We start from the raw sequence: 144,179 nt of genomic DNA, 5'->3' as shown, positions 1-144,179 counted from the left end.
CTGTTATTTCTCTTACATTAAAAAAAGAAAGACAGAAAATATTCTTTCTAAAGCATCCTGGCTCTCCTCCAGACTTCTTCTTCCTCTTGCAGAATCTCATTCCTTTGAGTTATATAATATCTAGTTAATCTCGTCAATAAATATTTACTGAGCTCCTTCTTCTAATGTGTCAGCAATACTAGAATGACTAAGAAAACATCCCTAACCTGAAAACCATCATACTTTAATAGTGGAGGCTACTATGAAAACAAATGTGAGACATTGATATGAATGCAAAAATGGAGCTATATTCGCAGTGCTCTGGGAGCCAGCACTATCATGAAGGAGAGAAATCAGAAGTTTTATGAACTGATGCCATTAAACTACACTAAGGGAAGGGGGCTCATTAAAGGACATTCACAATAAACCTTTTAGTAAATGAACCAATTGATTTTAAAATGATAAACACCTATAGAGCATACACACATGAATACATATTGCTTTCATATTTTGATACCTTAGATTTGCTTAAGTTTAGAGACTGATCTTCTCCAAGGGGCATTCCTTTAAAGATCCATCGATCCCACCTCCTGTGCAAAGAAAACTGAGTTCCATGATCAGGTACCTGTCAGGAGTAAGGCGCCCTGTATTGCCGGCCTAGGAATGAACCGGCCAGCAGTCGTGTGTTCAAGGTTCTTAGTTCAGATGTGTTTAACTTGGGTAACTCAGCATATTCTAACTTACTTGGCCATTGAAATTTTTTCTTTTTGTAACAGCTTTTGACATCCCAGGAAGCTGTGTTTTAAGAAATATACTTCAAAAAATCTTCTCTTATACAGTGTGTCCGTAAAGTCATGGTGCACCTTTGACCGGTCACAGGAAAGCAACAAAAGATGATAGAAATGTGAAATCTGCACCAAATAAAAGGAAAACTCTCCCAGTTTCATACCTATTCAGTGCAGTTCGATGTGGGCTCACACACAGATATTTTAGGGCTCCTTAGGTAGCTATCCCGTATAGCCTCTAAAGACTTGTCACTGACTGATGGCCTACCAGAACGGGGTTTCTCCACCAAACTGCCGGTTTCCTGCAACAGCTTATCCCACCCAGTAATGTTATTCCTATGTGGTGGCGCTTTGTTATAAATGCGCCTATATTCACATTGCTCTTTGGTCACGGATTCGAATTTAGCGAGCCACAGAACACACTGAACTTTCCTCTGTAACATCCATATCTCGACTGGCATGGCTGTGGGCTGCTCCGCTGTATACATGGTGTTATGTCATTATCTGTGCATATGCGCATGCTGCCACATCATCCTACAGAAACTGGGAGGGTTTTCCTTTTATTTGGTGCAGATTTCACATTTCTATCGTCTTCTGTTGCTTCCCTGTGACTGGTCAAAAGTGCACCATGACTTTATGGACACACTGTATAACTATTCAAACTACAAAATCAGGAGAAAACAGCAGACCAGTCCAGACAACCAAACACAGTGAGTTGCCACACTTTAATAAGTCATCTCCCCGCATCAATTAACACCATAAAAATTACCTTTTTAGCGTTATAACAGTAAAAATTTTAGGAACTATAAAAGGATAAAATAAACCACCACATGCCTATCACCCTGAAATAGCTGCTATTAACAATGGATACCTCTTTTCAGTCTCTTAGTCATTTTGCTGTTCACATTTTGCAACCTAGATATAATAAATATATACAAACTTATATATACTAATTTTCAAGTCTATTTTGCTGATTATTAAAATAACCTATGATGCTTATGGAGCTACAGGGAAGTTTACAACAACAAACTACAATGAAAGTCATGTGGAAGACCCTGATCGACACATAAGTCATAATTAAGAAATCTTTTTAAATCTTCTATCAAGATAAAAATAGACACAATTGATATAGATTTTAAAGTGGACTCTAGATGAAATTGAGGAAGGGACAAGGGCATAATTATGATCTAAACTGTCTTGATCTACACCAAGAAGAATTCACTAGTGGGTTGTGCATATCAGAAGTACCTTTTGTTTCTTTATGGTGTGAGGGGCATCAGAGATGCCCCCTCTAGTGAGAAGATTTCTGACAGTGAACACGTTCTCTTAAGGGGTGGTCTGAAAAGCGATAGCCAGACAATTGTAATCTAAAAGCTTAGACAGTTTCTCTGTCTCCATGGTTCAGAAATACTCTCTGTAGCAGCCAGTCCCTGCTCAGAGTCAGTTTTTCTCTTCCAGGTCTAGTAATCTATACTCATCTGCATGTGGCTGTTACTTCACCTGGTAACTTAATTGTATTGCTTTTCTGCAATTAGCATCACTGTACCATGAAAAACTCCTGGGCAGCACTTTCCTTTGCAACTGGAGCTGATGTCTCTCTGTGGCCACATTTCACATTCCTGCCTGAGGTGTTTTGGTCTTTCAATGTGCTCAGTGGGTGGTCAGGCACCATTTACAGGGCTGCAGGCTAGCTGAGTGATGGAAGGCTACCTGGGCCCTCGGCTTTCCAGCTTGGCGCCTCCTCTAGTGTCTGTGTTCCTCAATGTGCTCCTGCATTTCCAAATCTCCCTGTTTGTGTAAACAAAGCCAAAATTAACTGAATTCAACACTAATCCCTTTGGAAAGCGCAACAATTTGGAAAGATGCTCAGAAAGAAATGAAGCCCGAGGGAGCTCAACTCAGCAGAGTGACTCTGACTGATCAAGCAGTGAGGTCATTTTGATCTTGATTTTAACAGCTGGGGAATGCAAGAGTGTCGCACAGAGAACAGGTCAAATGAAAAGAGTTACTGGGGCCACTGAAATAGGAAAACCATGGTTGAGGCGGGGTGACCTCTGGAGACCAGCAATAAGAAAATGATTTCTGAATGGTCCCCATTTAGTTGTTCTGCTGATGGGAAAATACTATATCCCTTCCCCCTTTTATGTAAAATATTGGAGTGTCTCTGTTATGTAGTTGAATGCATTCAGTATCTTATAAATCCAGGAATTTTGCTGGATTCTTCTACAAGTTATTATTGTAAGGTATTTTTCTCCGCCGAGAAGAAAGGAAGGGGGCTGGAGCCACAAAGTGTGGAATAGCAAAGGCTTTATTGAGTACAGAGCACGCATCCTGCCTGGCGAGGTTCCCTGGCCCTGAGGAAAGATGGAGGCCTGGGAAGTCGCAAGTGGTGACCTGTGTGAGAGATATTTAAAGGGTTCCTAGGGTGGTCGAGCTAATATGAAGTGATGAAATCTCACTGGCTGGCAGAAGGTCACTTTTTTTCTAAAGGGGTCCTGCGAAGTTTCTTTTGGTGCACTTGGTTGTGGGCGGTCCCAGCCAAAGTTCGAGGGTCTGGCCTTTCCCCATTATCTACCGACCTTACATTCTGACCTTTTGTGTTAAATAGAATAGGGGCGCTGTTTATTCATCTGGCTACTTCCTGCTGATTAGGGGCATCGTGGGGAGGGGGAGATTGGAAGGTGGTGGCTTTTAGGGGTGTCAGGAGGAACATCGGTTTTGCCATAAGTTGAGAAACTTCGCGGATGCGGTCCTGTAAGGATTAAAAAAAAAAAGGAGGAGTAATAGGGGGATTTGTAGGGTCCAGCCTTTTGGTGAGCTGGAGATGGATGGAGTCCAGTGGTTCTGACTGCCAGTGGTCCTGTATGGAGGCAAGCTTGAGGCAAAACTGCACGTCAGGAGTGGTGTAAAAAGGGGAAAGGTAGGGGTCCCACCCATTCCCATAACCGAGACCCATGAGGGAACTAGAGGTCCAGAGTGTGATGGCAAAAAAGAGAAGGTAGCCCCTGTGTCCACAAGAAATTACATGGATTTACCCACTCATTGCAGCATACCCTGGGTTCTCCGAGTCCAGGCCATGTCCTAGGAGTTTGAGCAATGCACCCACCTGGCTGGATTGGCCTTCCCATTCGGGCAGCTCATCCTCCACGTAGAGGTGCCGAGGAAAAGCCTGTTGCCCAAAGGGGCAATTGCTCTGCCAGTGACTGGGCTGCTTGCAATCAAGGCAGGGCTCAGTGGGCAGCCGCGGGCAGGGGCCCTGCTGGGACCAGTGACCCTGGTTGCCACACTTAAAGCAAGCTACTGGTGTGTTTCTCTTCGTGGCTTGGATTTGGGTTGGGCACTTCCTGTGTCTTGCCTCAGGGCTGCCACAAGAGTTTGGGTTTGGAGCGTTACCTTCTGCTGCATGTGGGCCTGGCAAACAGCCTTGGCCTGTTTCTACTAGTTGGGACCATTAAAAACTTTAAATGCCATGTTCACAGGTTCCAGATAGGGGTTTGGGGGTTGAGAATAAGAGGAGGGAGGCTCATTGGGAGCCCGGCACCCAGATCCGGCAGGAAACGCTGGAGCCAGAGACAGGACAGGGCCAGAACTTTCTGCAAGAAAATTGGGGTTGGGCATCGGGGTCCTGCAAACCGGTGTAAGAGCCAATAGTAGGTGGAGAAAGGCCTGACGGAGGAGGGACTTAAGAACACAGTGAACGAAGGGGCCCCTGGCCAGCAGGGGAGGAGAATGGTAGTGGTGAATAAGACATAGGGTTTTGTAAAGGGAGGGGACTTTTGGAGCGAAGAGCTTTGAGAGTAAAGAGGTCCGTAGAGGGACCAGAGAGAAGTCCCGAGAGAGGGGCATCCCCAGGGATCAGGCAGGATGGGAAGAGAGTAGGGAGTCCACGGAGAAGGAAAGATTAGAATCGGAGGTTTTAGGTGAGGTTTTTCTGGCCAGAAAAAGGCCTGCATGGTGGAACAGGTGGCACAGAGATTAAGGATGAGTGTGCGAATAATTAGAAGCCGTGTATGTAAGAGATCTCCAATCAGTTCCCAGCTTTTTTGGTGATAGTTAAATTGGTGAGGGTGTTAAAATTGTAAGTCCCTTCAGGAGGCTAATTCAGTGGGTTCTGTGGCCTGGCCACAGCAGAGAAGAAGAACAGTTTCTTCTTCTTAGGGAGGGAGATTCCTGTGCCCCCATGGCCACCCTCAGTCCTTGGAGTGGTCAGATTTGAGTATCAGCGTCCTAAAACTCAAGCTCTGGCCATGGATGAATAAGGTAAAGTGGATGTGCTCGGGACGTCTCCACAAACACACTCACTCGGAACGGAAAGACTTCCTTGACGTATCTATGGTTTTGGACAGGGAGTCTCGGCAGAAAGAACTGAGGGGAAGGCTGGAGGCAGGGGACTTACTGCACCGTGTGCCGAAGTGGGTGGAAGGTCAGAGGTCCTGGTTCTTTCTCGGAGGGGACAGGAAGAGGAGTGGTCCTTGGCAGACTTCAAACTCTTCCTGGGTTTTTGGCACCAAAATGTAAGGTATTTTTCCCCCACTGAGAAGAAAGGACGGGGGCTGGAGCCACAAAGTGTGGAATAGCAAAGGCTTTATTGAGTACAGAGCACGCATCCTGCCTGGTGAGGTTCCCTAGCCCCGAGGAAAGATGGAGGCCAGGGAATTCGCAAGCAGTGACCCGTGTGGGAGATATTTAAAGGGTCCCTAGGGTGGTTGAGCTAATATGACATGGTAAAAATCTCACTGGCTGGCAGACGGTTGCTTCTTTACAAAGGGTTCCTGTGAAGTTTCTTTTGATGCGCTTGGTTTTGGGCGGTCCCAGCCAAAGTTCACAGGTCTGACCTTTCCCCATTATCCACTGACCTTACAGTTATTACCACTTTTTAAAGCAATTTTCCAAGGTTGATATGATTCCAGTTTTGAAGATTAAAAAAAAAGGGAGTCTCAGAATAATTAATACACAAACATTTGCATGTTTTAATTATTAGGTAACTGGTAGACCCGAATTCAGATTGAGTCTCTATGTCTTTAACTCAATGTTCTTACCACTGGAATAGTTGTTTTGGCTCATCGACTTCTTGAGAACCTTATGAAAGTTTTGAATCTTGAGCACAGAAAAATGCTCATGTACCAACAATTTTATTTTGGTTTTGTGGCCTCTGTGGTTAAGAAGCCCTTCATTTTGTATCTGTTCTTTCTGCTAAAAGAAAGTAGGACAAAGTACAAAGGAATATACACTGTGCTATTTGGGGATACGCGAGTTTCCTAAGAAATTAACTCCAGTCAAGTTGAGATCAGGAGAAAATGTTAGATGTTGCAGTCATATACACCCCCCCAGATTTCCCAGGAATTAGTGCTATATGAAAAAGCCTTTGTTACTGATGGCACAATGTCTCACTCATTCTTTTAGAGTGTTCATGCTAAAAAGCAAACATTGTTGAAAATTACTGTCATGGTAATAAAATATTTGGCTAAGTCAAAACTATTAAGTCAAAACATAATTTTCTTTAATGAACATCACATGTGGATGCAATTTTTTGGATACCACCTACCTTAAAAAGTGAGGTGAAAGTAGGTTTTATACAATAGTTTTTAATCCCTGAAACATTTAAATCTAGTATGCTTTTTCTTGTCTACTTAAACGAGCAGGATACGTGTTTGTTGCCAGTCTTACCACATTCTCTGTGGAAAATGAAAAGAAGTTTCCTTTCTCATGTGTCATGATTCATGTTCCAGCTCTGTCCTTGTGGAGTTGTTACAGAGAGAACTTGTTATTGTAATGGAGAACCCACAGGTAATACAAATACTCAGTTATATTCTGAAGGGAGTATTGATCACGCAGATGCTCTGGAGAAATACAGGTGATTCCTGGGAAAGCTGGTGTGTGACTGCCAAGTTCACCGCACAGGAACTCAAGAGAAATCTTCCCTACCTTGAACATCAGTTATTCATGAGCTTGGGGATGAAAGGCATGTGATGGGCTTCAGAAATATAAAATGCCTAATGTTGTCTCCGCGTCAAGGAGAAACACTTTTATCTTCACGAAAGAGAGAGCAGAAAGAAAACACTTTAAAAACAAAACAAAACAAAAACCCAAACAAACAACTTCTGTATTTTCCAGGACACACATAGCACAAAATTAATTGTCTTCCTTTGCTCTCCCCTCTCCTCCAAACATCTTGGAAGTTTAATATTGCAGAATTAGATTTAAAGAAAAAAGAATAGATTAAATGGGAGACAAAAATGTTGAAAATGTACATAGTGATATCTCATGAGATTTATTTATTCATTCTAACAAAGTGTTAGCCTACCATTTTATTTTGTTTTCTCACAGGCATCATCATTTATAGGATATAGAATTATATCCTGGTAGGTAAAAATAAGCACAGATATTTACCCGGGCTTGGTTTGTGCCAGGCACTGTGCTCTAAGCACATGATTTAATTTGCTGCTTGGGACAATTCTAGGAAGGGGATCTCATTTTCCATTTTACAGATGGAGAAACCAAGGCCCAAAGAGGCAGGGTAGAAAATGTAGAAACCAGTTTAGGCAATCAAACACAGCAAGGTACATGCCTTAATAGATTAACTTGTTTAGGTTATAGAAGTGACACTTGCTTGAGAGAGAGTCAGAATTTATTCCTAGACCTGCTTGACTCCAGAGCCTGTGACCCAAACCCTTTCCCCTTTAAGTGTGGTCCAGGAATCAGGTGTGCCCGCATCAACAGGAAACTTGTTAGAAATGCAGAATCTCAAAGCTCATTCCCAGTGGTGTGCTGGTAAATGTTTGACAATCAGTTTCTTGGGTGAGTGTGTATACGGAGGGTCTTTGTAGTGTTTACCAATTTCCATGGTGTAAATATCCCCACTGTGGCAACTACCAAGGTGAAGTAAGTCACTGACCACACAGAGATGTTAACATCCCCCCAGATGTGCTAGGAGCCAGCTCCCCACACCACTGCGTCTCAGACGGACTGAACCAGAATCACGTCAGCAAGTTCTCCAGGCAGTTCATATATTTGAGGAGCGCTGGTCCAAGCCATTGCTTTCTATAGCCTCGTTTTGTGGATTTCAATGAAATGTCTGGTCCTAGCCTGGTGTTCTGCTGTCCCTTCAACTTCCTTCATGCTGCAACTTACAGGGAAGATTCCAGATGGCAATGCTGGGAAGGGCGGCACGTGCAGTCTGGCTTCTGGCCTCTGGCCCGCCTGAGTGGGCTCAGTGTAAAGACAGGAGCATTCAGGGCACTGGCCCGTTGTGACTCAGCAGAGACTTAGCCTGGTGTGCTGAGGGAGTCCAAGGGGAGCTGAAAACCAGCTCCTCACACCATTATGCAAGGCTTTTCCTGACAGAGCAGAGCATGTGCACTGCAAAACATCAGGGATCAGAAAGTCAGGCTCCTTTGCTTTCCTCTGCTATTGCATAAGCCATTTTGTCACGCCCGAGTGCATCCATCCCATGTGTACAGTGGAGAGCAAACATGGTGAGAAGAGCGCTTCTGTTTTGCTGTGCAGTACGTGCCTTTTATCTGAATGAAATAAATGGAAAGCAAGCACATTTTCCCCGTTTGGCATGTAAGAAAACAGATTTATTTAAGGAAGTATTTTATAGGATACAAATTGAGAATAAGATGTCTTTTGCCCAATCTTCTACATTCTCTCTACCTGTAGACTGTATAATAGCTAATACAGTGGTGCCTTGAGATACGAGTTTAATTTGTTCTGTAACTGAGCTTGTAAGTCAGTCAACTTGTATAGCAAACAAATTTCTCCCATTTAAAATAACTGAAATAGATTTAATCCGTTCCAGCCCTGTGAAACATCCCCAAACCATCCTAAATTATGAAAAAAGACATGCTTTTAATTAAAAAACACACATGTATACTTTACCAATGCATAACAAAATATATGAAATAAAAGAAAAAAGTGTTACTTAGTACTGTATTCTTACCTTGGAGATAGACGAGTGCGGCCAACGGAGGTGAATGGCGGAGGAGGAGGGAGGGAGGAAGGGATGCAGGCACTGTAGACATGTAAACTAAAACTTCACTTTCTTACCACTAAATGTAAACTAAAACTGCATTTTCTTTACTTTAAACAAAACTAAAACTGCACTTTCTTTACTTAAAATGAAACCACAAGCTTCCCGAATCACGACTCATATCTCAGAATTTCACTCGGATCTCGAACAAAAATACGGACCGAGTCGCAGCTCGTATCTTAAAAAAAATCATATGTTGGTCTGCTCATATGTCAAGGTACCACTATAAATGTAAAAATATGCCAGGGAAGAGAGGCAATTGGAACTTATTAAAATAATCACTCTCTTGTGAGAGATGGGGAATCTGAAGTCCAGTGGGTTAGAGAAATGGGGTGACTGTCCCACTATCATAGAGCTGGTACTGATAGAGCCAGTAACTATTCTTGCTCTTTCTTCCTAGGCTACACGGCCACTTACTGACCTTACTCTTACAGTGACCCATCTTCCCTGAACAGAAACATCCCCTACAATTTCTTTTTCTCTCATCCATTCTGATGTTGTCAATGACTGTCTATAACCTGATGCATCAATTCTCTAGTCCAAATCTCATTAGCCTATTAGACTTCTTCATTTGAACGCTGCTTCTCATCAATGCCTCCAATTCAATTTGTGTTCCCAGGCTTTTTTCTTAAGTCTACCTTTCCTTTGTTTCCATAGCACTCGCATTTCCGTGTCAGAGTACTGAAAATACCATGTTTAATTGTACTGTTTCTTGTGTGTTTATAGCATAGATTCTAGGGACAGCAGCACCTAGTACTTAGTATAGCAGTGCCTAGTACTTAGTACAGTGCTTTGCACCCAGTAGAATGACTAGAAAGTGTTCAGTATTGCACTGGTGAGTTATCCTGACTTGCCCAGAATGCAAAAGATTACTGCTAGAGCTTAGTTAGGGAGTCTAGTGCATGGCACATGAGTGAGAGTCAGGGGTAGTTAAGCCAAGAAGGAGGGAGAGCCACATGTCATCAAGCTGTCCAACCAAGAAGTTGTGTAAACTAGTCTCAGGGAGAGAGAAGGGAATACTTTATTTACTAGCTTCCTTCTCTTAATGGTTGTAGATTTGCCTCAAAGAATGTCATAAGCTCTTCTCCACATTATTCACAGTGGTTGTCGGGCGGGGTCCTGTGGCTTCCCACAGCTCCGAGTCACCAGGGAAGCCCTGGGACAGGAGGCAGGAGGCACCTGGGACAGTGTGTAAGGTGATGCTCGAATTGGGGCTCAGGGCTTGACCCGCCCCCTAGTTTGGATACTTCCCTACTTCCAGTGAATTAACATAACTTTACCAAAATCCCTCTAAAATCTACCCTTTTATTTTTTCCTCCACTGCTTTTTATTTTTATTTTTAATGTTAGGATCTCTCTGGTCCTCACGTGTGTTTATACCACAATCTCCTACTTGACCTTCCTGCCTCCAGTCTCACCCCTCTGCATATCATTTCTCTGAGTCTAACCCTTCAGTGATCTCCATTCCTGTCAAGATAAAATTTAATGTCATCAGCCTGACTTATAAAGAATTTTTGTCAACTGTTCCATTGCATTTGACCAGCTGAATCTATCCCCATCCTCCTCTCCCTCCACGCCAGGATCATTAAACTTTGGCCAAATGAATGGCTTGCCATTTTCTGCTATGGTGATGTTCCTTTAAGGTTGCTTCCCTTCCTTGGGGACACTGGCCTTTAACAGCTGGTTTCTCTCCATCTTTTTTAATTCTTTTTCTGAAGTGTAAAGTGGGGAGGCAGACAGACTCCCACATGCACCCAACCGGGATCCACCGGCATGCCCACCAGGGGGCGATGCTCAGCTCATCTGGGGCATTGCTACATTGCAACTGGAGCCATTCTAGCACCTGACGTGGAGGCCATGGAGCCATCCTCAGCACCCTGGCCAACTTTGCTCCAATGGAGCCTTGGTTGAGGGAAGGGACGAGAGAGATAGAGAGGAAGGAGAGGGGGAAGGGTGGAGAAGTAGATGGGTGCTTCTCCTGTGTGCCCCGGCTGGGAATCAACCCCGGGACTTCCACATGCTGGTCTGATGCTCTACCACTGAGCCAACCAGCCAGGGCCTCTCTCCTTTTAACATTCAGCGCAGGGGTCAGACCCAATAGAAATCCTGCTGTGATGCCTCTGCTCTAGACTAGTGGTCCCAGAACTTCAGTACATTAGAACCACGTGGGTGGGTGGTAGAGACACAGAGAGCTGGGCCCCACCTCTGTAGTTTCTAATTCAATAGCAGGTCTGGGTGGCTGGAAATATGCGTTTTCAGCAAGTTCCCAGGTGATGCTGAGAAGCTCTGGAGAAACACCCGCACTTTTCTCTTGCATAGCATTTCACTCAGCTTATACAGTAGTTCACCAGTTTCTTTCTTCAATCAACGTGTATTCACTGAAGGCAGGGGCAATGTCTTACTCATTTCTAGAACATGGTCCTTGGCCCTGTGCCCGACACGGGGACGTTCATGGTAGCAAAGGGAAGAAAGGAAAAAAGACACTGAACAAAGACTGGAAGGTCTTCAGAATATACCCCCAGACCAATGTTCTAGATTTTCTGCATAAAATACTGTTCAACTACAAAGTTAATATATTCTACTTAATATAGAATACATTCTCAAATCCAACCTTATATATTAAGAATTTATGTGCTGGGCAACACTGTGTTTATTTTGATCTCCACATATATTTTTAACTCAGATGATTGTTATCACAGTGGAATGATGGATTCAGAAAGAAACTGATTTTGGTTTGATAAGGATAAATTGTACCTTATTTTCTAGTTGAGATTAATTTTTTTTTCATTTCACTTCACAAAAGGACAAAAAAAACCTTGAAAAGGACCAATCTGCTAAAAGAATATTTTTTTATTAAGATAACTTCTGGCTAGAGAGACAGTTTTATCCAAAGATTTCAAAAGACTTTACCGTCATTAACTAATACCCCTCTGAAATATGGCTAACATTATGCTAGGCCAGTTTATTGCTAGAAAGTGGCTGTGGCATGAAACAGGAGCAGGAGTCTCCCCGGTCGTCGAGACCAGGGGTAAAACCTACTGACCAGAGAGAGTTTCTAGACAACTGTCCTGAACAGTTGTCTGTAGACGTTACTTATATAGGATGCTCTTTCCCTCAAGAGTCAGAGTGCATAGGAAATAATTTTGTATCACTTGATAGGCGTTCCTCATCGTCTTTCTGTTTGTTCATTCATTTGTTCAGTAAATATTTAGACTCTGATATGGTCCAGGTTGTGCTAGTCATTTCTCTTGCATTATCTCATTTAATTTCCATACCCTTGTATGAGGTAGGTACTATGGAGGTTTGTAGGAGTTAGAAAATATGCCTTAGTCCCAGAGTAACTAGGGGCCTGCGTGTTTCTGACTCCAGATGCCCAGTTCTAACAACAGTGCTGCTCCATGGTGTTCCAGTACACAGTCTTCACGGCGACTAAGATGCCGCAGCAGCTAGGGAGGACTTTGAGAATGGCCGTCTGAATGTGAACATGTGATCTAGAATGTGTGCAAATTATACAGGTTAACCTCTGTTACTGAATTTATTAATGTAATTACCTATGGATTTAAAAATAGTGTATATTCTGAAAATGATATCGTAATTGGGGATATAGCTTTTATGCAGTCTCATTTTTCACGGAACTATTTGATTTAAACTCTGGGCATGCATCTTCTTTGGCCTAATGAAAACCAAGTTTTGTGTTTTCAAACAGTTTTCCAGAGCAAATGATTTTCACTTCGTGTCTAGGATGTCTGGATCTTGTGACAGAGTGCTTTTGGCATGTGTCTGATGTTCTCATGGAAACACCATCCTAAGCCACAATTATTTAATTGTATGGTTTTGATCACTGTTTTTCTTACTCATCTTTATGTGAATATTGTATATAATAATTATGTTATATAATATATAATGTGTATATCTATATTCTATAATGTTACAGGAGATACATTATATAACATATATAATAGAATAGAATGTATCTATTATATCTCAATGTTTATATATATAGGGTGAGGCAAAAGTAGGTCTACAGTGTGAGTACATGAAAAATAGAGTTTATTCTTGTATTATTTATTAATTATTATTATTTTTATTTGAACTGTAAACCTCCTTTTGCCTTGCCCTGTGAAATAGAAATATAACTTACTCTGTGGATTCTTAAAATATTATATAAACATCTTTCCTTACAATGACATTTAGTATTTTCAATTATAAAATCATGCCTCCCCAATATAATTACTGAATTCATGTTAAAAAAATTTTTAATTGATTTTGTCAAGTAATCTTTACATACACCCAAAGCTAGCATTAAATGATTCTTAGGCAAAAATAATTTATTCAATTAGACTTATTCTATTTTTCAAAATGAAGTGTTTAAGAGAACATTCTGTAATATGAAAGAGTTGTTAGGATGCTAATAAAAGCCACCATTTTCTTTTCTGAGAGAGATATTTTTTGAGTGGTGGACTAAAAATCTTATTGCCTTATATTTAAGCATTTCAGTAGCCATGTTATTTAAAGGTAGAAGTTTTAGAAAGTTTTTGTAAAGTGACTCCAAAGGGTTATCCCTATTTTCATTCTTTTTATCTTTCTCCTGTTGTGTCTAAATATACTGAGAGAGAGAGAGAGAGAGAGAGAGAGAGAAAGGGAGACAGAGAGAGAGAGAGAGAAATTCTTCCAACTATCTAATAAAAGTATTTCCTTTTTGTCTGATGACGCCAATCTATTACATGCTAACCTTTTATAATCTATTACATGCTAACCTTTTATTCCATCCATGTGACCATAGAAATCTCAACTGTCAATTGACTTGTGCCAATTAGGGTTCACTTCTGGAGCTGGAAACAGATTAGTCATCTTGAGACTACTAGCTATACCACAGTGAAGGGAGAAATAGATGTTGGGGTGTTGACTGTATGTTTCAACGTAGCAATATTGACTTTCAAGGTGACAGTGCTTAATAATTCCCAAAGCGCTCTCCTGCACACTGTCTCATTTGATTTCCAGAACAACTCTTAGAGTTACATAATACAAGTAGGATTGTTTTCACTTGGTGAGTGAGAACATTGGAGCTCTGTGTAGATACGTTACCCTGAACTAAGATCTACTCTCCTTTAACTCCAGGTTTGAAGCTTTCTGGGCATCTGAAAATAACTAGTTTAAAAATGAACAATTCAAACATTTATTATCATGTTGTCCAAAATAACGTGTTATGTTGAATTTTTAAACTTTTGCTGTCCCATTCTTTCAAACTGGTAGTGACAGTAGGCAGTGTTGGTTGGTGGATAAAAGGAAAGCTCCGAGTAACATCTGCCTTGGTTAGCATCTTTGTTTTCTAGAAAGACAGTCCTCTAACAGCCTCTCACTTAAACAGCATCACAAACTGATAGTCTGCTTTCTACTTTAGTCTTACAAAGCTTGCTGTCACCTTTCTACTGTTGTAACAGAGAGTCATGGTGTAATTTTTATATTTTCCTGATTCATTGATACAGGAGAAAGCCTAGATGTCAATATGCCCTAAGAGCTAGAATCCATCTAGAAACTTCTCAGTGCTCACAGAGAAGGGCTCTATGTGAAAATTATCCAAGAGTCTCAGAAGATACCTTTTTAAAAAAAATATTGAGTGATTTTAGAGGAGTGAGAGAGAGAAGGTGGGGGAGGAGCAGGAAGCATCAATTCATAGTAGTTGCTTGTTATATGTGTCTTGACTGGGCAATCCAGGATGTCTGTTAGTCAAATAAGTTTGTAAATATTATATAATATATATGTTTGCCCGTGTATAGTTTGCATTGGGTGTGGGAGACAGGCTGTACGCTGGTAAGGTCCTTACAGCCTAAGGCCATGATGGCAAACCTTTTTATAAAACCTCCCACTTTTGTAGTGTTGGTCAACCTGGTCCCTCCTGTCCACTAGTGGGTGTTTCAGCTTTCATGGTGGGTGGTAGCAGAGCAACCAAACAGCGCCATAATTGGCCCACCATAAAAACGGGAATGCCCACTAGTAGACGGGAGGGACCAGGTTGACCAGCACTGCAAAAGTGGGCAGTTTTTATAAAAAGGCTTGCCATCATGGGCCTAAGGCTTGGTTTTAAGACTAAGCCTTTCCTACCCTTTTAATACTAAGATCTTCTCAAAACTGAGCTTTTCCCTATACCCTTGACTGTTGCATGATGTGGGGTGGTGCACTCATCTGAGGAATTCCATTTATGTCTCAGATGAGTGGCTTTGTATCAGACTTCCTTATTTGTATATTGGCTTAAAGGCTTTAATTTCTACACTATAAAATGAGGCAGACTGAGGCTTGCTCGCTTAGATCCCACCATCAGCATTGCAGAGGAGAGGCAGCCAAGATGGCAGATTGCTGAAGGAGAAGCCAGAGTTTGTGCAGAGAGAAGGAGATGGAGAACAGAGGTGAATAAGGCTAGTGGGGCCTTTGATTCTAGGAATACTCAGATGAGTCAGTGGCTTTGGAAGCCCTGAATGGAAAGGGAAGTGTTTTCCCACTGTATTTATTCGCCCAGCAGGTGCGAGCTAGGATTAAAGGTAATAGCCCACCAGTTCTTGGCTCCGTTGTCTTATTACCGTCTGTCCAAATCAAATGCGAACCTGCACAGGCCAGGTGACTCTGATGGTGGCTGTGGCTACTGGCTTTACAGTGTCGAACTGGCAACCTCAGCATTACAGGTTGATGCTTTATCTACTACGCCACCACAGGTCAGGCAGAAGATTATTAAATAAAGACTTAAAGGGAAAAAAAAATCTCCAAATTGGGAGCAGAATTCTTTTTGGCAACCTTGTTTACCTGAAAGCCTGTCCACTAATATGGATACTGGTGGTTAAAAAAAAAAAATAGGTGGACCAAGACGAAGTTATGAAAACACCAGGGTTGACGACATGCAGATTTAGTAATAATGAACTCCTAAATCTGGTCTTAATACATTACATTGTTTGCTTTTACAATGCCATTGGATGCCATGACATCAACAATGCTTCCTAAAATTCTTGTGGCCATGCATATTCTTTTCTCTGTTATCTCAGTATCCTAAAGACATCACAACGTTGTATACCATGGGCCTTGAAGGAGATTCTAATGATGGCAGCAGACAATCCGAAGAAGTAGGATGTACATACTATAGACATATCCACAGACAGACAATCCCGTCATGAAATGGGAATATGCACTAGTACAACAGAGATCAAGTACTGTAACTACTGGGCAAAGCCTGTTGCTCAACACTAGCAAAGGAGGACTGGATCCGATCTACTAACTCTCTTCTTAACGAATCAAGCGTAGCAGAGGCTCAGATACACAAATATATAATAAAATACATTGTACTCTATTTAATAATAAGAGTTTATAGAAATTCCAACCCAGTAGGGAAGACTAATCTATTTGAAAAAAAAAACCAAAAGCAAAAAACTAACAACTGAGTACAGGCAAATGCCAACTATTGGATGCTGTTCATAAATGATAAGGAAAATCACAGGCCAGAGGCTGTAAGAAGGGTGTTTGTTTTTAGGTGTGAGATCTTTACGACCAGGCAATAAGTGGGGTCGCTGTTAGTGTACTTGTGGTGGGATGGGTGAGGTTTGTTTCAGAAGTAGGGTTCAAATCCAAAAAGGGTTAATAAAGGATGGTTTGAGGCCCCATTGCAATACGCCTTTAAGGAAAGACTGAACTCCGTCAGTGCCTTGTTGAACGTGCTGCCTGGTGTTCCTTAGAACGTCTCTAACTTCTTAGAGATCTTAAGTAAAAGAATGTGCCTCCTTACAGTATCCCCAAGGTCTTTAGCATCCCTTTGAGCCCCTCCCCCCAAACCGTTCCCTGGGTTGTATCTCCTACTCTTATTCCTCTGCTAGTCCTTCTGGGCTTCTATACAGCACTTCCCTTAGCTGGTAACCGTGGCTTTTTTTGCAAATAGGACTTTATTTATTTCTTTTTTCGCCTGGGTCTATTCTTTTTCATGCTGCCACACTGTTACTGTAGGATTTAAATCAGCCATGCATTTAGGCAGAAAGTTTCTGTGACAAACACAAATAGAGATAGAGTCCTAGTATATCCAATTTGCTGTGCACAGTTGGAGTTTGATAAAGAGCTGTGCCTGAGAACCATTCGGCTCCTGCCTTTTGCTCCCTTATCATGGCGATTGTCACAGAGATTTAAAAAAGCAAAACAAAACAAAGTCCTTATTCTGGAGGAAAGAGATACTACGAGGAACCATCACTGTAAGAGACATGATATGTATAGGATGGCACGGACATTTTGAAACAGGTTACATCTAAATATAAGTCATTCTGTTCCAAATCTATTAATATAAATAGTAAAATAATCTAAAACTTGACTGAAAACACAAGGCAAGGATGGAGAGAGTTGGGTAATTGGATGATTACTCATTTAAAAAAATAAAACTCGTGTCCTTTTTTATTCTGTGAAGTGCTCAGAATTCCTTCAGGAGAAGAGTCACGGAAGTCCTGCCTGGGTTGCTGTCAGGCTGCCCATCGGCATGGGAAGCCCCCTGAGAGCAGCGTCAGAGTGGAGGGCAGCTTCAGCCTTGTTTACAGTCACCCCCAAAGATGAAAAAAAAAACCATTCTAAATTCCTCACTTTCCAGAATAATCCTTCTATGAACAAATCTCAAGATAGCAGCAATTGCCTCAACTCCAAAGAAGAGTTGAAGAACAAGTAACATATTTTCTTTAATGTTTCAAAATATGTTTATAACAGAGGTAATGCACAGTCATTGAGAGACGCAGAAGTATGTAGAATAAAAATATAAAATCACTTGCGATTCTCCCTTTGTTGTTGATATTTCACTAGTGTCTCTTCCAGTCTGATATTTATTTAATAGTGAATATATAATACTCATGTATTCATTAATTAATTCACTACTTTATGATTGTTAAGGAAGGGAGGGAGGGGGAGAGAGAAAAAAAGGAAAGAAGAGGACAAACATTTGTTTGGGGCATTTTTCTAAATACTAGGTAGGAATTCAGTTATAAAAAGAGCAGACCTAGTTTACACTATGATAAAATTTGATGGTCTAGGAATGACTATTGCAGTTTACAGAATAAAATACTACACAGTATTTGAATCCATGATTTTAATAACTGAAAACCATTCCATTCTGTGGATACAATGTTTTATGTATCCATTTTTCTATTTAAAAGACCATTTTGCTTCCAAATTTTGATTCACATGTGGCAATAAAAGAATGATTCTTGCTAATAAACCTCCCAACAACTCTGATTATGTCCTTAGGAAAACATTCTAGAAAGGATTTGTGGACTAACCTTTGAAAGGTTCTTGGCACTAATCACCAGCCCACTCGGGACAGAAGTCAGAGCATATATTCCCGGGATGTTGCAGCGCAGACCTCCATTTGTCCGGGTTTTGAAGGAGGAAGGGAAAGGCAGTCAATCCTGGTTTATGAGGATAATAGGTGTGAAAGTTGTGGACTTTTGTATTTTTTACAACATTGTTAGTTGTGAAACCAATTCTCTGCTTATAGGAGTGGCTGGGAAGGTTGCAGAGTCAGGAGCATTCAGAGCTTTTTCTGCCTCATTCATATAATGAACAAGGAACTCATTAATTCTGACATTTGAAGGGGTCTTTGATGCCATCATTACAATGACAGCAACAAACCTCCAAATATGTCTGTTGGTGTGTAGTTTGGGGGAGATAATTCTGATGTTACTTTACTTGTCATAGATCCTATTGCATTTGTTAGGAGGCTTCAATTGAAAACACCCAGCCCGCATACACCTTTACCAAGGGAAGCTGCAACATGATCCAAAATACTCTAGTGGGTACCAACAGACACTTGACTCTGAGGGGGGGGGGAGGCACAGGCCAGGCTCAGCCTCTTGCTGATTGGGTGCTAATGGGGAGCAGTGGAGCAGTGGGCGTGGTTTTGGAATGTGCTCTTCTAGTCTGTTTTCTGAGCTGGGAATACATAACATATACCTCTCCAAGGAGGGGCATGCGTAGTAGAACAGTGCCAGTCTTTGTTTTCATTTCTTTGATATCTTTCTTCTCCTCTTGAATTAGCAAATGATATTGAGTTCTCCAAGTTCTCTCTAGTCTTACACTGTGGTTTTATTAAAACAATCTCAAATGGTATTTTACATGTGAGTAAGCGAATTGAATAGCTGTGTGCACCTTCAACTAAGGTCCTACTACTTTCATTCACCCTGACCAGATACTTATATGCATGAATACAACCCTCTCCAAGAGAAATCTTACCCTAGTAATCTCCTACTTTTCTTCTTGTTCCCTGAGTGGTTTTCTTTACACACCCATTAGCTAGTCCTTCACTTACTCACTCATTCATTCAACATAGTATACTAATCTTAATATACCTCAGTCTAGGCATCGTATTAGCTCAGGAAGGACTGTCTCTGCTCTCATAAGCCCAACCTTCAGTTAAGAAAAATACCGCAGAATCCAACAAGCCAAACACAATTTGTCACACGTGCAGAGGCGGATTTAACGGCGGGCGCACCAGGTGCATGCCCTGGGCCCTGACTTCTGAAGGGCCTTGCAAAACCCCAACATTTTTCTAACGACAAGGGGCCCAATATTTTCTTCTGTACCCGGGGCCTCAACCGACCTTAATCCACCTCTGCACAAGTTGTATTAAAAGAAACCAACGGCACAACAAAGGTGTGAATAAAGAGCATTGCAATTTGAGTGTGGCGATTAGAAAGCCTTCTCTGAGGGGTGCATTGTGGGCCAAGGCCTGACACGTGAGAAGGAGCCAGACAGGCACAGTGTGGGGGGGAGCACCCCGGGCTGAGGTCGAAGACTGTGAAAAAGAACGTGCTGTGTTTGCAGAACCAGAAGAGGGCTGGGCCCTGGCATCCCCATCTATTCCCCGATCTGTTAGTGTCTTTTCCCTGAGACTGGCGGGTACCCGACGGCAGCGCTGCCCCTGGCATCCCCGATCTGTTAGTGTCTTTTTCCCTGAGACTGGTGGGTACCCGACGGCAGCGCTGCCCCTTGCGCCGTCTTCCCTTCAGCACCTAGGGCATATTCCTGCTAAAGAGTATGGCCTGGGTTCCTTTTGTTGGAGAATGAAGGGAACGGCGCGAATCTTCCACATGCTGCGTGCGCGGTGAGATTGCTAAGGAATACTGATTAACACCTGCCTCCCAGCACTGGCATCTCCAGGGGACTGTCGTGGGCCCCATAGAAGCGATCATTTATTCATCTTAGGAAAATGACCTGCTCAGCGATGACTTATCAGTACATTGCAGATAAGTTCTTGGCTCCCTGTCTTGGTGAGCATTTCCCTTCCACCTTTGCTCCTGTTCCCAATCACCCGTGCTATTTTTCTACAACCTCAGCTATGCGTGTTCAATGGGCATAACTTTTCATATCTATATGGCAGCTATATTGTTGTTATAGTTATACAGGCATATCTTGGAGATATTGTTGGTTCAGTTCCAGACCACTGTAATGAAGTGAGTGTAGTCTTTTTGCTGGTGGAGGGGCTTATCTTCAATTTGTGAAAAATGTAACTTTTGAGTAGTGCAATAAAGTGAATACAATGAAATGAGATATGCCTGTATATATGTGTGTGTATGACTATTTGATTTAAAAAGCAAATTAAATTCCTATCAGAGCCATACACTAAGTATTAATATCTATAAGATCATATACTAAATATTAATATTTATAATATTATGCTCAATGTCACACCTATATTTTCCTAATATACATTATATTAAATACTTAGCCATTAATTTTTTTATAGAAGTCATCTGTTTTAACTTAACATCATGTCATCCACTACCAAAGGCTGTCGTACTACTAGGCACCTTCTGTCCTATTCCAGTTCACACTGACTTAAGTTCTAGGCTTTCCTTCCATTTCCAACTCGGGTCTTACTTCAAACACTCCAGCTCCCACTGACATCATAATTTTCAGGGTGGCATGGACTGTGCTCTTGTCGCTGGTGTTAGGCTGGGCCAGAGAGAAGGGTGGGAAGAGTTCGGGAGGGTGGCTGGCGGGAGCGGCTGCCCACAATCAGTAAGAGGTCAGCCAACTATGGCTTCATTGTTTTAGCCTCAGTGCTCCGCCAGATTAATGAGACTTTTTGAAATTGATGCCTTTGAGGAGTGACTCTTGATCATATTGGGCTCACAGACCCCTTTTAAGATGCTCTTGAAAATGGACCTTCCTCGCCCATAAAGAAATCACATGTAGTATAAAGGCAGGAATATGTTTACAGGGCGATTTAAGGGATCCTCTGAATCCCATCAGTGGAACTCTATTTCCAGGTGTCATGGACTTCATATTAAAACAAAACAACCAACCACAAAACAGCCCTGGCAAATAACCAGTGTTTATGGAGCACTTACTATGCCCCGGGCCCTGCTCTCAATGACTCATGGGCCTTATGGCATTGTCTTTTAATTCTTCTCACAATCCCTTATCATACATGCTATTGGTCACCGTGTTTTATAGAGAGGAGAAGTGTAGGGTGAGAGGAGACGGACAGAGGTTCAGTGATTCCCTAAAGGCCAAACTGCTCAGAAGTTGTAGAGGCTGATTCTGGACCCTGGGAGGCTGGCTCCCTCTTCTCGCCTTGCTCTTGGTGCCTTTCCTCCCCCTCTTGCATGTCCCTCATTATGAGGAGTAAACACCATGTTCATTTGTGAGGGAGGAGGCCACCAGAAACTTGGGTGATTGACAACAGCGCCAGATGTTAATGCTGCGGATTCTTCCTCCAGGAAGGGAAACCGTGCATTCCGAGATAACACAGGGAATAACTGGAGATTTGAAAAAGTCCAGCTGGTAATTAACATCCCTCTCCACTCTTTCTCACCCAGAGACATGCTCAGTTTCTGTTTTCTAAGATGAAGTTTAAAAAAAAAAAGTAAAGTAAAATTTGCTTTCATTCTAGTTGCAACAGTTTCTAATTTTAAGAGATCACAGGGTTAATTAAATTGATTTAAAAACAACTTTTGAGTTCTACCTTAATTAACCCTCCAGGTGTCCTTGTTATTCTGCTCCAGTCAGTGCTGACAGTCTGCGGGGTGAGGGCTGGAACCCCTCACCTCCTCAGGTAGAAGGGGAGGGCGGGAACCAGCATTTGTTCCCCAGTTTGATTAGTGGAGCTCATTAGCTGTCAGACAGAAGGCTCGAGCAGTCCATCAGAAGCGAACAGCAACACCAGTGACATTTATTACATGCCCAGTGTTCAGAGGCGGCCGAGAAACCAATTTTCATTCTTATAGATTCCGTCCCCCAAATGGGACTTTGCTAGGATTCATTAGCAAGCCTGATCAAAATGCCAAGGAAGGAGGAGAGAATGGGGGGGGAGGGGAAGACCTTGCAAGAACCAAAGCACACATCTAGCCCCAAACACTCAGAGCAGAAATGGGGGAGCGAAGCTTGTCATCGCCCCTTCTGACTGGCTGGGTCTGAGTGTTACTCATACTGTTCCAGGAGAGTGGCTATTCCTGGGCTTTCCTGTGACTTTCCAAAGTGAGTGGGCATCAGAGCTATTTGGTCCATGGTCCCAACACACAGCAAACCAACCCTGGTTTTCCAAATTGGTCACTATGTGCTTATCCAGGGGTCCCCACACTTTTTACACAGGGGGTAAGTTCACTGTCCCTCAGACCGTTGGAGGGCCGGACTATAAAAAAAGCTATGAACAAATCCCTATGCACACTGCACATATCTTATTTTAAAGTCAAAAAACAAAACGGGAACAAATACAATATTTAAAATAAAGAACAAGTAAATTTAAATCAACAAACTGACCAGTATTTCAATGGGAACTATGCTCCTCTTACTGACCACCAATGAAAGAGGTGCCCCTTCCGGAAGTGAGGCGGGGGCCGGATAAATGACCTCAGGGGGGCTCACGCGGCCCGCGGGCCGTAGTTTGGGGACCCCTGTGCTTATCTATTTCCCCTGCTTGTTCTCACATGCTTCCAGACAAGCAGCCTGAGTGAGCCCGTGGCCTGACCACACAACAGGCTAGTGTTCCACGTGCACCACCTCAGTGCACTGAACAAGGGAATCACCAACAGCATCTCTGATTCTTTTCAGCAGTGTGGAAAGGCTTTTTTACTTTTTAAAACATATACATAAATATCAGCAAATGGTCATTGTCTTAATGGATCGATGGTTCACAGAAAGGAATAGCTACTGAGTGAAATCAGAGTGTTTACATCAGTGGTCCCCAACCTTTTTTGGGCCACGGACCAGTTTAATGTCAGAAAATATTTTCACAGACCTGCCTTTAAGGTGGGACGGATAAATGTATCACGTGACCGAGACAAGCGTCAAGAGTGAGTCTTAGACGGATGTAACAGGGAGAATCTGATCATTTTAAAAAAATAAAACATCGTTCAGACTTAAATATAAGTCAAACGGAAATAATGTAAGTTATTTATTCTTTCTCTGCGGACTGCTACTGGTCCACGGCCCAGGGGTTGGGGACCACTGATTTACATAACAAACTATAGTTTGTGAGCACCTGGGCTCCAGTTCTCATTGGCCACCAAGCTAGCTGTGAATGTTAGTTTCCCTACTTACACAGTGCGTGTTGAATAGTATGTGTGGTCTTTTCTGTGTCGAAAACTCGGTCTTTATGATTATGGGTAGTTTTGTATCAGTCTTTGTTCTATGATTTCAGAACCCTTTGAGCCAGGTATTACTATTTCTGCAGTGACAGGAGTGCGCTGAGGCTCAGCAATGTGGGTAACTTGCCCGAGTGTGCACATTAGTAAATGCAGGAGGCAGGGGGGGCCCCAGCAGCAGAAGCGGGTCCTGCTGGCTTAGCCATCAGTCTGTGTCCAGGTCCTTTCTAGCTCTACCACTCTGTGATGCAAAGCTGCGCCTTTTGAGTCAGTGAGTGGTAGTTTTTCTTCATATTACTTTAATCACGGGCTAGCCTGAGGAGGTTTTAATAAAAATAACAGGCACAGCTGATTACCCTACCTCCTTCTGCAGCCACTTTGGTTCACAATGGAAAGTGGCCGGGGAACAATGCCAGGGACACCGTAGCCCGTGGCCGCCTATTCCCCATTGGTTTCTTCCCATGTCTCTGACGAGCAGAAACCCGAACCAGGAAATTGAAGAGTTGCTGTGTTTCTTACAAGTTCAAAGAAGTATCTTCAACTTGGAGCAAAGATGGACCAAGAAGTAAAATGAACTGAAAAAATACCCTGAGCAGAGGTTTCAAACTTTGAAAGGCATTCGAGTCACCTGAGTTGTTAAAAAGGCATATGTATCATGGCTGCCACCATGGAGATTCTGATCTAATGTGTGGGACTCGGGCCTCTGGATCTTATCTAGGTCTAAGGTCATTCTGATGACACTACATAGCATCAGACAAAGCCGTCCTAGAGACCAGAAGTCCATCCAGGCTTCTCTGCCAAATACCACAGGCCAGGTGGTCTAGAAACACAGGACGTTAATTTATCGCAGTTCTGGAGGCTGGAAGTCTGGGATCGGGTGCCAGGATGGTTGGGGGAGGGCTCTCCTCTGGGTGCAGACTCATCTTTGCTTCCTCTCGTGGTGAGAAGGGCTGGGAGCTCTATGGAGCATCTTTAAGAGGGGCGCTAATCCCATTCATAAGGATTCTATCTCTCTGTTCTAAGCACCTGCCACAGGCCCTACCTCCTAACACCATCAGCTTTGGGGGTTGGGATTGGGGACACAAACACTCAGACCATAGCAGGCAGTACAGCCAGCTGTTCTCAGAAACATTTCCGTGCTGTCTTCGAGGTCTTCCCATCGATTTTTACATTCTTCAGTCCAAAGCCAAGGCTGCCGTCTTCATCTTCCTCCTTGGCATCTCGACCTGTCTCCTACTCATCTCAGACTTGGCCTAACACAAAACTTTTTATTTTATCCTCGCTACCCCCAATATTGTCCTTCTTCACCTCGCCCCATCTCAATACATAGGATCACTAACCACCTGATTATTAAAATGAAGTTCGGTGGGTCGTCCTTGCTCTCTCTAGACCTGTTCATACTTTCACTTTCTACTCTCTGTTCCTCCAGCGTCTTCTCAATTAGCAAAACCCTTTGTTTTACATGCAAGATACATCTTTCCTTTACTTTTCTCCATTGCCGCTATCATCTTTCTGGTCCAAGCCCGCGCTGCATCTCACCTGGATTTCTGAAGTAGTCTTCTCCCTGGTCTTCCTGCTTCCAATCTGACCCCTCCAATTAACCTTCCACATCGCAGCTAGAGAATTTTCAAACGTATGAACCAGACCACAGGCCTTCCTCCACTTAAAACACTCTAATGGAATCTCATTGCAAAGAGAATAAAATTCATGCTCCTTAGGGCTGCATATATTCTTTTAAATTAGTGTTTTGGGATTCTAAGAACATATTCCCAGAAGTGGGATTGCTAGATCAAAAGGTAGACCCATTTTTAATTTTTTGAGGAAACTCCATACTGTTTTCTGTAGTGGCTGCACCAGTCTGCATTCCCACCAACAGTCTGCATTCCCTTTCTTCACATAATCACCAGCACTTACTTGTTGATTTATTTATGATAGCCATCTGATAAGTGTGAAATAATATCTCATTGCGGTTTTCATTTGCATCTCTCTGATGGTTAGTGACATTGACCATTTTTTCATATGTCTATTGACCACCTGTATGTCCTGTTTGGAGAAGTGTCTATTCAGGTTTTTTGCCCATTTTTTAATTGGCTTGTTTGACTTCCTAGTGCTGAGTTGTAGAAGTTTCTTATATTTTTTTGGGAAATTAACCCCTTGTCAGATATATCATTGGCAAATGTTCTCCCATTCAGTGAGTTTCCTCTTCATTTTGTTGACGGTGTTCTTTGCCGGGCAGAGGCTTAGTCCCATTTGTTTGTTGTCCATCATTTCCCTTGCCCAAGGAGGTATACCGGTAAAAATATGGCTGTGAGAGATGTCTGAGATCTTACTGTCTATTATGTTTCCTTCTAGGATTTTTGTTTTTATGACTTATATTTAAGTCTTTTACACACACATACACACACACACACACACACACACACACACGTAGACACAGACAATAGTGTGGTGATAAGAGGGCAAGGGGGTGGGGCATAGGCAGAGGTGGGCAAATGGGGAGCGAAATGGGGATGAGAGAGACTGCTTGGAGTGATGGGTATACGATGCAGCATGCAGGTCATGTTTTATTGAGTTTCACACCCGAACCTGTACCCAAATAAATTCAATTAAAATATACATATATTTTTTAAAAGGACATGTTATATATATTACATTTTTTAAAATTCATGTTTTTGAGCATGGCCTGCGAGACCATGCGTGCGTGGCCGGTCCCTGCCTAGCTCTGGACGTTCCAGCTCCCTGTCGTTCCTAGGCTCAGCCTTTCCCTCTACCCAGAGCCGCTGTGCTCACGATGTCATCTGCCTATCCTTTCCCTCTACCCAGAGCCACTGTGCTCACGATGTCATCTGCCTATCCTTTCCCTCTACCCAGAACCACTGTGCTCACGATGTCATCTGCCTATCCTTTCCCTCTACCCAGAGCCGCTGTGCTCACGATGTCATCTGCCTATCCTTTCCCTCTACCCAGAGCTGCTGTGCTCACGATGTCATCTGCCTATCCTTTCCCTCTACCCAGAACCACTGTGCTCATGATGTCATCTGCCTATCCTTTCCCTCTACCCAGAGCCGCTGTGCTCACGATGTCATCTGCCTATCCTTCCCTCTACCCAGAGCCGCTGTGCTCACGATGTCATCTGCCTATCCTTCCCTCTACCCAGAGCCGCTGTGCTCACGATGTCATCTGCCTATCCTTTCCCTCTACCCAGAGCTGCTGTGCTCACGGTGTCATCTGCCTATCCTTTCCCTCTACCCAGAGCTGCTGTGCTCACGATGTCATCTGCCTATCCTTTCCCTCTACCCAGAGCCGCTGTGCTCACGATGTCATCTGCCTATCCTTTCCCTTGCCGCTGTGCTCACGATGTCATCTGCCTATCCTTTCCCTCTACCCAGAGCCGCTGTGCTCACGATGTCATCTGCCTATAAGGTTTTCCCTCGGAATCACTCCTGTTTCTTTAGAGCTCAGTTGAATTGTCATCACTTCAACTTCTCAGGACACTTCTGACTTAATCTCCACTGCAGGCTATTGGATTTCCCTTAAAGCATTGGTCACTATCTGAAGTTTTTTCTGTCTATTGTCTGCTTCTCCTAATAGAATGTTACCTCCATGGAGTCGGCAACCTCATATGCCCTGTTCTCTTATACCCCGGCGCCTAACAGCACACCTGGCACTTAGCAAAGGCCTTATGATATGTGTTGCATTTAGTCCAATGTTAATAAATTGTTTGACTATTCCCTTCTTTCAAAATATGCAAATGTGGAATTATGTGGATAAAAACATGACTAATTTGAAAAGTATAATTCTGAAAAAAAACCCCAAAAGAATAGATTTGTGTGTGGTATATCTCCTTTGTCCCTTAAAACCCCGCTCCACAGAACCTTTTAAATCAGGCGAACCTGTCCACATTGTTCCCACCCATGCTGGTTCTGTCTGATCAGAGGGAATGTTTCTAACTCAGGCCCTCTCTCCTCCAAAGGTAGCTGTTCTCCTGGTTCCTGGTCCTGCCCACTGTGCTCATCACAGCCTCCCCAGCATGGAGACAGAGGGTCCATTGCACATAATGAAAGGTACTTGGTTCTAAATAATTACAAAACCTAATGATGATGAACTGCCTCATGGCTCCTCTGCTGTGCAACTCCTCATCGCCTGTTAACTCGCACAGCATCCTGTGGTGGTCGAGTGATTGCTCTTTGAACGCTTAGACAAATGAAACACGGGTGGATTCCTCCCAAGGCCGCATGAGGCTAATTCTCTTTGCTTAAGTGTTACACACAAAATAAGTTCAAGTTCTGTCAAACAAAAATGTTGCTCCTTTTTTTTTGTTTCCTAGAGCTCCCACTTAAGAATTAGCTTACACAAAATCCTCTTAACATTTTGAGAGACTTGAGCCAAAGGGGTCAAGTGACAAAGGAGTGATTAAGAATCTTCTTTGTTTTTGGAACTATTGTTGGATTGTTTTCTTACGCCCGATGCAGTTTTTCCTTTACCTGGTAGGACATCTTGATTTTAGTTTGGCAGAGAACTTTGCCCTAACTCTTCATCCAAATGATTTATCTGGGATGAACCCACCCTGGATATATGAGATGAGGGGTCTGAAAGATACTTTCTATTGGTCTGTGTTACTAAAGTTTCCAGAGCTCCTGGTTCCTCGTGCTTCCAGACCTGGTTCTTAAGCCTTTCTTTTAAATGTACGAGTTGTTCCATGTTATTTAAACCGTTCTGATTATCTGCTGACCCGTGGTAGCCTACCCTAGAGTTTAGCAGTATAACATAACGATGACTTTATTAAACTCATGGTTCTGTAAGTCAGAAGTGAGGCAGCACAGAGGAGACAGCTGGTCTTTGCTCTACTGTGACTGGGCCCTCAGCATTTGTGGCCCCGATGGCTAAGGATGGCTGGATTGTTTGAGGAGTTTCAAATGTCAGTTCTGGCTGCCAGCTGGATTTCTCATGTCTTCTCCATTGTACATCTTGAATATATAAGATGGTTTCTTCACTGACATGGTAGGTACCCTGACAGGGCTGACTTCAATAGTTGTCCAGGCATCTCTTTCTCTCCCTGTTCCCTCTTGCATGGCTAGTTGGGCTTCCTCATCATGTTGGCTCATGGGATAGACTACTCCCAGATGGCTGTTTCCCTCAGAGCAGGTATAACAAGGTGGAAGCTACACCTTCTTCTGCAAAGCTTCTTAGAACCCTGCCCCAGAATGTCAAATATCATTGGTTCTGTTGAATTCTATTAGTTACAAATGAGTCACAAAATCAGCCAAGATAAGAAGGAAAGTGACTACACAGGGACATAAGTAACGGGAGATGTGATTCTTCTGAGTGTCTTTGGAGATTAGCTATCACACCAATGAATTCTTCTGAATTTGAGTTCTTGTTTCTTACCATTCACTAACCCTAATTCCTCCAGTTATGTACTTTGTGCATGGTAGTATTTCTCAGATTTTAAATTTTATGAAGGCATATTAAAATTAAAATATTATTTACATTGGGTTATCACCTTTTTTTCCCAAGTAAGAATGATACTATATATGCTATTATCATCATCACTTAATAAAGAAAAGGAGATTTAACACTAAAATATAGGAAGGACCTAAACTCACAATCAAGAATAATCTATTTCATTTAAGAACAACTCACTTTTTTTAAATGAGAAAAATAATTTTCTGAAAAACATTTTATACTCATTTCGCCCCAGAGCAGTAAAAACTCTCAGAAATTGGCAGTAGTCCACTGAATGGCTTCTGAGAACTGCCTTCTGGGAGTGGAATGGTGAAGTGTGGGGCCTACACAGGTTGTGGCAGGCGTTGAGAGAGAGGACAAGGACAATAGGGGTCTAGGAACCACTGCGGAAGAAGCAGACAGGCAGAAGGCTCAGTAAAGGACAGGGAAATAGTTCACTGCGAGGAGAAAAGAAAGGCATTTGTAGCAGGGTTGCTAATGCCGAGAGTTTCAGCGTGAGGTTTCGTTCCATCCTATGGCAGTGTTGTGACGTGAGAGGATGGGCCCGTTTAAAGATGAAGATGCTCAGAAAGACTGAATAACTTGCTCCTGGTCCTCATGCTGGTAAGTAGTGAATCGGGACTTGGGTTATGTTTGGTGTGAGTGCAAGTGCATCGCGGGGCCTGGGAAGTGAGGTAAGCATCCAAACATAACTTGAATAGACTCTAATGCACATCAACTGAGCATGTAGTGTGTTCTAAGAACAGAAGCTACGATGTTGAGAGGCACAAACATGTTTACCTCCAGGGAATGTAGGGTCTAGCACTGGAGACAGAAAGTCAACGAGCAATGTGATGAGTAACTTTGGGGCAGGTGAGGTCTGCATGGAAGATCTCTGAAGCTAATGAGAGACCCTGTTTCATTCAGGAGAGTCAAGAAAGGCTTCCCAGAGTTAAAAATATAAAGGTTAGCCAAAAAGGAGGGTGTTTAATGGGGGTGCAGGTGTGGTAGGAAGGGTTTTCCCTGCAGACCTGGGGAAATCGGGAAGTAAAGGTACAACGTACCTGCAAGGAACTGCAGGCCATGCCACGGGGCCGGGCCCAGTGTGCGCAGTGTGCGAGAGCCGGCCGGTGGTGCCTGAAGAAGTGGAGACGGAGGTGGGGCCCGCTCGGGACGGGCTCTGGAAATGTCATTGTGATCCATCCCCTCTAATGGGAAAGGGGAGGCGTGCATCCACTTGCGCTCTGCTGCAAGGATTGCTTTTGGCGGTCCATAAAGCAATGGTGGGTGGCAAAGATAGTATTTCTCAGCTTTTGCCACCTCGCTATATATTTCCCATATGTGCTTAAGGAAAAACTTGAATAACCAGAATCATTAATAGGCTTATAATGTAAGTATTTATGAAGGATGCTGAGAAAGGCTGGTCATCCGTATTTTTCTGTCTCAGGTTTTTGGAGAAACATTTTAATGTTTGCATGACCTTTAATTAAATATACTGCACATTTTTAGAGCCCAGTAAATTATTGCCTTTCTTTAAGTACTAGGGTTGAGGGGACTTAACAGTACCATTAAGAAACACATAAACACCATCTTTTTTATTTTTTCTTTAGGTAGGTTTTATTCCTGCCTACCGGCAAAGTTTTTTGTTTTTTTCCCCCCAGTTGTGCCTGTGGAAATTAAGCAGGATTTTATCAGCAATAAAAAATTTTCCAAGCTATCTTCCTTCTGGGTCTAATGTAGTTCCTAGAGCCATTCTCAGGCAATAAAAGAACCAGGTTCTTCAAAATCTCTAGTTCTTTCTTAATCATCACAAGCTCATTAACATCAGCGTTCTTCAGTACTTTGTTTCTCCTGCTCAGAAGAGCAGGGACCTAAGCCTTTTTACGAGACGTCATATCCAACATTAAAACATGAGAACTGCAGTTGTGAACTCACCAGGACTCTTTTGGGTTTTAAGAGACAGAAATCGACTCAACCCCGCTTGAGCATAATAAGAATGTGCATTGTTTACCTGCAACAGAGGAGTCTAGGGGTCCCGCTTCCGGCCTGGCTGGGCCAGGGACTCAGATTACACCATGGATCTTCTGATCCCATCTTTTGGGTCCACTTTGCTCTGTGTTAGTTTCGTACTTAGCAGGCTCTTACGATGTCATGGTTATTTTGTGACCCCAGGATGCAATGGTCTGACTTGCTAGGTCACCCGGCATATTAAGATATTATTGATTCTGCCCTGGCCGGGTGTCTCAGTGGATAGAGCATTGTCTCTGAGTGTGGAGGTCACAAGTTCAATCCTTGGTCAAGTCACATATGAGAAGCAACTAATGAGTACACAACTAAAAATAGAACGAGTTGATGCTCCCTTCTCCCTCCCTCACTGTCTTCCTCGCTTCCTCTCTCCTCTCCATCTCTTCCTTTTTCTCTGTCTTCCTCTATTTCTGCCTTCCTCTCTCTCTCAAATCAATGGATATTTAAAAAATAATTTTATTTAGAAAATTAAATTTAATGGGGTGACATTGATTAATAAAAGTATAGGTTTTAGGTAAACAATTTTTTAAAAGAAAAATAATACTGGTTTTATGGAAAACCCGGGCTTTGTTAAAAGATAAAGGGCAGTCAACAACAGAGAGGCAAAAATGATAGATTTTTCTACACAATTACTTTTCTTTCTTTTTTAAAAAAAAACATATTGGTATGACATGGTTTGCCAAACCATACAGGTTTTCACTGTACAACTCAACAGCATCGACACACTGTATCATGCCCCCCACGCCCCAAGCAAAGTCTCTTTCCACCCTCAGTCCCCCCAACCCACCCTCCTCCCCTGCCTCCACCCCACCTCCACTCCCACTCTCCCTCTGGCTATTGCCACTCTGCTGTCTGCATCTATGTGTTATGTCTATGATTCCATGTCTATGCCTCTGTTTCTGTTTTGTTCCTCAGTGTATTGTTCATTAGATACCACATATAAATGAGATCATATGGTACCTGTTTTTCTCTGACTGGCTTATTTCACTTAGCATTATAATCTCCAGGTCCATCCATGCTGTTGTAAACAGTAAGATTTCCTTCTTTTTTATGGCTGAGTAGTATTCCATTGTGTATATGTACCACAGCTTCTTTATCCACTGTGGACACTTGGGCTGTTTCCAGATCTTGGCTCTGGTGTATAACACTGCAATGAACATGGGGGTGTGTATCTTCTTCTGAATTAGTATTTCAGACTTCTCAGATTATATTCCCATAAGTGGAATAGTTGAGTCTAAAGGCAGATTCATTTTTAATTTTTTTTAGGAATCTCCATACTGTTTTCCACAGTGGCTGTACCAGTCTGCATTCCCACCAACAGTGCAGGAGGGATCCCTTTTCTCCACATCCTCGCCAACACTTGTTTTTTACTTATTTATTGATGGTAGCCATTCTGACAGGTGTGAGGTGATATCTCATTGTGGTTTTAATTTGTATCTCTCTGATGACGAGTGATGCTGAGAATTTTTTCATATGTCTGTTGGCCTTCTGTATGTCCTCTTTGGAGAAGTGTCTGTTCACGTCCTTTGCCCATTTGTTAATTGGATTGTCTTCCTACTGTTGAGTTGTATAAGTTCTTTATAAATTTTGGTTCTTAACCTTCTATCAGATGTGTCAGTAAATATGCTTTCCCATACAGTGAGTTTTCTCTTCATTTTGTTAATGGTTTCCTTTGCTGTGCAAAAGCTTTTTAGTTTGGTGTAGTCTCATTTGTTTACTTTTTCCTTTTCCCAAAAAGATGTATCAGCAAAAATAGATGTCTGAGATCTTACTGCCTATGTTTTCTTCTAGGATTTTTATGGGTTTGTGACTTACATACATTTTGAGTTTATTCTTGTGTATGGTGTAAGTTGGGGGTCTAATTTTTTTTTCATGTACTTGTCTAGTATTCTCAACACCATTTCTTAAAGAGACTGTCTTTACTCCATTGTATGATCTTGCCTCCTTTGTCAAATATTAATTGGACATAAAGGTATCGGTTTCTTTCTGTATTCTCTGTTCTTATGTCAATACCAAGCCGTTTTCATTACTATACTACATTGGCTTTGTAGTATAGCTTGATAACAGAAAGTGTGATATCTCCCACTTTTTTCTTCATTTTCATTTATTTATTTATTTATTTATTTGGTATTTTTCTTAAGTTGGAAACGGGGAGGCAGTCAGACAGACTCCTGCATGTGCCCGATCAGGATCCATCTGGCACGCCCACCAGGGGGCAATGCTCTGCCCATCTGGGGCGCTGCTCTGTTGCAACCAGAGCCATTCCAGCACCTGAGGCAGAGGCCACAGAGCCATCCTCAGTGCCTGGGCCAATTTTGCTCCAATGGAGCCTTGGCTGTGGGAGGGGAAGAGAGAGACAGAGAGGAAGGAGAGGGAGACGGGTGGAGAAGCAGATGGGTGCTTCTCCTGTGTGCCCTGGCCGGGAATCGAACCCGGTACTCCTGCACGCCAGGCCAACGCTCTACCACTGAGCCAACCGGCCAGGGCCTTTCTTCATTTTCAAGATTGCTAAGGCTATTCAGGTTCTTTTTTAGTTCATATAGATTTTTGGAATATTTGTTCTAGATTTATGAAATGTCATTGGTTTTTTTGGGGTTTTTTTTTTTTTTGTATTTTACTTAAGTTGGAAACAGGGAGGCAGTCAGACAGACTCCCGCATGCGCCCGACCGGGATCTGCCTGGCATGCCCACCAGGGGGCGATGCTTTGCCCATCTGGGGTGTTGCTCTGTTGCATCCAGAGCCATTCTAGCACCTGAGGCAGAGGCCATAGAGCCATCCTCAGCGCCCAGGCCAACTTTGCTCCAATGGAGTCTTGGCTACGGGAGGAGAAGAGAGAGACAGAGCGGAAGGAGAGGGGGAGGGGTGGAGAAGCAGATGGGTGCTTCTCCTGTGTGCCCTGGCCAGGAATCGAACCTGGGACTATTGCCCACCAGGCCGATGCTCTACCTCTGAGCCAACCGGCCAGGGCTCATTGGTGTTTTAATAGGAATTGCGTTGAATTTGTAGATTGCTTTGGGTAGTATGGATGTTAATTTGTCCTATCCATGAACACAGTGTATACTTCCACTTGTTTGTATCTTCCTTGATTTCTTTTTTCAATGTCCTATTTTCTGAGTACAAGTCTTTTACCTCTTTGGTTAAATTTATTTCTAACTACTTTATTTTTTATTGTCACATCAGTGAATGGGGTTCTTTCTGGTCCCTGGCCAGTGGCTCAGTGGGTAGAGCATCAGCCTGGGGTATGGATGTCCCAGGTTTGATTGCCAGTCAGTGCACAGGAGAAGCAACCATCTGCTTCTCATCCCCTCCATTTCCTCCTTCTCTACCTCTTTCTCTTCTCTCCCTTTTCCCCTCCCCACAGCTAGTAGCTCAATTGGTTTGAGTATGGCCCTGGGCACTGAGGATATCTCAGTTAGACCGAGTGTGTCAGCCTCAGGCACAAAAAATAGCTCATTACTTCAGCATCAGCCCCAGATGGGGTGCCTGGGTGGATCCTAGCTGGGGCACATGTGGGAGTCTGCCTCACTATCTCCTCTCTTCTCACCTAAAAAAAAAATTAATATTTTTTTAATCTTTCTCATAGTTCATTATTGGTGTATGGAAATACCACTAATTTCTGAATACTAATTTTGTATCCTGCTATTGTGCTAAATTCATTTATTAGGTCTAGTAGTTTTTCAGTGGAGACTTAAGGATTTTTTATGTAGAGTATAATGTCATCAACAAATAATGACAGTGTTACTTTTTCCTTTCCATTTTGCATTACTTTAATTTCTTCTTGTCTGATTGCTGTGGCTAGGACTTCCTGTAATATGTCAAATAAAAGTTATAAAAGTAGACACCCCTGTCTTATTCCTAATCTAAAGGGGAATGCTTTTAATTTTTGCCCATTGAGTATGATGTTGGCTATCAGTTTGTCATATATGGCCTTTATTATGTTGAGGTATATTCCCTCTAGTCATATTTTAAGAATTTTTATCATAAATGGGTGCTGGATTTTATGAAATGCTTTTTCTGCATCTATTGATATGATCATGTAATTCTTATCCTTCATTTTCTTTATGCAATCTATCACATTTATCAGTTTCCGAATATTATACCAGCCTTGCATTCCTGAAATAAATTCCACTTTATTATAGCATGTGATTTTTTTAAATGTATTGCTGTATCTGGTTTGCTAATATTTTGTTGAGAATGTTAGCATCTATGTTCATCAGGTCTTTCTCTGGTTTTGCAGTGAGGATAATGCTTGCCTCATAAAATCTTCCTCCTCTTGAATTTTTTGGAATAGTTTGAGAAGGAAGGTGTTAATTCTTTTTTGAATGTTTGGTAAACTTTGCCTGTAAAGCCATCCAGTCTAGGACTTACGTTTACTGGAAGTTTTCTGATTACTGCTTCAATTTCAGTGGTTGTAATCAGTCTGTTCAGGTTTTTTTATTCTACCGAATTCAGTTTTGGAAGAGTATATGTTTCTAGGAATTTATCTATTTCACCCAGGTTGTCTAATTTGTTGGCATATAGTTCTTCATCGTATTTTCTTACTATCCTTTGTATTTCTGTGATGTCAGTTGTTCCTTCTTTTCTTTCATTTCTAATTTTATTTATTTGAGTCCCTCTCCCTTTTTTTCTTGATGGGTCTGGTTAAAGGTTCATCAGTCTTGTTTATCTTTTCCAAGAACAGGATATTGATTTTATTGATCTTTTGTATTTTTTTTTTAGTCTCTATGTCATTTATTTCCACACTAATTTTTATTTTCTTCTGTCTACTTCCTTTTGGCTTTGTTAGTTGTTTTTGTTATTTGAGGTATAGAGTTAGATTGTTTATTTGAGATTTAACTTGTTTCTTGAGGTATGCCTGTAATGCTATGAAGTTCCCTCTCAGGACTGCTTTCACTGTGTCCCATAGATTTAGGGTTGTTGTATGTTTCAAGGAAATTTTTTATTTCTTCCTTGGTCTCATTGTCAACCCATTCATTGTTTATTAACATGCTATTTAGCCTCCAAGTGTTTGAATGTTTTCCAGCTTTTAATTGTAATTGATTTCTAGTTTCATACCATTGTGGTCAGAGAAGATGCTTGATACAATTTCACTCTTTTTAAAATTGTTGAGACGTGTTTTGTGTCCTAACATGTGGTATATCCTAGAAAAAGTACCAGGTGCACTTGAAAAGAATGTATATTCTGCTTTGAGGTGAAATGCTCTGAAGATATCAATTATATCCAGCTGATCTAATGTCATTTAAGACTGCCATTTCCTTGTTGATTTTGTCTGGAGGATCTATCCAATGATGTCAGTGAGGTTTTAAAATCCCCTACTTTGACTGTATTGCTGTTGATCTCTCCCTTTATATCCATCAAAATCTGCTTTATATATTTAGGTATTCCTATATTGGGTATGTAAATGTTTACAATGGTTATATCCTCTTGTTGAATTGCTTACTTTATCACTATGCAGTGACCTTCTTTGTCTCTTACTATATAGCCTTTGTTTGTTTGTTTTTTTCATTTTTCCGAAGCTGGGAACGGGGAGGCAGTCAGACAGACTCCCGCATGCGCCCGACCGGGATCCACCCGGCATGCTCACCAGGGGGTGATGCTCTGCCCATCTGGGGCGTCGCTCTGTTGCATCCAGAGCCATTCTAGCACCTGAGGCAGAGGCCACAGAGCCATCCTCAGCGCCCGGGCCATCTTTGCTCCAATGGAGCCTCGCTGCAGGAGGGGAAGAGAGAGACAGAGAGGAAGGAGAGGGGGAGGGGTGGAGAAGCAGATGGGCGCTTCTCCTGTGTGCCCTGGCCGGGAATCGAACCTGGGACTCCTGCATGCCAGGCCGACGCTCTACTGCTGAGCCAACTGGCCAGGACAGCCTTTGTTTTAAAGACTATTTTGTCAGATATATGTATTGCTACCCCAGCTTCTTCTTCTTTGCCATTTGCATCTAATATTTTTTTTCTTCCCTTCACTTTCAGTCTGTGTGTATCTTCTGTTCTGAGGTGGGTCTCATGTAGACAGCATTTACATGGATCATGTTTCCTATACAATGACTTTTCTTAAAACACAGTAAAAGCATCATTTCATTCTACAAACACAGTAAGGCATTATTTAGCCATTCTTTTTTTGAGGTCTCAGAATTACAAATTCTGTCATATATAAAATTTGAAACTCGTGGGAGGACTTTTACAGTTCTCATGGGTAGTGGGTTCTCTAAACAGAGCAAGGTTATTTAAGAAAAATTATTTTGTCTCCTTTGCTTCAACTACATTGTGAACATTTTCATAAGGATGATACAGTTCTGATTTGGAGAAGACATGAGTCTGAGAAACCCTGACTTTTCAGCCCTGATCTCATTTTCTTAGTAGCTTTTTCTGTGCCTTAAAAGGAACCCATTTGCTTCATTAAATGCACCCACAGGTAACACAAGAGCATTTTCTGGTAGGTGCATCTAAAACTGCAGGATATCCATCAGGACCTGGGGCTCTGCCTGTAGAGGGGTCCATAATAGTTCATTTCACCTCTCATGGAGCAACAGGAACATTTTTTTTTTTTTTTTTGCCATCATCACTAATTGAGAGAGGCTGAACACTTGCAGTGAAATACTGGCATTTCTAAAGATTAAGCAGTATGAAGGGCAAGTCAGATTCTTTTTATTAAAAACAATATAACACCCTCATTCTCTCCTTTGACTTTATAGAATTCCTATCTATTCTATAAACAAACAAAACTGAGGAGTTGAGGTTTTCACTTATAGGATACAAATAGCTTCCCCCTGTAGTTCCCTAATATAGGGTGATTTGGAATCATTTGCCTCAGCCCTTTTTGCCCATTAACACATTCCTCAGTCCCTGTTTCTTTCCTGCAAGCCCTTGAATGCTCGCCTCATTTTTTCCTTAATCAAACTTGATTTTGAAGACGTGACTCCGGTTTCCTGACTGAGAGCCATGGGTTATGTTCTTTGTAGGTAAAACAGGAATGGCTAATTAGCGGCTCTCTTCTTTATGATTTCAGGGTTTTCCATATGGGTTACGGACAGGATTCAGCATTATTATTGGGGGTGGTTGGGTGCTGTGATGAGGTCGCATGATCGGCCACCGGCACTGAGAATGACATCCTCAATAGCATATGGACCCAGGAAACTCCCTGCAGAGAGAGGAGACCGTTTTCCACCCTGATCTTTAGCACACAGCTTCTCAAGCGGAAAGTGAGGAGACACGGATGTACAAAGACCTGGGAAATGTGCCACATGTTGTAAACAAATCCACAGCTCCTGGGTGGGCTCCTCAGTGCCTGAGCAAACACGCGTCTTACCTGACCACTGTGCAGAGTATGAAACAGCCACCATCTGCCCTGAGTTCACTGGCTCCAGGGTGCTGTACGATATAGTGCACAATATCATTTTGTTTTTTTTTAATTTCACAGCAACTGTATCAGGTATGACTATTATCTCCACTATGACAAACCGCGTCTAACAGGTGTTAAGTAGCTTGTTGAAGTTCACAGAGCTGGTGAACTTCTGCTGGATGGACTTCAAGTTCCAGATCCATGTTATGCCAAACCGTTTCTAAGCCACCTGATCTGCCATTTCTGAAATGCTGCTGGCAGTTGGAACCATAAGAAGGACAAAGAGAAAGCCTGCCGTTCGTGGTGTTTTGGTCTGCTGCTTTTCCCTTCACTGAGGACAGTGCTCGCTTCCTGAGGGGGGCATCGGCGGGGTGAGCACATAGTAATAAAAGTAGGAAACTTAATATTTACAGGGTAACTTCCCATCAAAGTGTCATCATTGGGTCCTCCCACCTACCCTCTAAGGAAGGAGGGAGTTTTATTAAGTGGCTTAGTACTACTGTTGTATCCATTGTACACAAGATGAAATTGACACATGCTATTCAACATGGATGGGCAAAGTCATATGTCAGAGTAATATTATTATATATAATAATAACTATAAGAAAAATATCTATAAAATATGTAATATAATATTGATCAGATATTTGGTACTCTGAGTCAAGCTGAGATCTCAGTACTCACTTAGTTTGTTATTTTTAAGTCAACTTGGCTAAGGAATAATTTACTTATGATGAACTACATCCATTAATAAATAGTTTATACTTTGATGAATTGTGGCAGCTGTATAGTCCTATGAAACTACCATCTCCATTGAGACAGTATTTCCACCATCCCCATAAAGCTCCTCATTTCCCTTTGCAGTCAACTCCCTCTCCTGCCTTTATCCTCAGGCAGCCACCTCTTGTCATATAGGTTCATTTTCACTTTTTAGACTTTTATGTAAATGGAATAATACACTATATTCTCTTTTGTATCTAGTTTCTTTCATTCAGAATAATGGTTTTGATCTCAGTCATTTTACTGAAAAAGAAGTAGATTATTCCTTTTTACAGGTAGTAGTATTCCATTGTATGGATGTACCATCTTTGTCTATCCATTATTTATCTGCTGAGGGACATTCGGGTTGTTTCTAGTATTTGCCTATTGTGAATAAGGCTACAATGAACAGTCACATTTATGTCTTTGTGTGTTTTATTTCTGTAGAGGTAGATACTTGCGATGGAACAGCTGAGACCTATACTTGATTTATATTTTACTTCTTAAGAAGTTGCCAAAATCTTCCTAAAGTGATAGAATTTTGTATTCCCAGAAGCAGTGTATGCGAGTTTCCATTGCTCCACATCCTCCTTAGCACTTTTATTTTCTGTCACTTTTGTTTTAGACATCCTAGCAGGTGTACAATGATGTCTCATTAGAGGTTTAATATGTATAAATAGTTTCTTGATGGTTAATGCTATTGACCATCTTTTCAGATAATTATTTACCATTCATGTATCTTCTGTGAAGTACCTATTCAAATATTCTGAAGATTTTTATTAGATTGTTACTCTGCTTATCATTGAGTTGTAGGAACACATTATATATTCTAAATACAATTCTGTCATCAGCTAAATGTATTTCAATGATTTTACCATTCTGCATCTTGCCTTTTTATTTTCTTAACAATGTCTTTCAAGGAGCAAAACTTTTCATTTTGATAAAATCCAATTATCAATTTTTTTCTTATGTTTGGATTAGTTCATTTACTGTAGCACACTATCCTCTCATCAGCCTTGGATGATACTGTAATTGTCTGCCTTCCTCTGATGATCGAATTCAATTGCACAGAGATCATGTGAGTTGCCTCAAATTACCCATCTGCAAGAATGCGTCTTCACCCTCTGAATGGGTATGGAGTCAGAGGACTGCAGCCTGGGCTCTTAGCAGGAGAACAGAGTCAAGAGCCAGGAAAGTTTGTGGGAGCAAATATGAGAAACAGAAAGTAGGGCAAGGGTTTGGATTCCGTCACAGGCGCGATGATTCATTTCCCGGGAGTTTGATATGAGAACACATTCAGACACTTGTTTTTGATGTGAGACGTTTCTAGGCTGCAGAAGCCTTTTTTTTTTAATGTCTGATGCCCAGCTTATTATCACAAGGACTGAGCTAAGCATCAGGTCCCCTTACTCCTAGTCTAGTGTTTTGTCCACATCTCTGAGATGAAAGCCCTGTCACAGTGAGCAAAAACACAGACTCATTATGATTTCACATAAGAAAACTCTGATTGGCTTGGGAAGTGAGAGCTAAAGCTATCTTGTTCTTGGGGATGATATAAGTAGCACACATTTTTTTGTTTGAAATGTAAATGGCAAAGTAGTCTCCTGACTTCACAAGAGCCACAAAGGACTGAACAGTCATTGCCCATCTTCCTCCTCCCACACTCTCGTCAGAGGAAAACCCAAGCACGCCTCCCTCCCCTCCTCATTTCCTGTTAGCAGGCAGCTGCCCTCAGTTGCCATCCATTACGTCTGCATAGCTGCATCTGCCTCTCCCCTGGCGCGCTCCTGGCCAGCTCTGCACTCAGATCTCTTTGTGCAGACTTGACTTCTCCATCCCTCTTGCCCCTGGCTACCTTGGAATTACCACAGCTCTGCAGCACTGCTGGTCCATCCATCTCCTGAAGGTGTGACAAAACATTGTGCAATTGCCACCAGTATCAACCTTAAATGGAAATTAGATTCCTTTCCTCCTCATTTTTATGCTCCACTTTAATTTGAGCAAACTATAGTCCCAGATATCATGTCCACGGCAATCATCTGATCATCTGTCTTTTAGCGAGTGCAACAGTGGTCCTGCTTGCTTAAGTACAATACCTTGCATTTCTCATGGCAGTCTTTCTCCTTTCCTTTTTCTTTCTCCTTTTCTTTCTTTCTTTCTTTCTTTCTTTCTTTCTTTCTTTCTTTCTTTCTTTCTTTCTTTCTTTCTTTCTTTCTTTCTTTCTTTCTTTTCTTTCTTTCTTTCTTTTCTTTCTTTTCTTTTCTTTTTTCTTTTTTTCTTTCATGGCAGTCTTTCTCCTTTCCTCTTTCTTTCTCCTTCCTTCCTTCCTTCCTTCCTTCCTTCCTTCCTTCCTTCCTTCCTTCCTTCCTTCCTCCCTCCCTCCCTCCCTCCCTCCCTTCCTCCCTCCCTCCCTCTCTCTCTCCCTTTCCTTCCTTTCCCTTCCTTCCTTCCTTCCTTCCTTCCTTTCTTCCTTCCTTCCTTCCTTCCTTCCCTCCTTCCTTCCCTTCCTTCCCTTCCTTCCCTTCCTTCCTTCCTTTCCTTCCTTCCTTTCCTTCCTTCCTTCCTTCCTTCCTTCCTTCCTTCCTTCCTTCCTTCCTTCCTTCCTTTCCTTCCTTCCTTCCTTCCTTCCTTCCTTCCTTCCTTCCTTCCTTCCTTCCTTCCTTCCTTCCTCCCTCCCTCCCTTCCTTCCTCCCTTCCTTCCTTTCCTTTCCCTTCTTTCCTTCCTTCCTTCCTTTCCTTTCCCTTCTTTCCTCCCTTCCTCCCTCCCTTCCTTCCTTTCCTTTCCCTTCTTTCCTCCCTTCCTCCCTCCCTTCCTTCCTTTCCTTTCCCTTCTTTCCTCCCTCCTTCCTTTCTTTCTTTCTTTCTTTCTTTCTTTCTTTCTTTCTTTCTTTCTTTCTTTCTTTCTTTCTTTCTTTCTTTCTTTCTTTCTTTCTTTCTTTCTTTCTTTCTTTCTTTCATACCTCTGCCATAGGGAAGGGCATAATGTGCTTTCATGAATATGGCTACCCATTCAAGCAATAGAAAATGGGAAGTCACATCCCTGGCTAATGAAATGCACTACAGTGGTCTGGGGCCCTTTAAAACTCCTGAATTCTATCACCAGAGGAATGTGCATCTTCAGGAGAAATGGCTTGGAGCCCAGATGGATCTCTGAAAGACTGGACTTTAAACCTTATGGTATCTTTGAAAACGTAAGGGAATGGCGGTATCCATGTGCATCATATGTGCTGTTGAGTGCGTCATACTGACAAACCCTGTGAGTGCTGTCAACAATGTCCTATCCTCAGCAACCAGTTTAATACCTGTAGACTCATGCTGATGGCTTCTTTTAAGGGGTCAATCCTGTACCTATTAGAAACACAGAAAAGGTAACCAATAAACCCCTCCAAATAGTCCCATAAGCTCTTTGAATAAACCAAATGCTCAAGTCTACCGAAATGATAGACCTAAGCCACCAAGAACATTGCAGGTTATCTTTATTTGACAAAATATTCTGTTGATTTTTGCATATATCTATTTCTCACAGAGCTTGTAGACAGAAAGTGTTTTACTGGTTATTCCTAGTTTGCCTTCACCAGATACATCTTGCCATTTTCTCCCTTGCTCTTTGTCTCCAGAGGCTGACCTCTGTGCCTTATACAGTGCAGGTTCTTTGGCTCTCTGGTCCCTGGCTGGGTTGGATCCATAGGAGACACTGACAGGAGACGGGAGAGGAGGAGGGAGGGCGGGCAGTGTAATTATTCTTTCCTTGCCCACTCTCTGCTTTGCTGTGATTGGTGGTGTCTGTGCTCTTCTGCATCATTATACCTACCAATCAGCTGCTCCAGCTATCCTGGGGCTGCTAACATCTTTCCACTCCTTGCCCTTTCAGCCTAGGGGTAATCATGGAGTCCCACTGTCTGACTCTCTAATTGTTTTTCTTTAATCCTGTCTATCTACACTGACGTAGTTGTCTAATTATTTTGAACTTTTTTTTTTTTTTTGGCATCTGTTTCCTGAAATGATTCAGCTTGGCTAGATAAGAGTTTTCTTGCCAGAAACTTGCTCTTTCTTGGTAGTTAGTTTTTATCTCAGTGTGATTACTTATTAAGCTACTTACATGCTCACTCCTAAGGGTATCCTAAGTGTGTTTTCAGCAAATAGGAGTATACACAAATTATATAACAGGCATACATGAAATAATCACAAATGATTTTCATTTACAATTTCTGCCTGGCCTCTTTAGATATTTGAGTCGGTAACCTGCTAAGTTGCATCCCTGGCTTTGAAAAATTCTCAGTGAAGGCTCATGTGGAGCATTTAACAAAATGCTTGAAATAGGTTTCATTTCTCTTTAGAAAGTCTTAGGCTGCAGGTGAGCTGGTATTCAATGCACCTGCTCCCTGAGCACTTGGCAGGCACAATGCAACTGCCCTCTCCCTGTGCCCTCCCCAGAAAGTAATTCTAAGGCCTAGGCAATGAGACCACTATGGAGAGTGCTTCCAAAGCTCACTTACTCTTTAAAGGCTAAATTGGTACATTAAGATATACTTTTAATTTTTTTTTAGGATTAGTGAAAATATTTCAGTTCACTACAATGGGAGGAAAAAGATCTTAAATTATAATGGGCTTTTGGAAAACCAACCCCATTTGCTGTTTTTCTATTTTTACCTTGTTTTATGTGAAATGAAGCTTACTATAGTTTCTCTTTTCTACTTCATAACTCTTCTATAACACTTTTCTTTTAAATAAAGAAAATGCTTGCTTGTAGTATATTAAATACTTGGAAACAATGCCAATTTCTTCAGGATGATTATGGCTACCTTTGCTAATTTTTCTGGTTTTTTGTTTTTCTCAAGAACTTCTGGATTCAGTGGGATTCCTCTTTTGAGTATATTCTGTGTACTCTGGTAGACTCACTCCCAAAACATACACTACTGTGCACTACAAAAGGACGCATTAGAAATGTTAATACTTACAAATGCTTGTACATAGGTTCTTCATGTTGGTCTTCTAAGATTGGCTTGATAAACAAGTCTGCTAGGATCACTGTTAAATTTATAGTACAGTAATAGCAATTACAACAAAATAATAGCTACCTGTGTTGAGCATTTATGATGTGTCAGTAAAGACGCTAGACAGTTTATAAGCTTTATTAGATTTTACCCACGAAAGTAGTTACAGTAACTATCCCTGTGGTCACACAGTTGGAAATGGCAGAATCAGTCAGGACCCAAATCCAGGTCTGTCTGACTCTGCAATCTTAGTTCTCAATGACCACACTTTCATGTCTTTAAGTCTAAGACATAACCATTCCCTAAAATGTGGCAACTAACTGATTATAAGGCTGCCTTTTCCTTCTTCCCTCTACATGTGGTTTATTCCCCCAAATTTCTGATATGTCATGCTAGGACATCTGCTTCCCAAAGGAGATGTTTTAGAGGTTATTTTCTCCTGTTTTGCCAAGACTGGAGAACATGGGGAGAAAAAGGATTTGGTAGATGGCAACGGAATTACACAGACAGTGTGTGCGACAAAGCTGTCTACTAATTTCAGCTTTTCCAAATCAGTTTTCTAAGTTTTTAAGCATTGCCAATCAAGAGATTGCTAACCGTCATTAAAAAAAAAAAAAAAAAAATCCCATAGCATTCCATTGTATATATGTACCACAGCTTTTTAATCCACTCGTCCACTGACGGACACTTGGGTTGTTTCCAGATTTTCGCTATTATGAACAATGCTGCCATAAACATGGGGGTGCATTTTTTTTTATTAGTTGGTGATATGGTGTTCTTGGGATATATTCCTAAAAGTGGGATGGCTGGGTCAAAAGGAAGATCCATTTTTAATTTTTTGAGGAATCTCCATACTGTTTTCCACAGTGGCTGCACCAGTCTGCATTCCCACCTGCAGTGCAGAAGGGTTCCCCTTTCTCCGCATCCTCGTCAGCACCTATTGTGTGTTGTTTTGTTAATGAGCGCCATTCTGACTGGTGTGAGGTGGTATCTCATTGTGGTTTTAATTTGCATTTCTCTAATGATTAGTGATGTTGAGCATTTTTTCATCTGTCTATTGGACATCTGTATGTCAGCTTTGGAGAAGTGTCTATTCATTTCTTATGCCCATTTTTTGATTGGATTGTTTGTCTTCCTGGTATTTCACAAAAGATAATATTTTCTTCTTTTTTTTTTATAAATTTTTATTAATGTTAATGGGATGACATTAATAATTCAGGGTACATATATTCAAAGAAAACATGTCTAGGTTATCTTGTCATTAAATTATGTTGCATACCCCTCGCCCAGAGTCAGATTGTCCTCCGTCACCCTCTATCTAGTTTTCTCTGTGCCCCTCCCCCTCCCCCTAAATCTCTCCCTCCCTCCCTCCTGCGTCCTCCCTCCCCCCACCCCTGGTAACCACCACACTCTTGTCCATGTCTCTTAGTCTCGTTTTTATGTTCCACCAATGTATGGAATCATGTAGTTCTTGTTTTTTTCTGATTTACTTATTTCACTCCGTATAATGTTATCAAGATCCCACCATTTTGCTATAAATGATCTAATGTCATCATTTCTTATGGCTGAGTAGTATTCCATAGTGTATATGTGCCACATCTTCTTTATCCAATCTTCTATTGAAGGGCTTTTTGGTTGTTTCCATGTCTTGGCCACTGTGAACAGTGCTGCTATGAACATGGGGCTACATGTGTCTTTACGTATCAATGATTCTGAGGTTTTGGGGTATATACCCAGTAGAGGGATTGCTGGGTCATAAGGTAGTTCTATTTTCAGTTTTTTGAGGAACCACCATACTTTCTTCCATAATGGTTGTACTACTTTACATTCCCACCAACAGTGTATGAGGGTTCCTTTTTCTCCACAGCCTCTCCAACATTTGTTATTACCCGTCTTGTTGATAATAGCTAATCTAACAGGGGTGAGGTGGTATCTCATTGTAGTTTTGATTTGCATTTCTCTAATAACTAATGAAGCTGAGCATCTTTTCATATATCTGTTGGCCATTTGTATTTCTTCCTGGGAGAAGTGTCTGTTCATGTCCTCTTCCCATTTTTTTATTGGATTGTTTGTTTGTTGTTGAGTTTTATGAGTTCTTTGTAAATTTTGGATGTTAGGCCCTTATCTGAGCTGTCGTTTGAAAATATCAGTTCCCATTTAGTTGGCTGTCTGTTTATTTTGATATCAGTTTCTCTTGCTGAGCAAAAACTTTTAATTCTGATGTAGTCCCATTCATTTATCTTTGCCTTCACTTCTCTTGCCATTGGAGTCAAGTTCATAAAATGTTCTTTAAAACCCAGGTCCATGATTTTAGTACCTATGTCTTCTTCTATGTACTTTATTGTTTCAGATCTTATATTTAGGTCTTTGATCCATTTTGAATTAATTTTAGTACACGGGGACAGGCTGTAGTCGAGTTTCATTCTTTTGCATGTGGCTTTCCAGTTTTCCCAACACCATTTGTTGAAGAGGCTTTCTTTTCTCCATTTTGTGTTGTTGGCCCCTTTATCAAAGATTATTTGACCATATATATGTGGTTTTATTTCTGGGCTTTCTATTCTGTTCCATTGGTCTGAGTGTCTATTTTTCTGCCAATACCATGCAGTTTTGATTATTGTGGCCCTATAATATAGTTTAAAGTCAGGTATTGTAATGCCCCCAGCTTCATTCTTTTTCCTTAGGATTGCTTTGGCTATTCGGGGTTTTTTATAGTTCCATATAAATCTGATGATTTTTTGTTCCATTTCTTTAAAAAATGTCATAGGAATTTTGATGGAAATTGCATTAAATTTATATATTACTTTGGGTAATATGGCCATTTTAATTATATTTATTCTTCCTATCCAAGAACAAGGAATATTTTTCCATCTCATTGTGTCTTTTTCTATTTCTCTTAGCAATGCCTTGTAGTTTTCTTTATATAGGTCCTTTACATTCTTTGTTATGTTTATTCCTAGGTATTTTATTTTTTTTGTTGCAAACGTGAAGGGGATTATTTTTTTGAGTTCGTTTTCTAATATTTCATTGTTGGCATATAGAAAGGCTATGGACTTCTGTATGTTAATTTTGTATCCTGCGACCTTACTGTATTGGTTTATTGTTTCTAGTAATCTTTTTGTGGAGTCCTTTGGGTTTTCGATGTATAGGATCATATCATCAGCAAAAAGTGATACCTTTACTTCTTCTTTTCCGATATGGATGCCTTTTATTTCTTTGTCTTGTCTGATTGCTCTGGCCAGCACTTCTAGCACCACGTTAAATAAGAGTGGAGAGAGTGGACACCCCTGTCGTGTTCCTGATTTAAGGTGGAAAGTCCTCAGTTTTATGCCATTTAATATGATGTTGGCTGATGGTTTATCATATATGGCCTTTATCATGTTGAGATATTTTCCTTCTATACCCATTTTGTTGAGAGTCTTAAACATAAAATTGTGTTGTATTTTATCGAAAGCCTTTTCTGCATCTATTGATAAGATCATGTGGTTTTTGTTTTTTGTTTTGTTGATATGGTATATTACGTTAACCGTTTTACGTATGTTGAACCATCCTTGAGATTCTGGGATGAATCCCACTTGATCATGATGTATTATTTTTTTAATATGTTGTTGTATTCGATTTGCCAGTATTTTGTTTAGTATTTTAGCATCTGTATTCATTAGAGATATTGGTCTGTAGTTTTCTTTCTTTGTGCCATCCTTGCCAGGTTTTGGTATGAGGGTTATGTTGGCCTCATAAAATGTGTTTGGAAGTATTGCTTCTTCAATTTTTTGGAAGACTTTGAGTAGAATAGGAACCAAGGCTTCTTTGAATGTTTGATAGAATTCACTAGTATAACCATCTGGACCTGGACTTTTATTTTTGGGGAGGTTTTTAATAGTTTTTTCTATTTCCTCCCTGCTGATTGGTCTGTTTAGGCTTTCTGCTTCTTCATGACCCAGTTTAGGAAGGTTGTATTGTTCTAGGAATTTATCCATTTCTTCTAGATTGTTGTATTTGGAGGCATATAGTTTTTCATAGTATTCTACAATAATTCTTTGTATATCTATGATGTCTGTGGTGATCTCTCCTCTTTCATTTTGGATTTTATTTATTTGAGTCCTGTGTCTTTTTTCCTTGGTGAGTCTTGCCAAGGGTTTGTCGATTTTGTTGATCTTTTCAAAGAACCAGCTCCTTGTTTTATTGATTTTTTCTATAGTTTTTCTGTTCTCTATTTCGTTTATTTCTGCTCTGATTTTTATTATCTCCTTTCTTCGGCCGGTTTTGGGTTGTCTTTGTTCTTCTTTTTCTAGTTCCTTAAGGTGTGAAGTTAAGTGGTTTACTTCGGCTCTCTCTTGTTTGTTCATATATGCCTGAAGTGATATGAACTTTCCTCTTATTACTGCTTTTGCTGCATCCCAGAGATTCTGATATGTCGTATTTTCATTTTCATTTGTCTGTATATATCTTTTGATCTCTGTGCTTATTTCTTCTTTGACCCATTCATTTTTTAGAAGTATGTTGTTTAGTTTCCACAATTTTGTGGGTTTTCCCCCCTCTTTTTTACAGTTGAATTCTAGTTTCAAGGCTTTATGATCAGAGAATATGCTTGGCACAATTTCAATTTTTTTAAATTTGCTGATATTGTCTTTGTGGCCCAACATATGGTCAATTCTTGAGAATGTTCCATGTACACTAGAGAAAAATGTATACTCTGTCGCTTTGGGATGAAGTGTCCTGTAGATGTCTATCATATCCAGTTGTTCTAGTATTTCATTTAAGGCCACTATATCTTTATTGATTCTCTGTTTGGATGACCGATCTAGAGCTGTCAGCGGTGTATTGAGGTCTCCAAGTATGATTGTATTTTTGTCAGTTTTTGTTTTAAGGTCAATAAGTAGCTGTCTTTCTTATATATTTTGGTCCTCCTTGGTTTGGTGCATATATATTAAGGATTGTTATGCCTTCTTGATTCAGTGTCCCCTTAATCATTATGAAATGACCATTTTTGTCTCTGAGTACTTTTTCTGTCTTGTAGTCAGCATTATTAGATATGAGTATTGCTACACCTGCTTTTTTTTGGGTGTTGTTTGCTTGGAGTATTGTTTTCCAGCCTTTCACTTTGAATTTGTTTTTATCCTTGTTGCTTAGATGAGTTTCTTGTAGGCAGCATATAGTTGGATTTTCTTTTTTAATCCATTCTGCTACTCTGTGTCTTTTTATTTGTAAGTTTAATCCATTTACATTTAGTGTAATTATTGACACTTGTGGGTTCCCTATTGCCATTTTATAAATTGCTTTCTGTTAGTTTTGTATCTTATTTGATTCTTTTTTGTTTTTCTATCGTTTGTTTTTGTTTGTTTGTATTCCATACTTCTTTCCTCTGTTGCTACCTTTTTTAAGTCAAGTGTTTTTGTGGTGGTTTTTTCAAGGGTGGTTACCATTAAGTAATGAAAAGGGTACCTACCATATTCATTGTAGTACCCTTTCTTGTGAGTATTTCTGCGCTTCATCGTCCTTTGCTACTGTTAATCTTCATCCTTTCTCCCCTTTTTTTTTTCTTTTGTTGTCACAGTTTAAGTTTGGTTTTATTGTATTCTTGGTGGAGCTGTTACTTGTGGTTATGTTTTCTTTTGTTCTTTGAATCTGGTTGGAAAACCCCCTTTAGTATTTCCTGTAGTGGGGGCTTTCTGATGATAAATTCTCTCATCTTTTCTGTATTTGTGAATATTTTTATATCTCCTTCGTACTTGAAGGATAGCTTTGATGGGTATAGTATTCTTGGCTGAAAGTTCCTCTCTTTCAGGGCTTTAAATATTGGGGTCCACTCTCTTCTAGCTTGTAGAGTTTCTGCTGAGAAATCTGATGATAATCTAATAGGCCTTACTTTATATGTTGTATTCTTCTTTTCCCTGGCTGCCTTGAGAATTTTTTCTTTGTCATTGGTTTGTGTCATCTTCATTATGATGTGCCTTGGAGTGGGTTTGTTGTGGTTAAGAAAACTCGGTGTTCTGTTTGCTTCTTGAATTTGAGGCTTTAATTCTTTCCACAGGCTTGGGAAGTTCTCATCTATTATTTGTTTGAGTATATTCTCCATTCCATTTTCTTTCTCTTCTCCCTCTGATATACCTATTATTCTTATGTTATTCTTTCTGATGGAGTCAGACAATTCCTGTAGGGCTTTCTCGTTTTTTATTATTTTTGAGTCTCTTTCTTCTTCTCTCTGTTGTGCCTCAAGTTGCTTGTCTTCTATTTCACTGATCCTGTCTTCTATCTGGGCTGTTCTATTAGCTAAGTTTGTTACCTCGTTTTTCAGCTCTTGAATTGAGTTTTTCATTTCTGTTTGATTTGTTTTTATAGTTTCAATTTCCTTGGTAATATATTTTTTGTGATCGTTGAGTTGTTTTCTGATTTCCCTAAATTGCCTTTCTGTGTTTTCTTGTATATCTCTGAGTATTTTTAAGATTTCTATTTTAAATTCTCTGTCATTTGGCTCCAAGGCTTCCAATATGTTAAATCTTTTCTCCATAGATTTTTCCACATCTATTTGTGTTACCTCTCTGTCTTTTGTATCCATAATGTTCGATTTCCTTTTTCTTATTGGCATCTGAAGGTGGTCTTGATGATAGTGTTAATTAGAATTAATAAAAAATAAAAAGGAAAAGAAAAAAAAAGAAAAAAAGGAAAACACTCCACAAAAAAAAAGTAATAATTTATTATTTCCCCCTTTTTTCTTTCTTTTCTTCCCCTCCTCTCACCTCCTTAGGGAAATATCGTGATGACCTGTGAATTATATTATGCTAAATGGAACAAAAACTGCCTATAATGGAGGGCCTGATTTGGGGTGAAGAGTTCAAGGGGCAAAAAAGGGAGTAGGGACCTACTAAATACAAAAAAAAGAAGGGGGAGAAAATCTTAGACAAGCATAAAATGATTTGCTTGTAAGTGATGGTCGACTAAGAGATATAATGAGAGGGATGAGAGGGAAACAGAAAAAAGGAGAGAAAAAACAATAATTAAAGAAGAAAAAAATAAAAATATAAATAATAAGTAAAAATCTGTTGTATTAAGTGGAGCGAAGACTATATACAATGGAGACTTTGGGTTGGGAGGAATGCTAGTGAGTTAAAAAGCAATGTAAAAAGTGCCCAAAATGCCACAAAAACAAACAAATAAAGAAAAACCAAGAACAAAAGCAGAAGAAGAAAAAAAAGAACAACAACAAAAAAAACCCCACAAAAACTTGAGTCCCAAATTAAATAATTTGTTCGTGATTGAGGCTTAAATGGGAGGAAAAGTAAAAGGAGAAAAGAAGAAATGAATAGAAAGGAAAAAATAAGAGTAAGAGAGAAACGAAGGAAGAAAAAAAGGAAAGGAAAAAAAAAACAAAAGGGGAGAGAGTGAGAGTTAAGGGTTTTGGAGTGTAACCCTAAAGGAGAGTTAGGATGAAGAAAAGAAATAAAATGTAACACTCATGGGTAGTGTAGTTCAAGAAAAGGGTAGCATAAGATGGGCAGAGAGTAAAAGGACCGAGGTGGAAGAAATAGAAATAATAATAAAGGCAATAAGATAGAAGAAAGAAACAACAACAACAAAGAATTAGTGTAACAAGTTATAAAGTCTGTGGATTTCTCTTGATTTTGAGAGGTTAACTTCTTCCTTTTTTCTTTTCTCTCCCTCTTCCTGGTCGGTGACTCTGTACCCCAGGTTCTGCCCCTGTGTCACTCTTAGGTAGGAATTTGCAGTTGATGGGATTCTATGGCAATGTCATATAATTGGCTTTAGTCTCGCTGGTAGTCAAGGCTTGTTGGCGTTTGCAGAGTCCAACAATGAGAGAGTTTGCTTTCCTGGAGTCTCTTTCCTAGTCTCCCCTTCCTGAATTAGCAGCCTGATGATCCAGCTATGAGGCTGCCACTGCTTCTGTCTGGGGAGTAAGAGGCTCAAAGAGCTGGGAAATCCCCACTCTATCCTCACTCAGCGCAAGGCTCTGGGTAAGGCTTTGGCAGTCAGAGCCTCCAGCGTAATCAGGTGGGGCTGGGAGTCAATTGTTGTCAAGGTGACTGTTCAGCGCCTATCATTCAGTTGGACCACTCAACCCAGGCTTTCCACACTTGGTAGCCTGTTTTGGCTGGGAAGAAGAAGCACTAGTCGCTGTTTGCTTTATGGATCTTAATATCTGCCAAGTCCCTCTTGTTAGGAATATCCCTGAATATGGAGGCTCTGTCAATCAGAAGTTGCCCCCGCCCCTTTAGTGAAAGGCACTGAAAAATTTCACGCCTCTTGTCTTGGATCGCTGAACTGGGAGAGATCTTATCAATTAGAGCCCCGTGGGTGCGTAGATTTCATGGGTTAAGCTAATTTCAGTGATTGGATCTGCAGCTGTGCTCCAGAAAGAATTTCAGGCTGCCTGCTCACCCCTCCCCCCAACGCTTGATTGTTAGCTTGAATGGCTGGGTGAGGTGCCCCGCCCACGGAGAGAATCTCCTGACTAGGAAAGACAGCCTTGGTGCCCCTCCTGGACCACGGCTCGGGGCGCGCGCGCGGTTTCTCAGCACGCCAGTGGCCGGGGACCGCGGCTCGGGGTGCGCGGTTTCTCAGCACGCCAGTGGACAGGGCCTCTCTGGATCGCGGCACGGGGGGGGGGGGGGCTTCTCAGGGTATGCTGGGGCGGCCGCCAGTGCCCAGGCTGCCGTCCCCGAGTGTGGGCGGGCAGCTGCACGTGTGGGTTGACTCACCACAGGTGTACTCCCTCCTGGGCAACAGTCCCTCTGCTTTCAGTGTGTGTGTAGAAGTCCAGAATGCTCCGAGGATAAATTTTTCTGTTTCTAGTTGATAAATTTGTTGAGATTTTGGGGAGATCTGTTGGACGCGCTGCTCACGGCGCCATTTCCGTGACGTCACTCCATTTTCTTCTTTTTTATGAAAAGGAAATATTACCTTTTGCAGCAACATGGATGGACCTGGAAACTATTATGTTGAGTGAATTAAGCCAGGCAGAGAAAGAAAAATGGCATATGACCTTACTCATTTGAGGAATCCAAGGAACAGTGAGAACTGAGGAATGGAATTGAGACAGAGTAGGGATCAAAGGCACCAGAGGAAAAGAGCACAGAGGGAAAGGGGATGATAGGATGGAATAAACCTGAACGCAATGTGGGAGGGTGCTGTGGGGATGGAAGGCAAGGGAGATGTTGAGGGGAATATGGGGGAGGGGGGATGCATTCAGGGTGACCCTAGAATCTATGTAAAGACAATCAACCAAATAAAAAAAATCCTTGAAACAATCATGGTGACTAGATTATAGAGCTGAACCTGTGCAAAAAGGGTATTTCAAATCTCTTTATTTCTACTAGGCTTTTCCCCAAGTCTGATTCATTCAATAAATACCAAGCAGTCATTATGAGCCAGCGCTCCTCATGGCTGGGGTATAAAAAGGAAAAAGCCATGGCGTCTTGCCCTGCATGGGTTCACTTGCCAGTTTGCAGACATATAAGTATGATTTGACAAGTTTCACAAGACATCTTGGAAAATTCTATATTTGTGGTAGCAACTACGTCTAAGCACTGAACATCCACAAACTAGGGTAATTTACGATTTTGCTCCAGCACGGATGGAACTGCTCTGGCTTTGGGGTTGGTGTGGGAAGGGAAATGAATCCTTAGGCTATCAGTGGGCACCGCTGACATCTCAGTGTCATTGTGGCCCTAGTGCTCACGGCCCACAGTAAGTACTAAAAACCTTATATTTTAAGAGAAATCCAACTGCAGTGTTTGTGACAAATGTGAGGAGAAAGCAAAGCAATCTATGAGAGTGCTGGGTCTTTACAGACTGTAGAAATGTTGGATAATTTAAGAAGTGACATGTCACATTCCTTTATGGGTTTGGATATATGACAGGGATGTGCCACATGCTTTATATAACTGGCTTTCAAACTTTTTTTATCCACAGCCTATGTCAAAACATAACTTTTATTCACAATCTAATAAACACACGAAGGGAACATAACTTTAATAATACAGTACTTGCCTTTTCATTCGGTCATATACTCTATTTTCCTAACCCTTTCTATTTTTTTCTATTTCTGGTTGTAATCCTGATTGTGAACTGTTTAGTTGACTTTATGACCCACTAATGGTCTGTAACCCCCGGTTTGTAGAAACAGTGCTCTGTATTAATACTATAAATGAATAAGCAAGTCAGTCACTAAGATGAAGCTGCTTTAGCTGGTTAGCCAACTGGAATCTATCTTAATAGTATTACACATTATTTTAATCCAGTGTTTATAGAATCATTAGGATTTTATGGGGTAACTTAAATTTGTCATTTACTCTCCATTGCCCTTTATGGGAGGGATTATGTAATGCGGTAATACTTGGGAAAGACAGGGCTTTGCAGAGCTCTCAGGAGAAAGTCAAGTGTAAGCTCTATAAATAAAATGGCTGAAGAATATGAACGAGAAGGATCACGTTTGAGTGAGTGCTCTGAGAGAGTAACATCTGAGAGGACTGAAAGATGAGCTGAGTGTGGTGGGTGGAGGGAGTGGAGGACAGTTCAGCCTGGGCGGGTGTGTTCTGGTTGGGAGATCAGTGAGAAGTAGGATGTGCCTAAGAAGCATGCAGAAAGATACAATGGGAACTAGATAAGAGAGAGTGGAATATATCAGGTGGCAAATTCAGGGCTTTGTCACTTCTTCATTCACATGATTAAACTTGAAGTTCCCTCCATTGAATGAATGAAAACTGTGCAACTTTCATAGACATAGGTTATTTTATAACAACTGGACAGAACGGCTTCCGAGAGTTTCTTTGGGGTTTAGGTAGAACTCAGGAAGGGAAATGAAGAAATAAAATATCTAAGATTGTTTCTTTCGTAGCCTGGAAACTCTGTAAGGGAGTGGAGACCTTAGTTTGATTCATTCATGTGTCTTAGCGTCCAAAACAGGGCGTGGAGCACAAGAAGCACTGGGGGTGTGTTTATGTGACTTAATCATTGAGTGAAAGGATACAGGAGTACATAGCTTTCCTTAGTGATGATCACCTGAACGGTGATTGGCCAAGGTCCCTTGTAGAGAGAATGCATTTATTCTAGTTCTAGTAACATTCTAAATTCAGTGCTGTCTTTCTGTCTTCCTGGATAATCTACTCTCAGTTTCATAAGCACCCTTTATAATCTCCTACCTTTGTTGATCCTGTTCTCTTTCCTTAGAATGCCTTCCCAGCCTGTCTTTTGTGTGTCTCAGCCGGTGTTCCGGTCCTTCAAGTGGAATCGTATCTTCTCCATGAAACTGTACTTGGAATATTTTAACTCCTAGCATGCTCTTGGTTCTCTTCTCATTTAATTTTTAATATGAACAAAACAATTACTGGCTTTTTAATATGTCTATATTGATGAATTAATTATAGAGATATGAATATAAATTGGGATCAGGAGGTATATAACATTTTATACACTGCTTTTCACTTAGTAAAATGTGATTTTCTCCCTCATTTTCTTACATATTTCTTAAGAACTTCACTTTAATGTCTAGAGAATATTCCATATTTAATATGTCCATGTATTTAATTAGGCTTTATTATTTTTTGGACATTTTAATATTTTTTTCTTGGACATTCTCTGTGTCTTTTCTAATTCTTTACTATTCTAGAACAACTCTATGATAAATATCCTTATAGCCAAAACTTTATATTTGTACTTATTACTTCTTTTGCAATAATAAGTAAAATAAAATTACATGGGAAAAGTGTGTAAGCATTTTTAAATAGTATCAATATTATAAAGTATGACGACTGACAAATTGCCTGCATGTCCAACCTCAGGAGACTACTGCAGTTTACACTTTCTCCAGCAGAGTATGGACGCTGAATTCTGTATATTCTTATCAACGTTAGTCCTGACATAGTTTAGAATTTAGTCATATGAAAGGAGCTTAACAATTAGCTGAAGTTTGACTGGATGTCTGCTGGTCTCCAAATCCTTCTCCCATCGATGGGGAACTCTTTCTTTATTCTCTAAAGATGTTCTTCACATGCAAAGATAGGGTGGGAGGTAATTCACCCTTGCCTGCCATTCCTGTCTCTTCAATATTCTGATTTAACTTTTTTGAGACAGATGGCTTTCTATTTTCTTTAACATTTTTCTTTCTTGAGTAGGGAATCAAAAAGACATTCTGTCATCTGAGGTGTGTCTGTCCACTTTCTCTGCCATCTTTTCATCTATATTTTACATGTGTGAGCTTTCTCAGACCCTAGTCTCCTCACATGCAGTTCTTTCATCGCATTTTTTGGTATCTGTTTTTATCAGAGTATAATGTATAATTTACACATCACATAATTTAGCTTCCTCATAGTATTTTTGGAAGGAAAGTGGAATGGGTGGGGAAGAACAAAAATATCTTTCTGTTTACATAATTTTTATTCCCATCTTTTAATTGATCCTTAAAGAAATTAAACTTGCTTTTGATATTTGTATGTTTTGGGGGATTTTTTTTTTTTTTTTACTATTTTTTACGTTGTTTCTTGCCAAGTTATTTTATAGCTCAATAATAATGTCTCTAGTCCATGGTGTGCCCTTCTCTCTGGTAAATGTTCATTGTTGTTGTTATTATTATATCTAAGAAGCTCAGAGTTTGGAAGTACTCAGATAATTTTATAAACTTCAGAAACCTTGTTACTGAGATAATTGGTATAATATTTCTATACCTTATATACTGACGGAAGACCTAATATAGAGAGCATAGCACAGTAGGAAGCACAGAACAAGGTTCGTGCACAACATGCAATATAGTCCAATGGCAATGTGCACAAGGAAACTGTACAAGTAGGAGAAGCGTGGTTCCCAACAAATACAGGTTTTATAGGATAATAATAAAAACAATTGTAGGTGTGGTGAAATTTTGACACCATGTGTATGTCAACCAAATCATGGGAGGAAAGAAGAATATATACACTAGGATTCACTACTCAGTTAACTCAGAAACTATGTATGGTGTACCTACTAGGACTCAGCCTGATTCTAAGCACTGGCAATGCAGTTAATGAAGACTGACACGTTATGCATTATTTAGGAACTTATATTCTAGACTCATGCTGTCTAGTACAATAGCCATCACTCACATGTAGCTAGTTTTAAAAAAGATTTTATTTATTGATTTTATAGAGAAGGGAGAAAGAGGGGAGGAGGAGTGAGAATTATCATCTCATAGTTGCTTTGCTTTACTTGTAAACTGATTGCTTGTCATATGTGCTTTAGCCAGGCAAGGCCAGGGTTTCAAACCGGAGACCTCAGTGTTCCATGTTGACACTTTATCCACTACATCACCACAGGCCAGGCTAAATTTAATTAAAGTTAAGTTAAAAATTGAGTCCTTCAGTTGTGCTGGCCACATCGTAACCATCAGTAGCGACATGTGACTAGTGCCTGTCATATTGGGCAGAGCAGATACACAGCATTTCCAAGGTCACAGACAGTCCTATTAAAAGGAATGATCCCTAAGATAATTTTTATTTTTTAAAGTTTAATAGTAAATAATTTCAAACACATAGGAAAACAAAAATATTAATTATAGGCATCTGTGTATTCACTACCATAAAACATGTTGCTATTTGCCATATTTGTCTCAGCTTACCCTTTCTTTTTAAAAAAATAAGATATAATACATTATAGAACCCTTGCATTTCCTTCACTTCCCTCCCCCTCTTCCTTAAATATTTATTTATTCCTAAGATGTTGTGAGTCACTCACAAGCATGTTTTTTAATTTTTACTACATAGGAGTATATTGATAAACAATAGTATAAACTATGATTATGAAAACAATAGTATAAACTATCATTATGAGCCTTACAATTTTTACATAAATAATATTACCCATGTGCAACTTACTATTTATGTTGTTTGTTGTTTCCACTTAAGATTTAACCACAGTGATGAATGTCATTCTATACCTTCATTTATCTGCTCTATAATATTTTCTGTACAAAAATATGCCCCACTGTGTAGTTATCCACTTTTCCAAATAAAAAATTTTAAGAGCCTGACCAGGAAGTGGTGCAGTGGATAGAGCATCAGACTGGGATGCAGAGGGCTCAAGTTTGAAACCCCGAAGTTGCCAGCTTGAGCACGGGGTTGCTGGCTCAGGTGTGGGATTATAGATATGATCCCATGGTTGCTGGCTTGAGCCCAACATTGCTGACTTGAGTAAGGGGTCACTCACTCTGCTGTAGCCCCCTGGTCAAGGCACATATGAGAAAGCAATCAATAAACAACTAAGGTGCTGCAACAAAGAATTAATCCTTCTCGTCTCTCTCCCTTCCTTTCTGTCTGCCCTATCTTTCCCTTTCTTTGTCTCTCTCTGTCTCTGTAACAAAAAAAAAATATTAAGAGCTTTCCAACTGAAGTCTATATTCTAAACACTTTACAGGCTGTTGTACAACCCAACCTCTCTCTGTCTCCGGCTGGATAGGAGTTCCGTGGTCTACAGATTCTATTTCAGGAAAGTGCACTGCAGAGGGCCAAGGGAAGGTGCTGTCCATGGTGCTGTTGGCCTTGCTCTGCCAGGCATTCTCTGAGAGGGGTCTATTTACACTCTCTTAGGATAAGAGGGCAGAGAACCAGTGACACTGCAGTCCCAGAGACCTGTCTAAATTGGTACTCTTCTCTAGAATCCTTTTTATTGATTGTTTCATAAATAAATGTGTCTCTATGTAAACCAAATCCTAAGAAATAGCTTGTAAAACACATGCACTCATTTCTTGAGTGGAAAAATAAGTCACTGAATTTATGTCAAAATTTCCACTCTACCTGAATCTATTTAGCTGCTATCTTTGATGTTTTGATCTTATAAATTTAATAGCAACACTTGGATCCTAGGCAGGGAAACAGGCGGCAGGCACAGGGTCTATTTCTCCTTGCTTTTGTCTTCTCCTCCCAGAGGATTCTGTCCTTTGTGGAGTATGAAATTAGCCTTGAGATTTTCAAGAATTTCAATACAATACTGACTGCGTTTCCCACCCAGGTGTTTAAAGTGCACCTTTGTTACACTTGCCTCGGGTTACAAACCAAACCTGCTTTACCTACAAGATGGAACTGCTTTTGTGCCACTTCAAAGACAGGACAACTTTGATATATTTCATTACTACATTTCAGGCATTTCCACACCTTAGGTTATTAGTTTAGAGAATACATTAGCAAATCGAACATTTCAACAAATTGCAGATTCAGAAGGGATGTCTAAGATCAACTATCAACAGTCCTGATGATCATTTTCCCCCAACTGTGTATTCTAAGAAGTCCACACAAAACATAATAGAAAATTAATTCCTCAACCCAATTTAGTTTAGTAATGGGGTATATACTATTAGGTGCCTCATAATGGATGAAACAGTTTATTTTTTTCTCCAGCACAACACTTTTTTTTTTCCCAAGTGAAGAAAAACATTGTGCAGGTGGAAGGACTTGGGTACCACCCTTCCTTACTCAGCTACCCCTTTGCTCACACAGTTTTGCAGAATGCAAGAACTCTAAGGGATGCAATGTTAGTAAGGGTTGGAAATAGACATAAAAGCCCTCAGAAACATTTCTTTCTGGACCTTTGATGGATTGGTTACTCTAAATAACTTTACAACTGAAAACAGCTAAATACTCTGGATAAAATATTTTTAAATCAATTTATAAAATATCCACCACTGACATAAGAATGTAAAATATTTGTAATCACAGACACATACACACATGAGGAAGGGAGGGAGGAAGGAAGGAAATGCTGGGGGGGTAAGCTGGCCTTTAGAATAGTTTTACCTGAGATAAACCTTGTTGATTTTAGGACTCTGTTATAATAGCTGTGCAAGGAATCAGAGAATGGAAATAAAGCAGTGGCCAGCATAAAGTGAAAGCATGTTAGGAAACCCCAGTATCAATCTGGAGACCTTAAGGGCTTCTCTTTCAAAGTTTGGGTAAGTGATAAATAAACTCACAACCGAGAAGACAACATGGAAACCTGTCTCATTTGATTGATTGGAGGGCAAGAGAAACTTCCCTTGAGATAGGTAAACTACCAACTGTCCTCATTTAGGTTCAGAGCCCCAATTCCTGTACCTCTTGCAACTTAAATCATCTTAAGCAGATAAATCCAAGTAGGCAATAACTTGAGGTAACTAGTAAACTCCTGCAGAGGTTTTTCTAAGGAATATGACCTCACTGTCAAAAAAAAAAATCATATATAAGTAGACAAGGCACTGTGAATTAGAGCCAGAGGAGCGACAGAGCAGAGTGCTGTCTGAAGAGATCAGGTGCACGTGGGACTGGCTGGAACAGTGCTTGGGATGCTGCAGGGCCAGCCGGGCTCCCGTGCACCTGCTGCTGTGGGACACAGAAAGCAGCGGGCACCTCCGCCTTCCTCCAGCCTTGTGGTCCCCTCCTGCTGTCCCTTCTTGTCAGAGCCCAGCACAGAGCAGGCTGAAAAGGAGGAACTTGATTTGGAGAATTCAGTTCCCATCATCAAAAAATAGGGCAAAGGAAGGAGGATTCTGAACTGAGAACCAATAGATTACTAATGGATATACTGAGGATTCAATACAAGGAATAATACAATTCAGAATAAGCTTAAAGAAACTAAGAAAAGAGAAAATATCAAAGATAGAAAGAGAAAGCAAAATAAAATCAGATCAATAGATATAACAATTTTTTGTTAAGACTAATAAAAGTAATCAAGCCTGGGGGGACCTGAAGATGGCAGTGGAGTAGGCAGACACACAGACTCCTAGCTCACACCACTGAACTGGATTATAAACTAATTTATGAATAATCAGCGTGAAAAACCAAATCTGGACTACAAGAACAGCTTTCAAAAACCAAGGAGCAAAGAAGAAGCCACAACAAACCTGGTAGGGAGTGCCTGAATCTCCCCTGCTTACAGGAACGGGGGGGGGGGGGTGAGGCTGGTCTCTCACTCCAAGAAAAAGAGCAGTAAATACTGCTCACAGCCACTTGCCTGGCAACCAGGGAATGAGGTGTGTTGAAAGGGCCCGCTTGTATTCCAAAAAGAAAGGAGAGAGAGAGAGACAGATGGTGAGGGGGAGAGAAATATAGGTGATGACATGAAAAACTGACTCATTCAGTGCTGGAGGTGGCCATAACTGGGGGAGGGGCTGATCCTCCCACAAAGCAAAATACAAAAGTACTTCTGGGTCACAGAGATACAGAGATCTCTCCAGGTCCAATTAGCACAACAAGACACAACAGAAAACAAGAAGTTGGGAGGAGGTGCAGTAACTCAGGTCTCCATGGAGATTTGAGATACACCTCCCCCTACTGAAGCTGAGAAAGCAACCCACCCCCAGAGAGATTAACTGGCAGAAGAGGACTTCAGAGCCTCAAGTCACACCCACTGCATTCCTGGGTACAGTTTCAAATAAGCCCCCTGCTGAGATCAGCAAACAAGACAATCACCTGTTAAGAAAACAAACAAATCAAGACTTCTAAGTGGCCCAAATCCTAAAGTGGATTACAAGTAATAGCTGATGCCAACCCAAGAAGACCTAGAAACAACAAAAGTAAAAACTGGAGGCAGACAACACTAAGCCTAGACTCAACCAGCTCTACAAAGAAAACACCCAAACACCCAGACACAATGAGAAGATGAAGAAGTGCAATCAAAATGAAACCATAAGAGAGACCTTCAGGAGATGAACTGAGTGATATGGAAATAACCAAACTTCCGGATGCGGAGTTTAAAATAATGATTGTAAGAATGCTTAGGGAACTTAGAACAACAATGGATGGTCATCACGATCACCTAAATAAAGAAATAGCAAGTATAAAAAAGGATATTGAAATATTAAAAAAGAATCAGTTGGAGATGACAAATACAATATCAGAAATGAAGACCACAATGGAAGGAATTAAAAGGATGGATAGAGCTGAGGATCGAATCAGCGAGTTGGAAGACAACTGGAATGAAGGCATGAAAGCAGAGAAGAAAAAAGAGAAGAGACTCAAAAAGTCTGAGGAAATTCTTAGAGAGCTCTGTGACAACATAAAAAGAGATAACATCCACATCATAGGGGTTCCTGAAGAAGAAGAGAAAGAACAAGGGATAGAGGCTTTGTTCAATCATATCATAGCTGAAAATTTCCCTAAATTAATGCAGGAGAAACTCTCACAAATTCAAGCACAGAGAACTCCACTAAAAAGAAACCCAAAGAAACCTACACCAAGACACATCATAATTAAAACACAAAAGCTAAGTGATAAAGAGAAAATATTAAAAGCTGCTAGAGAAAAAAAGACTATCACCTACAAAGGAGCCCCCATAAGGATGACATCAGACTTCTCAACAGAAACACTTAAAGCCAGAAGGGAATGGCAAGAAATATTCAAAGTAATGCAGAACAAGAACCTACAAACAAGACTACTTTATCCAGCAATGCTATCATTTAAAATTGGAGGAGAAATAAAAAGTTTATCAGACAAAAAAAAAAAAAACTCAAGGAATTCATTACAACCAAACCAATGCTGCAGGAAAAGTTAAGGGGCATGATGTAAACAGATTAAAGTGGGAAAAGAGTATAGCAAAAGAGGAATACAGCTTTAAAGAATAAAATGGCAATAAACAACTACATAGCAATAATAACCTTAAATGTAAATGGATTAAATGATCCAATCAAAAGACATAGGGTAGCTGCATGGATAAGAAAACAGGACCCGTACAAATGCTGTCTACAAAAGACACACCTTAAAACAAAAGATGCACATAGGTTGAAGGTAAAAGTATAGAAAAAAACATTTCATGCAAGTGGAAATGAAAAAAAAGCTGGGGTAGCAATACTTATATCAGACAAAATGGACTTTAAAACAAAGAATATAGTAAGAGATAAAGAAGGTCACTACATAAAGATAAAGGGAGCAATCCAACAGGAAGATATAACTATTATAAATATCTATGCACCTAATATAGGAGCACCTAAATATATAAAGCAGACTTTGATGGATATAAAGAGCGAGATCAACAGCAACACTATAATAGTAGGGGATTTCAATACCCCACTAACATCACTAGATAGATCCTCAAGAAAGAAAATTAACAAAGAAACAGCAGACTTAAAGGACACAATAGATCAACTCAATTTAATAGATATCTGCAGAACCTTTTACCCTAAAACAGCAGAATATACATTCTTTTCAAGTGCTCCTGGTACATTCTCTAGGATAGACCACATGTTAGGGCACAAAACTGGTCTCAACAAATTTAAGAAGATTGAAATCATATCAAGCACTTTCTCTGATCACAATGGCATGAAACTAGAAATCAACCACAACAGAGAAGCTCAAAAATTCTCAAACACATGGAAACTAAATAGCAGGTTGTTAAATAATGAATAAATTAAGAATGAGATTAAAGAAGAAATAAAAAAATTCCTAGAAATGAATGATAATGAGCGTACAACAATTCAAAATTTATGGGACACAGCAAAAGCAATACTGAGAGGAAAGTTCATAGCACTACAGGCACACTTTCAGAAGCTAGAAAAAGCTCAAATAAACAACTTAACCCTGCATCTAAAAGAACTAGAAAAAGAACAGCAAGTAAAGCCTAAATGTAGTAGAAAGAAGGAAATAATAAAGATCAGAGCAGAAATAAACGACATAGAGACTATAGAAACAATACAGAGGATCAATGAAACTAGGAGCTGGTTTTTTGAAAAGGTAAACAAGATTGATGAACCTTTAACTAGACTCACCAAGAAAAAGAGAGAGAGGACTCAAATAAATAAAATTAAAAATGAGAATGGAGAAATAACAACTGACACAACAGAAATACAAAGGTTTGTAAGAAAATACTATGAAGAACTATATGCCAAAAAACTAGACAACCTAGATGAAATGGACAAATTCCTTGAAACATACAATCTTCCAAAAATCAATCTGGAAAAATCAGAAAACCTAAACAGACCGATTACACCAAATGAAATCAAAAACAGTTATCAAAAAACTCCCAACAAAGAAAAGTCCTGGGCCAGATGGCTTCACAAGTGAATTCTACCAAATATTCAAAGAAGAACTAACTCCTATCCTTCTCAAGCTATTTCAAAAAATTCAAGAGGAAGGAAGACTTCCCAGCTCCTTTTATGAGGCGAGCATAATTCTGATTCCAAAACCAGGCAAAGACAACACAAAGAAAGAAAATTATAGGCCAATATCCCTGATGAATATAGATGCTAAAATCCTCAACAAAATATTAGCAAATCGGATCCAACAATATATGTAAAAAATCATACACCATGATCCAGTGGGCTTTATTCTGGGGAGGCAAGGCTGGTACTATATTCGCAAATCTATCAATGTTATTCATCACATAAACAAAAGGAAGGAGAAAAACCACATGATAATTTCAATAGATGCAGAAAAAGCATTTGATAAAATCCAGCACCCATTCATGATCAAAACTCTCAGCAAAGTGGGAATACAGGGAACATACCTCAACGTGATAAAAGCCATCTATGACAAACTCACAGTCAACATCATACTCAAAGGGCAAAAATTAAAAGCAATCTCCTTAAGATCAGGAATAAGGCAGGGATGTCCCCTTTCACCACTCTTATTCAACAAAGTCCTGGAAGTCCTAGCCACAGCAATCAGACAAGAAGAAGAAACAAAAGGCATTCAAGTTGGAAAAGAAGAAGTAAAGCTATCATTATTTGCAGAGGATATGATATTGTATATAGAAAACCCTAAAGTCTCAGTCAAAAAACTACTAGACCTGATAAATGAATTCAGCAAAGTGGCAGGATATAAAATTAATAGTCAGAAATCAGAGGCATTTTTATACACCAAAAATGAACAGTCAGAAAGAGAAATTAAGGAAACAATCCCCTTCACTATTACAACCAAAAAAATAAAGTACCTAGGAGTACATTTAACCAAGGAGACTAAAGACTTGTACTGGGAAAATTATAAAACATTGATAAAAGAAATCAAGGAAGATACAAACAAGTGGAAGCATATACCATGCTCATGGTTAGGAAGAATAAACATCATTAAAATGTCTATATTACGCAATGTAATTTATAAATTCAATGCAATACCAATTAAAATACCAATGACATACTTTAAAGCTATAGATCACATATTCCAAAAATTTATATGGAGCCAAAAGAGAACACAAATAGCCTCAGCAATCTTAAAAAAGAAGAATAAAGGGGGAGCTATCACACTTCCTGATATCAAGCTATACTACAAGGCCATTGTACTCAACACAGCCTGGTACTGGCATAAGAACAGGCATATAGATCAATGGAACAGAACAGAGAACCCAGAAATAAACCCACAGCTCTATGGACAACTGATATTTGACAAAGGAGGTAAGGAAATACAATGGAGTAAAGAGAGACTCTTCAACAAATGGTGTTGGGAAAATTGGACAGCAACCTGCAAAAAAATGAAACTAGACCACCAACTTACACCAGTCACAAAAATAAACTCAAAATGGATAAAAGACTTAAATGTAAGATGTGAAACCATAAGCATCTTAGAAGAAAACATAGGCAGTAAGCTCTTCGACATCTCTCGCAGCGATATATTTGCTGATTTATCTCCAGGGGCAAGGGAAATAAAAGACAGGATAAATAAATGGGACTATATCAAATAAAAAGCTTTTGCACAGCCAAAGACAATAAGAACAGAATAAAAAGACAAACTACACAATGGGAGAACATATTTGACAGTATGTCTGATAAGGGGTTAATAACCAAAATTTATAAAGAACTTGTAAAACTCAACACCAGAAAGACAAACAATCAAATAAAAAAATGGGCAAAAGACATGAATAGACACTTCTCCAAAGAGGACATACAGATGGCCAATAGGCATATGAAAAAATGCTCAACATCACTAATCATTAGAGAAATGCAAATTAAAACCACAATGATATCACCTAACATAGGTCAGAATGGCGCTCATCAACAAAACAACACAGAATAAGTGCTGGCGAGGATGTGGAGAAAAGCAAACCCTCCTACACTGCTGGTGGGAATGCAGACTGGTGCAGCCTCTGTGGAAAACAGTATGGAGATTCCTCAAAAATTGAAAATCAAACTGCCTTTTGACCCAGCCATCCCACTTTTAGGAATATACCCCAAAAACACCATAGAACGGTTCCAGAAGAAGAAATGCACCCCCATGTTTATAGCAGCATTGTTCACAGTAGAGAAGATCTGGAAACAGCCCAAGTGTCTGTCAGAGGACGAGTGGATTAAAAAGCTTTGGTACATATATACTATGGAATACTACTCAGCCATAAGAAATGATGACATTGAATCATTTACAATAACATGGATGGACCTTGATAACATTATACGGCGTGAAAATAGTAAATCAGAAAAAACTAAGAACTATATGAACCCATGCATAGATGGGACAGAAAAATGAGACTCAGAGACATGGACAAGAATGTGATGGTAGCAGGGAGTGGGGTGGAGGGGTGTGGAGGGGGCGAGGAAGGAGAGGGAGGGGATGGGGGTAGAGTAGGGGCACAAAGAAAACCAGATAGAAGGTGACAGAGGACGTTTTGACTTTGAGTAAGGGATATGTAGCATAATCAAAGATCAAAATAATCTGGAGATGTTTTCTTGGAACATATGTACCCTGATTTATCAATGTCACTGCATTAAAATTAATAAAAATAAGATTAAAAAAAAGTAATCAAGCCTGGTAACATTAATTAAAATGTATAGCCCTGGCCGGTTGGCTCAGTGGTAGAGCGTCGGCCTGGCGTGCAGGGGTCCCGGGTTCGATTCTCGGCCAGGGCACACAGGAGAGGCACCCATCTGCTTCTCTACCCCTCCCCCTCTCCTTCCTCTCTGTCTCTCTCTTCCCCTCCCGCAGCGAGGCTCCATTGGAGCAAAGATGGCCCCGGGCGCTGGGGATGGTTCCTTGGCCTCTACCCCAGGTGCTAGAGTGGCTCTGGTTGTGGCAGAGCGATGCCCTGGAGGGGCAGAGCATCGCCCCCTGGTGGGCAGAGCGTCGCCTTCTGGTGGGCGTGCTGGGTGGATCCCGGTTGGGCGCATGTGGGAGTCTGTCTGACTGTCTCTCCCCATTTCTAGCTTCAGAAAAATACCAAAATAAATGAATAAATAAATAAATAAAAATGTATAGAAACGTAATACATCTATAAATATGGTGGAAATTGAAAACATAAAATATATATTGAACTGTTTTATGAAAATAAATTTAAAAACTTAGATGAAATTCTAAAAGATACAACTTAGAAAAAGTACTTCAAGAAGAAATAGAAAATGTATATTATCCTATAATCATTAAATTGAATGACTACTTAAAAAATTACCCACAGAGAATGTATCAGCCTGACCTGTGGTGGTGCAGTGGATAAGGCATTGACCTGGCATGCTGAGGTCACCAGTTCAAAACCCTGGGCTTGCCTGGTCAAGGTACATACAGGAAGCAATTACTATGAGTTGATGCTTCTTGCTTCTTCCTCCTCTTTCTCTCCTCTCACCTCTCTCTAATAAATAAAAATTTTAAAGTATCAGACCAAATGAATTTAATCAACCTTTAATGAACAAACAACACAAATCCTACAGTTTTTATCAGATAATAAAAGAATAGTGAAGCCTAAGTATTTCAAACTAGTTGGAAAGTGTTGATAGATATTGAGAACAATCAGGTCAGGATAGTACATGAAATAAAAACTGCACTTCCTTCTCCCTCAACAACCGAATGAATAGCCTAAATAAACTATTAGAAAAGTAAATACAGAACAGAAAAAAAAAAATACCAGAACCAACCAAAGTATACATCATAAATAGGATATAATCATTAATTGGGATATATTTATTTAATAAGCAACTTACTGTGTAGTAACTTAGGTGAACAAACTATGGCTAAAAACTGTACCATGGATGGCTTGCTAGAACAATGTTGAGTCAATAACGTTAGTAATATAAAAACATGTACATTATGATACACTTTACTTGGACCCTGTTCTTAAGAGTTGCACTTCACTGCCTCTTCATCCTATTTTACTTTCTGATGCATCTCATCTAACCTAACACCGGTTGGAAAGAAAAGGAGTTGCCCATTAAATATTTGATGAACGAATATTTGTATGACTACGTGATACAAATATAGCTACAATTACAGGATTATATTAGGTATCTATGGATATGTACCAAATCCCAAAACTTAGTGGCTTAAGAAGAAAAATCTATCTCACAAATTTTTGTGGATCAGAAATCTAACCATGGATCAGTTAGGTCTTCTGGCTCAGGGTTGCTTGTATGGATGCAATTAAGATGATAGTTTTGGTCATTAGCACTCAAAAGAGGTTGACCCACTTCTGAAATAACTGACAAGGCTGTTGGCTGGATGCAGTTGCTCTCTGGTTATGGCCTGAGGCTGTCCTCAGTCTCTTACTACATGGACGCCTCCAGTGAGGCAGCTCACAACATGGTAGCTGACTTCCATCAGAGTAAGTGAAAGAAAAAACAGTACCAAGAAAGACAGTGTAAGCAGGATGGAAGTCACAGCCTTCTATAACTTTATCTCAGTAGTGACATCACATCACTTTTGCCATAATTTATTCATTGGAAGTAAGTCACTAGATCCAGCTCACCATCAAGGGGAAAGGATTATATAGTGTCCATTATGAGTGGTATAAATAATAAAGGCAATAGGCTATCTAGTCAAAGAAAGATAACTTTTCATTGAGGTGATCTGAAGACTTTATGGCCTTGACATTGGATTTGAAATTTTAAGAGTGGCTTGTACTTGGTTAGAGAAAGATGAGAGGGAGGACATCCATGCAGAAGACTCATTAAACGCAGTACAGAGAGAGAACAGGCAGGTCATGTTTGAGTTAGCATGATTTGAATGCCCAATAATTAGCTCTAGATAAGTGCTTATTAAGAAGAGTGATTAGAGATTAGGTTTTCAAGACCCAGTACAAGTATGCATGATAAACATTTTTTAAAAATAAATGACTAAGGCCCTGGCCGGTTGGCTCAGTGGTAGAGCGTCGCCCTGGCGTGCAGAAGTCCCGGGTTCGATTCCCGGCCAGGGCACACAGGAGAAGCGCCCATCTGCTTCTCCACCCCTCCCCCTTTCCTTCCTCTCTGTCTCTCTTCCTCTCCCGCAGCCGAGGCTCCATTGGAGCAAAGATGGCCTGGGCGCTGGGGATGGTTCCTTGGCCTCTGCCTCAGGCGCTAGAGTGGCTCTGGTCGCGACAGAGCAACGCCCCGCCCCGGAGGGGCAGAGCATCGCCCCCTGGTGGGCAGAGCGTCCCCCCTTGTGGGTGTGCCAGGTGGATCCCCGTCGGGCGCATGCGGGAGTCTGTCTGACTGTCTCTCCCCGTTTCCAGCTTCAGAAAAATACAAAAAAAAAACAAAACAAAAAAAAAACTAAACAAAGCTCTAGACATGCTTCTATTTGTAGATTTAGAGGCTACTTAGATCAAGAAACGAAACTTGCACACGGTTCTTCCCATAATTGTGTGACTACTGTGAGCACCCAGGGGTCTAGTGGGTTCCTGAGCCATGTGCCACTGTGTAACTGGGGCCTTTCTAGCTCTATATCAGCTGTAGATGGGAGATGAGAGGCCAAGCACAGAGGGACCGGCCAGCTCAGGTTGGTTCAAGGGTTCTAGGAGAGGACAAATGAGGCAGGCCCAAAGGGAGGGTGCCAAGCAAGAGGCATTAGTGGTGACAGAGTACAAGAAGCTGTATGTTTTCCTGGGTAACATATGTTGTCTTCTGTGAATAGCAGTACGCACTCATCACCAGTTAAACCTCACTAATTCCTTGTTGGCATGGACCTACTGTATGTTATTTCATATATGCCAAATGCAAGTTTCGGTTGAAACACCTCGGACTTCATGGTATGAGATTTAAAACATGCCAATTATTTTCTGTTCTATGAATAATGACGATGATGATTGGGTGGGGGGGAGTGGGGAGGTAATAGGTTGAAGATGAGCAGTACTGATGGTGTTTGGGAGTATTATCATCACCATTTTCTTTGCCCAGAATGAAAAGGTGAAAGTTGAGTGTGTGTATGCATGTGCATATACGAACACTTGCCTACTTTTTTCATGAGAATTTAGAAGTTTTGTTTTCAAGAAGTGATTTGGACACACACACCATCCCCCTTCCTTTCCTCCTCTGACGGACTTTGAAGCCTATTCAGTAACCATGGTAGCAAGAGGCGTGTTTTTTTCTTTAAAGCCAATAAATTCTGAGTTGTGCTTCTGAAGGGACCAATAACAAAATAACAACTGGGAAATCAAAGGAAATGGTGGAATCAGAGGAGATCTAAAATCTGGAATTCACACGGGATGTTCTCCTTCAGCCACAGCATATACACAATAGAGACAGAACTCAATGCTAATGTTAATGCCTTCTCAAAGAGACAGAAGGGCTCAGTGATACAAAATTTCTGATCACATCTGAATTAATAATCAAAGCCACTATGTGTGTAATGAGCACCAAAGCACGTCATTATTACTTACCTGAAAGGGTTTTATTTGTTTGGTTTCTGTTTTCAGTGGAGGGCTTGAAGGCAACTATAAAGGTCAAAATGTTGCTACCTTTTCTTAAAAGCTTATTTATTTTCATTTTTTAAAAATCTATTGGGTGATACTGGTTAACATAATTACACAGGTTTTAGGTGCCCTATTTAACAACACATGTCTGAACACATTATGTGTTCACTGTCCTCTCCCAAGTCAAGTCTCCGTCCATCACCATTTATGACCCTAAACCCTCCTCCACCCAATCCTGGCCAATCACCACACTGTTGTCTGCGTCCATGAATCTTTCTTCCTCTCTCCCTCTTTATTTTTTTTTAAATCTAACTTTAAGTCTTTTGCCCGATGCTAATACCACGTTTTCCTATTTTCTGTTGTTCTCAGCTATGCCGTGAGGGAGCGCTGTGCGCTCGCCGGGGCAGGGAACGCAGCAGCGTGAGGCTGCCTTCCTCCGCAGGACAGGTCTCTCGGGAAGCAAGGCTCCTGGGCATGCTCCTTTGATCTACAGTCTCCTGTTCAGAGCGTGAGGTTTTACTAACTGGATTTGAGAACACTTCCCTTTGCTTTAGGTTCCTTGTCAGTGTGGTTAGTTATTGTGGTAAAGTGGCCAAAAGTTTCAAAATAAACGCCTGCATTTTTTTCTGTCTCTGCTTAGGCTATTACATAAATCTAGAGAAATTTCTTTTCTGTAGCTCGGGAGAAGCACCATTATGTCTGATTAAGCTCAAGATGTAACAGGGACTTTATCTTTTGCTTTTTAATGAACCCAGTATTCAAATGGCCTCGTTTTTCTTTCTCTCTCGCTCCCTTCCAGGCCTCTGAGGGCAGTGAGGGGAAGGCTGCAATCACAATTTAGGAGGTTTACCTGCAGTCACTTCGCCCTGTCTACACCAGCCAAGAACACAGGCTCTAGGGATTCGCCTCCAAAGCCAAAGGAATCTGAGTCAAGATTATAGTATTGTACAAGCGAGGGCCGGAAGATCACAACTGGCATCTTATAGAGGAAGGCCTTATTTGCTACTTTCATTTTTTATTTAAATTTTTTTTTTAATTTTAAGTACTGTTTCCTGGATGGGATTTTCTAAATTTCCTTAGTTCGCTCTTTTTTTTTTTTAAATCTATAAGCTTTGAAGAATATTTTGTAGGAATCCGAACCCCACATTTTCCCTAAATGTTGGTTTCTAATGCTGAAATTATCATTATTAATCACCTTCTATGTGTAAAAATCTTTAATCAGGCCTAAAAATCTGAAAATTTCAATAAGTAATTATAAGGAACTTTATATGCACATGATAACATTAATATATATATATATTTTTTGACTGACTAGATATTGAATTCCCAGATATGGCAATACCGTTTAAATTGGGGCTTAAAGGATGAAGGAGTCTTATTAGACAAGTCCCTTTAACACAGAGATGCATGAAAGCATCTTTCAGAACTCTTCCCGATGGGACTTTGTCAGAGACTTACCTTGATTCAATCTAAGCTATATAGGCCTTTATGCTAAAATCTCTCCTTTTTTTTTTTACTATTATTTTGTATAATTCCCTCACCTTTTTATAATCCCTTCTTCTATTTTTCTAATTTTTAAAACCACTTTTCATAATTTAGTTCTTTATATGCGAAGACTCTTCATGATGCTATAGAATGGATGTACGTGACACATTTGTGTCACCCATAGGGTGTACAACACCAGGAGCGAACCCTGATGCCACCTGTGGGCTCTAGGTAGTCATGATGGAGCTTTCTCAATGTCAGAAGTGTCCACTGCGGAGGGAATGTTCATAATGAAGGAGGCGACGCAAGTGTGGAGGCGGGAGCTCATGGGGAATCTCTGTACTTGCTCCTCAGTTTTCTGTGGACATGAAACTGCTATAAAAAAAATCTTTTAAAAAAAGGGGAATCAGGCTCCAGGAGTCAGACAGATCACGGTTTGAATCTTCACTTTGCCACGAATTAGCTATGTGTTCTCCGAATAAGTTATTATTCTCCTCAAACCTATTTCCTCTTCTGTAAAATGGGGATGATTGTAGCACTTAACTCAGAAAGGTTTTGTAAGGATTTATCCAGCACATGAGGCAGTAAACAGAGTGGCTGGCAGACGATGATGTTGAAATTGATCTAGTCCTTACTATCATCTATACCTGTAATTGGTCTCTGAAACCGATCCTCAAGTCAAATGACTTTGACGGACGTTAAAACATGCCCCGAGGGAGCTCTGAGAGTCTGGTCAGCCATTTTTCAGGGGATCCTTTCACTGGATAACCGTTCCTCACACCGCCTGTCCACTGCCCTTCTGGTGACACATGTCTGCTCAGTTCTCGGGAGCAGGAACCTGAAAGGGCACAGTGGAGGGTTGTGCTGGTGTTCTGCACTAAGACGTTGGTCTGAACGGCTCAGATGAGGAGACTCACTGGGAACTGTAGTTGCATGCACCCAGGGTGTCTCTCATTTAACAATGGTACGGAGAGCTTAGGGTTGGTCTGCAGGGAGTAATTCAGAAAGATTCCCATTTTGTTCACTGGGATATATGCTGACCTAGGACAGAAGACTCTCCAGCTAGATTTTTAAAACTGTCATAAACTTGAGCAAATTGTTTCAGTTGCCCCATGATACTTAACTTACATTAAATACAGTGTGTATTTAATTCGAATCCGTGACCAAAGTGCAACATGAATATCGGAGCGTTTATAACAAAGCGCCACCACATAGGAATAACATTACTGGGTGGGATAAGCAGTTGAAGGAAACCGGCAGTTTGGTGGAGAAACCCCGTTCTGGTAGGCCATCAGTCAGTGACAAGTCTGTAGAGGTTATACGGGATAGCTACCTAAGGAGCCCTAAAAAATCTGTGCATGAGCCCACATCGAACTGCAGTGAATAGGTATGAAACTGGGAGGGTTTTCCTTTTATTTGGTGGAGATTTCACATTTCTATCGTCTTTTGTTGCTTTCCTGTGACAGGTCAGAAGTGCACCATGACTTTACGGACACACTGTAGTATTCTCCTTATTTGTTAGGCAGAGGCTTGTGACTATAAGAACTAACTACCTATTATAGACAAAAAGGAAAATATAGGGAAATACAAAGAAGAAATAGAACCACCCCAAATCAGTCTCCCAAACAAATGCATAATTAATATTTTACTGTAAATTCATTTTTTCACCAATTAGTGTATTTGCCAACTATGTGCCACTGTGATTTCAACTTTGTTAGAATGTGTATGTTTACATACATAATTTGAAAATATAAAATGGGCATAACTGTGTTCAATTTTCTATCCTCTCTTTTTCAATTAAGCCCGAGCCTCATAGGATCGGCTTCAGAAAACATCTTTTTTCATGGGGTGCATAACAATGCATCAGTTAAGTGGCTACACAAGAATTGTTTTAATTCATGGGTCTTCTGATGGTATTTATATAGATTGTTGATTATCTTTTCCTTCATTTGTATAATTCCAGTCTCTGACTATTTCCGGAAGGCTGTGCTCCAGAATCTCTTTTACTGGATAAATGGACTTGGGCATTTTTAAGGCTTCTGATAATTTTTCAAGTAGGCTGTACCCATCTATGTTTCCTCCAGTAATGCATGAATATGAGACTCTCCCAAAACTGATTTTTAACATCTACCCATAGACGATCAGGACAAAGTTAGAAATGACCAGGCAGAACAAAATAGCAGGTTACAGCCTGTTCACTCCTGGGTGCTCTTGGGAACACCATGGGCGACAGACACCTGAGCTCATGGAGCGTGAAGGCTTTTTCTCAGGTGGCCTGAGATAATCTCATTTAATAGGCTTCAGGTTTCAAGGCTGTTGCCCAAAGTAGACACTCTATCAACATTACTGATGGATGACTGACTGCCCAGAGCTGATGGTATAAAGGCAAACACCAAGTAAGAAAGAGAGAGAAAAAAAGCACAGAGCAGGGTGTTCTTTCATTTTAGCCAGATCTTCTCCGTGCTTGACTACATCTGCTATATTTCCATTCAAAATGCAAGATTTTGATTGGCGTGAAAATCTGTGTCAGGAAATGCCCCCAAGAGAACAAAACATGTTATCAGGTGATAATGGCTGTTAATACTGGAAGCAACATTTGCCTCTTTTTTTTTTTTTCCTGATTCTCACTCAACCATAGTCAATTTTAATATGTGTGTCAGGATTCCTGCAATTTATAGAAAATGAAACTCTTTGGGGGAAGATAACACCCGAGTGTCCATATGATTTCATGCTGCAGTCTCAACTTAGATCTAAAGCTAATGTCAGTGTCGCATACATTCTCCTGGGGAGAAGTCAACAGACTATGATGGCTCCAAATGAATGTGTCCCTGTGACTGGTATTTTTGATGGACCTGGCTGTGCTACTCCGCTCAGAAATCACTCCGTTCTAGAATCACACACACAAAAAAGAGGCCCGTCTTTTCAGACAGGAATAATGTTTGCTTCACTGAACCCTGTTTCTTAAAATCATTATTAGGTTTGGTTAACCTTTGAGTCATATCTTATTGTGAAAAAAAAAGTTCAATATAATTCGGTTCCCAACACATACCCCAAGTTTAATGGAATATGGTTGGTTCTTGAAGCTTTCAACTAATTATTATTATTATTAGTAGTAGTAGTATACTATCTTTTAGTCTTGATGTTCCTCTTGCAGCAAGCATTCTTTTGTTCTCTCACCGCCTGATGGTTGAGATACTTGGCGGCACCACTGGACACAGTGACGACAGACACTGGGAGAGGATGTATGTAGACCACTGTGACTAGAATGGAGAGGACGTTAGACCGTGATCCATGACTGACCATTAAAAGGACCACGGTTGTGCTGCTGGGATTAGGAATTGGAGTAGCAATGCCTGTCTTCAGGGAGCTGAAGTGTGGTCAGGTGAAGATGTGAAGCTAGTTATGTTCTGAAACCCAGCAAAGGGAGCTAGCTAACATCAGCGAGAGGGCTCACTCTCCCAAGTCTCTCTGCCGTCTTTCAACTTCCCTCCATCTCAACCCTCTGTCACCCTAGTTTGAGTCATTTGCAGCTCTTGCCAGGACTATGACCACAGTCTCATATCTGATTGACCCATTTCACTTTCGCTCCCTTCCAATTCATGCCTTTCACCTACTTAGAGCACTTCGATAGCATCACAGCAACAGCATTTTAGATAAAGTTTGTCTTTGATGGCCACACATCCTGAATAATCCTGTTCCTCCTCTCCCTATGGCTACATCTCCTCATTCCTTAGTCTTTGCCTCAGCCAAGAGTGGAACTCTTGGAGGAAGATGACATTCAAGTGTCCGTGTATTTTACGCTGCAACTCAGCAGCATTGTCAAAGCTTCAGATATATTATTTTCTCTGTGCTTAGAACCGCCCTTCCTTCTTCAAGGACTCCCTTGGCTCTTCTCCGCATACAAACTTCCATTCATCCTTCAGACTCCACACACCTTTCTTCTGTCCAGCATATGTCCCTTTGTTATTAGTGCTCGTGGCACAATCTACCTATTTTCTAGTGCCTTTCTTATAATTATATACACAATATTTGTTTCCACAACTGCCCTGACCATTCTGTGGAGGACGAGACTGCTTCTCTCATCCACTATTGTAACCCCTCCTATTTATTCTGAGGGCTCTCACAGGGGTTGACACATGGTAAGATGCTTACTTTGTACATGAATATGTGTGAGGAAATGAGTGGAAGAATAGAAGGAAGTTCACTTTCCCCCAGGCGTCACAACGCTAACACTGACAGCTGTAAGAAGATAAACTGAACTAGCTGTGCTTGGTGGGGATGGGGCTTCTCCATTACTGTGAATATTCATGTAGACCAGCGATTTCCAACCGGTGTGCCTGTTGTAAAGTAGCTGTACCTTAATCCGCAGGTTACATAGAGACACCAAGGCAGGATACAGAAGAAATTTTAGGAAAAGATTTATTAATAAGCCAGCTATATATGACTTACACGGGGTATAGCTAACCCAAATTGTGCAGCCTTGATTATAGTCCTGAGATTGACTATATAGACATGATCACATACTGTTTGGGGGGAAAAGGAGGGAGAACATGATACAAAAGTCATTTACTGATAAGCTTACAACATTTATCTATAGGATCTATTAAAAGGAAAAACATTCCTACACATTAAGACTACAAGATAACACAGTAGTGATAAATGTTTTACATAGCCCACACAGTAGCAGTAAATGTCGTTTTACATATCAAAGACATTCCCAAATCTTCCAGGGTTTACACTTATCCTTGTTGCCACAACAGTGGGAAATGAAAAGTCTTAGCTTAGGATAAGGAGAGAAGCGAACTGAAATTACCTTTGCTAAAAGTGTTGGGGCCAGTTTATTAGGAAAACCTAATAAGCTAGTCCCCGCTTACTTTAGTTTATAAGTTTTATTCACATAAAGGATTTCAAAAGGGATGATTATTAGAAAGCATGTTAAAATATTACAGAATGCAGGTTTTTCAAGCAAGGGGAGTGGGTTCCTGATCCATTTGTCTAGAGGTATATGTCACTCTCAGGACTCCAGGAGGGGAGGAAGAGTTAGAATCAGTGTAGAAATTCTTAATTAAGATACAGAAACATTGTCTCCTAAAGGATCTTATTGAAGAGGAAGAGGAAGTTTTCAGATAACTTTTATCTTCTTTGCTGTCTAGCAAGTGGCTTTAGTTCTTCCAGAGAACTATAGTTAAACTATGATTAGTTACTAACTTTTGCCCCTTTAATTTATTTCTCTGGGGTTTTTTTTTCCAGAAAGGAGGGGTAAGGGGTCCTGACTCTTTGTATTAAAATACTAATGTTAACAAGTTTTGCAATTCTTCCGGCACCTTATCACATGCCGCAAAAATTTTTAAAACATACAAAACCTGACTATTCACTCAGGAGCACTGACATGTTTTCCCTTAGATTGTCAAACAAATAAAAAATGACAACAGCCAACACAACAATAGCCATGTGGAGTAAATGAATCAAAATTGTATCTTTTTTTTTTGTCAGATTGGCAAGTGTGTGTGTGTGTGTGTGTGTGTGTGTGTATGCGCGCGAGCTGCAGAATTTTAGTCACTAGTTTACGTGTACCATGAGATGAAAAAGGTTAGAAATCACTGATGTAAATGTAGGAAACCTCTTAGTGGCCTTTGAAGCACCCATTGGGGTAACTGATGACCCCTTAATTGTTCTTTCAAGCCCATAGAATTTCAGTAATTCTGTGATTTATAAATTATTTTAAAGTTTCTTTTCTGGGGGTGGGGGGGCAGAGAAAAAGAAATTCTGATAAAAAGGTTAGTAAGAAAGAGGTTAAATATTTGACCAAAGATGAATGTTTTGAATGTCTAGTCCAGGCAGAGGGGTTTGTGCATGTGTGACTGCTATGTCCCTGAGTGTCAGTGAGGATGACATTCAGTCAACAAATGTTTTCTCTGCTGGAGACACAGCAGAGGAGAAGAAAACAAAGTCCCTCCCCTCAAAAAGCTTCATTAAAGTAGGCAATCAATGCAAGATACATGAATAAAAAAATTAAGTAGTAATAGACAATGATGAGTGGGGAGACAGCATGGCTTTCTTAGATGGAGTAATCAGAGAAGTCTTTGAATGACAAGAAGGGGAAGCTGTGTAAAATCTGAAGGAAGAGAGTAAAGGACAGAATGGACCCCTAGACAAAAGTCCTAAGGCAGAAGCAAGCTTGGCAGGTTGGAAGGAGAAAGTGGATGCCAGCATCCATGGTCCAGGGTGAGGAAGGAAAGAGGGGTACAGGGTGAGGTAGCGGGGATGGGCGAGACCAGATCAAGTCCAAGTTGTAGCTATGGTGAAGACATTGAATTTCCTCCAAATGAAATGGGAGGTCATAAGGGTCTTGAGTAGACAAGTTACAGCCTCAGTTTTTGAGTAGGCCCTCATATCCTTATATTAATACCCTTTTAGATCTGTCTTCCCTGCGACTCACTCTAGTGCCTTCTGACTTTCCTCACACATATTTTCCCTTATTTCCTAGTTAGAGGAGAGCTCTGTTTGTGCTACCCAAAGTTATTCTGAATACTTATCTTTAAAAGTATTGGCTTAAAGGAAAGTATTTTTAGAAGCTGGAAACATTGTGCAAAAGCTCATAGTTTAAATCAATAGCAATAACAACAAAAAGCTACTTAATGTGTCAACTTATACATCTTAAAATTCCCTACCCTCTTTTATGTAATTATAGAGAAATCATGTTTTCTCCTTTAAGACCTTTTATAGAGAAGGTAAACCTCATATAAAATAAAATAAGTCAACCAGATCTTGCATGACTACACAAAGTCCAACCCTTCTAATATTTCTGAATATTTTCGGAGCGTGCCTCTGTGTCCTGATTGATGTTCTCCGTTCTTGCTCTGGGCTGTTGCTCCTAGATCCTCCCACCCCACCCCACCCCACCCCCACCCTGTCACTTCTGGATGTTTTGACCCCACCTCTTCTTGTCATCTCACTCTCTTCCTTTTCTTTGCCTTAAAACATTGACATGGATCCTTCTTTCATTCCCAAGATAGTGCTAATAAAGGCTAAAACCACATTGTAGTGGATAATAAACTTCACCTAAAACCTGGAAGTATTATAAAGTATGTCAATTCGGATGAGGATAGTTTGGCTCAAAATGAGCTGTCACTGATCCCTGAATTGATCATCCATCATCTGTCAGAGACAGCTTCTCCTTGACTGTTGCCATTACTTATCATTGCAGCCTACAGTGTTTGTATTACATTATCTCTATTCATGGCCAAGTCAGCTAATATCTAATAGAAATCTGAATGGCAGCAGTGTGACCAAAAGGATGCTCTAAGGGAGCATCCTTTTGTAGGAAAAGGAAGATTCTGTAGGAAAAGGAAGATTCTGCCCTAGAGACTTGTTCACATCTCCAAAATAAAAATTTGGCATTCTCAGAGTAGCCAGCTTACCTCCTGTTTCTAGCCATCCCTGCCTCAGAAGCCTGGATGTTGGTCTGAGTACTGCGCTCACTTCCTTAACGAGCCCAGGCTTCAGTTAACGCTCTACTTGAGTTCTAAAAGCACCTGTTTGCGAAGATCAATGTCCTTGTTTTGACAATCAGCTGAGAGCTTTTCACACCTCACTGTCAGTGTCCTCCATGACTGCCAGTCAGCCCAAGCAAACTTGTGACCAGGCAGGGTGCCAGAGCCAGACACAGAGGGGAGGGCTGCGTTCTCTGCTCAGCCAGTGTGGGGACCAAGTGGACCAACCCATCCAGCCGGGCCAGTCCAAATTCCACAGCTCTGTGAAAGCCTTCCAGAAATACTTCTGTGTTGAGCCCTGTGCTAAGGACTTGAGACACTTTATCCCATTTGGTTCTCACCACCACCCTAGGACACAGGAATTACCCATTTTACAGAGCAGAAAATGAAAGTTTGGAAGTCAGTGGCTCAGCCAAAGTCAAGAAGCGTAAAAAGTCATGCTGAGCTCATGTGCCCAGGTTGATATGCCACAAAAATCCTAGCTTTTCTGCTTTGTGTAAAGCTTAATTGTAAACCTTTCCAGATTTCTTCAGACTTCACTCACCACTCACTTCTCTCAACTCCTACACCAAATGTGGCTGGAACCACTTGGCACTTAATTGTGGCTCACTTCGAATTGCTCTCTGTTCAGTGAATACCTGCTTACCTAGTTTCCTCAGTTGTATGATAGCTCTTCTCCGACAGACACGGTACTTACGGCCAAGCCACATGCACTCCTGTAATGCCTTGCATTCTAGGATCTCAGGGAAATTCCTTGGAATTCTCCTTTGGAATCTTCCATGATAACAAACACCAGACAAAGGGCCATTTAGTGAGAATCAATTGGGAGGCAATGTAATGTAGAGTTGAGTTTGGCCTAATACTCAGAGCATCACGATTCTCGTCTCATCTCCCAACTCTTGCTAATTCTTTGGTGCTAGGTAGTTAAACCACTTGGAGCTTTAGTGTCCTCATGTATAGAATGGGGATGATAAATGTCACCTCATTGACTTGTTGGGACTAGGCCTAAAGATATGCTATTCACACACGAGAGATTATCTTCTTCAGCGTTGGTGGCTTTATTATCAATTTTAACCAACAATAAATGACATGCTCAGGGATCTTATCTTCGCTATACAAAAAGAATCTGGTGGTCTACAGAGTTTCTTCTTGTTTTAACACCCCATGACTTTCTCCTTTTGGTGATGGTGTGAACGTGGGGGGCTGGTCCGGGAGCTGTGTGGGCAAGACCTTCCAAAGTGAGAACGGAGGCCTAACACTCAAAGGGCTTATCACTCACACCCTGCTTGCCAGCGACAGGATAGCATCTCACACGGGGGCTGTCTGTGTCTCTGGGGAAGAGGTGGTGTGCTTAGAAAAGTCATGTTGTCACCAGTGCAGATGGAGAAATGCCACTGTCCGGGTGTTTATGGTTCTAACGACTTTTTCGTATATCACATGTGTCTAGGTTAACTCACAACTGTATGCTGATGCCTTGGGACTCTTGTCCCAAAGTCTAAAAAAAAATAACATCTGAGGATAAATATACTGCTCACAAAAATTAGGGGATATTTCAAAATGAATGTGAAGCGATAAAATATCCCCTAATTTATGTGAGCAGTATATTTTCTTCTATTCCTTTCTTTCAAAGTACATTTTCCCCCCAAGATATCTTCCCTACACCCCAGAACACAAATTCCTTGGTATTTTTCTCTCCTCTTCTGACAAAAAAAAAAAAACTGTGAACGAGGGCATGTTTAACAGAGGTGAAAATGGAACAAACGTATTCACAAACTGACTGATAAAATGCAGTTGTATTTAACATACAATGGAAGCTCTTCGAGTGCTAAAAGGGTCTAGAGATTCCCACCAATAGTATTAGGCAGGGGTCCCAAACTTTTTACACAGGGGGGCAGTTCACTGTCCCTCAGACCGTTGGAGGGCCGGACTATAAAAAAAACTATGAACAAATCCCTATGCACACTGCACATATCTTATTTTAAAGTAAAAAAAAAACAAAAAAAAAACGGGAACAAATACAACATTTAAAATAAAGAACAAGTAAATTTAAATCAACAAACTGACCAGTATTTCAATGGGAACTATGCTCCTCTCACTGACCACCAATAAAAGAGGTGCCCCTTCCAGAAGTGTGGTGGGGCTGGATAAATGGCCTCAGGGGGCTGCATGCGGCCTGTGGGGCATAGTTTGGGGACCCCTGGTATTAGGTATAAACTTCAAAGTGTTATGACATTGTGTCTCTTGACCTTGTAGGTTGGAGCTTAATGTCTAAATAAACTGAAGCAAAGTAGACCAGGAGCTCAAAAAGGTTTGGCTTCTTCTCCAAGAAAGGTGGTAGTTCCAAAAACTATGTTGAATACTAAAGTGCTTAGAAAGTGAAAATTATTTTCTTCAGAGAAAACAGTTCTTAATTTCTTAAATATTTTAAAATGCCTAATTTCTTCCAGGAAATGTAGAAGCTAAATGGAAAGGTCAGAGGAGTTGAAAGGACTTTGGGGGGGGGGGGCACAGCCCTCACGAATATCAGTTCTTCTCTGAGTTATCTTTGAAACATAGATTATTTCACAGTTTGTTCAATTTCTTGCCCCAAACTGCAATGGCGCCAAAATATTTATAGTAAATAGTTGCCATTCCTTAGTCTGGATTCCAAAATCTTTCATAACTTGTCTCTGGACCGTCCTTCTGGTCCTAGCCCTTCCTCAGATCCTCTTGGTAACCTGTTTTCTGACCATGCAAGTCACCTATCCTGTTTTCAAACGCTTAAACCACTTTAAATCTCCTTGCTGTTTATCCTCTGTTTCCCTAGCTTGAAAGGAACTCTGTTCATTTTTAAAGTCCCCATTGAAATGCCACTTTCTTCACAACATTACTTTTGAATTCCCAAGTGGAATATTCACTTCATATCTAATGTTTAGTTAGTTTATTATTTATACCAGTGGTCCCCAACCCCTGGTCCGTGGGCCATTTGGTACCGGTCCGCAGAGAAAGAATAAATAACTTACATTATTTTTGTTTTATTTATATTTAAGTCTGAATGATGTTTTATTTTTTAAAAATGACCAAATTCTTTCTGTTACATCCATCTAAGACTCACTCTTGATGCTTGTCTCGTAAGTTCGACAATTATATTTAAAAATGCCACAGTTTTTACGCTGGTCGCATAATTTTATTTTGAGCATTTATCCATCCCATCCTAAAGGCCAGTCAGTAAAAATATTTTCTGACATTAAACCGGTCCATGGCCCAAAAAAGGTTGGGGACCACTGATTTATACCATTATGGAGTATTTCATTCTGACTTACTTAGAAGTTGTGAACTATCTGTCTCCATCCCCCCTTTATTTGAAAATACAATTGTAATGAGCGGGGTTGGGCTCACTCTTTCACTCACTCACCGAACAAAAGCTGAATTGATCCTTATTAATAAACTAGCGTCTCTGTGTCTTGCTTAATTCCTATCCAAACACGTATTTGAGAAAGCTGTCTTCTCTTTTTGATCATAAGCCACTTGAGGATAAAAACCATATTATTCAACTTTGAATTGCTTAGCTTTTCTCAGTGGTGGGTAGTGAATGAATGGGTAGATATAAGGATAGATGGACAGCAGACTTAGGCAATAGTAGAAAATTGTGGGATAAACTATGAATTCAGGGTCCTATCTTTACTCTGCTTTAAGACAATTGCTTTTGCTTGGAACCACTGCAGTGTGTGAGCTAAATATCCGTTTTTCATTATTTTTCTGTGTTTCATAGTCCTTCATTTGGAGAACTCTCTCTTATTCATTCTATAACAATTTACTTAGTCAGATGGACCTATTCCCAAATATTGGCACACGGCCCAGGCCTAACAGAGTACTCCATTGCTCGTGTGCAGGGATAGAAATGAGAGTCCAGCTTGAACAGGTAGATTTCTGCCAAGACATCCAACAGAGTCGGCGGGGAAGGCTGTTCTGGGAGACCGTGCGTATGAGGCTGATGGAAGCTGGAGCCACAGTGGCCTTTGTCCCCACAGTCAGGGGAAGAGCTCATATTAGAAGAATAAAGCCAGAAAAGCAGAATTTAGGGATAGATGGAGAGGGAGAAACGTGGATACTGTTTGGAATCATGAGGTCTAGGTAAGCCCACGACTACTTTTCAGAGTGTGAGTAAATAAATATGGGATTTATTAAGAGTAAGTAAATTCCCTTAATTATTGATTTATTGTTCTAAAGAAAATGTTCCAATATTGTCACTTTTTATAATAAATGCTTGTATCTCTGAGAAAAATCACTGAAATCAATTGGGAATTTGGTCAGCCTCTAGGGTATGGGGTAAAACTCCCTCAAAACTTAATGCATATAATATCTATACCTCCATACTTTCCCCTCAGTCCCTTCAAGTCTTTTTTTTTCAATTTCTTGTTTTCCTAGTTTTATTGAGATATACTTGACATACAACATTGTATTAGTTTAAAATATAGGTCATAATGTTTTTTATATGTATATATTATAAAATGATCACCACAATAAGTTTAACCTTTGTCACTTTACATAGATACATGATTTTTTCTTTAATTGCAAAGTTCTGGAAGTCCTTTTATTTTATTTTTTTAACTAAATCTCTTATTTCCCCAATATATCTCTTATTTTCTCTCTCCATAGCGACTCTTATGACTCAAACCACCATCCTCTCTCACCTTCATTCCAACAGCAGCCTCCAAACTAGACTCTTGTTCTCTAATCTCTTGACACTTGATTCTCTGCTCAAAGCCAGGATGTTTTCTCTGAAACACCTGGGCATCATGGCAGACTTTTACTTGAAGCATATCATTGTCTCTCATTACTCCCAGGGGAAAAAGTCCAAGTCCTTCAGCTTGATTTACAGACTCTACCTTTCTGTTCATCTTTATCTCTTTCAACTTTCTCTCTCACCTTCCTTCCTTCAGCCACATTGACTTTTATTTATTTACTTTTCAATCCCTTCAATGTGTCATACTCTTACTTCGTTCTAGGATTTTGGATATTCTGTTCTCTCTGCCTGGAATGCCCTTCCATCAGTTGTTCTCTAAAGCAGTGATCCCCAACCTTTTTTGGGCCATGGACCGGTTTAACGTCAGAAAATATTTTCACAGACCAGCCTTTAGGGTAGGATGGATAAATGTATCATGTGACCGAGACAAGCATCAAGAGTGAGTCTTAGACAGATGTAACAGAGGGAATCTGGCCATTTTTGAAAAATAAAACATTATTCAGACTTAAATATAAATAAAACAAAAATAATGTAAGTTATTTATTCTTTCTCTGTGGACCAGTACCAAATGGCCCATGGACCGGTACTGGTCCGTGGCCCGGTACTGGTCCGTGGCCCGGGGGTTGGGAACCACTGCTCTAAAGTAGTTTCTACTCCTTTACAGTAGACTGAATAATGTCCCCCTGAAATTCATGTCCACCTGAAATCTTAGAATAAAATCTGATTTGTAAATAGGGTCTTTATGGGTATAATTAAGATAAGGGTTGAGATATTTATACTGGATTAGGACAGGCACTGAATCTAAAGAGAATATCTTTATAAGAGAGAGAAAAGGACATACAGAGACAGAAGAAGGCCAGGAGATTGGAGTGATGCATTTATAAGTCAAGTGACAGCAAGGATTACCTGCAACCATGGGAAACTAGGAGAGAGGCATGGGACAGTTTCTTTCTCTGAGGTTCCAGAGAGACCCATGCTATGACCACGATGCTTTCAGATATCCAGGCTCCAGCATGTGAGCTTACATTCTGTTGCTTTCAGTTACCCACTTTGTAGGACTTTATTACAACAACCCTAGGCCATTAATACAACTTTCTATGGCTATCACTGTAATGGTACCTCCTTATACCACTAATCTGAATGAAGTATCCCATTGATGGGTTGCTCTAGAATTCTCTATTTTATCCACTTCTCTGTGTTAAAGTCTTCTGTTCTGCTTGTCCGGTAAGCTCTGCTGTGTACCCAGGACCTGTCACAATGGCCAGCATGTCACAGGTTTCCTAAGCAAGCATGCTTTGATTGCTTTATGGTGTCTTATTCCCCTCTGTCCTTTTGGCACCAAGTAAAGTGGCAGCTATAACAAATGCTCCGTAATGTTTACTCAGCATGGCCTCTGTCAGTTGGCTTCTGTGGTTAGCAGTGCCATAGCCCATTGCCTAGGGCTCCTGCTGATTTCTGTCCCGGCTAGAGAGTGTAAAGCTTGTCCAGCAGGGATTCCATCGGGAAAGTCCCTCTGAATTCCACATGCCCTTCTTATGCATAACTGAAAGTAGTTTTCCAAAACCCCATGAAGCCTGTTTAACAGGTGTTCTTATCTCCAATTTGGGGTAGGGGGAGATCCAATTTTATGACTAGACAGTCTCAATAGAACAGATGGTTTAATTCCATATTCATCATTCCTGCCACTGTATCCTAAGACCCTATTAATATTGGGAAAAGGCATCCCTGTCCTTCAGTTGTCCATTTAATCAAAATGCTTTTATTTAACTTCATGATGAGTGATGAGAAAGCTATTGGGAGAACTGAAGCCAAGTGACAGGAAGTGTAGGGTTGTGGGATTCAAAGGGCGTAGATCCCTAGAGAGTCATTTGAGCTCTGATCAGTCTTCCTGGACATTTGTGCACATGTTCTACCTCATTAGAAACACACTGTGAAGCCGGCTAGCTAGTAGTTAATGTAAAAATGAAATGGAAAAGGGAGAAGACAGACCAGGGTGTGCAGGCTTGTCTTGAATAAAACAAGAGACCACGTGATTGTGCAGTGCATGAGTCAGTCATCTACGAAGGCGCAGAACTGGCCAGCGCCCAGAGTGAGTGCAACTGAGAGAGGGAAGCAGAGAACCCTGGGAATAGGGAGGCGCTGAACGTAGCAAAATGATTTTATTATTATTATTTTTCTTTCAAACCCTCCACTGGAGGAGTATTTGGAGGCTAGTCAGACCTGGGATTTCCAGAATACTCCTGAGATAAATAAATGATGTTTGTTCTCTTTGTGTGGAATAAACTCTCACACACACACATCTTGTAAGAAAATCTTTTTTAAAAGTAAGACTGAAACATAGAATGTGTCCAAACAGTAGAGACCCTTTGGGCATGGAAAAATACAAGACAATGTGTCTGTTAAGTAGGTTCAACCTAGAGGAGCAGAGGAGTCCCATGCACATCTCTTCCAGGTGGGAGGCCACGTGGTTAGAAGCATGGACTTTGTAAATTTCTGGGTTTTTTTTAAAAAGGCTTTATTTATTCATTTTAGAGAGAGAAGAGGGAGAAGAGAGAAGAGGGAAGGAGAAGGAAGTGCTAACTCCCATATGTACCTTGACCAGGTAAGCCCAGGGTTTCAAACCAGTGACCTCAGCGCTCCAGGTCAACGCTTTATCCACTGTCCCACCACAGGTCAGGCAAGAAGCATGGACTTTACAGTTACACTGCTTGGTACAAATGCTGGATCTATTACTAATCCATTTGTATCATCTTGGACAAGGTATGGCTTTTCTTCTTGTCTTAGTAGCCTCATCTATAGAATAGGGACAAATTATATACATAATTCGTAAGGCTGTGGCAAGAGGAAAAGGAATTATGATGTAAATGATGTAGACTACTACATTAGGAAGGTGAAAGAGAAATATACACAGTAGGGTAACAAAATGAGTCAGAGTATATTCATTACAGTATACTACTGGACAGTATGTACATGTATACTAATGTATAAAATAGCTAATATTATAATATGATATGACGTAGTGTGTATAACAGATCAGACCACAGGGTCACACAGACCCTGCCCCTTACTGGCTGTGTGCTATTAGGGAATGATTTAATTTCTCTAAGTCTCATTTTCTTCTTTGATAAGATAAGATGATAATAGCATCTTTCCCATAAGGTTGTTGTGTCATATGAAACATTCATTTAATTACCTGGCACATATACAAGGTCTACAAATGAACAAATGACAGCTGTTTCTATTACAGAGTTGGATTTTTTTCCTTCTTTTTTTTTTATTTTTGCAAGAGAGATAGAGGGATAGACAGGGACAAACAGGAAGGGGGAGAAATGAGAAGCATCAATTCTTTGCTGCAACACCTTAGTTGTTGATTGCTTTCTCATATGTGCCTTGACTAGGGGCTACAGCAGAGTGAGTGACCCCTTGCTCAAGCCAGTGACCTTTGGGCTCAAGTCAGAGACCATGGGGTCATGTCTATGATCCCACACTCAAGCTGGCAACCCTGTGCTCAAGCCAGTGACCTCAGCGTTTCAAACCTGGGTCCTTAGCATCCCAGGCCGCCTCTCTATCCACTGTGCCACCTCCTGGTCAGGCAAGTTGGATTTCTTTTAATTAATTAATTTGCATTTACTTTAGAGAGAGAGATATTGATTTGTTATTCTACCTAGTTGTGCATTCATTGGTTGCTTCTCATATGTGCCCTGACTGGGAATCGAAGGTGCATGTCAGGATGACACTCTACCCAACTGAGCTGCCCAGCCAGGACCACAGAGTTGGACTTATTATGTATTGGTTATGAGAACTGACTGCTTAAGCAAAATACAACATGTAAAGCAATAAAGTTTTCCATGCCATAAGCCATTAAGAGGAAAAGCTAATTTAATTCAATCCCTCAAAGAAACTAGTGAGCAAACCAAGGAAATAACCTTGCTGAAAGAAGATACTGAATTTTTTTTTTGTATTTTTCTGAAGTGAGAAGCAGAGAGGCAGAGAGACAGACTCCACATGCACCCGACTGGGATCCATGCAGCAAGCCTACTCCAATGCAACCAGAGTCATTCTAGGGCCATGAAGCCATCCTCAGTGCCCAGGCCAACTTTGCTCCATGGAGCGTTGGCTGCAGGAGGGGAAGAGAGAGATAGAGAGAAAGGAGAGGGGAAAGGGTGGAGAAGCAGATGGGTGCTTCTCCTGTGTGCCCTGGCTGGGAATCGAACCCAGGACTTCCACATACTGGGCCAACGCTCTACTACTGAGCCAACTGGCCAGGGAAGAAGACACTGAATTTTTAACTGTAGTGAACGGTGTTTCTGTCATTAGTGTGTAAGGGTGTGTGGCGTTTCCCCTCTAAGTACTAAAGTGATAGTAAAGGCACCTTTGTCAGAGTTTTTGGGGATGGAACGCAAGCTGAGGCTGCACTCCCCCTCTTGTGTTCTCTGGGGTCTTGTCCTTCACCCAGACACCTCCTGATCTCCTTCTGAGGAAGCTCAATGGATGTAGCCATGAGCAAGTGTGTTCACTGGAAACTGATATAATTTTGAAAGACTTTGAGAGAGCATGGGAATGGAGGAGGACTAAATTATTTCACAAAATTTAGCTATCAGTTGAATCTAAAAAATTTCAATTCCATATGAAACAGTGTAACGAAGCATGAGGAGCTGACGACTGAGGTCCCACAGTTAGGAAGGTGATGTGGGTGCCCTGGGAGGTGGCCTGAAAGCTCTGCTGAGTCCGGGGTGAGGAAAGCTAACTAGTGCTTGATGATCACCCACTGAGTCTTTTCCTTCATTTAATCCTTAGCATACGGCTCTGCATAGCAACATGGGAGGTACTTCAAGTCAGGCATTTGGATTCGGGTTAAGCTGTGGTTCCGATCTCAGATCTCCTACCTCCTAGCTATGCGAACTTGGGCGCAGTAAGTGCCCTGGGCACATCTCAGGATTTTGTAAACCAGTGAACGTGGAGAACCCAGCACAATATCTGCCACAGAATAGCTGGTCACGAAAAGGAAATTAGAGCTCGTGTTGTTTTACAGAGCTAGGAAAAGATGGCTTGAGAGAGGGCAAAATCTGACTGCAAACTAGAAACTTTAATTAATGGAAAATTTGGCTAGATGATATGAAACATATGTTATTTATAGGCACAGCCAAGCTTCTCAGTTATTATTTCTTATACGTGCCCTGTGCATGGATAATTTCCTCAAGAGCTCACTCCCCCATCTCCTCATGCTGTTACACTGAATGTTCTTCTCCCTGATGCTAGCTACCAGATTTACTGCCCTGTGTATAGTATTTACCATGCAGCAGGCTTTGTGCTAAACTCTTTACATACAATATTTCAGTTCCTTTCAATAAGAACCTATAAGGTAGCTATCTTTCTGACATTTGAGGATGAGCTAAGTGAGGCATTGAGATAGCAACAAATAATTTGCTCAAAGTTGTATAAAATAAGAATAGTTGCAGAACAAGAACTTAATTAAACTTGGTTTGTCAAACTTGAACGCTCATGCTGTTGACACATTACTAACATGTATCTTCTGTTTGTCCTTGGACCCCAAGGCACTGAAATTTAAAAAATCAAATATAAGAATGAACTTTGAGTTCCCCCTTAAGGATTGGTGGACTCAGAAAATACAGGCTTAACAACATGTGATTCACGGGCCACCACAAGCCCCGGCTTCCTTTGGACTCAAACCATGGAGCTGTTTTCTGTTTGTTTGATTTTTCACTGAGTCTTTAAGTAGCCTCAGATTCATGGCACTGTGATAAATCAGATTAATAAACAGGAAGTAGACTGTTTTGCAATCTGAGGTCTGTTTCAGCTGGCTCCTTTTACATTCAGATCCTGAGAAGGAAAGTTATTTTCCCAAGATGTTCCCCAGCTAGTACCAGTTGTGGTGTATAACAGCGATGTTGTTTAGCTCACTTTTACTTACTTATAAATATATTATTATAAATAGTTTATTTTATACACACACACATGGATAGTATGGTCAAAATCCCACTTCCTTGCATTTCTGTATGCTATATATTGTCTTCATATAGTGCGGCACGTGGGTGTGATTGCATACGTATGGATTCATATTTGAGCAAATTCATGTTTGAATTTGTTTAGCTTCCCTAGCTGAAAGGTGTTCAGACATGAAGGATTTGGGGGCCTAAAAAGATCTCCGGGTGAAATGAATGAGTTACCTGATGCTCCAATTTCCATTCCATGGCTCCTTCTCTTTCTTAGTAACAGCCATGTATGTCTCTGTTCACCTGCCACCATCTCTTCCTCTCTCTCCATTCTTCAGACAAGTGGCAGCAGTCATTTTTGGTGACATCACCATTAACCTGTGGGGATGATTTCTTCCGCTCATGATGCCATAAACAGGGTGCCGATCCTCATAGCTAGAAGCCTGCAGACGATGTCCCTGTGAGCACACAGCCCCAGAGAAGAGGAGTGCAGGCAGAAGGGTGGCTTAGGAAGTTGGGGGGACTAGGATACAGTACTGTTGCCCTGTCCCCCAGAGAGCCTGGCAGCGTTTGCACATAGTAGGCCCTCGGTGAGTATTTGCCAACCTAAATTGACCTGAATCACTTTACTGATTATAAATTAATCAGCTTTTCCAGGAGTTGCACTATGTTCATTGTTTTCTCTTTCCAAGTAAATTTTCAAAATATTTCACAGAAAATTAAGGCCATTTCCCAAAACAGTTGGCACTGTTTCGTGCACTCTGAGCAGCGTGAAACAAAAAGGTTTCCTGTTGGCCTCTAGGTAAAAAAAAATAGAAATAGGTAAATCCTTTCTTAGCAAGCAGTCTACTGTGAGCTATAAAAGAATGAGAATGCTGTTTGGGGGAAGGTTCCAGTGAGTGGGAGAGATGTTCAGGTGACTGTGTAAATAGATTCTGCCTGACAACCCGTCCCACATGGGAGAGTTGCCTTCCTAGCCCATTATTGTGTTATCAAAGCTCACCAGGAGACGTGTGGCTGAGGTGAGACTCGTGTTTCAAGCCCTCTGATTCATACCCGGAGGACTGCTGGGTAACATGACTTCTGACTGAAGTTTTGGGGGTCTGGGCTTTCCCTGACATCCTGGCAGAGGCAGGAAGAGCTGATCTTCACAGCCCCCTTGACTCATTTCTTGAGATTTCTCTTTTGCTCACCGTGGGCTGTGACACACTTTCCCTCTCCCACCCTATCCTGGTTGTGAGCTTCTGCTGACTCAAGTCCCCTACTATTTTAAGTAAGTTTTTAAAACTTACACACCTAGCTTTATTTGCTAATAGAAAAGTATTTTTCCATTGTCAAAAAAAGACAAAAATGGTGTAATTGAAAGGACAAAAAGGCACCCTTAATCTCAACAAACATTTGAACACACACACCATTTATGTTCGTGTACATGCTGCATGGTAGAATTTTCTGTATTAATATAAGGTTAATATGCACACACACATAATGCACACATATATAATCTTCACTCTTCTCTTAATAGCTGAAAATATTCCATAACGACTTTGGCTCATCTCCTTTTATGCTGGTACTTAGTTTATTTTAAGTTTAATAGAGTCAAGGAGGAGTGTCATTGAGAGAATTTGAAGGTAGCCGGACAGATATTTGAGGTGTGGAGGAAAAGTATTGCCTAGAAGTTGTCAAATCTCCTTCCTTCTTGTAAGCAGCAGTTCTTTAAGATACTACTCCTTTATTCCAGCTATTTAATTATCTTTGACAAAAGAGTCAAGGACAGTCTTCGAAGATATTCTCAACTCAGGAGCTGACAGCACTTCTCTTAATTTTTCTTTGTCTAAGATTATCTTTGCCTTTATTCATGGGGGATGTTTTTACTGACTATTAATGCAAATCCCTATAAATGCTGTAAGTGCAGAATGTATATACAAAAGAAATGTATTCATTTCTGTAAGAAAGAAAAACCTAAAGCAATAGAATTGTTTGCCATTTTTAAGTTATAATTCAGGGTCCAAATAGTTGATTGACATATCTGAGACACACCATATAATATCACACATCTTTACATATACATCACATATATTATAATCATATATGTTCATAGAGAATGAAAGAGTGTAGGTTAATACAATAATAGTAATATAGAAAGAGGATATTATATACATTGTATCTCAATGAATAGCCTTCTGTTTTCTCTCCCATTCCCTACTTTCTTGTCAGTTTCAACACACTATTTTATGTCTACTTTAATATGCCAGCTACCAAAGCCATGTGTATTGCTCTCATGAAATCATCAATGCCATCCACTTGGCTATGTCCAGTCGTATATTTTAGCCTCCAGTAACAACAATCTTTCTCAAAGTACCTAATGTTCCATAATTTCCCTCTTCCATTTCAAGATGCTTTTTCTAAGTGCTTTTTGGGCTTATATACCTCGACCTAATCTTTCAAATCTGGCATTGCTCAATCCTAGATCCTATACCCTGTGTTCTTTTCACTCAATAATCTTTTCATGAGAAAGATCAGTCATTTACCTTGATGCCTCTCAAGTCCACATTTCCTTCTGGGTCTTTTTTCCAAAGGGTCAGACCTGCATATTTAACTCCATACTCAAATCTCAATTTGGACATCTCACAGATGCCTCATTCTCAAAACATTCATAACTGAGCTCATAATCTTTGTGCAGTCAACAGCTCAACTTCCTTCTCCTTACCTCAATGTTGCATCTATCTACGTCATCCAACACACGCTTCTCTCACTCCACTGTTCATGTACCTCATAAGTCCCTCTAGCGTTATTTGGGACAAGGTCCTGTGATCTCCTCCTGGGTCATTACAGGTCATCTTCTAACTGGGCACCAATCCATTCTCTGCATGGTTGCAGGAGTCATCATTCCTGAAATATTTCCCCTCCTCTTTGTTTCCTCATCTCATATTTGAGTTAATTTCTTATTAACTTGTACTCATTAATGCTTCAAACCTTAAATAAAATACCAGATAACTCCTCCCTGACCTCCTAGTCTGGTTGGTCTCCTTTTGATCACTTTTAAGGAACCCACCCCTTCTTTATACCTCTTCTCACAATCACTCTGGAATAATTAATTTTGAAATTGCTTATTTAATGTCCCTCTGCCCAGTTAGAATTCCACTTTAATGAAGAGAATAATCATGTCTTATTTTCTATTTCCAGCTCTCAGCTCAGGACTTGGCACGTGACACATACAAGTAAATGTTATAGAACTCTGTGTCCCCAGTAAGGAATATCTTCTTCTGTTCTCTGCTGGGGTCCCTTCTCTAGCCAATCCTTCTAGTCTTTGAAGACTCACCTCAGATCCCATTCATGCAGAAAGCCTTCTGGGTTGTCCCCAGACTCCCCACCTCTCTGCTCCTATGACTCTCTTTATTTTCCTAGTTTATAAATATTATCATGCGAACATAGTTTTATTTCTTCCGAGTACCTATATTCCTCACCTGTGACATTCTTGAGGAGAGGAATTGTGTCTAGCATGTGCACAAGTCCACAAACTGGCAAAGTGGGGACTCAATAAATGTTAAGTAGCTGAGTTAATAAATTATGCAGGTACTTAACTTTGTAGGTAAAAAAATAAAATTGAGGCTCAAAGCAGTTAATACCTTTCAGACTTTTCAGACATGAGATTCCTAAATCTTTTCACATTTCACTGAACCTTATTCATCTTCTTGGCCCCAGGCAGCGAAACTCTAGGTAACGTTCAAGGCTCCTTGCTCACAGAAACTCCCCTGTTCAACATCTTCTTAGATGGTCACAGGCAATAAAATTACCAGATTCAAGTTTTACTTACTTCCACCTTCTCCCACTTTGGGTAGAAATGCAAATACTATTTTAAGGACAAAAAGTGAAATAAGAAAAGAAGAGTCAAAAATAGTCTTGCATAATTTGCCTACGGCAGAGCACGCCTAGCATAATTGAGGACAGCCTGGGTTTCTAACACACTTCCAGCCCCCATGAATCGGGAGGCATTTGCACTTGTGTGAGGGAAAATGTCAGGGAGTGCTTCTGAAAGGCCCGTCTGAGGGTGAAATGTTTCTGTGCCTGAAATCCATTTTCCTGAGCAAACTACAGTAGTCAGAAAGGCTAAAATGATTTTATTTCCATAATTGTATCTGTTTATTTTTTTCACAAAATGGAAAAATCCAAGCTTATAAATTTGGACCTTCACAGCTCAGCAAGAAGTATATTTTAAATAATACTTTTGACTGGCTTGACAAAAAATAAAAAGACAACTATGGGTGAGGGTCTCACGAAACTTCCCCCAGCGCCTTGGCACTGTGTCACATTGTATAGCATCTCTAAGCTCTCCTTGCTTTCAGGATTTCCAAGAACAGCAAAAGATGCAGCCCATTCATTGAATTCATTCAACAAGTTCTTATTGAGCAGTGCACCTGTGTGTTAAGAAATTTTCTCGAAATTAGGTAAAGAGCAATGAACTAACCATTCAAAAATTTCAGCCTTCCTGGGGTCAACGTTCTAGTGGAGGGAGGCTGACAATAAGCAAATAGGTCATTCGGAAATAGAGAATGTTTAATCTTCAGAAGTAGAGAAAAATAAAGCTGGACTTGTGGTAAAAAGCCTGTGGAGTGGGAGGAAAGTGAATTAGATTTTAAAATGAAGTGATCACAAAAAGCATCACGGGGATCTTCTCATTTGAGCAAAGATCTGAAGAAAGTGAAGTAAACAGTACATCCTATGAGATGGCTCGGATGCAAATTGGAGGACTTGGAAATCCGTCAGGTCTAGAAAGACAAGAAGTCTAAAGACTTGTCACATGTGGGGGGAGACTAAGGAGGTGTGGTAACGAAATGCAATCTGGTCACCTTGGAACAGGAAATGGGGACCTGGTGGATGAACTTGTGAACCCAAATATAGCCTGAAGTTCAGGTATGGTATGACACCAATATTCATTTCTTCATTTTGATAACTATGCCAACAGTTATGTAAGATGTTCGTATAAGGCAAGGTTGGGTGAAGGGTATATGAAAACTCCGTACCATTTTTGCAACTCTTCTCTAAATCTTTTATTACCTCATAACAGAAAGTAAAACTAAGCACCTGTCCCGTGGAGAAAGCCTTGCGCAGAGCGGGAATAGCCAGTACAGAACGTCGGGAAAGGATCAAAGATACAGTGAGGCAGTGAGGAGCCAGCCACAGAGGAGACTGGAGGGACCCGTAATGGGGACAGGAGTGTGGAGGCCTCTTGGGCCACTGCAAGGACTTTCAACTTTCACCCTGAGTTACATGGAACTCCTTGAGCAAAGAAACATGATCTGAGTGATATTTCAAGAGACCCGCCCTGGCTGCTGTGTGTATGGGCTGAAAGTCAGGGGACGGTGGCGGCTGGGACCAGGGCCGAGCAGGGGCGGGGCCTTCCTGAGCTGATGGACTACCAATCTGTCTATCAAACTCAAGGTAGAGCCAGCTGTATTCAGTCAAAATGTAAAATTTGTGAATCTTTTTTTTTTTTTTCCTTCTCTTTGGTTACATCTTTAAAGTCCATGCATCTTGTCCATAGATGCCTCATTTTCCGTTTCCCCTCGGAAAGGGGGTGGGGAGCGTAAGGTAATTTTCCCCTCTGAGAAGGAAGGAAGAGGGCTTGGAGCCACCAAGTGTGGAATAACAAAAGGCTTTATTGAGTACAGAGTGAACATTCCACACCCGGCGAGGTTCCCTGGCCCTGAGGAAAGATGGAGGCCAGGGAAGTCGCAAGGATTAAACCACATGGGAGATATTTAAAGGGGTCCCTCTAGGGAAGTTGAGCTAACATGACGTGGTGAAATCCCACTGGCTGGTAGACGGTTGCTTTTTTCCAAACGTGGTGAAATCTCACTGGCTGGTAGATGGTTGCTTTTTTCCAAACTGTTCCTGTGAAGCTTCCTTTTGGCGCGCTTGGTTGTGGGTGGTCCTAGCCAAAGTTCGCGGGTCTGGGTTCCCCACGTGACCATCCCCCATTATCCACTGACCTTACAGGGAGGAGGTCATTCACGGTGCCTTCTAGTTCTAAGGGAACAAGGGCTCACAGTACACCTTTTCCTCTTGCAATGGAGAAAGTTCATATAATTGATTCTTGCACTTTAAGGTGTTAAGAATTTGGTATGTCCCCATTCTTGGAAAAGTTTAAAAGGCTACCAGTAAAAGAGAAATACATATTTAAAGGAATAATTAATTTTGGCTTGGACACATCAGGGAGAGAAAGAAATCTGGGTGTGAGGCTTTGGGGCACTTCTTCCCCTCCCCCCACTTACAGGCTCTCCACGAGTTGACTCAGGGTTCACCGGTGGAAGGCACCACTGGGCTATGCCTTCAAAAGGACCTGTAACAGGTGATGGGCACACCATGCTGTCAACACTTCAAATGTCATAGAGATGTTCACCTAAAACCCATGTGCTTTTATTGATCAATGTCACCCCGTTAAATTTAATTTCAAAATTAAAAAAAAAAATAGAAAAAAAAGAAAGATCTGTAAGGGCCGCAGGACCCGGCACGGTGGCTGAGTGGAGGAGCTGCTCTTTCCACGAAGCTGCAGCAGTGACTGCAGATGGTGGGGTTTCCAGGGTCTGACCATGGGGTTTCCAGGGCCTGCTCAAGGGGGACTCCTCCTGTGGGCCGGCTGAGACGGCTCAGATCTGCTCCTGGTCTGAGGCTCCGTCTGGTTTCTCCTCCTCCTTTCCCAGGGCTCACATGCATTCTAACTTGAAGACTAACAGTCGTGCCTCCTCCCCGTCCTGTCTTTCACAAGCACGGTCCACTCCCCAAAACCTCGGGCACGCTTACCTCTGCTTCAGCACCTTCTCCTGGAAGACCCGACTAAAAAACTGGGCTTATCCTTAAAATCTGTTCTCCTTTCTTTCGTCCTCAACTGCCTTTTTGAAATGATTTTATGCTCATCAAACTGCATAATTTCTTGATAGATGGTTGTTTAACTTGAGTCTTAGTCCAGCGTTTCCACATGTATTCTGTGTGACAGGATAATTAATAGGTTCCCCCTGGTGTCAGCTGTCTCACTGCTCTGATGAGGGTGGAAGTAGCTATTCTGACCATCTTTGCAGCCTGAAAATACCCAATCCTACACCCTCTCCAGAGGAGACCAAGCCTAGTACTTCTGGAAGCATGATCTGCTCTGACAACTGATGGAGCCCACTCACAATTGTCTGGAGTTGCTTTCCATGTGGGGACAAATTTGGTATCAAAGGCACTGCTGGCAGAATTGCCAGCATTAGTCACCACTGAGCTGGGTGGTGACAAAGCAGAAAAGTCACAGCCACACTTTGTAAGATGAGGGTTCACAGATCTTTCTCCGGAAAGAGCCAGGTAGTAAATCTTTTAGGCATTGTGGACCACTTGCAGTTTCTATTACATATTCATTGTTAATTTTCACAACCTTTTCAAAATATAAAACCCCTTAAGATTGAGGGCCATACAGACAGAGCTGTGGGCCCAACTTGGCCATTGGGCCATCCATCTTTACCAACTCTATTCTACAGGCCAGTCCTGTGTTGCTACAAAGTACCCTGGGTAAACTCAGAAATGAATGAGTATTACATCCTCTACATTTAATGTAAACTCCTAGCTCCACCGACATGATGCCCTCAGCAGACAGGCCTCTGGTCTGTAGCCTGTGGTTCTTGTCCTAAGATTACCATACTCTACTGCTCTCCAAATTAGCTCCTTGGGAACTTCCCAGAGAAGCCTTAGCAGTTTATTAGGAGGAATCAGGCAAGAACCACATCGCCTCCCCAATGCGCCAAGATCAGAGAGCTGCTCTCGACAGTCACTGCAGCGGCTGCCACCCCACAGCAGAAGGTTTCCTCCCTCCCTCCCTCCCTCCCTCCCATTAAGGTTTCTCTTAAGTCAAAAGAGTTTTAGAATTTTTCTTGTGTCAAAAGCATGTGAGAGAAGCAGTTCCCTGAGGCCGCCGTGATTAGAGAAAGCAAAATGTAGGGCAAGTAGGTGTGTTCCGGAGTCAGGCCACCTGGTGCTCGCTCAGACCGCGCTCCTCCGGCAGCTGTCTCACTCTCCTGCTTTCCCCAGGGCTCAGCTTCCTCTCCTTTTCGGGATTATTACTGTTACCTCACAGCCCCCACAGGAGATTAAATAAAAAACAAGGCGTGTAAATATGCTTATCTGTGTGCTTGGCACATAGTGACTACCTCTGTATCTCTTTGGGGACCTCATAGTCCCCAGAAAAGGCACCCTGCCCAACTCCAAACTACAGCATATGCATTTTATACCCATATGCAAAGCTCAGACACCACAGGGGAGACAAAGTGATCTGAACTCCTGTGCAGCCTCGTCTTCTCCTGTTTCCCGGAACTCCCATACACACCACTTCTCCGATTACATAAACTTGTGAGTGTCTGCTGCTTGTTGGGGCAGCAGGGACACAGAGCTCCCCACTCTCAGCCTCCCCCCTTCCCCTGCAGTACACCCATGAAAGACCCAAGATTAGCACCTTCGAACTTCCAAAGCCCCCAGATAAGTGCGACTAAACAAGCAGCATCACAGAAGCACACCCAGGGGAACCGCTGCTCTCTCTGCCGAGTTTTGCCCTCGGCAGAACTCTAAAGTCTCTGGGCCTCAAATGTGATGACAGAGTTGCTCATTCTCTGGCTTCCATGTTCGTCTGACAGATCTGGGGGATTCGCAGGACTAGTCAGTGTTGACGGAACCTGGATATCTACCTGGAGAAAGCAGACTGGCGGACTATGTAATCCAGTGAAAGTACAAACGAGGGACGTGACAGTCACCGACTCCTGGAGGCATAGACGGGCTTGTAGAAGGAAGATGGAAGAAGTGAGGACCAACCGAAGCTTCAGGTTTTTTAAAAAATTGAGTTATAGTTGATGTACAATATTATGTTAGTCTCAGCTGTACGCCATAGTGATTTGATATTTTTACACTTTAAAAAATGACCACCATGATAAGTCTAGTTACCATCTGTACCATACAAAATTACTACAGCATTATTAACCACATTCCCTATGTTGTACATTACAACCCCCTGACTTCTTTTATAACCGGAAGTTGGCACCTCTTAACCCCCTCACCACTGTCACTTCCTGCCACCATCAGCTTGTTTTCTGTATCTAAGAGTCTGTTTCTGTTTTGTTTGTTTGGTGGGTTGGTTTTGGTTTTTTAGATTCCATATATAAGTGGAATCATGGGATGCTTGCCTATGTCAGATTTATTTTACTTAGAATAATGCCCATCTCCATGTATACACACACATGCTCTCTGTCCATTCAGCTCCAGGGACACGTAGATTGCTTTCGTATCTTGACTATTATAACACATCCTGCAACAAATATATGGGGGCATCTGTCTTTTCAGATTAGTGTTTTGTTTTTATCGAATAAATACCGGGAAGTGGAATTGCTGGGTGGAATGGTAGTTCTATTTGTAACTTTTTGTGAACCCTCCATGCTGTTTTTCACAGTGGCTGCACCAATATGCATTCCCATCAACAGTGCATGAGGGCTCTCTTTTCTCCACATCCTACCAGCACGTATTAGTCCTTGTCTTTTTGGTGACGGTCGTTCTAAAGGTTCAGATATTGAACTCAGAGAATCTTTTAGCCCAGTAAAAATTATACCAACTGGCAAACGGATGTTGGAAGGTGTGCCCTGGGAAGTGTCAAAGGAATAAGACTCTTTCCTCCAGGAGTTGCTTAGAACCCAGTGGATGTTCAGTCACTCGCTAGGTTTGAATATTGAAAGGATTCTCTGCCATCTTGTCTCACTTTGGTCCACATGGCCTTTGAGAGGCGGCGAATGAGACAGCATCTCTAACCAGAGAAACTGGCCTCTGGCAGCCAGTGCGGCACCGTTTGCTACAGCATCCAAAGGACCGAAGCATCCGCATGACTGAAGGAACCGATGCGATTCCCCCAGTTCCCTGTTCATCTTAGGGGCAGAGAGGAAGGCAGGAGATGTGGAAAAGGAAGCCCAGAAGCAAAGACTGAGTCCATGGAGAATGGCCTTCTGGAGACAAGTCAGGGGTCAATCCCAGGTCAGCCTTGTTCCCCTCTAGCCTCCATTTAAAGATGATCCCATTGCATTCCAACATATTCAGATACCCCAGAAATATTCCAATACATGTTCATAGAAACCTACAAACGTGGGAAATAGGTCTAATACTTACCTAAATTATCAGTGGTGAGACCTGAATCAAAGTGTTTTGAGCCTGACCCCAAGTTAACTTGAAAATCCATGAACTCCCTGAACATTCTGGATGATTGCAGTTCTGCCATGTGGGGAGTGGAGGACATGATGGTTGGAGCCGTTCCACCAACATGGTCCCTTTCCAGACCTTCAAGTGGAATTTTATGAGGATAACAGGAGATAATTTATGCAAAGTGCTGAACCCAGAACTGCACTCGAGTGGGCACACAAAAATTGGTCATTAGTTTTTGGATTTTCCTCAAATTCTTTCCTTGCCACAAGTTTTCAGTCACTCACAATATCTAACAAACAAGGCCACCCTCCATATGAGGAGTGAAGGTAACTACCCCCGACATAATGGAGAATGACCATGAGCAGAGAGCTTGCCGAGACAAGACACACTTTGTATGTAAGACATTTCTCCTAAATATGTTAGTATTTTGGTGCCCTTTAGGTATGAGCATAACTATGACATAAAAAATAAAATCAGAGAATGCCAAAGTTTTATAGCTCTAAAAATGTGTATTCCATGGGATGGATACACTGATAAATCTCAGTGGGAAGCTATGGTTACAATTTGTTGCTTAAAGATGGCATTGTAGGCAAGAAACAACCACAGGGACCAGACATGCCACCAGCAGCCATTGGGAGGTTAGTAACGTTTTGCTGACCACTGTCACATTTCTATGCTTCTTATTAACCATTTTGGAGTGTTCTAAGTATAGTATTTTCCTTGTATTTAATTTTTAACTTTGGACCATTAAAACCCATGCCAGAGGGCGAATCTTAAATACTGCCTTTTAAACACCCTGTCCCATCTTTTATGGTTAATTTCTCAGGGCCACCTGGGGCTGTGATCTGGAATTAGCCCATTTGAATAGCATGATTTTGATGGCACTAATAGCAGCCAGATAGTATTCTGGGGTAGCTGACCCTGTATTGAATTCTGATAGTTCATCTTCTTGTTTTTTCTTTTGCCTAAATCACCTTCTCCAAAATGGGTTGTTTGAGTTGGCAAGCCCTCACAGACAGCCCCTTAGCACTATGTCGGTTCTGCCTCTCTTGACATTTCTGACCTGTAATGCATCATGATAAATTGATGACTAAGGCATTTCTTTGACAATTAGAGTGACAGGGGTCAAAAGACCCACATCTGTGTGCATGGCTGAGCTGATACTAATGAATATTAATTGTCTGCTTGTCATTCTAGAGAGCTAGGTAGTGTTTCTGAGGGAGGACCTTTCCTATAAAAAGTTCCAAATAAAACCTAAAAGTCATTGGCCCTGGCCAGTTGGCTCAGCGGCAGAGCGTCAGCCTGGCGTGCAGGGGACCCAGGTTTGATTCCCGGCCAGGGCACATAGGAGAAGCGCCCATTTGCTTCTCCACCCCTCCCCCTCTCCTTCCTCTCTGTCTCTCTCTTCCCCTCCTGCAGCCAAGGCTCCATTGGAGCAAAGATGGCCCCGGGCGCTGGGGATGCCTCCTTGGCCTCTGCCCCAGGTGCTAGAGTGGCTCTGGTCGTGGCAGAGTGACGCCCCGGAGGGGCAGAGCATCGCCCCCTGGTGGGCAGAGCGTTGCCCCTGGTGGGCGTGCCGGGTGGATCCTGGTCGGTCGCATGCGGGAGTCTGTCTGACTGTCTCTCCCCATTTCCAGCTTCAGAAAAATACAAAAAAAAAACAAAAAAAAAACCCTAAAAGTCATTGTAATTTCCTCTACTCGACCAAAATCTAATTCAACTGAGATGAACTGTTTGATCTACTCCAAGTTGAAAAACAAACAAACAAAAAACCTTTATGTGACTATTACCTGTTCAGAATTATAACCATATTTCACATGTACAAAATAACCTTTCTTGCCCTGGCCGGTTGGCTCAGCGGTAGAGCGTCGGCCTAGCGTGCGGAAGACCCAGGTTCGATTCCCGGCCAGGGCACACAGGAGAAGCGCCCATTTGCTTCTCCACCCCTCCGCCGCGCTTTCCCTCTCTGTCTCTCTCTTCCCCTCCCGCAGCCGAGGCTCCATTGGAGCAAAGATGGCCCGGGCGCTGGGGATGGCTCTGTGGCCTCTGCCCCAGGCGCTAGAGTGGCTCTGGTCGCAACATGGCGACGCCCAGGATGGGCAGAGCATCGCCCCCTGGTGGGCAGAGCGTCGCCCCTGGTGGGCGTGCCGGGTGGATCCCGGTCGGGCGCATGCGGGAGTCTGACTGTCTCTCCCTGTTTCCAGCTTCAGAAAAATGAAAAAAAAAAAAAAAAAAAAAAAAAAAAATAACCTTCCTTATCTAAATGAATGGCAACCAGTTTCCAGTGAAAAATTTCCCCTTGACATCTTATCACTCACCTAACACAGCTCCAATCCTACTTCCAACAAGACTTATTAGGTCTGTCTCCAATATATTGCATGATCAGTGCACTTCTCATGATATCCGCTGCTACCATAGTTTAAACCCCATTGCCCCTTACCTTGGGCGTTGCGGTGACCTCTCCCTGCTTCCTCTCTTGCATCTGCAGCTCATTTTCCATAGAGAAGCCAATGTGATATTCTAAAAGTATAACTCATATTTATCTCTGTTTAAAGTCCCCCGGTAGGGCCCTGTTATAATTTGAATAAAACGTATTACTAGTGGATACAAGGCTGTCAACGAGTAGGCCTCTGCCTATTTCCTTAATGTCTTCAATAACACTTTTTCTCTTGCTCACCAAGCTTCAACCATGTGGCCTTCCTTCCTGTTATTTGGCAACTGGAATTATTCCCAGTCTACTAGAGATGCTCTGGTTATCTCTTCACGTGGCTGCCTGTTCTTCATTCACATCTCCCTGAAAGATGTCTTCACCTACATGCTCAGTAGAAAGGAGCACCCTTCACTCAAATTATTATTTTTTATTTTTTCAATTTATTGATTTTTAAAGAAAGAGGGGAAGAGTGTTGGCCCGAGCACAAGAGTTGCCAGTTTGATCCCTGGTCAGGGTACATATAAGAACAGATCATTGTTCCTCTCTCTCTCTCTCCTTCCTCTTTCTTTAAACTAAACTTTTTTTAAAAAGTGCGTGGGTGGGAAATCGAACATCGATTTTGTTCCACCCACTTTTGCATTCATTGGTTGATTCTTTTTTGTGCCCTGACAAGGGTTTGAACCTGCAACCTTGGCACATAGGGACGACACTTAAACCAGTGGTCCCCAACATTTTTTTGGGCCACGGACCGGTTTAATGTCAGAAAATATTTTCACGGACCGGCCTTTAGGGTGGGACGGATAAATGCACAAAATAAAATTATGCAACCGGGGTAAAAACTGTGGTATTTTTAAATATAATTGTCAAACTTATGAGACAAGCGTCAAGAGTGAGTCTTAGACGGATGTAACAGAGGGAATCTGGTCATCTTTTAAAAATAAAACATCGTTCAGACTTAAATATAAATAAAACAGAAATAATGTAAGTTATTTATTCTTTCTCTGCGGACCGGTACCAGTCCACGGCCCTGGGGTTGGGGACCACTGCTTTAACCAGCTGAGCTGACTGACCACAGCTCCAATCATTCTTCATTGATTAATTTCTGTATGACAAATTCAATTACTGGCCCCAATTATTCATCTTCCCTGTACCTTTTTCTTCCCACAGCTTCAAGTTTACATCTTTGCTCCTTGACTTTGGACTTGTTCATGTGATTTCCTTTGACCAATGTATGTGATAGTTTACGTATAAGTGATAGGTTACCAGTTTCAGATCCAGAACCTACAAGACCTCCCTGGTGTTTGCTTGCTTGCTCATGCCTCTGGCATGGCATTGCAAGAAACATGATTCACATAGCCCTCTGGTTCAAACAAGATAAGGAACCTTTACAACAAACCCATTCCTGCTGGCCCACTGACATGCAGAGCTACTACACCAGCCCCTGAAGCCTGCAACCAAGCCAGCTAGCTGAGCCTCCTCTGAATCAGCTGGACCCCAGACCCCTTCCAGATAAAAATGTTAAATGTTGCTAACTAGTGAATTTGGAAATAATCCATGGCACATCTTTATTATTGCAATAGGTTACTGCTATGTTATAATTTTTTTCACAGCTCTTGTGATTTTAAAGTTGCTTTCCGTTATTTTTCACTTATTTATGTTTCTTTACCATTACTAGAATATAAATTTCACAGGGGCAAGAATAGCATCTGTCATATTTCCTCAAACCCATAATAAATAAATGGCGCCTGGTACACTAGTCACACTAGGTGTTCAATAAATCTTTGCAGGAATAAGCAGTGAATTGTTTAAACAGTTTCACCGAAGGACCTAATTAGCAATGTAGAAATTAAGGAAACTGAACACAAAAATTCACATAGCCACGGTAAACAGACTAATTGGAGTATAGTACTCTCAGGAAAGGTTAAAGTCTATTGATTCCAATTTTCCTAGTAACAGCTGGGTTTAGAATATCAAAGATATGAAGTTGTGGAGAGGCAAAAGGTACAATGTTAGTAGACTGTAGAGGTGACTTCTAGATAATTGTAACATGATACCTTGTGATAAGAACCCTTGAAGCTGAACTTGAACAGAATTGGATTCTCAGAAAATACTCTAAGTCTAATGCCCTCTGTGTCCCCATGTCTCCCAAAAGATGTGTTTACTGAGTGTTTTGTGTAAGAACAGACACCAGCTCACTGGTTTAAACAGAAAATAGAATTGTTTGTATTTTACAAATACCTAAAAGAGGAGTACATTGCAGGAACAGTATGATTTAGCAATTCGAGAATAACACTTAGGACCTATTTCACATTTCCCTCTCTAGTCTTCCCCTTCTAAAGTCACTGTCATCCAAAGCTTGACTGCCCTCATTGTCACCAAGTGACTGCCAATAGCTCAAAAGACTACATGATTCATGCTTCTTGGTCCATGTCAAACTTACTCTCTTTTTCTTCAGCCTTTGAACTGTAAGTCCTGTCTTCCATGCTGACTTGACCATCTTAATCATGTGGCTAGTCCCAAACCAACCACCATGGCCAAAGGGATGCCATGTGCTAATTGGCTTATTTTTGGTAGTATCATTCCTAGAGATAGAGGTAAATTAATCTCACTCAAAACAATGGCCTTTAGGCCATGTGTGTGGTGGGAAGACAGAGTCACAGGGAGCTCCCCCAAGGAGGAGTCATGTCTTCCTCCCTTTTCTTTAATCTTCTCTTCTATGAACCTGACCTGTTGGCCCCCCTGCTGGAACCCTATTCAACCAGCTCCACTGCCCCACCCATTAGCTCCAGAACGTACCCTGTCCACATACGACATGTATGCTTATATGACTTTTAGATCTAAGCTACCTTTTCTCCTTTAGATAGCATCCCCCACCAGCGACGCTCATGTTCTAGACCTAGGAACTGTGAACTGGCTAATTACATGGCAAAGGGTAATTAGGGTTGCAGACAGAACTAAGATTGCTAATTATCTGACCTCAGCATGGAGATTATTTTGAATTATCTACCTTCCCCCCACCCCCCAAATCACAAGATTCCATGTAAGTAGAGGACAGACGCAGGAGAGTTAGAGTGTGAGTAGATGATGTCATGCTTCCAGAGTCAGAGAAGGGGTTGGCCTTTAGAAGATGGAGAAGGCCTGACCTGAGGTGGCACAGTGGATAAAGCATTGACCCGGAACACAGAGGTCGCCAGTTCAAAACCCTGGCTTCCCTGGTCAAGGCACATATGGGAGTTGATGCTTCCTGCTTGCTCCTCTCTTTCTCTATCTAAAAATTAAAAGATAGAAAAGGCAAGGATACGAATTCTCCCCTGGAGCCTTCAGAAGGATCGTATAAGCCCTGCCGACAACTTCATGTTAGCCTGCTGAGACCCAGTTTGGACTGCTGGCCTCTGGACTTGTATGATAATCCATCTGTGTTGTTTTATGTCACTATATTTGCAGTAGTTTATTACAGAGCAATGGAAAATTCATGCAGAAACATACTTGAATGCATTTACCCCTCTGTCCTTGTAAGCAAACAGGCATCCTAGAGTGAAGATGACTATCCCTAAAAGGAGAAGGCAACCCTCTATGATGCAGATTCCACTTCGGACCTCAGCTGCTGGACCTATTCTAAAACCTTGCCCAGCCCATGAGTGACCACCAGCATCTCAGCCCATCCGAAGCTGGCTTCCCGAGTCCCCTCTTTGGCTGCTGCTTCCTGACTCAGGACTGCACATGCTGTTAAGAGTGGGCCTTCTCTGCCCGGCCTGAGCACTTGTCAGACACTTGGCCTCCAAATCATGGCCTTGCCTCTTGGCAGCTGGCTGTCATCAAGTGAGTCACTTCACCTTTCTGGCCTTAGTTTCTTCATTTCAAAAAGGCAGCTAATAAAACCTCATGAGTGCATTAGTTTGCTGGGGCTGCCATAATAGAGCACAGAGTGGGTGGTTAAAACTACCGAAGGTTATTTTTTTCACAATTCTAGAAGCTAGAGGCCTAAGCTCAAAATGTCATTAGGTTTAGTTTCTTTGAGGTCTCAACGGCTTGCAGGATGGCTAAGTTCTCCATGTCCTCTTATGGTCTTTCCTTTGCATGCCTGTATGTCTCTCTCTGTCCAAATTCTCTCTTCAACTAAGGACCCTAGTCATATTGGATTAGGGTCCAGCCTAAAGATCTTATTTTAAATCAATCACCTCTTTAGAGGCCTTATTCTCCTAATACAGTCACATTCTGAAATATTGGGGTGAGGACCTCAGCACCGGAATTTTAGTGGGGACACAATTAGCCCATAACTGCGGGACTTTGACAGTGAGGGGATGTGATCAATCAGAAGCCCTCAGCAGAGTCCCCGGCTCACTGTGAATCTAACCCTTTTCATTATATTTCTCTTATGACAAGACTTTGTCTTTCTGTTCACTGATACAGATAGCTGTTAGCATCTGGGAGAGGAAAAAGAAATCCAGTGTTTGATTTTTGAACCTGACCTTCTTAACAATTGAGAGCTATGTTAGAAGCCCAAGAGGGACCCAGCTCAGCGGTCAATAGACTGGGACATAATATACTTGTTTCTAGGATCTAATTTCATCGTCTTAGAAACACAGCCCGGTTTTCCAGCTGGCTTAAAGAAAGACATATGTGTTCTGCAGGCCCAGCTCATTTATTGCACAGAGAGAACTGCCCTTCAGAAGCAGGTGCAGCTAAATATAGCTCACGCAGCATTGAAGGGGCAGCTACCAGAATCCAGCCTCTTCCAGGCCTGAAATTCCCTAGACTTCAAGGTAAACAAGCTTAAACACTTACTACTATGCTTTTGGTAAAATTGATATATAACAGTTATGCACTGATATCTCAGAATTTGATTCTAGTTAAAATTTTTTTTTAAATGAATTTCTATTAATGGTAATGGGATGACATTAATAAATCAGGGTACATATATTCAAAGAAAACATGTCTAGGTTATTTTGTCATTAGATTATGTTGCATACCCCTCGCCCAAAGTCAGATTGTCCTTCGCCATCCTCTATCTAGTTCTCTGTGCCCCTCCCCCTCCCCCTAACTCTCCCCCTGTCCTCCCTCCCCCCACCCCTGGTAACCACCACACTCTTGTCCATGTCTCTTAGTCTCATTTTTATGTTCCACCAATGTATGGAATCATGTAGTTCTTGTTTTTTTCTGATTTACTTATTTCACTCCTTATAATGTTATCAAGATCCCACCATTTTGCTGTAAATGATCTGATGTCATCATTTCTTATGGCTGAGTAGTATTCCATAGTGTATATGTGCCACATCTTCTTTATCCAGTCTTCTATTGAAGGGCTTTTTGGTTGTTTCCATGTCTTGGCCACTGTGAACAATGCTGCAATGAACATGGGGCTACATGTGTCTTCACGTATCAATGTTTCTGAGGTTTTGGGGTATATACCCAGTAGAGGGATTGCTGGGTCATAAGGTAGTTCTATTTGCAGTTTTTTGAGGAACCACCATACTTTCCTCCATAATGGTTGTACTACTTTACAGTCCCACCAACAGTGAATGAGGGTTCCTTTTTCTACACAGCCTCTCCAACATTTGCTATTACCCGTCTTGTTGATAATAGCTAATCTAACAGGGGTGAGGTGGTATCTCATTGTAGTTTTGATTTGCATTTCTCTAATAACTAATGAAGCTGAGCATCTTTTCATATATCTGTTGGCCATTTGTATCTCTTCCTGGGAGAAGTGTCTGTTCATGTCCTCTTCCCATTTTTTTATTGGATTGTTTGTTTGTTTGTTGTTGAGTTTTATGAGTTCTTTGTAAATTTTGGATATTAGGCCCTTATCTGAGCTGTTGTTTGAAAATATCATTTCCCATTTAGTTGGCTGTCTGTTTATTTTTATATCAGTTTCTCTTGCTGAGCAAAAACTTTTTATTCTGATGTAGTCCCATTCATTTATCTTTGCCTTCACTTCTCTTGCCATTGGAGTCAAGTTCATAAAATGTTCTTTAAAACCCAGGTCCATGAGTTTAGTACCTATGTCTTCTTCTATGTACTTTATTGTTTCAGGTCTTATATTTAGGTCTTTGATCCATTTTGAATTAATTTTAGTACACGGGGACAGGCTGTAGTCGAGTTTCATTCTTTTGCATGTGGCTTTCCAGTTTTCCCAACACCATTTGTTGAAGAGGCTTTCTTTTCTCCATTGTGTGTTGTTGGCCCCCTTATCAAAGATTATTTGACCATATATATGTGGTTTTATTTCTGGGCTTTCTATTCTGTTCCATTGGTCTGAGTGTCTAATTTTCTGCCAATACCATGCTGTTTTGATTATTGTGGCCCTATAATATAGTTTAAAGTCAGGTATTGTAATGCCCCCAGCTTCATTCTTTTTCCTTAGGATTGTTTTGGCTATTCGGGGTTTTTTATAATTCCATATAAATCTGATGATTTTTTGTTCCATTTCTTTAAAAAATCTCATAGGGATTTTGATGGGAATTGCATTAAATTTGTATATTGCTTTGGGTAATATGGCCATTTTGATTATATTTATTCTTCCTATCCAAGAACAAGGAATATTTTTCCATCTCATTGTATCTTTTTCGATTTCCCTTAACAATGCTTTGTAATTTTCATTATATAGGTCCTTTACATTCTTTGTTATGTTTATTCCTAGGTATTTTATTTTTTTTGTTGCAATCATGAAGGGGATTATTTTTTTGAGTTCGTTTTCTAATATTTCATTGTTGGCATAGAGAAAGGCTATGGACTTCTGTATGTTAATTTTGTATCCTGCGACCTTACTGTATTGGTTTATTGTTTCTAATAATCTTTTTGTGGAGTCCTTCGGGTTTTCGATGTATAGGATCATATCATCAGCAAAAAGTGATACCTTTACTTCTTCTTTTCCGATATGGATGCCTTTTATTTCTTTGTCTTGTCTGATTGCTCTGGCCAGAACTTCTAGCACCACGTTAAATAAGAGTGGAGAGAGTGGACAACCCTGTCTTGTTCCTGATTTAAGGTAGAAAGTCCTCAGTTTTATGCCGTTTAAAATGATGTTGGCTGATGGTTTATCATATATGGCCTTTATCATGTTGAGATATTTTCCTTCTATACCCATTTTGTTGAGAGTCTTAAACATAAAATTGTGTTGTATTTTATCAAAAGCCTTTTCTGCATCTATTGATAAGATCATGTGGTTTTTGTTCTTTGTTTTGTTGATATGGTGTATTACGTTAACCGTTTTGCGTATGTTGAACCATCCTTGAGATTCTGGGATGAATCCCACTTGATCATGATGTATTATTTTTTTAATATGTTGTTGTATTCGGTTTGCCAGTATTTTGTTTAGAATTTTAGCATCTGTATTCATTAGAGATATTGGTCTGTAGTTTTCTTTCTTTGTGCCATCCTTGCCAGGTTTTGGTATGAGGGTTATGTTGGCCTCATAAAATGTGTTTGGAAGTATTGCTTCTTCTTCAATTTTTTGGAAGACTTTGAGTAGAATAGGAACCAAGTCTTCTTTGAATGTTTGATAGAATTCACTAGTATAACCGTCTGGGCCTGGACTTTTATTTTTGGGGAGGTTTTTAATAGTTTTTTCTATTTCCTCCCTGCTGATTGGTCTGTTTAGGCTTTCTGCTTCTTCATGACTCAGTCTAGGAAGGTTGTATTGTTCTAGGAATTTATCCATTTCTACTAGATTGTTGTATTTGGTGGCATATAATTTTTCATAGTATTCTACAATAATTCTTTGTATATCTATGATGTCTGTGGTGATCTCTCCTCTTTCATTTTGGATTTTATTTATTTGAGTCCTGTGTCTTTTTTCCTTGGTGAGTCTTGCCAAGGGTTTGTCAATTTTGTTGATCTTTTCAAAGAACCAGCTCCTTGTTTTATTGATTTTTTCTATAGTTTTTCTGTTCTCTATTTCATTTAATTCTGCTCTGATTTTTATTATCTCCTTTCTTCGGCTGGTTTTGGGTTGTCTTTGTTCTTCTTTTTCTAGTTCCTTAAGGTGTGAAATGAAGTGGTTTACTTCGGCTCTCTCTTGTTTGTTCATATAGGCCTGAAGTGATATGAACTTTCCTCTTATTACTGCTTTTGCAGCATCCCAGAGATTCTGATATGTCGTATTTTCATTTTCATTTTTCTGTATATATCTTTTGATCTCTGCGCTTATTTCTTCTTTGACCCATTCATTTTTTAGAAGTATGTTGTTTAGTTTCCACATTTTTGTGGGTTTTCCCCTTCTTTTTTGCAGTTGAATTCTAGTTTCAAGGCTTTATGATCAGAAAATATGCTTGGTACAATTTCAATTTTTCTAAATTTGCTGATATTGTCTTTGTGGCCCAACATATGGTCAATTCTTGAGAATGTTCCATGTACACTAGAGAAAAATGTATACTCTGTCGCTTTGGGATGAAGTGTCCTGTAGATGTCTATCATATCCAGGTGTTCTAGTATTTTGTTTAAGGCCACTATCTCTTTATTGATTCTCTGTTTGGATGACCGATCTAGAGCCGTCAGCGGAGTATTGAGGTCTCCAAGTATGATTGTATTTTTGTTAGTTTTTGTTTTAAGGTCAATAAGTAGCTGTCTTATATATTTTGGTGCTCCTTGGTTTGGTGCATATATATTAAGGATTGTTATGTCTTCTTGATTCAACTTCCCCTTAATCATTATGAAATGACCATTTTTGTCTCTGAGTACTTTTTCTGTCTTGTAGTCAGCATTATCAGATATGAGTATTGCTACACCTGCTTTTTTTTGGGTGTTGTTTGCTTGGAGTATTGTTTTCCAGCCTTTCACTTTGAATTTGTTTTTATCTTTGTTGCTTAGATGTGTTTCTTGTAGGCAGCATATAGTTGGATTTTCTTTTTTAATCCATTCTGCTACTCTGTGTCTTTTTATTGGTAAGTTTAATCCATTTACATTTAGTGTAATTATTGACACTTCTGGGTTCCCTACTGCCATTTTATAAATTGCTTTCTGTTAGTTTTGTATCTAGTTTGATTCTTCTCTTTTGTTTTTCTATCATTTGTTTTTGTTTGTTTGTGTTCCATACTTCTTTCCTCTGTTGCTACCTTTTTTAAGTCAAGTGTTTTTGTGGTGGTTTTTTCTAGGGTGGTTACCATTAAGTAATGAAAAGGGTACCTACCATATTCATTGTAGTACCCTATCTTATAAGTATTTCTGCACTTCATCGTCCTTTGCTACTGTTAATCTCCATCCTTTCCCCCCTTTTTTTCCTTTGTTGTCACAGTTTAAGTTTGGTTTTATTGTGTTCTTGGTGGAGCTGTTACTTGTGGTGTTGTTTTCTTTTGTTCTTTGAATCTGGTTGGAAAACCCCCTTTAGTATTTCCTGGAGTGGGGGCTTTCTGTTGATAAATTCTCTCATCTTTTCTGAATTTGTGAATGTTTTTATATCTCCTTCATACTTGAAGGATAGCTTTGATGGGTATAGTATTCATGGCTGAAAGTTCCTCTCTTTCAGGGCTTTAAATATTGGGGTCCACTCTCTTCTAGCTTGTAGAGTTTCTGCTGAGAAATCTGATGATAATCTAATAGGCCTTCCTTTATATGTTGTACTCTTCTTTTCCCTGGCTGCCTTGAGAATTTTTTCTTTGTCATTGGTTTGTGTCATCTTTATTATGATGTGCCTTGGAGTGGGTTTGTTGGGGTTAAGAAAACTCGGTGTTCTGTTTGCTTCTTGAATTTGAGGCTTTAGTTCTTTCCACAGGCTTGGGAAGTTCTCGTCTATTATTTGTTTGAGTATATTCTCCATTCCATTTTCTTTCTCTTCTCCCTCTGATATACCTATTATTCTTATATTATTCTTTCTGATGGAGTCAGACAATTCCTGTAGGGCTTTCTCGTTTTTTATTATTTTTGAGTCTCTTTCTTCTTCTCTCTGTTGTGCCTCAAGTTGTTTGTCTTCTATTTCACTAATCCTATCTTCAATCTGGGCTGTTCTGCTAGCTAAGCTTGTTACCTCGTTTTTCAGCTCGTGAATTGAGTTTTTCATTTCTGTTTGATTTGTTTTTATAGTTTCAATTTCCTTGGTAATATATTCTTTGTGTTCATTGAGTTGTTTTCTGATCTCCCTATATTGCCTTTCTGTGTTTTCTTGTATATCTCTGAGTATTTTTAAGATTTCTATTTTAAATTCTCTGTCATTTAGCTCCAGGGCTTCCAATATGTTAAGTCTTTTCTCCATAGATTTTTCCACATCTATTTGTGTTACCTCTCTTTCTTTTGTATCCATAATATTCGATTTCCTCTTTCTTATTGGCATCTGAGGGTGGTCTTGTTGATAGCACACAGGTGCACTTCCTCGCGGCTTGAATGAACGTCCCTGCGGTAGCTTCCTCCACACCCTCGTCTCTCAGATTCAAATGATAACAGTCCTTTCGCTTTCAGTTTGTGTGGAACTCCAGAATGCTCCGAGGATAAATTTTCCTGTTTCTAGTTGATAAATTTGTTGTGATTTTGGGGAGATCTGTCGGACACGCTGCTCACAGCACCATTTCCGTGACGTCACTCCTAGTTAAAATTTAAGGAATTTTTTTAGAAAGACTATTGAGAATAATAACAGCAATAATACCTCATAATCATTTGTCATAATCTTACAATACAGAGATGCTGTGTGGAGCGACCTATGCCCGTGGTTGACTTCATTCATCCACCACACATTTCCCAAGCGCTAACTCTGTGCCAGGCTGTCCTGGTTCCTGGGATAACGCAGGAAAGAATGCATGCAGAAGGCATTTCGACAGAGAGTTTACGCATTAGCAGAAAATGAAAGACGGTATACTTATATATAAATAAACATTAAATTTTACACACTTGAACCTACAGTCTATCAGTTTATGGAAAGCATTGTGGAGAAAAGTGAGTAGAGGAATGGGACCAGCCTGCAGAAGTCAGCGTAGGAAGGCCCACTGAGAAGGTCACTGAGCAGAGACATACAGAAGGGGAGGGCCAGAGCCAGGATTCCTTGGAAATCATTCCTGGAGAAGAGAGAGCATTTCACAGGATGGACACGGTCATGGGCTTGCTAAGCTCGATAACTAGCACACAAATAGTGTCTGAAAGGAAGGGAGAGAAGGGGAGAGAGACTTAGAGAAGATAGTATCAGAGGTCAGGGGGTGCGCCGCTTAGGTAGGGTCTTGTCAGACCTTGTAAGGACTTTTTATTTTATTTTTTGGAGACGGAGAGCCAAAAGAGGGCTCTGAACAGTGGAGTAACATGACCTCCATTCTAAGCCACCACCACCACCCCCCCGTAGTCTATTGAGACTCTAGAGGCATTCAATCTGCCTCACTCCAAAGCAGGGTCTAAAAGAGACTCTTGAGGTCCCATCTCAAGATCTACTCTTCCTCTCTGAACCCCATTCAGCTCAGTGCCCCCAGTTGTCCTCCTGTCCCTCTCATATAATGTCCAACTCCTCCGGAGGGCCCTTCACCTCTCCCCTGAAATTATACTCTGAACTTGAGGTTTCTTATTTCTCTGTCATGACCATCTTCTCTCTCACCACCGTCCTCTCTCCCCTTGACTCTGCACTAGTCCTAACTGCTCTTTTGTTTTCCATCTTGCCTAATACAGCCCGTTTCCCTTTAGCAGCCAGAGTGAGATGTTAAACACAAATTTGAGAGGCAACAGCAAACAACAACAAAGAAACCCATGTGCGGGTGAAGATGTGAAGCAGTTGGACTGTACATCTCGCTAATGAGAGTGCAAAAACGGTGCGGCTTCTTTGGAAAAGGGCCTGGCAGTTTCTCCTACTCTTATGTGTATACTTCTCATATAACTTAGTAACCCTGCTTCTCGGGACTTATCCAAGGGCAATGAAACCTGACATTCACACAAGAACCCGTCTGGGAATGTGTGTAGCAGATTACATTGTAAATGGGGGACAAAAGTTTAAACTTACTTTTTAAGAACATTTTTAAATTAAGTCTAAACATATAAATTGTGGTACATACCATCAACACTATACTATTCAGTAATAAAAAGGAACCAACTACTGATACACTTGATCACAGGGTTGAATCTCAAATGTTTTATGCTAAGTGAAAGAAGTCAGGCTGTAGACTAGATCAGTGGTCCCCAACCCCCGGGCCGCGGACCGGTACCGGTCGTGGGCCATTTGGTATCAGTCCACAGAGAAAGAATAAATAACTTACATTATTTCCGTTTTATTTATATTTAAGTCTGAATGATGTTTTATTTTTAAAAAATGACCAGATTTCCTCTGTTACATCCATCTAAGACTCACTCTTGATGTTTGTGTCGGTCACATGATACATTTATCCGTCCCACCCTAAAGGCTGGTCCATGAAAATATTTTCTGACATTAAACCAGTCTGTGGCCCAAAAAGGTTGGGGACCACTGGACTAGATGGTTCCATCCATGTGACAGAAGACTACAGTGATAGTGAGACAGGGTATGTGGCAGAACAGCTGCATTCAGTAAAAGCTACAGGAGCTGTCAAGAAGAAGGAAGACCACCTCTCCCCCCACTCACCTAGGTTTATGGCTTGAAACAGGCAGAGAACAGCTCCATCCAATATGGCAATAAATTTCACCTAATGGTCACCCCAGCCTTATTATACGCTCATTGTAATACATTAGCATGCTAAACAACACACCCTGCCAAGCTCAGAAACAAAAAGCCCATAAAAGGATTCAAAATAATTGATGGAGCTTCTCCGAGAAATCTCCAACCCTTTCCCGGGAAAATCCTGAATATTTGTACCCTTTATTGAATACCCCCTCAATTAAATGAACCTCAATAAAGGAAGCAAATTCCACTAAAGAGGGGCTGCTCTGTGGAGTAGCCCATTCTCTGTCTCACTGCTTCACTAATAACTCTCTTTTACTTTAAGCTCTATGCTGGCTCAGATTTCAATTCTTTCCTGTGTAAAGCCAAGAACCCACAGTGGGTCTTAACCCCTCTGGTCCCTGGACTCCCAGAACGCCGGCATCAACAGTGAAAAGATTTCGTGAGGGTAGACATTACTGCAAAGTGACATGGGCAGCTCTTTTGGGTGATGCAGCTGCTGTGTATCTTGACTGTGGTGATAATTACACAATTATTTGTGTGGGTCCAAACTAGCAGAACTATACACATTTCAAACGGGTCAGTTTTCCTGTATGTAAATTATACTTTAATAATAAAAGAGAATGTAATCTGATATGTCCGAGTTCCTGTATGAAACACTGCAGTGACTTCCCATTGGACTCAGATTGAAATACAAACTCCTGACGTGCACCCAGCGCACACTCTGACCCCATGATGCTGTTCCGAGCAGACGTGAGGTTCACCATCACTTCCTGACGTCTGCACATCCTCTGTTGGGAAGCCCCTTCCCCTCTTCCCATGGCTCACTCCTTTTGGAATACAGGTGCCCTGCTCAAATGTCCTCTCTGGCTTCTCAAGCTAAACAACATTTTCTAACTTCTGTTTTTCTTCCTAGCACCTAATACAACTTCACGTTTTTGCTAATGAATTTCTTTACCCAATTAGAATGTAAGTCCCACTAGGGAAGGAACTTAATCTGATTTGATCAATGTTCTCTCCCCAGGACTTTGAATGGTGCATCAGGAAAGAGATATAATTAATATATGTTGTTGATAGATGCTGAATAAGTTGTTAGCTGTTTGGAAACTCTAGGATCACACCAGAATATATGCACAGACATTTGTAGAATAACTTCTAAATGGATATATATTATCTTGTCTGGTCGCCATGGCACTTCCCCAGAATCAAAGCAGACACAAAACCCTTTCCTACTTTTTATACACGAGCTGACCGGTTATTTAGAAATACAAGAGGAGTTACCAGGATCGTGCTGGCTGAGATGTCAGTAGTTTAATGTTGCTTCTGTGTCTGTCTTCCTGTGTGAATTCCAGGAACACAAGAAAAAGTGGGACTGATTTACCTCCTAAGATCATACAGATGCATAAATTAGAATTTTTTTGTTGCAAAAAAAATGTTAAGCACTGCTTCAGTTTTTTCCCCATCAGTCTTTGAGTTCTCTGATTTTATAATTAGGTGTCTCAGATTCAGAGATTATGGTATAATTAGGTGGTGGCTAATAAGGATTGTCATGTGCACGTCAGCATGCAGTTGGAGAGCGCAAGCATTGCTGAGATGCGTGAGAACGTTATTTAGCTATGTGATTTACTTACAACTGATACAGGTGGAGTAATTCTCACCCAACATTGCATTTAACATTGGTAACATCCAGAACTTTCCTTTTTCTAGCTCCAGGTTTCACTAACTTTAGAAAACTCAAGCAAGCCAACACACATACAGTTAAATTAAAATTAGTATAGGTAGGAAAAAGATTAGAAGAAGCTGATATTGGTATCATATTGTTGGTGTGTAAATGACACTGCTAAGTGGGCAAGGATGCCAAAGATCAATTTAAATTTGATTAAATGCTTCCCTTTTACTTTTGACAATTATATTACTTAGAAATTGCTTTATTCACCGAGGGAGCAAAAACACCAGTTTATTTAATATGAATTAACTAAAGCTCTGAATTAACAATGCCATCTCAATAATGAGATTTTATTAGGATGAATTCAATAATTGAAGACTGGTACTCTACCCTTTCCATCCAATCAGGGAAGAGATAAAAAGGGTGTGTGTGTGTAGGGGCGGTAATTGGCTGAGCTTAGTCAGCTCCTGGGAGAATCCCTAGGACATCAGAGAATAAAAATAATTCTATGAATAGTTGTCAAAGAGTGTTATTTCCAAACTCAATGCTCAGCTAACATCCAATTAACTGGCAGGAATTTAGATCTTCAGGCATCCCCTCTGGATCAAGGGAAGAAAAAAGGAGAAAGATTGACTTCATTTCTTTTTAATATTTATTCACCGCTCTAGCCAGGAATGTATTCATTTCTAAATAGAGTTATAGTTCACTTGATTAGTCTCGACATGATGCCAAACATCTGAACAAACCCTGAAAATCACATCCAAAATATCCTTTGTTTTCTATGACTTGCAGATAAACATAACCATTTCTTGATAATCGAGGGCTATTTGAGCTTTGGGGGTTACCCAATCTGGCTCTTTTCCCACTGAATTGAAACCTCCCCTATTCCTGGCCTTATTTTGCACTGGTACCGTTTTGGTTAGTGGTACCCAAAACATTTATACCTTTAGGTCCAGCTCAAACTCTCCCCTAACTTAAATCAACTTTATTTTGTCTATTCTTATACCTGCTTTGAAATTCCTCGGGGGTGGGGGTGCCATTACTTGACATCTATTTTATATCAAACACTACGGTAATCACTTTTCAGGCAATATCACATTTAATCTTCATACTGCAGAGTGGAAATTTTTTAAAGATAGAAATACTGAGCATTAGATAGTTGTAATGTGATCACGGTAACATACCCAAAAAGAAATGGAGAGGAATTCAAAACCTCTTCTGTGCAAAGCCCATGGCCCCCGTTCACAGCATGCTCTCCTATGCTGAACCTCAAGTCAATCAACAGGACTCAGGGAGCTCTAGGCCCTGGTATAAGCAAAAATATTTTAAAACTGGCTTGTGGCTTTATTCACTTCTGCCTAATTCCATTCTTAGTCACATGATTACCCACAATTAATAAAAACTATTTAAGAACCTTGAAGCCATGAAGCCTAGAGCATTGACTGCTAATAGAGTTGCAGAAATAAAAGGCATTTGTGTTAACTGCATTTACTGGTTTGTTCCAATCTCTACCTCTCTCTGTCAGGCACATTGTTGGATTTAAATAATAGATGTTGAATTTCATTCACTTTGTATAAGTCTCAAAGGTCAAACATCCAGTTTTATCCCAATTGGAGTTTTGGAGGGCTTTCTACCTCTGTAAACATTCTGGCTCAGATAAAACCAAAATTTCCTCCAAGAACTAAGGAAAAAAATCATATCCAGGGGACTTAATAAGAGGTAAAACTAAATGCACTCATTGTTTTATGCTAGGTTTTGTCATTATACTCTTCAAATATTATAAAATCCTAATGCTGGAAAATAAATTCAACATCAACTAATCTAAACAACCTCATTTTATAGTTGGAAAACAGGATCAAAGTTTAAGGATAGGCTCTGGTACCATAGTGTTCTCATTTCACTCCGTTCACATGACTGGTAAGTAAAGGACACAAAAACAGGTTCTATGTATGGCACTACTGCAAATTTAAACAGGTCTGGAACTGTCCTAGTTTATGAAATTTTAAGCCAAAACATTAAAAAGAATCATTAATAAGGATTCAAGAAAAAAAAAACAAAACCAAAACTCACTTTAAACAAAACTTCTTTTTCTCACTTCCCATTTCATGTTATTTTTTTCTTCAGGGCCAGCCCCTTAGCTCATCTTGATGGATTTTACGTGGGGTGATCCACCTCTTCATTCCTCAGGGCTCTCCCCACTGGAAGTCGTGTCCGTGGGTTGCTGCGCTCTTTCACATTGACCTCTCCACGTGGAAAAAGACCTTGACAGCTCTCTAGGTGCCAGATGTGTCCGGATTTAAGTCTTTGTTTGGCAGCAACCTGTTTTTCCATGCTAATTGGAATTCTTTGTCGCAGCCTGTTTTTTGCCTATTGATTTGGTGGCACCCTCAATTTCTAGTCCATTGGAACTATTTTGTATTTCCTGGTGAAAGAGATTTTGTTTGGTTGTTTTTCTACCTTGGAAACCAAGACCTCACAGAAACCAAAGGTGAAAAAATCATGCAGGAACACAATGCAAAGTTTGGGGAATGGACCATTAGTCAAAATAGTGAGAGTAGCAACTCTTATTTCTGCCCCTCATTAGATGGAAAAGATACCAGAAATGGACACTAGACCTGGTTCAAAGCATATACCAGAATGGATAGGATCAGCTTTCCAACCCTCCTAAGTATTTTCATTAGGTCATCAGTATAACTGAGCCCTTGGTAGCATTTCCACATGTCCTTCAGGTCTGTGGCTTCAGATGGTAGGGTACAAAAAGAAGTAAATCACAAAAGATTGAGCTCAATGCTTGATTTCTTTGGCTGTAAAGTGAGTTCCTGTGTTAGAGGCAGTGATGTGTATGAGACCATGGTGGTGAATAAAGCATTAATCCATTCATAGATGGGGCGGTGGGGGAAACACTGTGATAAGTGAAAAGAGGTTAATGTTCTATGTGTTTATTTCAGTTGGGACAAATTATAGTCAAAGGGGACTTATGTGAGCAAATCGCCACCAGGTAAATGGTGATATGTCAGTATTGGTCTCTGTTGTTAGCAGATTAGACCCTCAGCACCAGTGGTAGCCAGATCCGTCCTAGTGAGGAAAGTCTCAGGCAATGTCTCTGTTTGTGTAGCCCTTGCCACTTCATTCATAAACCCCTCTGAGTGGCTGGGAAAACAGTATACTGTATATAACATCCACAGAATGGGTCACTTCAAACATCTGGTGAGATGTAAATATTCTTCTACACTGTGCTCACCCAAAAAGTCTATTTTCCAACCTTGTTTCTCCTAAGTCCCTGACCATCTCATCTAACTGTTAGCCAGTGCTCAGGTTTTACTGTAGACTCTATTTCTGGCCAGAAATATAGACTATTTTTCTTGCCAGAATAAGCACTCAACAAAACACATGTTCTGTTTGCCAAGAGGGTTTCTACTCCACACAATAGTTCAGGCCCATGCCTGAATGGAGTTTTAGTGCTACATCTTTTATTCCTAGCCAATAGCAGCATGTCCTGCAATATATTCAATAATGTGGCTCTAATGTTTCTTTCTCCCTCAGTAATCTGGTGAAGGAAAATCTGAAGCCATAGGTATGGGTTGATGGAGGGGTGACCATGCAGGAGGCCATGGGTGTGGGTTGATGGGGAGGTTTCCATACAGTAAGAGGCCATGGGCATGGGTTGATGGGGAGGTGACCATGCAGGAGGCCATGGGTGTGGGTTGATGGGGAGGTGACTGTACAGTAAGAGGCCATGGGCATGGGTTGATGGGGAGGTGATCATATAGTAAGAGGCCATGGGTGTAGGTTGATGGGGAGGTGGCCATGCAGTAAGAGGCCATGGGTGTAGGTTGATGGGGAGGTGGCCATGCAGTAAGAGGCCATGGATGTGGGTTGATGGGGAGGTAACCATGCAGTAGGAGGCCATGAGTGTGGGTTGATGGGGAGGTGGCCATGCAGTAGGAGGCCATGGGTGTGGGTTGATGGGGAGGTGACTGTGCAGTAGGAGGCCATGGGTGTGGGTTGATGGAGAGGTGACTGTGCAGTAGGAGGCCATGGGCATGGGTTGATGGAGAGGTGACTGTGCAGTAGGAGGCCATGGGCATGGGTTGATGGAGAGGTGGCCATGCAGTAAGAGGCCATGGGTGTGGGTTGATGGGGAGGTGACCATGTAGTAAGAGGCCATGAGTGTGGGTCGATGGGGAGGTGGCCATGCAGTAGGAGGCCATGGGTGTGGGTTGATGGGGAGGTGGCCATGCAGTAGGAGGCCATGGGTGTGGGTTGATGGAGAGGTGGCCATGCAGTAAGAGGCCATGGGTGTGGGTTGATGGGGAGGTGACCGTGCAGTAAGAGGCCATGGGTATAGGTTGATGGGGAGGTGACCATGTAGTAAGAGGCCATGGGTGTGGGTTGATGGGGAGGTGACTGTGCAGTAGGAGGCCATGGGCATGGGTCAGTAGAGACGTGGCCATGCAGTAGGAATGAATGGCATGAAAGTGTGAGTCAGTAGCTCATGTAAGTTACTTGTACCTGAAGGACATACCTGAGCTTCCCTCATGCATACCACCTCCATTTCATGAGAAATAAGTTGCAGAATTGGTTGCAAGCATTACCTGGCAATCAAGCATTACTTCATTTTTACCAGCGCCAATAAAAAGCAAAAAGTATTTCTCCATAAAAGAGTTTTTTTTTTTATGTTTTTCTTCATTCTCTAGGTATCAGTGTTGTGATTTTCCTATCAGGGTTCACCAGAAACCCAAAAGGGCATTCGAATCAATAATAGACTTGTGAACACCATGAGTCAGGTCATTTGCCCTGGTAGAGAAACAAACAGCTTAAAATTCAGCTTGGTCCAACTCGATTGTCACTCTAAAGAGTCAGTTTTATGGACCATTTCATAACTGGGCTGAAGAAACATTTTCAAATATGGTGTCTGATGATCTCGAATCTGAAGAGGCCCTCCAAGTGTTGTGCCTCTTATTGAAGCAGGTAAAAGGTGTAGCAACTTGTCTTTCAGGTGGGAGGGGATACATAGCTATTCCCTTGATCCAGTGGGCCCCTGGACGGGATTAGACTTTTAACTCTCACTCTCTAGCACACATGTATCTCACCACATCATTCCTGCTGAGTAGACCTGGTTGACAGCATAACATCCATTTATAGACCAAAAATGATGCCATGTGGGATGACAAGATGATTATGTTTCCTGCATACCAGATTTGGACAGAAATCCAGAAAATTGATAAGCCTAAGGTAAAACAGTGAAATAAACCATTTCCCCTGTCAGGGAGAGAAAACTGTACCTTGCAGACAGGCCAGCAGCTGCAAACCAGATGCTAGAGTCTGAGGATTTGCTCTAAGAAAGAGATACTGTTTGAAACAGCAGCTGAATTTGGATTGACCACTTGATTATACCAGGGTGGTCAAAGGTAGGTTCAAATTCAATCACTTCTGGAGGCAATGGGGCTAACCAGCAGGTGACTGGAATTCAGGCTTGCTTATTGATTTTCAAAGACTGAGAATGTGTAAATAATGAGGGACAGTAATTTGTACACTTACGAGATTGTATCTAAGTGCACTATGCTGTTGTGACAGTCTTTTGAGTTAATAAAGCTATTACAGGAATCAGAATCTATATGTCTTTTTCCATAAGAACAACTGTAATCCTACCTTTGCCAATGCCTGTATATATGGTAATCCAATCTAATTCTCTAAAACATGTAATCTGCATAGCCCAAAAAGTTAAGCCAAGTGTTGAAGGCATTACTACTCCATACTTCACATCAGATTCTGCCAATAACCTCTGCAATTTTTCCAGAAATGCAGTATTGTTTTTGGCCTACTATATATGTGCATGTGTTGGCGGGGGTGGGGGGGTTGGCAGTTCTGAAGGCTTCCAATTGGTCCTTGCTATCATACTAGGTTTCACCTCATAGGCCAGGAAGTGAAAGTAAGAATTCTTCCAACAACCAAGCATGTCTGTTTCTAATACACAGTCAGGAATTGAGAAATAAGCACTGTGTGAATTCTTAAATCCATCTGGTCCTCAATGAGATGGACATTAGAGAAATCTTTTCAACCTTGATAAGACTCTTCTTGATGAACCACAATGGGATTTTAATTTCTCAACTATTAGAGTAGCTCTCAAAGACTATATCCAATCATTTCTCAAGGGTTTGAGTATTTCCTTTTCCCTCGGAAATGGCTGCAGGTCCCTTTGAGAAAGGACAGAGTGTAAGGGATGGATATTGAATTCTTTTTCAAAGAGACTTGGACTCCCTTTCATTCAAAGGATACTGAACCTGTGAACTGGCTTAGGTCTGGAAATTTGCTGAGGGATTATATGTTAGATTATATTATTTTCAAACTCCCATTTGGCACAAGTGAAATAGAATGCTTGAGTTAGGTTAAATAGCACAATTTTTCCACTAAGGCAGTTATGTGGGAAGCCAAATGATAAAAAAATTGGTTGGGGAGGATGGAGTCAGAAGAGCCTAATGTTTAAAGTATCTTGGGTATAATACCTGGTGGCTTTCTCATTCAATACAATTACTATAAAGACAACCTTCACAAAAAAGCCATGTACAGTATTCTCCCATTCTCCGCAGTTTGTTACCCGTAGTCAACTTTGGTCTAAAAATATTAAATGCAAAATTCCAGAAATAAAGAATTCATAAGTTTTAACTTGTACACCATTCTGAGCAGTGTGATGAAATTTCCTGCAGTCCAGCTGGTTCTGCCCAGGACATGAATTACTCCTTTCCCACATCACCTTCCTATTAGTCACTTAGTGGTGGTCATGGCTATATAATTATCAGATCAACTGTCTCAGTAATACCGTGCTTGTGTCCAAGTAATCCTCATTTTACTTAATAATGCCCCTAAAGCATAAAAGTGGTTATTCTGGCAATTCAGACATGTCAAAAAGAAGCATAAATGTCTTCCTTTAGGTGAAAAAGTAAAAATTCTCCACTTAATAAGAAAATAAAAAAGAATCAAATGCCAAAGTTGCTAAGGTCTATGGTAACAGCAAATTGATACATGATATTGTGAAGAAGGAAAGAGAAATTCACGCTGGTTTTGCTGGCACACCTCAAACTGCAAACGTTACCACCACAGTGCATAGTAAGAACTAACTTAAGAGGGAAAAGGCATTAAATGTGTAGGTTGAAGACATGAACAGAAAATGTGTTCCAGTTGATGACAATGTTGAACCAGAAAGCACTGAGCCTAATAGAGGGACTTCAGCAAGGGGTCCCCTGAAATGAGTGACACCAAGCCTTTTATTGCAAGTGAGGGGTGGTTATACAGATTCAGGAATAGGTTTGGCTATTTCATCATCTTACATCATCACAAGAAGAGGGGTGAGTACAGTAGAATAATATTTTGATAGAGAGACCACATTCACATAACTTTTATCACAGTATATTGTTTTAACTATTCTATTTTATGAGTTACTGCTGTTAATCTCTGAATGTGGCTAATGTATAAATTATATAAATTAAACTTTAGGTATGTACATATAGGAAAAAAATCACAGTATATATAGTTTTGGTCGTCCATGATTTTAATTTTTTTTAATTTTTTACAGAGACAGAGAGTGAGTCAGAGAGAGGGATAGACAGGGACAGACAGACAGGAACGGAGAGAGATGAGAAGCATCAATCATTAGTTTTTCATTGCGCGTTGCACCACCTTAGTTGTTCATTGATTGCTTTCTCATATGTGCCTTGACCGCGGGCCTCCAGCAGACCCCTTGCTGGAGCCAGCGACCTTGGGTTCAAGCTGGTGGGCTTTTGCTCAAACCAGATGAGCCCGTGCTCAAGCTGGCAACCTCAAGGTCTCGAACCCGGGTCCTCTGCATCCCAGTCCGATGCTCTATCCACTGCACCACTGCCTGGTCAGGTGGTAGTCCATGATTTTAGGCATCTACTGCAGGTCTTGGATTGTATCTCCCATGGATAAGGGGGAACTACTGTATACAAAGTTATCTGCGCTAGACTAATATCATAGAGAGGGCTCATGTGGGTAGCGATGAAAATTTCTTTCTATTCTATCATGTCTGGCTAATCATCTTTTTTTTTTATCTCATTTATTTTTTAAAGCAGATTATGCCTGCAGTTCATTAATTTTTTGCTCTTACAGAACACTTTCTAGTCCTAAATTTGGACTATTCTCAAAATTTTATTCAAACTGTTAGAAATGTTCTACTAATTTTCTCCCACAAATGGATCCCAAACCTAATATGATAATTTTATGACTTTAAGATAAAGAGAGTCACCTGAATGGTGGTGGTAGAGTAGATAAAGCATTGACCTGAGATGCTGAGGTCCCAGGTTCAAAATCCCGAGGTTACCAGCTTGAGCGTGGGATCATTGACATGACTCTATGGTCACTGGTTTGAGCAAAAAGTCACTGGCTCAGCTTGAGCCCCCCAGTCAAGGCACGTATGAGAAGCAATCAATGAACAACTAAAGTGACACAACTGTGAGTTGATGCTTCTCATCTCTCTCCCTTCCTGTCTCTCTCTTTCTTAATTAAAAAAAAAAGATGACAGTTTATTTCTAATTGAGGGTGGAGTATAGAGGAGAGACCTCACTAGAGCCATCAATAACCATCAACAGTCATTAGCTAGAGCTAAACAAATAGGTATCTAATACCATCAGAGCAAAAATATTTGTGAAAATTAGGGACCAAAAGTTGTTTTCATTCTATAATTAAAATGAAGCCAAGGATTTAATAGTTTCAGGATAATTTTTCTCCTTCCAAGTTCACAAAGCTAAGTTTTTCAGACTTAAAAATGGATGAAGGGGGGATGAAATCCACATCCTCACAGCGGAGCTATAATAATGGTGATGTGAACTTTGTGCAAACCTATTAAAATGAATAATGGTGTCCTGATACACCATTCAAGTCATTTTACTATGGGAAATTGTTCATCAAAAATGCATATAAATCTGAAATTCAGTTAATCATCTCATACAATGGGTTCGTCTCTTGCAATTTTTATTCTAATATATTTTTTGAATAAAATGTAATAATAGTTAAGGGAAAATATCGAAGCAGCACTTCTTAACAAATACATTTAGATTTGTAACTAACCCAATACAATCTACTATGATATAGAAAAAGTCAAGAGCTAAAATCCAATTAAAATAATTCTAAGAAAAATACTGGGTTACTTTTGGGCAGAGTATAATACAGTTTGGTTTTTTAACAGAACACACGATCAGGGGTTTTCATAATGAAATTTAACATGAGATTTAATGGTGCATTCAGTGACTAGCTGATGTCAAGAAAAGTGTAGCAACCATTAGAAAATTGAAGTAGTGATCTATTATATTTCATTAAAATAGGCATGCTACATGTTGACTTTAACATACTAAAAGAGGAGATTGTGGATAGAAAAAAGAATAACATATTGATGCTGCTACTACTGTACAGCTAGACAATTGGAAGCAAACAGAATTATCAAGATCTCATTCTTTTTGCAAATGGTCAAATGTTGCTGCCAAGTGAATAATTGATTTAAAATACAACTTTTGAGAAACCTGGCAGTAATTGATTACATTTTCCCTACTCATTTCTATTTGGTATAATCCCGATGCCAGCTGAACTCATTGAACCATCCAATTAACTTACAAACAAAAAAACTCCATTGACCTCAAGTACAATTTATAACAATTTCTGATACTAATTGCTTCAGTCTTCCTCTTTATTAATTTCCCTAGAATAAACCTGATTCAAATTTCTCTTTTAAAACTGTTGTTTTAGGCCCTGGCCGGTTGGCTCAGCGGTCGAGCGTCGGCCTGGCGTGCAGGAGTCCCGGGTTCGATTCCCGGTCAGGGCACACAGGAGAGGCGCCCATTTGCTTCTCCACCCCTCCCCCTCTCCTTCCTCTCTGTCTCTCTCTTCCCCTCCCGCAGCGAGGGTCCATTGGAGCAAAGATGGCCTGGGCACTGGGGATAGCTCTGTGGCCTCTGCCTCAGGCGCTAGAATGGCTCTGGATGCAACAGAGCGACGCCTCAGAGGGGCAGAGCATCACCTCCTGGTGGGCAGGCCGGGTAGATCCCGGTCGGGCGCATGCGGGAGTCTGACTGCCCCCCCCCCCATTTCCAGCTTTGGAAAAATGAAAAAAAAAAAAAAAAAACCAACTGTTGTTTTAAATACCTCTTCTAATGAGCTAGCATAAAGAATATATTTAAATAGACTCAGTCCTAAGTATACCAGATCACAAGAAAGAGTTACATTTACCCATATCTACCTTCTGTCCTCTTCTCCTAGTTTCTGAAGTATCTTCATATGAGAAAAACTAAGTATACTGTATGCTTTCTATACAAATTACCACCAATTCAGTTGTTAAAAAAGACACAAGTTTATTATCTTGTAATTCTAGAGGTCAGAGATCCTAACATTAGTAGGGCTTCATTATGTCAGGAGGTTTTAGAGGAGAATCTATTGCTTCGTCTTACTTCCAGCTGCGAGAGGTTGCCTATTTTGCTTGGTTTATGTCCCCTTCCTCCATCTTCATAGCTGATAGTGTAGCATCTTCCAGTCTCAGCCTCTCCCCCTCCCTTTACTCTTCTGCTTCCATTGTCACATCTTCTCTGACTCTCCTTTGTCATCATAGCGTTTTCTTTCATTTCAACCTACCAGCTTCTCTCATAATATTCTCGAGCCCCCTTGAGTAATCCAGGATCATTGGCCCTTATGAAGACCATTAATTCAATTGGCAAAGTCCCTTTTGCTATACAGTAAGTCCCAGAATTACAAACATCCGACTTAATGTACAACTTGTACTTATGAATGGAGCACCATAAGGGCTATTGGTAATCAACTGCAGTTGGACATTAGTGAAAATGACATGATAGAGTTACTCAATTCCCATGGCAAAGAACTAACCAATGAAGACCTTATGGAACTAGAGCAGCAGATGACAGCATTTACAGAAAAGTTTTCTATAAGAGTTAGCTGATGATTTTGGTCTCATTGAAGCAGGAAAGGCAAAGTTAGAGAAGCAAGGTCCTGATACAGAGAGGCTCACCAATGTTTACTCTACAGTTACCAAAGGCCTGAGATGCTACAGGGAGATTTATGATGAGAAAAAGGAAAGCTCTGTACAAACCTCCCTCAATGCCGACTTCAAGGAACTGACTCCAGCAGCAGAATCAGACCCTGGTTTTCTAACACCCATCCCATCCTCTCCAACAAGTCCATCATCTTCTGCATCAACCAAGATTGTTTAAGGTTGGATTGAAAAATGTTTAAGTATTTATATGCACAGAAAGGTGAAAATAAATATTACATTAAGACAAACATCTAAGTTGCATTTAATAGGTAAGTGTACCTGTTCCAAATTACATACAAATTCAACTTAAGAACAAAACTACAGAACCCATCTCATTTGTAACTTGGGGACGAACTATATAAGGTAATATATTCATAATTTCCAGGGATTAAGGTATGGACATTTTGGGGACAAGGGGCATTATTCAGCCTACCATAGGTACATGCATGACATCCATTGGTTTTATTTTCACTTCCCTTTAGCATGGGAAAAAACTGCTCAAATATTCATTCAGTTCCAGTATGTTTTGGACAACATCAATATCACTGATTCATTAATTAAACAAAATTAAATTGGCACTCATGGGTGCTAAGCCCTGGAGACACTGTGATAAATATGGCAGACAGAGCCGTGTTCTCCAGGAGTTGATCATGTTTTGAGGAAAACAGCTAAGTAAACAGGCTATTGTGTCATAGTTTATTAAGTGCTTTGCAATCAACAAGGTTGGCCATGTCACACAGACTTAACCAGGGAAGCCCACATGCAAAGTTGAAACTTGAAAGATAAGTAGAAAAGGGAGATTGCAGGGAGCATTATAGGTGGAGGGCATAGAAGAACAAGGGAGAACAGAGTGCACTTGCAGAGGCATAGGCAGTTCTGCAATGTATCTCACGGGGAAGGAAGTGTCAAGATGACTATGGAGTAGTCAAGGGCCAGCAGAGGGGAACTGTTAAGAGGTTCAAGTGAGGCATATGTAATTAGATTTCTATTTTATAAAGATTACTCTGGTTACAGGACCTAGAATATATTGTAGAAATAAAATAAGATTGGGGATAGGATGCAAGTTTAAAGACTTTTTGCTAGAATGTAATACTCCATGGAAATGTCTAGAAATCACCTTTTAGAAGATCTCTGCAGTCCCACCTTGAACCACCATCCCACTCAACTTTAGGTGAGTTCTTTCCTTCTCTTTCTCCCTTTCCTTTCTTTCACCAACCTTTTTCCTGCCTCCGGGAAAGTTCTGCCTTCTGCCTGAGACACTTTCCTCCCTCTCTGGATGTGGGAAACTTAACTGATCCTCCTAGCTTACTCTTGAAAGTCACTTCTTCAAATAACTCAGTTTAGAACTCGCAAAGACAGGCCTTCTGTTAATGACTTCCATAATGTCTGGTGCCTCTTCTTTGTGGTATTTATTACACTTCCAATTAATTTTTATTGTCTTCCAGCCCGATAGACTGCCAATCTCCCAAAGGCAAGGTGAGTGAAGTCTTATTGACAGCTATTTTTCCAAGGCCTAAACACATGCCTTACACTTCATATGCATTCAACAAGTATTTGTTGAATAAATAAATCACAGAAATAATTTTTAAAACCAGTGAATAAACTGGAACAAATTGGACCACAGACCACTATTTCCTCAGTTAAAATTATGAAAATTAAAACTCACAATAGAGTAATAGTTGACTTCTATCCATTAAAGTTATTACAGCTGCAAAATTTTATTAAGATATAATGTGCAAACATAAAATGTTTGTATCATAAATATCTCCTGATGAAATTTTATAAATTGAATAAATGCAAGTAACCAGAATCTAGATTAAAAATAAGAATACTCTCAGCCATCTGGAAGCATCCTTCCTACTGTCAACCCCATCAATACCCTGGGTCCCCAGAGCAACCACTGTCCTGTTTCTAAGACACCTTAGCTTGGTCTGGGTGTTTTTTTCATTTTTGTCCCCTAGAGGAAATTATTCTCTATGTATTTTTTTGGTATGTCTGCTTTTCTTTTCCTCAATGTCATTATTTTGAGATTTAATAACATAACCACAGTTTATTTTACATTTTTAAAAACCTCTATATGAGACATAACTGCCACATTATACAGTTCACTGACTTAAAGTATATAACCCAATGTTTTCTTACTAACTTCACAGGATTTGTGTAACCATCACCACAATCTACTTTTGGGACATATTTATCCCTTTGAGAAGAAACGCCATGCTCATTAGCAGACACTCCCCACTTCCCTCCTGTTGACTCCCAGGCAATCACTAATATCCTTTTTGTTCCCCTCGGGATGGAAAATGGAGTCATGCAATGTATGATGCTTAGGACTGGCTACGTTAGCATTCTTTTTGTTGAGATAGGGTCCATCTGGCATTCTGGAATTCCTCCTGCCCTTTCAGTTTCTTTATCTTGTGACAACACGTACGCACTTCTGTTGGAGATACACATAGATGTGCATTTGTTGGCTATATTTTGTTTGTGTTTAGAATTAGTTTATGCTGTTAAATCATTTTCCAAAGTTGTGACACCAATTCATACTCCACACGTTTATGAAAACTTTGGATGTTCCATATATATTCACTGATATTTGGTGTTTATTTTTATCTATTTCATTTTTGTCTAGGAAAGCATTGCATTGTGGCTTTCATTTATATTAATTTGATAACTAACAAAGTGCACTGCATCTTCATATTTCCATTGACCATTTGGGCTGTTCTTTTTGTGAATTACGAATTACCAATTTGAGGTTTTTTTGCTTATTTTTATTTTCAATTGTCTTGTCAATTGATTTGTACAAGTATTTTATATATTCTGAATGCATTATTTTTTAGACTAAAATAAGATAGAATATATGAATTAAGCCTGATGGGTATATTTTGAGGTTAACATTAAGAAAATTTCAAAACTAAGAGATGATTTTTTAAAGTTAGTAGAGAGAATTTAAAAAATAAGTGAGGCAATTTATAAGTTGAAAAATATTCTGAAGTTATGGTGGTTATGGTAATTTAGGGTCTTGGGTATTAATGAAGATTGGATAGATCTCTAGTTTTAAAATGCTATAACAATAGCATTCATTGTTAGTGAGTTTTAGGCACAATGCTAAGTGCTTTGCATTCATCATATTTAATTATACCAGTATAGTAGGAAAGCTTTAATTAAGTCCATTCATTTTCTTTTTTAAAATTAATTAATTTTTTTATTTAGACAAATTTAACAGGGTGACATTGGTCAACCAGAGTACATAGATTTAGAGAAAACATCTCTATATCATTTGGACAGTCGATTATGCTGTATACCTATCACCAAAGTCAAATCATCCTCTGTCACCTTATATTTTGTTTTTCTCTAAGCCCCTTCCTCCCCCTGGTAACCACTGCCTCTTATCTATGTCCATGAGTCTCAATTTTTGTGTATGGAATCATAAAGTATATGGAATCATACAGTTCTTAGCTTTTTCTGATTTACTTATTTCACTCAGTATAATGTTTTATAGCTCCATCCATGTTGTTGTAAATGATCCTATGTCATCATTTCTTATGTCTGAGTAGTATTCCATTGTATATATGTACCACATCTTCTGTATCCAATCCTCTGTTGAAGGACATTTTGGCTGTTTCCATGTCTTGGCCACTGTGAACAATGATGCGATGAACATGGGGGTGCATGTGTCTTTACGTACCAATGATTTTGAGTTTTGGGAGTATATTCCCAGTAGAGAGGTTGCTGGGTCATATGGTAGTTCTATTCTTAATTTTTTGAGGAACCACCATACTTTCTTCCATAATGGTTATACTAATTTACATTCCCACCAGCAGAGAATGAGGGTTCCTTTTTCTCTACAGCTTCTCCAGCACTTGTTATTACTGATCTTGTTGATAATAACTAATCTAACAGGTGTGAGGTGGTCTCTCAAAGGCAAAGATAAATGAATGGGACCACATCAAACTAAGAAGCTTCTGCTCAGCAAAAGAAACTGTCAACAAAACAGACAGCCAACTAAATGGGAGATAATATTTTCAAACAACAGCTCAGATAAAGGGTTAATATCCAAAATATATATATATAAAGAACTCATAAAACTCAACAACAAAGAAGCAAACAATCCAATAAAAAAATGGGAAGAGGACATGAACAGATACTTCTTCCAAGAAGAAATACAAATGGCCAACAGATACAGTATGAAAAAATGCTCATCTTCACTAGCTATTAGAGAAATACAAATCAAAACTACAATTAAGTCCATTCTAAAGGAGGAAATTGAAGCAAATTTGCCCAAGATCACACAATGGGACTAAAGACTGTTGACTCCATAATCTGAGTGATTAAAACCACACTAGAGAAAAAGACTAACCAATCTTTCAAGCACACAAAACCATTGATGAACAAAAGAAATTTAAGGGCGAGAAAATAGGTGCTAAAAGAAGACATTAGATAAAATTAGTGTTACTTATCTTGAAGAAGACAAGTTTTGTCTAAATTAATTCCTCTCAGTGCAAAAGGAGTTTTTATGGGAGTAAAACATTTTTGAAAAGTATAAGAAGACATGAAAATGGATACATACTGAAGCATGGAAGATTTCAATTATTAACAAATTTAAGAATTTCCTTGGTAATCGTTGATAGCAATTCAAAAATTATTGAGCATAACGTTCAAAGTCCGACCTCATTGCCTTATTGTTCAATATTCCCTCAGGCTCTTACAATATTCTAACAAATTGCTGGGCCCCAAATACACTCCCATGGCTCTCTGACTTTTTGTGTATACAGAATGTCTTATCTCACCTTCTTCATTTGACAAACCTTTCTTCTCCCACATAACCTTATTTAAATATCACTTCCTCTGTGAAGCCCTCCCCAATTTCCCCCCTGTATCCAAGAAAATGCCTCATATGTCTTTATCAGGCATTAATTGAATTGAAGCATGTATCATGTGCTAAAACTGAATTAATTATGTATGTATTTATCTCTCCCACAGGATTGAGAGCTTTGATGGGGGAACAGGGTCTTTCCATCATTATCTGTAGCCAATATGGAGTAAGTACTTAATAAATATTATTGAATAAATGTCACAATGTTCAAGAAGTTGGGCATATTGGAAGACAAAAAGGGTATGCTGGTACCATGACAGATGGCAGCTGACATATGGCTCAGTGCCAAGGCACAAGACGGAGGTGAGGACTCTGGTAAAAGGAGAGTATCCATCCGAGCTAATGTGGAACCCAGTCCTGTGTTCTGGCCAATTCTTGCTAAGCTAGAATGCAGATCCCACATTGCTACACTTACATTTAAATGAAAGAAGCTGAAATTAAAATCCACCCATCCATCCATATATATGTGTATGTGTGAAACTCCTGATATTTACATCCTGTGAATTTTAAAGTTCACTCTGCAAGCCAAACAACAATATTTCTTTAGGTCAGATTTGCCTAGTATGTCTCTGATTTGTAATTCCTGGCACAAAGAATATTTCTGACTATCTAGCAATAAAAAATTCTAATAACTTTGCTTCCCAAGAATTTAGGAAAACATTTTGAAGACCTTTCATAAAACCAAGGAAATCATAGCCCAGAATGCTCTGGAGTGGGCTGCTCATCCACCCCTCTTAGATAACCTGGTCACTAACTGTAAATCATCTTCTGAGACATGATCTTGCCATCTGAGACATAACTTTGCGATCTGACAAAAGGTGAGATAATTCACGAAGGAAAGAATTCGGTTAGGAAAGTATGACCCTACATTTGCACTTTATGTTTTATAAAGCATATCAGGTTGTCCAAGGGCCTTATGTAAGTACTATGTATAGACAGGAGACTTCTGGAGGGGCCTGAGGTTGACACAACATTGACGTGAAGTGACTTATTGAGTACATAGTTGGTTCTGCCAGACAAAACAAACAACAACAATAAACCAGTGACATACTTATAAGCATATCTCATGATCAGGTCAGGAGCTTAGTTCAACTAAGCTTTCAGTGACTAAAGCAAAGAGTGTCCCTCTTTCACCTAAATATGTGGAATCGAGCAAAAAGACCACTCTCATCAAGAGTAAACCTATAACTCTTGATGTCATAAGATTCACTCATGAACCAGCCTTTGGAAAAACCAGGAGTTTCTGTGAAGATTAAATGGGATTCTATAAAGAAAGAACACTGCACCCAGGAACATAATAGTGTCTTAAAAACTATTGGTAATAGCTTTTATTATTAGTCAAGATAGCCAGACATAGAAACATATGAATGTTTTAAACATAAATGTTTGTTATCTGTTTATTTTCAAGGATGGTTGTGAGAAATCTCTTACACTCAAGTTGATAGAATGCTACTACTGTAAATACAGCTAATCAGAAGCCATTAGAAATAGCAGGCTCACATGCAGATCACCTCACTTCCATTAGAATTCCCCAATCATTTTGCTTTAATCCCCTGATGATCCAAATTTGGAGGGAACAGAAATCTCTTTCACATATTCACAGCAAGCTGCAAGTTGAGAAATCATGTATGTAATATGTCCAGATGCGTGCCTGCTATGTTACAGGACCTCCCCAAAACTTGTAATGAAATATGATTTCCTGTTTTAAAAATAAATCTGGCATTTTTGAGTGAAGAATAATACAATGATACTGAGTTTTAGTTTTCAAGGTTAAGCTGTTAAATGTAAACATTAAAAATTATAATTTTTGAAACTCTATTTTTGGATTTCTTCATTTTTAATGTATCAGGTTATGTAAATAGCCTCTCTCCAGCTTTGAGGGGCTCTGTGGTCCAACAGTCCTTTTCATATAACAGCTTTGTTAGTTGGTAAGCTGTTTAATGTGTCAAATGTCTAGTTCTAGGACAGGGGCAGTCTGCTTCATTTATTCATCGCCTTGTGAGTTTCACACACAATCATTTCCCTATAAAGACTCCAAGAACAGGTACTAGTACAGCATTGAAGGTGTCTGAGTTGCTCCATTGGTTACAATGATGCTGCCTAAGTTTACAGTGATGTTAGTAAAGGAAATAGGGAAAATTACTTTTCTTTCTAGCAATTTTGGTAATATTTTGATACACAATTGATGTTAGAGGTAGAAATTATGCAATCATTTGGAAAAAATGAAGCCATTTCAATAAAATGAAAAGTATTCCGATACTGTTATACAGCATAACTGATACATAAAACATGCTTTATTCCTCTTTTTTTCTCCACATCCACATGTATCCACACATCTTTCTATCAATGGGCAATAAACTCCATGAAAAAGATGAATTACTGGAAATAAAAATGCCTTAAGTCTATCTGAGATGTGTGGTGGGCATTGTACTTATAGTAGGGTTGCCAGATAAAACGTAGGATGTCCAATTCAATTTGAGTTTCACATAAACAACAAATAATTATCTTACTATAAGCATGTAGTATATATTTAGTATAGACATATACCATGCAGTGCTAAATCTGACAACTCTAACTTGGAGATAAAGAAAGAACAGGACCAAGATATTGGAAACACCAAGATCTGTGAAGAGTGAGTGGGAAATGTGCAGCTGACACACAGTGGGTTCTCAGTAGACGCTGGATTCGAACATTCCCCCAGATGGGCAGGTAAGTGGAAATTCTTCCTTTCTGACCCTTTGGGAGAATAATAGAAGCTTGGGAAATCCTAAAACATATTACACAGCTCTGGCATATTTTAAATCTTTATATTTAACAAATTAACAGCCTCAGCACTATCAAACCCCTGAGGTGATGTAGTATTTATAGCTACTGGATTTGTTTTTCAACATTAACTCACAAGGCTCTAGACTCAGGGTGGTCCAGGGATGGTTACAAGTTTAAACTTGGCTGACAGATTCCTCCATCAACACTCTCAGTTTCTCATTTTAACTGCTGAATGCGCTTGGCCCTTGGTAAGTACAGTGACAGGCTGGGTCTGTGAGAGGCTCTTATTTCCATGTGACAAATGAGGAAACTGAGCTCTAGAAGTGGGAGGTCTAACCCAGGCTCAGAAAGCCAGAAATCGTAGGACAGGGGCCAGAACATGGGACTAGGGTCGCTTCATGGGCTGAGACCTGTGCAGAAACAGGTTGACAAAGAAACTTTACAGCTTCAGTGTTCTCTGTTTTTTCTACCTCTGTGGTCACTGGGACGGGAAGTGTGACTGACTGCAGCTATAATTACCTCCCTAGGAAATTATTTCGGTTACTGTGTAGAATAGCTTCTGTCTCTGGTCCTTCAGGCACAGAGGCACCAAGAAAACAAAGTTAATCAGGCACTTCCGAGTCTAGACAATTGCCTGCGAAATCAAGTTGGAGGATTTCCATTTCACCCTGAAGGTTGGTAGAATTAGTGTCTCTGCAAAGTGCTTTCAACATGCCCTGCTAGAAAATGATGCTAATCAAGCTATCATTGAAAGGCAGTTCAGCCATGAAATGGACGGTCTGCCCTTCTGTCTAGAGCAAAGGCCACTGACTTTCTGTTAATAACTCCCAACCTCCCTGACAGAGGACAGCCTCAGCCTTAACCCCGGGACTCTCTTTCGGCTGGGCTTTCAAGTTGGCAGAAGCTAAGTGAATGGGTTTAATGTGAGTTAGAATATATGTAGAACAGCAGTTCTTGACCAAGGCCAATTTTGTCTACAAAAGGAAATTTGACCATGTCTGGAGCCATATTTTGGTTGTCACAACTGGGACCATGCTACTGGCATCTAGTGCATAGTCATCAGAATATTGCAAAGTATCCTACAATGAGCAAGAGAAAACCTTACAACAAAAAGTCACCTGATCCAAAATGTCAGTTATGGGTTGGTTGAGAAAAACTGATGTAGAAGAGTCAACCATTCCTTGGACCTGCAGGTATGACTCATGTCACCTGACTTACAAGCAGCATAAAAGAACAAGAGTTGACACTATCTTCACAGGCTTCAAAAATCACACATTCTCCTCTTATTGAGTTCTCTCTTTCAGTGAACTTTCTGAGTCTCCTTGGCTGTTTCTCCTGACTTCCGAGACCATTTAAAGATGCCATGCCTCAGGTCTCCCTCCTTGAATATTACTGCTCTACATTCTGCCTACCTGATTTCATTCAGTCTCACAACTTTAAGCATCCTTGGCACTGTCAACCTAAAATTAAAAAGTCAAAATGAGAGGCAATAAGCATGTATTTAGGATCAAAGAATTACAGTTCTGGAAACTCAGATTCAAGCACAAATCCAAATACTCTCCTGGTCACAAAGTGAAGGCAATGGGATTTTATGAGAAAAGGGAAAGTAATTTATATATCAAATATATATATATATATGGTCTACCAGAAAGTTCTGTCCATTTTTGGAATAAAACAAAATACAAATTTTTCTTACTGTCAATAAACTTCATTAAATAATATAATTGCCATTATTATTAATGATTTCTTGCCAGCATGAGGGCAAGTTGTATATCCCATTTTTGAAAAATGTTTTATCTTTTGATGAGAAAAATTGAACCAGTGCTTGTTTGATATCTTCTTCATTTTTGAATTTTTACCCTTCAAAAAATTTTGTAAGGACAAAAACAAGTGATAGTATTATTCCTTCACCAAACACTTTCAATAAATTTCTACATGCTTCTGTAGCATTTCTTCCTTGTTGAAATTCATAAAAATTACAGTGGCGTAAATGAACTTTATCAGTAGCCATGGGTACACTATCACTTCACACATAAGACTAACGTGAATCAACTTTGTTTTAGTTAATTTGCTACGTAAGTATGTTTACATTAAGTGATAAAAATAGAGAGGCACACATGCACCAAATAAATATGTGCTTACATGTCGAAACTTGTGATAGAAACGGACAGAATTTTCCGGTAGACCATATATATATATATATAAAGAGTATGTGTGTATATATATATATATATAAAGTAAATGTGTATATATATGAAGGAATTCCTATAGGTTCTGGGAAAGTGAATGATTCTTGGCTATTCAGTAAGTCCCTGACATACAAACATCTGACTTAAATACAATTCATACTTATGGACAGAGCATCATAAGGACTACTGATAATCAGCTGTAGTTGCACATCATTGAAAATGATATCATAGAGTTACTCAACTCCAATGGCAAAGAACTAACCAATGAAGACCTTATGTAGCAAGAGCAGTAGATAATAGTCTACTATTCAGGGAAGAAAACAGGGACCTAGAAACTCCAGAACTAAAAAAAGTTTTCTACAAGGAGCTGATGCTTTTGGTCTCATTGAAGCAGGAATGGCAAAGTTAGAGAAGCAAGATCCCAATACAGAGAGGTTCAAAAATTTTTACCATACAGTTACCAAAGGCCTGAGATGCTACAGGGACATTTATGATGAGAAAAAGAAAAGCTCTGTACAAACCTCCCTTGATGCCGACTTCAAGAAACTGACCCCAGCAGCAGAATCAGACCCTGACTGACTCCCATCCCATCCTCTCCAACAAGTCTGTCATCTTCTGCATCATCTAAGATTATTTAAGGCTGGATTGAAAATGTTTAAATATTTATATGCATGGAAAGGTAAAAATAAATACTGTGTTAAGACAAACATCTAAGTTGCATTTAATAGGTAAATGTACCTGTTCCAACTTACATACAAATTCAACTTAAGAACAAACCTACAGAACCCATCTCATTTGTAACCCAGGGAGTGAGTACCTGTATAACAAATTTCCACGAACTTGTTGACTCACACAACAGAAATTGATTTTCTGCCCTGGCCGGTTGGCTCAGCGGTAGAGCGTTGGCCTAGCGTGCGGAGGACCCGGGTTCGATTCCCGGCCAGGGCACACAGGAGAAGCGCCCATTCGCTTCTCCACCCCTCCGCCGCGCTTTCCTCTCTGTCTTTCTCTTCCCCTCCTGCAGCCAAGGCTCCATTGGAGCAAAGATGGCCCGGGCGCTGGGGATGGCTCTGTGGCCTCTGCCTCAGGCGCTAGAGTGGCTCTGGTTGCAACATGGCGACGCCCAGGATGGGCAGAGCATCGCCCCCTGGTGGGCAGAGCGTCGCCCCATGGTGGGCGTGCCGGGTGGATCCCGGTTGGGCACATGCGGGAGTCTGTCTGACTGTCTCTCCCTGTTTCCAGCTTCAGAAAAATGAAAAAAAAAAAAAAAAAGAAATTGATTTTCTTGTATTTCTGTAGGTTAGAATGAAGTCCACCATATGTCTCACTAGACTAAAACCAAGGTGTCCGCTAGGCTGTATTCCTTCCTGGAGTTTCTAAGGGAGAATTTATTTGCCGTCACTTCCCAGGTCCTCAAGATCTTCAGCATTTCTTGGTCTGTGGCTCCCTTTTTCCAGCCTCTGATCCAGCAATGCTAGTCTAGTCTCTAACACACCACATCTCATAACTCTGAGCTCCACTTCTGTTTCATGACCCCTGTGATTACATTGGGCCCACTTGGCCAATCCAGAAAAAATTCCTTGTCTACTGACTAGCATTCTTAACTCCATATGCATCCTTGATTTCTCTTTGCCACATAACTGCAAAGTTCACAGTTTATGGAGATTAAGCCACTGATTCCTTTAGGGGCCCATTCTTCTGACTGCCAAACTAATCTGAGCTTATCCTAGTTCATCTCTAACATTTTCATACTTACTGTTGAGCTCCTCCAATTTAACTGGAGCAAACACTTGACATTATGTATTCATAAAACAAAGCAGCAAAAGAGAATAATTTATCATAAACAAAATATTGAAGTTTAAGCCAAATCATCTTGTCATGGGAAGATTTCTTTATTAAAAATATTAAGTCAGGGGCAAGATATTACTTTGACATGGAATTTGTTTCAAAACCAACTTTTCAGGGCAACACCAACTTAGAAAATTGAGTAATACTTCAACTTATTTCTTCTTTGACCAAATTCTTTGCTTTCTGCACGTTCATTTCCTAAAGACAATAGCAGTGACACTAGTTAGCTGAGTGTCTGCTTTGTGCCAAGCTCAGCTGTGTTTTAATGCATGGGTCATTTGAGCCTATAGAGCATTGGAGAGAGGTGTTATTCTCTTATGGACTAAAGAATTGCAGCTTGGAGTGACTTGTCTGCCCTAATATGAGACAGAATGGGCATCTGAAACGAAACAAGAAAGCCTGAGAGGTTTAAATGACTTTCCACAGGGATCCCAGAAAGACAGTAGCAGAAACACATCTGTAATTCGTCAGTCTCAGAGTCAATTCAGTCATTTTGTCACTAACCTGGCGAAAGATCAAAACTATGCTAAATAAGCTCCCCCCCCCCCACCTTTTTAAAGCCCTCTTCTTCCTGGGAGAGCCTTCCTTCTTTATAAATAAGCAGCTTGGGAAAAGCCAATTCCCAGTGGCTATGTTTACTGTGTTACTCATTTGGAGAGAGCATCCCATTCCAGAAATATTTTTGCCATCAATAAATTCACTTTAACCGGAGAAGTTACAGAGGATCATCTTAAGCGCCCGCAGAGCAGAAATGACAAGGCAGAGGCACCATCCATTACGTTCACTGGTAATTGGATACAAAGTGCTGACCCAAAAAGATCGTGTTCCAATAATGCAATTACTTGCCAAAAATCTTAATAAAAAGCACATCTCTTCTCCTCGTGCATCTCAGAAGCAAACCTCTTTTAAAATCCCAAACCCAAGACAAATGCAAAGATTCCGAATGCAGGAGGGGGTTGGTCAGATCTGATGTGAAGGAGATGCATATAAACAGCGCTGTCAGGACCAATGCCTTGCTCAATGTGACACCATTAATCATCTCCATTAGTAAATGTAGTGTCAGGTTCTCATATATTTCAGACTATTTTAAACCCACACTCCATTATTTCATGATATGCCTGAATGAATCCTGGGGGTTTGATACAGCAAGTGAGCCAGCCGTCAAATCAACTTGTCTTTCCTGGCTGAACTCCCAGGGGGTTCTGGAGGCTGGACTCCCAGTTTCAGCATGCAATAGCCTTACCTGTCTCCCCAGCTGCTGCATTGAGGGGGCTCCTTCTCTTCTTCTGCAGAAAATTTGTATGTTTTCTCCCATGGAAGGATGTGAAGAAAGGTTAAGATAACTTCACAAGTTCTATTGTTCAGGTAAGGGTCAGGTGTCTATCTCTTTTCCTAAACCAGATTGACAGCCTGACCTTTTACTCCCAAAGTCTGTCCCTTCTTTAAAATCTCTGACTTGCAAAAACAAGCTTCCTTGCCTTTCATGCTTAAAGGCTGAGATCTAGCATGGGTCTTAAACACAAACAGTTTCAGAGGTCATAAATCCCTAGAAATTGCATGCCAAATTTTATGTGTCTATGCATTTTTCAGGGAGAAGAATTAATCATTTTTTAAAAAAAACTAAAAACAAACAGACAAACCAAAAGGTCCCATGTATGACCCATAATAGTTTAAAATTCCCTGGGAAGAGTATTGAGAAAGGCTTTTCTTTCTCTAAAATTGACATGTAAATTTTCAATGTGCTGATGTTGCAATTCCGCTCTTACAGGCACTGATAGGTGTCAATGCTTGTCCCATGTCAGATATGATTTGGAACCAGGCTACGTATAGGTAAACACATAAATAAATAAGCAGAAGAGCAAACAAATAGATGGGTTAAATGCTTGTGATAGGCAATTATGGGGGGGATTCTGAACCTCACAAAGTATTAGGCAAGGAATAGGGCTGCCCAACACAGAAACGCCTGATCTACGTCTCATGCTGTCAGAAGCCATGGAAAAACACCACCTCCAAAGCTGGCCGTAATTAATCATGGCAGGTTCCTCTCTTCTGTTTCCTCTCATGTACGAGTATCCGTGAAAAGATGGCAAAGATAAGAGCTACCATAAGGCTCAGCACAGAATGCTGTGAGCAACTATGAGGAGCAAGCACTTAACCTAGTTTAAGGAGTGGGCTGGATGTAGGAAAGCTTTTCAGAGAGGCTGAAATCTAAGCTGAATATTCAACTGTAAAGTCAGAATTAGCTGCTAGGCGAAGACCGGATGTTAGAGCTCTGGAGAAAGAGCATTCCTTGGCAAAAGGAATAGGGTATTCAAAAGCCCAGGGCTTTTTGAACACATTATCTTTGACAAACTGAAGGAAATTAAAAGTGGCTGGAAACTAGAATGGGAGGGCTCCAGCTTTCTATGATCGCACTGTCCAAGCAGCCTGCTCTCAGTCACTAGTGGATTTCCATGTCACACTCCTTGATAGTGCATACTGCCCTCTAAAATTGCATTTATTCAGCCAGTCATCGAACAGACCTCAACCAAGCATCTTCTACATTGAACATCCGTTCTTCTTTCTGAGGTTAGAATAGGGAGCAAAACAGACCATATTCCGACTCTCGTGGAGCTTAGGGTCTACTTCATTTATTCATTTCCTTTTTAATCTGTTTCCCCACAACCCCTTATAAAACGGCCATTGTGCAGGGCAGAGACTACTTGTATAGTCTGCATTCTTCTCTGCTTAGGATCTGAGGACTTCTACTTTTAAGGAAGAATAAAATATAACTAGACTTTTGCTTGGAAAGATCATTCTGCCTATAGTATTAAAAATGGGTATGTCTGGAAAAATCGCAGACAGGATAACTGTTTTATATCACTGCTTCCCCCTCGGAACACTTTGCTGTTTGCATCCCAGACCACCACTGTCACCTGATTTTCCTCCTGTCTCAGCTGCTGTCACTCCTTCTGCTCTCTCCCTCCTGCCCCCTTAACACTGGAAAACCCATGGCTGTCCTTGAACTTCTCCCTCTCACTCCCATTTAGTGGACCTCATTCCATCCTTTGGCTTCGAATACAATTTACATACTAACAATTTCAAAAATTTATCACCAGAGGGACCTCTTCTTTGAATTCTAAATTCACTTCAGGGATTTCACATTACCTGTTCTTTCTGTCTGGAATGTTCCTTTCCAATAAATGCAGGATATTTCTTCTCTTGTCTCTTTTAAATCTTTGTTTAAATGTCACCTTCTCAGTGAGGTCTTCTCTGGTTTCTTAGTTTAAAATGGAAACTTCTTCATTACTCCCTAGATATTTTCATTGCTTTCATTTTTCACTTACATAGTTTATTACCTTCCAATATGCTATATAATCTACTTATTTATTTAAGCTCCTAAAGGTTAGAGACTTTTGACTATTTTGTGCCCACACATACACACACACATATTCATGCACAGAAACATATGCATGTAATGATATTGAATTATTATTTATAAATAATCTACAACAAAACAAATAAATACCATCATGGTAGCTATAATTTATGAAGCACTACAGCATGCCAAGAAAGAAGCCAGGCTATAAAGATGTAATTATTAATGTCAGCATTTTGGGGGACCTCAATTTGTTTCTGTGTATGTATATACATGTCTTCCAACAGAAGATAGCAAAGTAGGTGCTTAATAAATATCTTGACTGACTCATGACTCAAAATGTGCTTTCACTATTTTCTAAATTAGACTGTACAGAAAGAAACTCAGGAAATGAGGTCCTTTACAGGTTTTATGCATAACAGAACTTAAAGGTCTGTGTGTGTGTGTGTGCATGTGTGCATGCACCTACATGCATATGTGTAAAGTTAGTGTGCGGAATTTCTACTTTAAGTACAGTGAAAAAGAGCTTTAGTTTTATCCTTTTGATTTTTTGGGGGTAGTGTTACATAGTGGTAACTGTTAGAAAGTCTAGATTTTGATTCTAACTTTATAGTTGTTTATGAACTTCAGTTTTCTTATTTGTAAAACTGAAATAATGACATCACCTAATGCACGCATTTTAGGGAGTAGTCTGTCTGGAAAGGACTAGAGGGGATAATGTTTGTAAAGACTTTACAGTGACTGGTGCTTAAAATGAAGTTTTAGTTTGATGAAGTCAACAAATGTCACATATGTTTCCACTAAATATCCGACAGTCTTTAGTTTTGAATATGCAATGATACAGAGCTGGCATGTTCCCAGCATTTATTATTATCATTGTCATAATTATCAAGTATTATTTTTACATTAACCTCTGACCTATATCTTTTCTTCCTTTTCCACTCTGGCAAAATCAATCCAAGTAAAGAAATTCAATTTAGAGAGCATATGTGCTATGCTACTCTGCTATGAAACCGGCTCAGGATGGTCTTCTGACCTCTGTCTATCTCCACGGTCACTTGGCTGAGAATGGGGCACTCTAAGTGATCTGCAGCTTTCACATGGTGCTGGCATTGCCAGCCAGTATGAACAAAAGGTGATGTG

The sequence above is a fragment of the Saccopteryx leptura genome, chromosome 6 (genome assembly GCF_036850995.1).
Source record: "Saccopteryx leptura isolate mSacLep1 chromosome 6, mSacLep1_pri_phased_curated, whole genome shotgun sequence".
NCBI lineage: Eukaryota > Metazoa > Chordata > Mammalia > Chiroptera > Emballonuridae > Saccopteryx > Saccopteryx leptura.
Note: the sequence above shows the minus strand (reverse complement) of the source record.